Raw genomic sequence first — 144,179 nt, forward strand, 5'->3', positions numbered from 1 at the left:
ATATAGAGGACCTCAGCCATTTGCCTGGACTGACATGCATCCAAAAGGAAACGATGAGATGTGATATCAGTCAATACCTGTTTGAAGCTGCCATCATGATTATCCAATATCATTAACTCTTTCCATTCTGTCATCATATCCACCAGTGAAGAAACACAAACACGGCCGAAATCAATATTTTGAATTTGACTAATTATGTTTCGTTTTGTTTGTAATTTTTACTAGGTTTTCGATTTTACGTTTCACTTGCTGTGGGTTACTTGTCTTGAAATACAGAGTTCAGAATGTTGTTGTAGTTTGTGGTATTTGTTTTCCGTTCTTCAGGGCTTTCCTTTGCATCAGCACCTTAAAGTCCGCCTTTTGTTCCTTTCAATGCTCGCTTGTGCCCATCGCAGCACCTTACACTCCCCTTCATTACTCTTCATCTGCCACATCGGCCAGTCTACAGCCAGTACACAGAAACAAAACACAGTGTCTGTGTGTCACAGTATCCATCATTCGGGTTTTTAATGTCTAGTATTGGTTGAGAAATTTAGTTAAATCAAAACTATAAAAAACACGTGAAACAACTTCTGTACATCAATCGAGCTCATTTTTTTCGATTTCTTAGTCCTCTCTCTCTCTATCTACTGCTGAGAGAAAAACGTTTCCTCATCTGATTAGTTTAGCTCTCTTATGGTTTTGTTAAGTCTTTTATCTTCTTCGTGTTCGTGTGCATGTACGCCCAAGGTAGCACGCGTCGAAAGATGAACCGGGTTAGAAGGTGTAGAAGGTGTTCAAGATTACTTTCACAAATGTACATGTACAATAAACACACCCAAACGGAAGAAAAAACCTTGTATACAATGATTCAAACTTGTAACCGCTAGTGGGAAAAGTGTTACAGTTTACGCTACGAGGAGGAAGTTTAAACTCGGGACATTTTGTGATACGTGGTAGTTTACTACATCAAAACTAGAAAATTAAAGCAAAGAAAAAAACACATGACAGGACACAAAGGAAGGTGGTAGAGTGAAATTTAACCGCCTCCTGCCCATTCCATTTACATCGAATCAGTTCTTCTGTTTTTTTTTTGTTTTTCAAAATGCAAATGCGTTGTTATGCTGTTGTAGTATAAATTTTTCCAAAAGGATCAGTTCTTGCTTGTTTTTTTTGTTTTGTTTCAAATTTAGTCCGAATAGTGAACATTCTTCGCCTCGCCATGCCCGCGTTGTGATCTTCTTACACTAACGTACAAATGGTTTAACCGAACATAACGAATGAGCGATAGTTCTGTCTCTGTTTGTTGGTGTTCGCAAGCAGCTAAATTATCAAACTATCCACTTGCTTTCTACAAGATCTCTGGTTTAGTGGTTTCCATTATGTTCCTTTTCAACTTGATTTCTACAAATCAAAGAATAGTGAAGAATCGAGAGATATACATCGGTTGACCTGCTGACTTCTTGTGAGTTTCGTTTAATTTCGGGAAGAATTTCATTCGTGTGTGGTTGAGTGTTTGGTAGGATAAATTGTGCGCTAGAATTTTATACTCTTGTTCTGGTAGATTGTTTGTAGTTTTGTCTTTGTATTCAGCCTGTAACTCTTTCGCACGAGTATAAGAAAGATTGATTCTCCGCTTTAACTGTTCTCATCAGACCACGGTTTGCAGGGAGTAGACTCAGACTCTATATTGCATTATAAAACAAGTAACAAAAAGAAAAACATCCAAATAAATTACCCAAGCAAAAACTCTCGCTTCGTTCAACAAGATAAAAAATTACTTCAAAATAAAATATTTCGCTTCGAATCCCACAAACAATGTACATACACCCGCCAAGTAAACCTCCAAGGGCAAACAAAATGATACACAACGATATTTCATAATAAGGATTAATCAGTTTATTTCAAAAAGGCTTTCCGTCCGCTCAGTGAATCATTATGCAATATTCTCATTAAACCGTGTTTCCTGTGTGTGTGTGTCTGTGTGTTTGAATGGGAGATCCCTTTCTTGTGTTTGTGTATTTGTGTGTTTTTTTATTTTCACCCTCTTGTTTTGATGTTTTTCTTCTTCCTTTTGTTGTCCTAACATTTTTGTCCTAACTTGATCTTGATGATGATTATAGAATAAATGTTCAGTGAACTTAAGAGCTACCCGAATTTTGCTATTGTGAGTTTATGTACTATCATTTTATCAACTTGTTTGCCGGCGTACGGCATCCTTTCGCTTTTCAGATTTTTTGTTTTTGCAATATTTATACCTGCTTTCACAGCATTTTTTTCATACTGCACTAAGCGAAAGAACGCCAGTTTCCCTTTTGTTTTCCCTCGTGTTTTGTTTTTCTTTTCCACTAGTCAAAAATTATTCGTATCTAAAGGTGCTTGTTTTGTTTTCTTTCCTTTCTCTCCCATCGTCTCGATTTAAATTAATTTAAATTATATTAGATTTCATCAACGTTGCCCTATTTGCTATGTCACACCCGGATAGCGTGCCGTCCCGTCTGATCCGTGCTTAAACCGTTGTTTTAATGTTTTGTTTGTTGTTTCTCCGCCAACCTGCTTAACTCATCATTCTTGCGCTCTGCTTACAACTAGTGTTACGCTCCTGCACGCCTCCCTTCATCACTATCATCACTATGTATATAGTCTATATGTATAGAGTTATAGATAACCATTTAATCATCGTTTTACTTTGTATGCTTCATGCTGGGTGTTACACCAGCGTTGTTTTTTTTTGTATGGGTGTGTGTGTGTGTGTTTGCATTTGTGTCGCCGTCATCATTTTTATGTCGCGGGTTTTCTCTGCCGGCCTTCCATCGTCAGAAGTGCATCGCATACAAAAATGGAGTTAATCACTATACGCTAATATTCATGTACCTTGCATGCAACTGCAACGAATTTGCACCACTGTAACGTTTCCTTTTTTTCCAAACCACACACACACTGCGTTCCTTTTCAGTAGGAACTCCCTTTCCTCGTGTGTTGGATTACTTGCTGTTCCGATTTTGTATGCTGTGTTTCCTGTTCCTGTCACGCGGCCCGTTTTGTCCCTAACAACAGTTCCGCACGTACTGGTTTTCTTTGCTTGCGTTTGTTTTGTGTTTTTTTTCCTCTTGCATTGATCTTTCCCCATATCCCCCTTTTTAAATATATTTTTATTGTATATTTTTATGCAATTTATATATGTCGTTTTTTTGTTTTGTTGTATATATCATTTAAGGCAATTAATTCATTACATTCATGAAAAAGTGAAGATGATCAGGCGAGTTAAGGAGTCTGATTACTGCGAACTGTAACCGGTGTGTCCAATCGTCCATCGTACACACGCATACAGTCACTTGCTTTGAATTTGTGTTTGCTTTTTGTCTGATTTTATTTTAAGTTTGCGTTTCGTTTTGAGTCTCTTTTTTGCTGGTCTTGCTTATGACAGCCCTTACCAATTGGTTTGTATAACAGTTTCATTATCTCTCACGTGTGTGTGTGTGTTTTGTGTGTAATTTTGTGTGGTCTTTTGATGTTGAACTCGAGTTTTACAGAACATTTGCACCTTCTTTACCAACTGTCCTATTACACCATTTCACAGTCATTCTGCGCCCAGCCAAAGCGTTGTTGTTGTTATACTTTTTTGTCCCACCGACCCACCTTTATGTTTGTATGTTTTTCCTCCTTTTGCTACTTTCCTTATTCTTTCTCTTATTTCTTCGATCGCTTTAGTTTTGTTTTGTAGTTTTTTTAAATATAGATGTATATATATGTATATCATTCTGCTTTGTTTTTCTTTTGTTATCCTCATCTCTATCTCTCTCTCTCTCTCTCTCTCCCACTTTCTCTCTATATATACCTATATATATTTGTTTCATATAGAAGCACCCATACATTTATAAGTTCTCATTTCATTTTCGGTTCGAATTTGTTTTTTTTTCTCCTCCGTTGACCGTTTTTTTTTGTGTCCTGTGCCTAACATTCTCAATTCGAGTTCCAGATTTGGTTTTGATCTATTGTGTACCGTTTATTACATTCATATCTTGTAGAGAGTTTTGTAATCAGATTTTTGTTTAACTGTGTGTGTGTGTGTGTTCGTATGAAGAATGATGATTGGCCAAGTGATGTGTGGTCAACTACATAAATAATTTTATTTTTCTCCCCCTTTGTCCTCCAGAAAGAAAACTGCCGACCTCTCATACCGATTGATTTAACTATGCGTTTGATGGAAGTGTGCGATTTTTTGTTTGCTCAGATTATAATTAAACAACACTTAATCATTTGTATGAAACCAGTTTAAAAAAAACCCTAACGCTTCTTTTGAAATGAGCAAATGAGCAAACGAACGGAAAAAATATTTCGAAAATAGTAATTGTCTAAATTTATATTTTTTGTATTCAACTTTTGGTGACTCTTCACGCACTGTAGCCAATTGTATGCTTATAAAGATGAATTTCTAAATCATTATCAGGTCTGAGTGTGTGTGAGTACGTGTTTGTATGTGTTAAATGTAAGAGTTTGCTAAGCGAAAATTTGTCCTACAATATCTTATTCTCTAATTTCAGTACGAGTTTTTAATTTTCCTTTCCCGTTCCTTCTCAGTCCTGGTGTCATTTACGTTAGTCTGCCATTTTGCTTCATGCAAAGTCGAAACAGAAGTACAACAGTTCAGTAACGTTCACACTTTAACTATCTTATCGCAAACAAAAAAATAAAACAAATTCGAATGCAGAACGCTATGACACAGGACAATGGAATAACAGAAGCAAACAAAACAGTGACGAAAATAGCAACGAAAACCCAGAGCGACAACACAGCTCGTTTGTTTTACGGTAAAAAGGCGGTTCGAGAGGAGGCGTTCGAACTACGGCTTAAGAATATTCCCCTAAAAGTTCCTTCCACTCCGATTGGTAGGAATGGAAGTGATAAAGCTACGGTGTAATTGCATTTAGCGCAATCTCCATCTGTGTTCTAGGTTTCCTGCAAACTCAACAAATCCCTACTACAAACAACAAGCAGACACTGGAAGCCGTTCGGGGGTTCGAATCGAATCTTTTCGGATGCCAAAAAGGGTCGATTATTTAGCCGGATCAAAGGCATAAGAAAGAAGCTAGTGTTGTTGCGAGATGTGTGTGTTACTTAGCGTAAATGATTTCGGCAGCAAGTCTATTTCGGTTTCTTGTGGTTTTTTGTTGTAGTTTGTGTGTTTGTTTTAGCATTAAATTTTCCTTTCCGTTCCGTGATCTAATACTGAGCGAAAAGGCTGACAACCCTTGGCTGGGTGTTTGGGGGTAGGAAAACGAATGGGTCGCAAAAAATGCAGTACGCAGGCAGGTAAAAAAAGGCGATCAGAGTACGGGATTTATAAGGTTAGGTACCTACGACCTTGAAGCTTGATACAGGTTTGATACACACGTGCACACAACTCATTGGGTTCCAAATTTTGCGCCTCAACCAGCTTCCAGCACAAATTGTTTGTTTAAGGTATAAAACGGTATACTATAAAGTCACTAACGCTAGATAAGAAATTAAAAACAAAAAACACGTACAATTAAGCGACCCTAAATGAAAGAGAGAAAAGGTTTTTGGGGGGCGGGAGAGATTCTGTTCCTTCGTTTCGTGTAACGTGCTTCAGTTGCGTTTTTCTTCCTCTTTTCGTATCAATTTCTCTCTCTTTCTCTCGCTTTTCTATATCGGAAGGTATTAACTAAAGAAATCAGACTATTCAGTTGCAACAGACCGACACGCACGGTTTAGGCATGCAAACAACCGGTGTCGGTCCGAAAATTTTTCCTAACATACCGCATCTCGATATATAATTCTTTGCCTCTCGTCCATCGTTACAAAATAAGTTTGTCCAAACGAAAAAGAGAAAAAAAAACAAAACAACAAATCAAAAACAATAATTCATACTTCGTTTTGTACGTTAGCCGCTTAACCGAAGAAATAAGAGAAGGAAAAAAACAATACAAACTCCCTAAACGAAAGCAAAAAGTAAGCGATTTTCGCTCCGATCGCTTCCATATGGTGTGGGCAGCACTCTTCCTAATAATATGCCAAACTGCAGAATATTCTGGGTGTACGCAAACGCAAAATAAAACTTGGTGTCTGTTGGGTGTCGGTCGAATAGAAGCCAATCCGTGATCGAGCTTCTGCCCTATAGCCTGCTCCTAGATCGACTGATCATTGCACTTTTTATGTTTGTGTTTGTGTCTCTTGTGTATGTAGCATCCCTATCGGTACACGGGGTTTGGTTAGGAGTAAAATAACCCAACCTCTTAACTACAACAACACGCGCCTGTTTGTGTGTGTGGATCGAACAGTCTAATCGTTTTGTGTGTGTGTTTGTTTAAAAAATAAAAGAAATAAATCCTTGTTTAAAAATAGACAATAGAAAACAACGATCAGTATATGATCCATGATCGAGGCACGAATATATGTATATATGAATATAAAAAAGGGGCAGAAAGGAAAATAATTTAAAATACATTTCCTTTCCATTACGCTAACTCATTCGCTACCTTCGTCCTGCCATATCGTTTTCCCTCAGCCATGCTTCCTCGTGTTTCTGTGTGTTTTTTTTCTCTCCTATGCTATGCGTCAGTGTTATCGACTTACGAGTTATTAAAATAATATAACAAATTTTGTAAATTCATTTACATCAACAATTGCTAAAGGTGCATACTAGTTTCTCTTTCCCTCTCTCTCTCTCTCCCTCTCTCTCAACTGACGTTGCGCTTTCTTTTTCCGCGTCTTTGCATTTTCCGTGTGTGGGTTTTGTGTTTGTGTGAGTGGATTTTCTTCTCCTTCTCCTTTTTTTTAGTTGATTTTCATAGTTTTTTCTTCTCTAGCGCTTTCCCGACTGCTTTCACTAGCTAACCGCCTCCACCGTAGCTATGCGTAGTTATTGCATGGTTGTTTGTATCGTAGTTGAGCAGTGACAGGACTTAAGGATGAACGCCGGCCGGTAGGTGGGCTGCCTCACCGACGCCACCATCGTTCTGGATGATGATGATAAACGTATTGTTGCCGTTGTTGTTTGTATTGCTATCCGTTAGCGACGGTGGTCCTATTGCTTCGTCCAGCTCGCTAGCAACGATCGTGTCCTCCCTGCGATCGCACGCCGCCAACGACGACGATCCGGACGACGACGAAGAGGAATGTTGATACTGCTGCTGCTGGGTGGAATCGTGCGATATTGTGCCGATCGGTGGATGCTGCTGATAGTGTGTCTGTTGCTCTGGGTGGTGGTGGTGTTGCTGCTGCGGCGGCTGATGATAGCCCTGATCATCCTGTTATGTCATCAGATCTTGCTGCGAGTCGATCGAGAACAGCTCCTTGTAAAGCGCCGGGAAAACGTATTGCGGGTGATCCTGTTTGAACTTCTGTAACGCTTCCATATGCATGATGGAGAGCTCACTGGAAGGTTTGGCGAGAGAAGAACATGGAATTAGATGGTGTGCTTGATGGAAGTCATCCTGGCGATGGTGCTAAACACTTACCGGAAAGTGGGTATTTTATTGAGCAACGTATCGAGCACCGTCACGTCACCTTTGAGCGGTGCATGGTTCGCTTCAATCTCCTGCCGGATGGCGGACATACTCATGTTAAACAGCCGCTGTATTTCCGTGTTACCTCGCACACCGTTTCGTTCTGCAAAAGGAGGGCAAGTAAACCAACTATACGGTTTGCACGCAGTGCGCCGGTCGGGCGAGATCGTGGGAAGCAAATAATTGGACATTCTTACCAGGCCACAGTAGCACCAGACTTTGATAGAGCGCTAGCTCCGTTTCGGTCAGCTTCAACTCCGTAATACTTTTCGCCGTCTCGAATATACACGCCACCAGCTTCATCTCGAACGAGTCGGACGTGTAGAAGGCTTCCTGCGGTAGCATTATGTCACCGTACAGCACGGAGTTGGTTGAGAGATCCATCAGTCGAGACATGCGCACGATCGCTAGCTCGAACGAGCCCGTTTTGAGGAGCAGTATCTGTGGACACGACCACGAAAACAAAGGATTAGAAGAGAAGTACGACGGGAGAGGGAGAAAGAGATTGTTTCTGACGTTTGTTAGAGCAATTAGTTGTAACAGTTGTACAGCGCTCTTACTAAGTTACTACTGATTGAAATCTAACGAGTGTTAGTGGTTTTTCTTTACCGGGTTTGTGTCTAGTGATCATTAACTTCTGCAAAATCAAGCGCTACACCGGTAGCACGAATGCAAAAAGATACGATCTACTTACCTGATCGTCTTGACTTAATCGCATAAAGCCCGGTATCAGCTTGGCGAACTCAATGATCTGCTGTATCATGGCTGTTAGCTTCTCCGCACAGTCCAACCACAGCTCCTCTTGGGTCATGTTCTTGTAGTAGAGTAAGCGGGAAACATCCTGCAAACAGACGAAACATCGAACATCGAAACATCGTGTTAATGAATTCGAGCGCGCGCATGAAGAACATTGCTCCTTACCTGTGGTTTTCTGAACATTTCGTGCACTATCTCTAGCTTGTGGTTGGTATTTGCGTGCGCTTCAGCAAGGGTCTTTATCAGCACATCGTTGATATCACCTTCGGCTGCAAGTAGTAAGGAAGGAAGGCATTGTAGAAGTTTGTCGCTAGGCTGATTCCAAAAATGGACTTTCAAACATCATCTGATTTGAGCACTCGAGCGAATGGGTAGGATATTGAGCGGAACCGCTAACAGGAGCGATCGGATTTAAGCTTTTTAAACTACGGTAGGGTTAGTGAGCTAGCTACTCAGGGCTATTGCTATTGTACATACTACGAGCGATTAGTATCCCATTACCCCATCGTGTGTGCGAATCGCAGGAGCTATCATCCTCGCCAAACGATACCGGTGTGTTCTGGTGATGGTGATGGTGGTGAGCCTGTGAGTGCGGAATACCATCCGAACCGGTGCCACCAGTCGTGACCGGATTCTGGCAGCAGTCGTTCCGTCTTAGGTTACTACCAGTGACATCTAGAGGGCGTTTCGAGTAAGGGAGTAGTAGCGTGCATTACCAAACATTGTGTCGTAGCATTATTGGGACATTAGTGGGGAGTTAGTTAAGAGTGGGGGCCATGTTCAAGATGATGTACAGGTAGTTACGTTAGGTGTTAGGTGTGTGTAGGAAATGTTTGAGTGTTCCGATGCCGAGTGTAGGGAATAGAGGGAGAGAGAGAGAAAAAGAAGAAATACAATATTCGATTTCGGTTAGTAACGCGTGGTGGATAGCATCTACGGGTCAAGCACAGCGCCGCCAGCAAAGGATTGTGATGATGAGGAATGGCATAGCGGTTGGAGAAAGCGTGTTTCGAGCCACGAACCGCACCTGATCCTGAGACGGACGTTGGGACTGTTGTGGCAGCCACTGCAACCACCGCCGTCGTTCCCGATACGGCGCTCATGCCACCGACGCCACCATTGGTCGTGACCATAGTGGCGTTGCCCAGCTGGTGCTGATGATGGTGCGGATGCTGCTGCTGCTGCTGTTGGCTGGTGGGCGGCGATGGCAAGAAGGTGGTTGAATCGACAAAGCTACCGACAATGCTATCGACATTGGTTAGCTGCTCTTGCTTGATGGTTATAATTGTACTATTATTGGTAGTGCCATTGCTGTTGCCGTTGTTGCCGGTGGATTGATGGTTTGCCAGCGCCGTCACAGCAGCGGACTGTTGCTGCTGCTGCTGTTGTGGTTGCTGCGGGATCGTGTGCTGGGCGGTGGCTTGACCTGCTTGCTGCTGAGGTGCAAGACCTCGGGGTCCTCCACCACCGTCATTGACACCGCCCCCGTCCGAGCCAGCGATCACATCACTGCCGGTCGTTGTCGTGGCGGTCGTTTGCTGCACACGCGCCAAACGAATATCGTTGAGCGTGATTGCCCGGTTCTGATCCGGTGAGCCATCCTTGTCTGGAAGGTGAGGTGTTAGTAGCAGAAGAAGACGGGGAAGTACGGTTATGGGTTATTTACATCGCCTGTCACTGAAGGTTAGTTATCGTGTGTGTGTGTGTGTGTGGGCAGGGAAATAAAACGCACAGTGAAAGGAAGAAAGTTTTGCGGGCAGTGTGCTCTACACGTTAGATGACATGCACCCGACGCCAGTTTTGTGTTGTAGGGTTAGATCTCGATTAATGACAGTGTAGTTAGTGAAGAGTAATAGTTTGCTTGCACCACAACCAATAATGTATAACGTCCATATTGAATGTTGGGAACTAATGTCCAAGCAAGGATTGAAGAACTCCTGACGGTGAATTCTTGAAGGGGATGTTTGGGATCGCGATGACATGATACTCACTGTGTCCACTTATGAAATCTGAGTCTATCATCGTACTTCTTGGTTCATAAGTTGTTGTACTATCCACGTAATCGGCCGAGATGTCGTAGCCCATCGTCTGCTGAGGCGTCACCGAGGTCGAGTAACCGTACGGGCTGCTGTAGCCAACCTCGTTCGAATATGTGTAGCTGTGGAGGAAGATCGACCGAAACGACGTTAGTGGGGATAATTGATGCGTGCAGCAAGACTTTTCACTTTTGTTCGATACATTACCCATTGTAACCGTGATGCAACTGATCGCTGCTGGAAGGTGTTTGCGTGTCGAACACGGAACTGTCCGGGGCTGCATCATTTTGTGCGCGCATCTGAGCCCGATGAAACCGTACCTCGTCCTCGACCTTCTCCCGTTGCTTCTTCGACATACGTCCAAATTTGACAGCTGAAACGAAGATAATCGAGGGCGTTTAATGTGTGAGGCCGCAAGCAAGCGGAAGTGTATCAGGAACGCATGGATATCCAATGTATTTGCTTAAAGCACACAACCGCTACCCAGTAAGTGGGGGGACGAAACGAACGCTCTCAATCGATCCATTTGTTAATTGAACTGAATGCGATAACCATCGCTAGACCCTCGTTTTGGCACAAAAGTGTATGTCTGTTGTTTGTTCTTTACCCAACGCCCAGATGCTGGTACATATCGACCGAATTCACAGCCTCGTTCCCTATCGCTCCAGACGGTTTGGCAGACAACCCGGTTCCGGGATTCACATGTTGGCGCAAATGTTGGCCCAGGTCCAGAGATTATCGATTAAAAAAGCATCCCCGAAAGCATGCATGTGCTATGATGCTTTCCCCGCCCTGGGTGCATAGCGAAATCGCCCGGAGAGAATCAGGCCCGGTGGTATTGAACGCGTAACTCACACAAGAGCCCATGAGTTCCCGGCACAGCATCGGCAAAGGATAACGTACTGAAGTGCTAAACGTGTCTCGATGAGCCACGTTGTACAAGAAAAAAACATAGACGAGAAGGATCGATGTACCCGGTAAGATGCTTCTTTTCCATTTCGTTCTTTCTCTAGGGCTAGGCCTTTTTTAAACGTTCATATCTGTTCCAACTTTTTGGCATATCGGCAGCCTTATGTTGCCAGACAGAACAGCGAGAGATAACGCAGATGAGCAACGGAGAGAGCGGACGCTTGGAAGGGAAATAGTGCAGAAATAGACGCTTGTCCGTAGTGGAGCAATTCACCACCATCCATCCTGGTGTCGCGACAGTGAAAAAGCCACCAAGCGATGGCATGTATGCAAGCGCGACCATGTGTGTCTGTGTGTGTGTGTCTTTGGGAACTGAACTGCATGCGAGACCATTTTGGGATAGGTCAGGTACGTTCGATAAACATGCACACCCATTCATTAGAAGTGCATCAAGCGCTTCATTGTGGCGCTCGGCAACGGAACTCCGTGGGCCCAGCATTTGCCATTCCGCTGATGGACTGTTTTAATTTTGCTCTTTGGCTTTGTCGCTTTTTCCTCGAAAATGCCTGTGTGTGTGTGTGTGTGTGTGTGTGTGTGCGTGTTTTTCATTCGTTGCATGGATGTTGTTGAGGGTCGATGCATGCAAAAAGTGCATTAGATGGATGTGAAGCACGGGTGGCCGGAATTGGTGGGAGGTAATGTTACGGTTTTATGCGCACGCGTTGCATAATCGCTGTGATGGCGTTGTACATTGACATCGCCATGATGAGCCGTCGGTGCGTCACGGGCCTGTGGCGGGCAGGAGGCCTGGAGCATCGTACATCGACCCGTGTCGTTCTCGTCGTTGCTGGGATTTGGCAGATGGAATGCTTTAGAAATTGGCATCTAGTGGATGGCAGTCCACGAGGGAAGAAAGACTTGGGGAAAGAGCGAGATGTGGTAGATGGCGGAAGTGATGCGATCTCATCTCGTCATTTGGCTTTGTGTCTTATGACGCTTCTTCGCTCCGCCGACGGACGACCACGTCGAGCACTGAAAGGGAATGTTTATTCTAGACGGATGGCACAGAATGTGTCTTGCCGACGATAGCTTTCGTCGATGGCTTTCAGCAGGGACGTTTACATTACGGCGCAAATGTTTACATCAAGAAACAGCAATAAGATGGCGATTGCTTTTGATGTGCAACTAATGTGAGAAAGTAAAATCACTTGGCGTCTCCATCGACCACCGTGAAAGGCCGCAGTGATAAAAAGTGGTAAAAAGGGCAAACTTATTTAAATGAACTTCTTTGGGTTCGCTTCAAGTGACTCCCGTGTAATGTGTCATTACGCCGCCGTAACACAGTCACACCGGTACGACCGGTTTACTTCCTTCTGCCGATCACGCGATCAATCGGTCCCTAATTACGATCGATTATTTTTGCTTTGCTTTACCGCTTCGCTCCAGATAATGGGGGTTCGGGCTTGTCCGTCTGCGAATGCTACCGCAAGCTGCTATCATTCCATCAACGCAACGATGTCTGCGCCCTTCGCAAAACCCGGCCAGACGCATCAACACTCACGGCGGCGAAACTTTCGCTTTCCATTAGGAAGAACTCCGTCGCGCGCCGTGGGAACAGGTCGGACGCGCAAAACAAATACTACTCCATGCCGCTCCATGTATGATGCAAACTCACCGCCGACCTGACCCATTTTACGCGTGTGCAGTTTTGTCTGACAGACTGACCGGCGGTGCCGGTGGAGAAGAACCTGACGAGCCGCGTTATCAAGAAATGTTTCCTGAGCGAAAACGATTCCTACTCGAAGCATCAATTTTCGGCGCACCGATTGGTGACTGCGGTGTGGAGTGAGTGTCCAATTTGCCCGAACCTACCTCAACGCGCACCGTCTAGACGAGGGGTGCTGTTAGATAGGAACCCTCGCCCCACTGGTTTGCAGAAATTGGGGCCGAATTTAGGTCAAATGGCGCGACAAGATAGGGGGCAGGAGTGGGGGAACCGATGGCGGAGAAAAATGAACGAAAAATAAACAATATTCTTATTGCATGGCGTGCAATTACCCGTACGAAAGTGCGCTGGTGCGAGTCACCAACGGCCGGGGGGTTTCTTTTTTTGGCTTGGTGGTCTGGTGTGTGAAATGATAGCCGCTGGAGCTGGTGTTTGTTTAGGTGATAAATTTTTGCACCACTTCCACCACCAGCACCACCATCAGCAGTCCCGTCTTTACCGATGCAGTGATGGTTGATCATCGTCATTATTGGCTTGTTGCTTTGGCAGGTCGTCGCGCGGCCGTCCTTCCAATCAAACGATAACGAGCGTGACGTGATACCATCGGAACAAATTTGTACGTGTGTTCTTTTTGCAAGGAAAACAATCGGAAATCGAGCGAAATTAGTTGCTGGGCTTCATGTGATAGATGTCCTAGAAGTTTCTGGAATATAGTGTTTCATCAAGATTGAAACTAAATTGCTTCAAATCCGCAAAAGTATTAATTTCCTTTATATTAGATGTACATGTAGCATATAGATGGACCTGTCTGAGTCCAAGTTTTGTGTCTGCGTGTGTCAAAGTACAAACTTTTCTGATTACAATGAATTAATTACAGACAGGTCGCAACAAACAACAGCCATCGTATGCCGTGCTTAATGAAACGAAACCAACCGACAGCCAAACGTACGAAGAAGTAAGCAAGATAATGTGGCCATTGCTTCTGCTGTTTTGCTGCTGCTGGTGGTGATGCGCACTGCAACAAACGTTGCCTTAGGTCAGGAATGGCAAGTAGCAGCAGGCGTCCGCCATTACCGCCACAACTCGATTGCGAAAATTGTACGATGCTCGCAAAACACACTCGTATGAGGGCATCACGTCACTGTGTTTGAGTGCGTACAAGTGGCATTTGTGTCCGTGCTGGTTGGCACTTTTTTATCAGCTTTGATGATGAACAGCTATTTGTGGTTTAGATAAGTGGGTGCGATGGCTAAAAGAGTGACAAGCCTAATGAATAAATGCTGCAAACGAATTGTGCATATTGTGTAGAGTTTGTTTTAAAATTATTTAAACCCAATTAAAGTTTGAAGTATCTTCACGGATTAATAAAAATATTTCTCCTACAAATATGAGACATATGGAAGACACTCCCCCTTTTAAGTCAGTCCCTTAGTGAGGGTTTTCCATCGTATGGTAAAAAAAAATACAGGGGTGTGTTTCTTCTCCGGCGGGACATCAATCATACTGAATCGCCAGATACGCAGCGTCAACGGCTTCAGGGTGGTCGTATATTGGGGCCCACCCGATACGAATCGTTTGCATTATGCTGTTGGAAGTTCTATAAATATGCCACCCCCCTTCGGCCCATATTGGAATGCCGAAAATGGACCCAGAGCTTCGTAGTGCGTGTGCGTGTCATCTTGCTATGACGTCATGCACGTGATGTTCATGTTAGGAGGTACCAGCCGAACAATGGTGATTGAGAGAAGCATATGCAAACGACACGAACGATATGTCAAGCGCGTTGAAGAGGCAAGTCAGGTGATCATCAGAATCGAACCAGCGATCAGGTTGCCTATTTGTAGGGCACTTAATCATTCCTGGCTGGCTTATTGAATCTTCTAAAATCAGGTCTTTTTTTGTAGGAAATTCTACACTCAATGAAGTCTAAATCTAAAAAAAAAAAATTACTTATTAAGTCCTCTCTTTCAGCTCGTTCCAATTCTCTCTAACGCCTTCCTTCCCAACCCCACCGTAAGCAGCACGCTACGACACCTGCGATTACAGCTGATGCGTACGTGCCACGATTTGTCATACGGCATTAGCCCGTGCGGCATTTGCAATGCAAAATGCGAATGTGTGACATTTCCGACCTTCCCTCCACGGCAACGCTCAACCATCAACCCACGATGCGAAATCTCATCGCCGGTGCCGTTTGGCTGGTGTTGCAAACCACTTCATTACTTGATGGTGAGAGAGTTTGATCCACCCACGCGCGTCCGAATGTGGTTGGAAGTTGTTCAAGCCGGGAGGGATACGGTTCGCCTTTTTGCAGCTACACTCGATACCCTGGCTGGCAGCAGCAGCAGCAGCAGCAGCAGGACCAACAACAGTAAGGGCATCAGTTAACATTCAGCAGCACCATTACGCCATCGTTTAGAGACGACGAATGACGATACCCATGCCACGATGATCTCTTCTTCTTCGCTCCACGTCAAAACCAACCGTCTCTATTCCACCAGGAGGTCACTCACCTTACACACACTGAGTGATGGCGTTGAATGGGGAGGGGAAAATGATTTGCAAATTAAAAGCGCAAATGCAGTCGATTCGGGAGGTTGTTGGATGGCGGAAGCAGCTCCAACAGAGATCTAGAGTGGATGGAGAGGCTAGAGGGTTTGGATGGTTGTAAAACTTTACAGAATCCAACAAGCCATCGTCTCTGCGTGTGTACAGCCAAGAGCAAGAACCAGCCGGGAACATCCTGCCATAATGGGCGTAATGCACCCGTATGCATTGAACGGACCGGCGTCGGGAATGCGCTGGGAGCACTGGGCAGAGAATAAATTTATTGCTCGGTTATGCAAATAAATGCAATTTTCATAGTTTTAATTATAAAGATTCATCAAACGGAACGATGTTTGCCGATTGTTTGGTGAGCGTTGCTGTGGCGTCACTTGCTGTTCCTTGCTGCTCTATCGCTCAGTCTCTCTGGGTTTGCCTCACCCCTGCATGCTGGAAGCTGTGCCAAAGGCAATAAATCAGCCAAATTACATTTGAATCCCTACGGAGACATTACGCCGATTGACACCCTATTCGTGGGATTGGTGGTTGTTTGCTTTAAACCCTTCTAAAATGGCGAGCATTGTCATGTTAGCTCCTTTCTTTAGCTAAAGTAAATTTAATGAATCCCACTCAAACACTTCCCGTGCGTTTCCGTGCTCCACCAAGACACTTGTTGTTTGCCACACACCGAAATCAATTAGCGACAGCATTAAAAACAACCCCTCGCAATGACAAAAAAAAAAACAAAGATGCATCCACTTTGCAAAGCAACACTCATTGCAGCACAAAGTTGAATGCCACTTCCCAGCAGCAGTTAGTGCATCCTTTGATCTGCAATGACATCACCACGGTGCCGGCACACCGGGTATCGTCGTAATTAAGTGCGTCTTCATTACGGGTCGCCCGGCCACTCGAATGGGATGCAGCGGAAGAAGATGGATTCGAATTGCGTTCTACCGGGCTGGATGGATGGAGAGCGCTTCGGGACACTCGTTTACAGCACAACAGTTGCCCGAGCGCTTTCATTCTGCATCGTTAACGGCACGCTCTACAAAGTAGCACACTTGGTTGTGTTGAGGTTTTTTTTTTGTTGCTGTTGTAGTTCACTATTTGTGAAACAGGAAGCTATTAAAGGAAGAAGCTACTATTGCAGCTAGATAGCGGCTGCGTTGCCGTTCTTCTGACGATGCTGAGCTGAATGTTAAGATGTACGTTCATTGCTTCCGGCTGAATTGACCGTAAATCATTTAGCTAATGGGAAGTTTGCAGTGGAGAAGTTTAGCTTTCGATTGGTCACCATGGACTTTAAGAGTTTTTGAGGATGTTCTTGGCTATTTTCTTAACATCACAAGTCTAAGTTCGTTGATGACAACTCGTATCTAACTGTTTTATTTTTTTGTTTAGGTAAATTAAATTTTGAAACGAACTTCTTTTCTAAACTTCCAAACTTGTATTCTACTCAAAATAGCCATAGGAATAGATTATTAGAAAAATAACTAAAGAATTTCGCTAATATCATTGCCCTGAGAGGTCGTTAGGGGATAGAAGAAAATCCTTGCCATGGATAGACCTTCTCTCATGGACTGCGAAATGATTGACAACGATGGGTGTGACTACACCCAGCATAAGGTGTCTTTCGGAGATAAAGACCCTCTCTATGAGTTAGACTTTAGCTAATAACAACGGAACTCCACGCAACGAATCAACCGACCACACTTGGGATAAGGTGTCCTTTCACGATTCGAGGGAGGAAACGTCGTAACCAAAGTGAACTGTTAGTTATTATTTAAAATAGTTTCAAGCAATACAGATATTAAAATTCAACTTAAGAAAATCACCTGTCTGCTCTATTTTATTAAAATTCAAGTTGTTTAATAAACAGCTGAAAAGTTTTAAGCCATTAGAATATTAGCCGAACTGCAAACGAATTATCAATATGCTACTCACTAATAGATGGCGCTGCTAAATAGTGCGGGAATCACTTTAATGATAGTTTTGCTTCAGGTTTTGAACGGGTCTATTCAAATTGTTCCAAGTAGCCTTATATTATATATTTTATTTCCTTTTCTAGATTTACCTGAAAATAACGAAGCTTTAGTTTGCTAGTTTACATAACAATATTTTACCGAAAAAATAGCCATTTGAAAGAATAGGCCATGTACTTTGCATCGGAAAACGGAAACATTCTCTTTGTGATAGTTTATGATCCCGCGCTAAAAACTTCACGATCAAGCCTGTCTAACTATTTCAAACAAATTGCTTATCTATGTTCAAAATCATTCTACATCGCTTACAGCTCTGCTGGATGTATTGTACAACATTGTTGTAGACGACCGTTCCAGTTTAGCCGCTGATAGAACGGAACAATGGTCAGCACAATGTTTCAACTATGCCAGCGCTAAATACTCGGTCTCGGGCTATACGCTTTATGCAAATTTTCCACCGTCACACACCTCATAAAAACGCCAAACCGTGACGGTAAGCGAATAGGGGCAAAATCTAATATTTTGTCAGCGGTCCACCACCAACCCCAGCTAGGAGCACAGTGTGTGTCCGAAGGGACCACAACCACCAGAACCACCGTTCCCCATTTTCCGCGAATGCGTTCCGGTGCGTAGCTTTCGAATACGTACGTTTTTTCTTTTGTATTTAATATAACGCCTCACGCAAGACATTGCTCTGCGTGACGCACCGTTCCCCTGCTTATGCTTCACCAAAAATAAAACTAGCCCTTCGCGGTTCCGCGCTTGTTTGCATCACCCGCATGTTGTTGGACGAAGCTGGAAACATAAACGGTTTTGGGCCTCCCGCGAGTACTACTATCGCTATGCTTATACTACGCGCACGGGAGGTTTTTTTTTGTTCACCAAGAACTCCGCGGGTCCCCTCGAGAACCATGCGGACATTTGCCACCATCATCACCGAACCCCCCCACGACCACGTGTACACACAATTCTCAAGCAAATGTGTGTGTGTGTGTGTGTGAGTGTGTGTACAAGCAAGGTGAATAAACTCTGGCGCGGCACTATGCGCTCTATGCTGGCGACACGTGCGAGCGTGCGTGCTACTTCCCATTATGCTGTTTCGATGCTAGTCACTCACCGAAGCGCTCAGCGTCACTCAGCACGAAAACTATCGGAAACTACTCGCCTTACGCTAGTGAGTTTCTGCTAGAGTGTTTCGATCAACTCAAGCGATTGATGTGAGTAAGTTTTCTGAAGCATTTGTTCAGAATTAAATGAAAGTTTACTTACATCTTTAAACTAGCTCCTCTTTGAGACATTCGGTATATTTTTCCCTCAAACTGTTTCAATGCGACTTGGAGCCATCCGATGAAAATAAAACTAATGATACCGTGGGCTTTAAACTAAAACAGCATGAACACCCAAATGGTATGGCATCCAAGAATCGCCTTCTTTGCTGTAGAGCTGTCGGCTCCTTTTTCTTGTGACGAACAAAAGCTTCGTCGCCACTTTGCCACATTATAAGTGTGGAGCTAGATTGTTAAATATTTACATTCGTTTACTTCAAAACTGACGAGCATAATGGTTGTTTGTTCTATCAGGCCTACACCTAGCCCGGGGACGGAATCGACGGACACGCGCGCCTTGTTGGGCTGTCGGAACTGTCCCACTCGGTCCGTCCGTACATATCTTGGTTCGTGCGTTAGTTTCGGGTGTTCGAGTTTTTGGACAGGAAGCAAATATTTGATAAGCCAAATGCACTTGCGTCCAGTTACGTTTCCATATTAATTGTGTATGCCGCCGAACAAAGAGGCGTCTAAAGTAGAGAAGCGCGTCGCATTGTTGGTTGCTGCAGCGTGGTAAGTGCAATCCGAAAGCTACATTTGCATTAGAATGGTTTATCCTGACCGCGTTGGGTAGCTCTGGTTCGCTTGTAGTTCATCGTTGTGCTTGCTGCACAATTACAATAGTTAATTTGATAGCAACATTAACAGTCCTATTCCAGTGCCGCCTTAGAACGGGCTGGAGGTTTGCCTGCTATCACGCAAAAGGAACGTTCTTCCCACGTTATCGATTATTTCGGTTTCTTACGCCGGAGCGTTGCTTCCGTCTTGGGACACCCGTGCCGGACGGTGCCATTACCCTTATTATGTTTTTCCTCTTCCGGCACGAAACGGACCTTATACATTTCGGGCGGAAGTTAAACTTCCCTTGCTTTCCAGCGCAGAAGTTCTAAATGTCCTTTGTGTTTTGTGGTCGTTCGCTTAGTCATCGCACCTTCCGTGATTTGGCCAGCACGAAGCAAATCAATCAGGTTGTCCTATACATGCAGTAGCTGTATTTGGTTTACTCGGAGATTTTATATGCATAGTTAAAGGCTTTATACATTGAATCTACCGATTTGAGCCCTATCGAAGTAGAAACCCAAAACATGTTGAGCATAATATAGCTTCTATTACGACTACGGCTGGCCGGGGATCAAATTCCATCCGGACCGTTCCCCCATAGTGAGGACTGACTATCCAACTACGTGGTATCATTGAGTCTAGTAAGCTAGAAATGGCAGGCATGACCTAAGAGATCGCTAGGCCAAGAAGAGATAGCTGGAATTTGTTTGAGCAATTAAAAGTAAATAATGACATTGGATCTTCCATGGTAATCGTCCCCAACCATAATCACACAACTCGTACTTACCGTCACGACTCATTCCCAGCTTTAGGCACTTTTGCAGTCGACAGTACTGGCATCGATTTCGGTTAACCCGATCCACCACGCACTGCTTATTTCGCGGGCACTGATAGTTGACGACGGAGCTCTGTGACCTTCGGAAGAAGCCCTTGCAGCCCTCGCACGTGATCACACCGTAATGCACCCCGGACGACTTGTCGCCGCACACCTTGCAAGGTATGATCTCGATTTGAGCTAGAAAGAGAGAGAGAGAGAGAGATGGAGAATTTTCAAAATAGTTATTAGAGTCTTAAGTAATATTTTTATTGAAGAACACACGCTGTCAATCGATAATAATGATAAAGTTGATGAGTTTTGTTAACTGCTAAGGAAAAAAAGAGAAGAGTTTTGTTCAAAATTCTCTCACAATATCCCGCGGTGTCAGTCCGAAAACTGCTCATCCTCGTTCAACTACATCAATCACAACAAAAAGGAGCGTGGACATGGGAACGACAAAAAGCAAATGTGTGCGAGCGGTGTGTCCATCATTTGGATCGTTGCTTTTAGCCGCTCCTGCGTACCGTCGCACGAACGTCTGACTGACAGTATGTCCGTTCGGTCTGACGCGTGCCCCATCGACACGCCGTCCATCTTCCATGCATAAGAGAATCAAAGTAAATATTTGCCAAACTGCCAAAGTCAATAACCTCGGCCACAACCAGCTGGCGGGTTGGCAACGTGGTATGGGTACTTGGTGCGGGTGGTTGTGACTGGTAATCAGCCACCAAGCGTCAGATGCTGTTCTGTGCACAGCCGAATTGTTTTCTAAGTAAGGTACGGGTAAGAAAAATAAAAAAGCCGATAAGAAAACAACCATTTCTTGGTAGCGTGTGCTAGAGAGTAAGCAAAAATCTTTGTACGTGGAAAGATGAATTTATATTTATTTATTATATCTGAACAAAAATATACTTCGAAGTATGTTTGGGTATAGATTCCTTTGCCTTACATGTAAAATAATGAGAAAAATAGTTTTTTAAGGAGTATACATAAAACTGTAATTTATTAGATGACTTCAAACAGCAAAATGGGAAAGATGAAAAATCTTCAAGACGACATGATGAATAAATTATGAACCATACGACATCTTTCGGTATGAATAATGAATATTGCTCCTTAGATGAATTGGAAGAAAATGGCACCAGAGGGGCTCTCTCTGTTGGTTTAGGGATGAACAGTGGATCAGTGATTACAAAATATTATTAAATAATCAATGTTCACAACTTTTAAGGCTAGTTTAGAAAAGTCTCAACGTGAGAGTCGCAGCACTTCGAAACTGGGCGTCACTCAAACGCGAAACCGTTGCAAACCGAGCGATACCCCATCCAGGCTAAAACTCTGGAGCGTCATAACGTGGACACTTCCCGGTTGACTGGCCGGGCCGGCCGGTATAGCGTGGCCCATTAGCATTTCCATCGCCTGCACTTCCTGGTGTGACCAACCGGCGGGAGGTTTGCAGATGTGCGGCTAATGCATTCCCGTGTAATAGCAATAATAGTGCGAAGGGCATTTTAGTCGCGTACGCCGGATTGGCCTCAGCCACACGGTTTGCCGTTTTGATTTCGCCACTCCACGTTGGGTGTTACACTCCCATAAATCTAATTCAATAACAGCAGCTCCCCAGTAGCTACCTTCGAGGGAAGATATTTTCATCAATGCACTAACCCATATAGTGCCACCGCTTTCCGTTGGTTGAATTTCGGCGGGTCGCAAGCCGAACAAACGAACCACTTTCCACAGGACGAGCGATGTGCATTTCATGCAAATTAATGCTGATGCGACGTGATGCTGCTGCAGGGAATGCAATCATCTTGCTTCTTTCCACCTTCCCATTCGCTGTTGTTTTTAAATTTAAAAATTTTTGCCCCCCCCCCCCCCTGCCATTTTTGTCACCGATCGCTGGTCGGTAGCAGCGGCCTGGGACACCTCGGGCCGCGTCCAGGCAATAAGGTACAATCACCCAATTCACCTTGCACGCGCAACCAGCGCTGCAGCATGATGTGACCACTTATGGTAATGGTACTCACCATCACCTAAATGGTGGCTCATTGACGGGGTTCTACGGGATGTTTCCAGTTTTTTTCCCTCGCTCAGCTCAGAACAAAGGGTTAGCTGTGTTTCGTTGAATGTGTATCAAATGTTTTGCACTCTCTCGCTGTAGATTTCAAATCATATAACGGTAGCGTAGTATTTTTATTTAAAATTCCAATCAATATCCAGTTACGACAGCGAAACGGATACCTCCGCCCGATTTGCCCGATAGATAGCAGGCTGCCACACCTTGGCGAAATTAAAATGCTTGTTGATTGAGCCTAAGCTTGCACCGCCTGCCGATGGAATAACGAATAACGCGGAAGAGAAATTGCGCCGCGCGGTCGACGGAGTCAACGAACTCGAGTGCATTTATGACACACTTTGACGCGTGTATGCAAAATGCAGTGCGTCATTCGCAGAGCACAGCAATTGGTTGAGTGTTGTTTTGCAGAAAGCTTACCGGGAGAAAATTACCGTCTTGTGGGTGTTTAATTTTGAATTCATTAGCTATAATAAGCTTGCAGGAGGTTGAATCTACCATGTTTGTCTAGCTTATATGATTTCAGGTATATTTAATAGCTTTTAATTTGTAAAATATCTTTTTACGTCACTGAAAAATCTGACTCCAATCGCAATACTGAATTACGAGCGTTTGCTATTCCTTTTTCACACCCACCCCAAGCTTCAGCCACCGAAAAAACCGGGGGTAGATTTATGCTGAATCAGATTACTGAAAACTCTCCCTTATGCACACGCACACACACAGAGACAACCAATTTCAAGTGCCTCAAACTTACAGCTCGTCTTTTAAGTATTTATTGCACCGCTGGCAATAGGTTGGGTGAAGATAAAAACAAAAATCAATGACCCCGCGCACCCCTCCGTCACAACGCCGTCCGTCACCCGCCCGCCCTGTACTGATAGCTGACCGTGTAGAGTGTGCGAAACCAATACAAACAACCGGCCGGTGCCATTGACCTTTTTTCCCTACTACGCAGCAAAATGCAATTCTTTCCCCGCTTCGCTTCGGGTGTCATTTTGTTCTCGTGTGCGGTGTGCCGCGCGAGACAATATCAACGCGAAACAACGTTGCATAGGTCATGTACCGAATGTGGTGCCGAAGATCATGCCAATGACGCCATCGGTACCACTTATGGTGCCATCCTAGCCCGTCAATGTGACATGCGGAATCCAGCGGTGGACTTAGTGGGGATGGAAGCAGGGTTGTAATAGCTGTGTTTGAGAAGATGGAGAAGGTGAGAGGAAGGAATGTTTAGTTTGCAAATTGTGTTCGATCGTTATCCGGAAGATGCATTCTTGATCCCCGGATTAGTTTTTAGGGCATTACGTGTAGAATTTGGGAGCAGAGCTTTGACGATACAGATTCTTGAAGAATGACACTCAAAGGTCCTTATGTCATCAGTAAATATCCACCAAAGACTAGATGGCCCCGAGGGGCACCCTAGAGCACAAAACCCAAGACTCAATCCACACTTACCTCTAATTGAATTGGGAGTCTTTTTCTCATGCTGATGACCATTCATACCCAACAGTTCCCCGTTTGGGCCGATGTCACCTTCCACACCACCGTTAGCGTCGCCTGCCCCTCCACCACCGTTCCCCGTTCCCAGTCCAGCGGCCAGCAGAGCACTGGACGAGAAGGGTGGCGGTGGCGGCGTGGTACTGTCGGCCAGATCCTCGTCCTCCATCGCGAAAGAGGCAGCAGCCATCGAAGCGACGGCCGACAGTGTTGAGCAGATAGCATTGTAGTCCTGTTCTTCCTGGCCGCTCCGAAGCATGCCAGTCTGGGCAGAGCAGGAAGCACCACCGGAACCAGCGCCGCCACCGCCCGGAGGTGGCTGATCGTGCGAGTTCAGCGGCTGTAGCAGCCGATGGCTTAGCTTTGGGAACTCGCGGGTTTCACGGGCAAAGGTACCACCACCCATCAGATGCTGCGCGCCGTTGGTGGTGGTGGTTGTGTTATGGCTACTGTTGCTGCTCGCCGTACTGCTGCTGCTGGTGTTGGTCGCGCTGCTGCTGGTACTACTGCTACTGGTATTTCTTAAAGGCCCTAGGTTTGTATCACGTAAATCAGTCGTTGGAGCACCTGCCGACACGCTGAACGGTGGCGCCCCATGACGGTTACCCGACACTGCACTGCCGGGGTTCGTCGAAGAGTTGGTGGTGGTGGTGGCGGGTTTGTGGTTTGGCGGTAGGTGAGCCAGAAAGTGTTTGGTGCTGGTGTACAGCGTACCCTGCCCACCCGTGGGCGTAGAACCCGGCTGGGGCTGCATAAGCCGTGAGGTGAGCTTGGGAGCGGCTGCCATGGCGGCCGCCGTTGCTGCAGCCGTCGCGGCGGCTGCCACCGCCGCCGTATTGGTGTATCCACCACCGACCGACCCAACGCTTGCCGGTTCGTCACCAGTGCCCGCACGATTGGCCGCCGCTTGGTACTTGACATTCCAGGATTGGCTGAACAGGTCCAAAAATTCTCCGTCATCCATTTGCCGAAACGTTTGGAGCGTAGCGCTGGAGAACGAGCTCTGGGAGCGAGTGGTTCAAAGGGTGCGTCACCCCGGAAGCGGAAGGGGTTTTGAGTAGTGTTTTGAGCTGAGGTAGCTAGTGTTGCACGGAGCGGTTGTTATGACCCGCTCCCGAAGAGGTTTTGAGCGAAGGGCGGAGCCCTTCTTTCTTTAATCGTAAATCGTCTGCACGATGCACTTTATCAGTATCTTGCCTTCTCTAACCACAAACACTGTACGTACTCGTGATGCACCCTTACGCTGGCCCCGCAGCCAGCCGGAAGGGTTTAGGTGGGATACAAATCCTCAATGCATTCGACAGTCATCCTTGCAGCGAGTTTGATACCTTTCGGACGACGAATTCTGACTGGATGTAAGCTCACGTCAACAGAGCTATCTGGTTAGAGTAGCGATTACACTGTACTTCCTGTTTTTTTCTTACACCAGGAAAATGAAGAATCACTTAACAGACGTTGTGAAACCGATTATCACGCACACAGTTTAGGAGGCTTTTTTACACTTTGCTTTTAATTGTTTATCACGCCAACACTACGAAGAGCTATCATTTTAGTAAACGATGGATAGAGAAAAACGACACGATCTACTTCACATCTCATTCGGCAATTAATTTCACAGGAAGCGATACTCAATCGAAATCACATTAACAAAAACTCTGATACGTAAGCCACAGCATAAATCCTTCTTTAAACAATTGATAAGACCAGACGGCGGTATGATGCTTGATGCTACAATCAAAAGATGCAACAGCCAGAGTAGCGCACCGCGTACCAAGCTGTGTTCCGGAACCGTCGACCTTAATCAGCACAGACGGACTGACCTAAAAATGCGCATCCCAGCCCCAGGTATACCACGATATTTTCGTGTGTTTGCCTTTGCCATTTGTTACCATTTTGCTGTTGTTATTATTATTGCTACGTTCCCTCCCGCTACAATCAAAATACAAAGACACACACACGCCGATGTGTCTCACCCGTACCCGCGATGTGCAAGTGAGGTGGGAAAAGAAATGCATGTAGACGAGGGCAGGCATTTGGGGTTGTATTTGTTGGCTGTGGCTTTCGGTGATTTCGGTGCAGTTGCAAGCGAAAACTGATAAGAGCACGCCCTGGAACCCTTCTTGTTGGAAAAGGGTTGAAGGGAGAGTTTGTCATTTATCGATAAAGTGATGACAAATTGATTGGTTTGCACAGTATAATAAATTGCAAGCCAATAACGATGCATCCTACTCACATTTACGCTTTACTCAGATTGTGCTTCAATCAAAAATTGCTTTTTAGGTTAGTTTTCAAATATATTCTCCCATGTTTACTAAATTTCTATGTTTGCCTAATTTCCAGATAATGCTTTATTTACAAAAAAATACTTTTAAAATAGCTCTTAATAAACTAGGTATCTGCTCATATGAAAGAAATTTGTTCGCCTTTTCCAATAGAAATTAGCAATAAAATATTGGAAAAAGAAAAATATTGTGAAAATGTTCACGAAAGGGGGTGGTTGTGATATATTTTGAGGATTGAAGTGAGACTGTGTGCACTCGTATCGCTGGTCGGTTTGCAACTGTGTATTCGTTTGTCCATAATGATTTACATGTAATTCGAGTAGTTCGTGTAAGTGTATAACAGTCGAGTAGTCCTAATCTTAATCCTTAATTGTCTACTGTTTAATTCGTGAAATTTAAATGCATGCTCGAAAATTGTAATATTAAATCCTGTAGTTCAAATGCAGGCAAGATTATATAATTATTCTAATTCCCACATTCCCGGCCACCAAAGAAGGAACTTCTTTAAATTTCATGCAAATGTGAATTCAAAACTAATCGTGTACTCCTGACGCAATGCTTATCTCCTATCTGCCTGTTATCATGTGTGTGTGTGTATATGTGGGTGCGTGTGGGCGTGTGTTTGTTTATCTTGATCCGTGATTGACACTTGTGAATGTAAACAATGTAGCGTGGTTTACAAGTGCGCATTAATCAGTGCATGTGGTTTCCGTGGTTTCAAGATGACTTAGCGGGTCTGGATTTGGTAGAACAGCTAGACGATTAGCTGCGCGGACGATATGCTTCCCTGAAGCAGTGCGCAGTGTAACAACGCGAACTACCCCGTCCTTTCCTGGATGTACTGCAACGATGCGCCCCATGGGCCAAGAGGTAGGATGAACATTGTCTTCCTTAATAATCACCAATTGATTTTGTTGTAGGACGGCTGCTTTACCGGAACAATATTTGGCCCGGGCTTGTAACTGTTGCAGATACTCCGGATACCATCGGGCCCAAATCGATTGGAGATGTTTTTGTACCAATTGGTATTCCTTCAGGTGATTGCTCGGCGTATTGGTGTAATCGATGTCTGGTACCGCTTGCATATTGCCACCGACAAGGAAGTGGCCCGGTGTCAGTGGTTCTAAATCACACGGCTCATCGGATAAAGGTGTTATTGGCCGTGAATTTAAACATTGCTCTACCTGGGCAAGCAAGGTAAGCATGTTCTCCTGCGTGATGCTTGTAGTGCCGATGGTTCTAATGATGTGTTTTTTAGCTGCTTTCACCGCTGCCTCCCATAAACCTCCAAAATGCGGCGCTCTCGGTGGGATGAATTTCCACTTCATCTGATTCGTCGCGCACCAATCAAATATTGCAACTCGATCGTGTTCGTCGCATTTAAGCATCTTGTAGATGCGATTCAGCTCGTGCGCGGCTCCCTTGAATGTGGTTGCATTGTCGGAGTGAAGTTCCCTGATTTGACCGCGGCGTGCAACCAAACGACGAAGTGCATTTATGAATGCTGTTGAGGTTAAATCGCCAACCAGTTCGATGTGTACCGCTCGTGTTGAAAAACATACAAAAATAGCGATGTATGCTTTGATCGGACTTCTGTTGCGGATGGTTGGTTTTAGGTAGATTGGCCCGCAGTAATCCACTCCGCATACCGAGAATGGCCTTGTTGGTGTGACGCGTGATGTTGGCAGATCGGCGATAGTTTGTTTGATGAGTGTTGGTTTTACCTTAAAACACGCGTGGCAAGTGTGGTACACGGATTTGCACAAATTGCGACCACCAATAATCCAAAATCTTTGGCGCAGAGTAGATAGCAGCAATTGTGGTGCAGCATGCAACTTTTGCAAGTGAATCGAAACAGCTAGTAGTGCGGCAAGTGGGTGCTTTGAAGATAAGATGACCGGGTGTTTTTCTGCTTCTGTTAGTTGTGCGTTAGTGAGCCGGCCACCGATGCGCAGGATCCCGTCGATGTCGATGAAGGGTGAGATCCACTTCAGTTTGGAGTTCTTTGGAATCTCTTTGCCCTTCTGTAGGGCTTGTATCTCCTCGAAGAAAGTGTCTCGTTGTGATAGGTAACACAGTTTGAGTTCTGCCGCCTTGAGTTCGTCCGTAGTGAGAGGTGGTATGTGTTTTGAATGTGCCGTATTTCCCTTGTGAAGCTTCGCGTTATGAATAAAGCGCAAGCCGTATGCAACAACCCTTTGCAGTGTGTGGTAAGCCGAAATTCGGGAAAACAACCTGTTCCGAAATTTGCAGATTGTAGATGTTGTTGCAACCCGTGGTGAAGTTAACCTCTCCTCCTCTGCGCTCTCAGCCTCGTTTGGTGGTGAAGTGTTTTGTGGCCAATCTTCAGCGTTGCGTGCTAACCAATGTGGCCCGTGCCACCAGCGTTCACATGCCAATAGTTTCTCTGGTGTTAAGCCACGCGAGATGTCGTCTGCTGGATTGTCGGTGCCTGGAACATGCTTCCAGCACTGTATGCCGGAAGTTTGCTGGATTTTAGCCACCCTGTTGGCTACGAACGGCTTCCAGCGATTTGGTACGGAGTTCAACCAGTGAAGTACAGTCATTGAGTCGGTCCAACAGATTGTAGTAGCAGAAACCTTCAGTGAATTAATCACCTTCTCGTGTAGGAGTGTGGCCAATCGCGCTGCACATAATTCCAACCTAGCTATAGAGTGTGAGTTAGATAATGCGACGACTTTCGACTTGGCTGTTAGCAGCTGTACGGTGACTCCTTCCAAGCCTGCAGCGCGGATGTAACAACAAGCGCCGTATGCTAGTTGTGATGCGTCAGCAAAGATGTGTATTTGCAGACTTGTGGCCGTGCGTTGAGCTATGTACCGTGGTATTCTCAGGTTGCGCAGTGAGGATAAGGTAGAGTGGAAGTTCAACCATTCTTGCTGTAGGTGCGATGGTAGCTCGCTGTCCCAATCCCACGATCTTCCGTTCTGCTTTAGAGCCCACAGTTGCTGCATGAACATTTTGGCGATGATGATCGTTGGACCCAGCAACCCGAGGGGATCGAATATTTTAGCTATGTATGACAAAACTAGCCTTTTTGTCATGCGGGATGGTGTAGGTGGTATATCGATCCGAAAACGTAGAGTGTCAGCAGCTGGTTCCCACATGATACCTAACGTGGAAACCTGCTTCGAATCCTTCCATTCATGCGTTAGTTGAACTGCTACATCTTCAGACGGCACGGTTTGCAATGCTTCGGTGCGGTTTGAAGCCCATTTCTTCAGTGTGAAACCAGCTGAATTTAACATGCCTGATATCTGCTTCTGCATTTCAATCGCTTCATAGATATCATCGGTACCCGTTAACAAATCATCAACGTAGAAGTCGTTTAGGACAGCGTTCACTGCCAGCGGGTACTCTTCCTTGTTGTCAATAGCAGCTTGTATCAAGGTCCTTGTAGCTAGAAAAGGAGCTGATGCTGTGCCGTACGTAACCGTCTGTAGTTCAAAGGTTGAGATGGGTTCAGCAGGATCTTCTCTGTACCGGATGCGCAGATATCTACAATCATCGGGACTGTGTAAAATTTGCCGATACATCTTCTCTACGTCGGCAGACAATGCGATGGCACGAGAACGGAACCGAAGGATGATCGATAGGAGATCTTCTTGAACGACTGGTCCCACCATGAGTTTGTCGTTCAACGAGTAACCACTCGACGTTTTGCACGATGCATCGAACACGACGCGAACCTTCGTGGTTGTGCTCGACTCTTTAACAACGGCATGGTGTGGAAGGTAATAGTGATCTATCGAATCATCTGCAGGACTGGTAAGTCGTTTCATATGCCCCAACTGTTCGTATTCTCTCATGAATTTGGCATACTCCTTTTTCATTGTAGGATTACTGTTCAACCGCCGTTCCATACTACGCAATCTACGATCAGCTATTTCTTTCGACTCTCCTAAAACGACATTAGGATTGGGGTTAAAAGGCAAACGAACGACATACCTTCCACTTGTAGTGCGAACAGTTGTTGCAGCGAAATGCTTTTCGCAAGCATTCTCCTCGACCGATAGCACAGGATCCTCGGCTATGGTTTCGCTCTCCCAGAATCGATGCAGGATCTCCTCCAATGTGGCATCGTGTGCAGAAAGATGACACAGCCGCGGACCGGCTGATATATGATGAGAGATGCCGCTGACAACCCAACCGAAACGGGTTTCAATCAGCCACGGCTTGCCTCTGCCAATAGAGCGCTTGCGACCGGTGTGCAGCTCCCAGAACGTATCGCCTCCGATGACGATATCGACTTGCCCCGGATGATTAAAGGTGCTGTCCGCCAATGCCACATCCGGCATTTCCCATGAAGAGATGTCCGTTGGTGAAGTAGGAATGTTTGTACATGGCGTGTCCAGAACCAGGAACGCCATTTCCGTTGAGAAGGGTTGTGTCTTGGAGTGAACGGTGGCGACGATCGAACCCTTGACCAGCTGTACCGAATTGCCGATGCCCGAAACAGCGACGTTGACCCTTTTGCGACTGGTCAACAGCCTTCGAGCTAGGTCTTCCGCGATGAAATTCGATGTGGAACCCGAATCCAATAAAGCCCTTGCTTCGTGGATGTTGCCGTAGTCATCCTTGATTTGGATGTTTGCCGTTGCAAGGAACACATTGTCGTCATCCGTTTGAGCAGACATTGTAACCGTTGTGGGAGGAGTGTAGCGTGGAGTGTGATGCAATAAGCTGTGATGACGCTCCCGACATATGCGACACGAAAATTCCGATTTACACTCCCTCACCTGATGATTGCTGCTCAAACAATTCCAGCACAGTCGATTCGTTGCAACAATGTCTCGTCGTTGCTGAACTTCTTTACCTGTGAACACTGGGCAGTTGCGCAAAGTGTGACCTTCGGAACACTCCAGTGGACACTTTGGCGGTTGGATGAGGGCAGACGAAGGAACAGGAGCCGGGCGAGAAGTAGCTGCATACGCGATGAACCGTCGTTGCACTGGCTGCCGACTGTTGCCGGCCACCTTGGTACCACCAGCGCTTTGATCCATCACGAAAGTGTTGGTCGATTTCAAGATTTGGATCCGATCTTGAACAAACTCGATCACATCCTTGTATTTGTCCCGCGTGAAGTGTACCGAATGCTTTTCCCAAGCCAACAGCGTTTCCCGATCTAACTTCATAAGCAGCATATTCGACAGCGGTGTATCCCACGAATCTACCGGTTCCTTTAACTTCACTAATCCGTTCACGAAGCGCGTGAATTCATCCACCAAGTGGGAAAGCTTATCCACGCACACCGAATGCACTCCGGGGAGATAGTGCATTTTCCGATAATACTCACGGATTAGTAGACGCGAGTTGTCGTACCGTTTAAGCAGAGCAGCCCATGTGATTGCGTAATTGTCTTCCGTTAGAGGTGTGTGCTCGAAGGGTAGTGCAGCCTCTCCTTTTAGCGATGAAAGTAAGTACTGCAGTTTTGCGATGGACGGAAGCTCAGGCGAAGCGTCGATCATAGCAAGGAAGCGATCGCGGAACGACAGCCATTTCGTATGATCTCCATCGAACGTTGGAAGCTCGATTTTGGGTAAGCGTAGGTTTGGTGCGTGCGGTCGACCAAAAGCGAGTGTCGACGAAGCCAAACCTGTCGTATCGTTGACCGCTCCTTCTTCCTTGGGTTGATTTGCACGTAAAAATGATTTCAGCTTCCTGCAACGTTCCTCGAAGTGGATTCTCTCCATAATGCACGCTTCGATTGTTGCATCACTTTCGTCGAGTTCCTCCAGTTTAGAAATAGCGGCGAAGAACCCTGCCTGATGCGATTCCAAATTCTCTAACACCTCCGGAATCTGTTGGGCGTCGTTGGGTTGGAAATCCGTCTGGAACCGCTCCATGGATTTAATGCTTTCCACAGCAATCCTTTTCTTCAACTGCACTGCCTTGATTTTCTTATCCATTGCTTCTCGAAAATATCACACGAAATATCACACGACGGTAACGAACAACTCGTTGGCGCGAAATTCGAAATGGTGGAGTGTAACCGACCGTTGCCCTTGACGCGGGGCCGAATGCGATGGCGAATTTGTCACGTAATGACTTGCACAATTTCCGTATACCGAGTTCCACTCTTGGTTGCAGAATGAAACTTCCTCTCCGTATATCACGATCCGGTTCGAAGGACCAACAAATGTGAAAATGTTCACGAAAGGGGGTGGTTGTGATATATTTTGAGGATTGAAGTGAGACTGTGTGCACTCGTATCGCTGGTCGGTTTGCAACTGTGTATTCGTTTGTCCATAATGATTTACATGTAATTCGAGTAGTTCGTGTAAGTGTATAACAGTCGAGTAGTCCTAATCTTAATCCTTAATTGTCTACTGTTTAATTCGTGAAATTTAAATGCATGCTCGAAAATTGTAATATTAAATCCTGTAGTTCAAATGCATGCAAGATTATATAATTATTCTAATTCCCACAAATATAAAATAACTACCTGTACCTGACTGGCTCAAAGAGGTAAAACAAGAGCAGTAAAGAAAATAGCTTATATGCTACCCGAGACTGCTTATGAGCAAAGGCATGCATTTATCTGTTGACGCTACCGGTAAAAATAATCTACCCAAAGCGACACCTACTAACAGACCGTAAAGAAATTAAAGCAAAAGGAGTCACCATTTAGCACGAATAACAAAAAACACATGTGGAGATGATAAACCAGCAAGCAATTCCCACCAGAAAGCGGGGATGCACCGTGCATTTGTATCGAGAGAAAGGTTCAAATAAACACACACACACTAATGCACGCTAACCCACACTCAGCTGTCGGTGTTCTATCCCCACAGAATTACCCCCCTCATCACACACATCCTTCCCCGCTGCATGCGTGCAAATGGCAAGCCAATGGCCGGTCGCACGCTGTGCAGGGCGAGAGTGTGCCAACTGCATCGAGAAGCAGCAGCAACAGCAGCGACGCAACGACCCACCATTACCACACGCATACCACGAACCACGGTGGGATAGGTCAAGAAACGGAAATCTATTTAAAATGAGATTACGGCAGCAGAATCGGCATCGTTGGGGCATCGTTGCGTTTGCACAAAAACACTGCGAAATGGGGCGCACGGCGAGTGTGTGCGAACGGGACGCGACGACGGTGCGAGTGTGCGCCGTTCGTTCTGATCTACCCTTTTGACCCTCTCCCCTTCCACCAGTCCACGACCCTGCCTCTTCCGACCACAACCCTCGCTCGAACCGACTCGACCGCCGGTAAAGTTTCGATCAAACGTAGTTTTGTGGTCACGGTGGATACACAATCCATCGTCACAATATCTATCGTACGGTGGGGATATGGGGCAAGTAAGGGAAGCAACGGGCATAGAGGGGTTGCGGGAGGTGTAATGATATAAAGTTGCAGAAAAAAAGAAAGGCATTGAAGCGGAAACTAATGCGCGAGTTAAAGAGACGTCTTATTGGTCGGAATGCAATTTATAGTGCTAGAGCAAAAGGGGTTTTATCGGTTTTCGGAATGAAGGATTCAATCATTCTAATGGCTATGTCGCTGTAACTTTATGATAAATAGCGACCAGCGTAGGGATGGGCAGGTTGTTTATCGCTTCCGTACCAAAAAAACCCTGATAAGCTAGGATTGCTATACAGAGCTAGGAATCAAAATTGTATGATAAATGGAGGAGTTGCTGGGTACTTTGAGAATAGTTTTGTGAAAAGTGTTTTTGATAGGAATCGATGCATTATGTCCATCGTAGTCTCCATATTGAGAAGAGTCTGTAGGAGCAATTCGTAGGAAATCCTCCAATTTTCGATACTAGAATGCTTCAAAGCATACATAAATTAACAATCCTCGACCAAATATTTCAACACAGCACCATAATGCCTTTTGAACGCCTTTTAATGACTAATAACTACATCGGCGAGCAATATTTCGCACACCGTCGACTGTCCCACACGCCAACTGCACATACGCCCGCGTAACGTTACGCATTCCAAACGAACGTTATCTGGTGCGAAAGCGAAAGTGCAATTGCAACGACACCATGCATTCTGATGCACCTCGCGGATCCACCAGACGGAGGGTTGAATCTTTTGCTGCGTCTGATGTTTGATTCTTAATGATGCAAAGCCGGGCGGGCGGGAACTTGGTGTGCGAGAAAAGGCGACTGATAGTTGCATATAAATAGAATCACCAGCTACGCTGAATAAAAGCACACGCGAAACAAAACAACATCATCGACACCGTCGAGCGACGACGGAGTACGCGAACGATGGGATCAGACAGTGGCTGGTAGTACTGTTGAATAGAGCGTAAGTTACATCAATTGGCCTGCGGTGCACCATTGCATAGCCCCCTAATAGTGAGCACACAGGCGCAGCCGTCATAATGATGGCGCTAATGTGCGATAAGAAAGGTGCATCGCTCTTGGTAGGTTAGCGATTTACTGGGTGGGTTGGGTCTCCCGGGATGCTGTTGTAGACAGCAGTGCTGAAGCATCAGATTCAGGAGCCGATTAAAAATAAATTTGAATTTCCCTTTCGACAAATTCTTTTTCAATATTTCTAGGAGGTCTTTGTCTGCAATTTCGAACTAATACTTGAGTTAGCTTTAGCTCCTTAAGTTTGCAACTGTCGTTAACAGTATTTTAACTGTCTGGCATGATTTTTTTTCGCCAATTTAATCTCAAACGTGCATAATTGTATCGAAGCACCGCGACTAGCAACGGACAGCTATTTCAATTATTACTTCACCGTGAGCTCATCGTCCCGAGCGTCGACGAGATTCTCGCTCGCCACAGCTCACCCAGTCGGTACGTGACTTAAGGAAAATGTTTAAAAATCTTTCAATAGCCTATCCTCCCTCGAAACGCTTCGCCAATTCCATTGCTCGTAAATCTTTCCCCAAAACACGCTCTCCCGCGCTCCATAAAGTACCGGCAAGTTAGTCTGGCGGACAGTGGTGTGCATTCCCGAACGAACCCAACAATATTTACTGGAACTGTAGCGCATCTCGTGTTTCTCCTTCTACCTTCCATGCAAGCCGTCAGCAGGCTAATGCTGACGCTGCTATTACGGTGCAAAGTGCACCTGCTAAATTTGACTCCCTGGCAAGTGTTGACGAAAATCAAAATACTCAAAGGTGGACACAAGAGAAGGAAAATAGCTTGCCGAAAAATACCTTAAACAAATAGGAGAAAAGTGTGCGAAAAAAAAGAAACTAATAACATTTTAGAACCTTCACGTACACGCAATCAGCACGTACACCGTCAGTGTGCCGTACCAGCCGGCAAACGGTTTAACAAAAAAAGTACAGACGCTGCAACTAGTGCCCCCGGTTGTCGCCCGTTGTTTTTCCGACGAGTGTTGGCTCTTGTTTTCCTTTTTGCCTTGCTCGCCTGCCCCATAAGACCATTCACCCCTAGCGAGACGCTCGCTGTCGTCATCGGCCGGCATCGTCGATGGTCACGCTTTAAGTTTTTCTTGCTGCTGCTGTGCTCCGTTCTTCTTGCGTATCGTTTTGGTGTTTATTTCCCTTATTTTTGCAAACGGCACTCGCCATCACGTAGCACTCGATGCGAACTGTCGATCGTGCTGATCGCTTAAGTGTAATGTCCATGTAAATTGGTTACTTTAAAAATTGATTATCGATACATGTGGTTGCAGCGAATTAATCCCGTATTGCTGTGCACCTTACTAGCGAGAGATACTGCACCAGCATGCGCATAAGAATGTCTGGGAAGTGCCACACACACGGATACATGTTTGTCCTACGGCAGAGATACAAAAAGATGTGTCCGTGGAGTGACCTTGACCTTGTGCTTCTTCGTATGCGGTTCGAGTTTTGCATGATTTGTTTTTTCTTCAAAAGATCTAACATACAACCCCCTCCCCCCCTCAAATCAGAAAGAGTCAATGAACCAGCCAAACCCCCTCGCTTTGGAAACCGCTACATGTGAATTGCATCATGATGCACCACCATTCATAATGTCGCAGCACCGATGCGTCACCCTTATCAGCAAAACGGGAGTCTGTACGGTGGTGTGAATCAGCATAGTTCGTTCACCTTTCGTTGCCTGCAGGGTTGTCGATTTTGTTTTTCTTAAAACAATACCACCACCAAGTGGGAAATGGGGAGCTCACATTCACTGCACTGAAGCTAGAACGATCGGTGTGTGTGTGTGTTTGTGATGGTGTTAAACTGGATGCGCATTGGTAGTGTGAAATTATGCAAAGCAGACGAAGTACGGTTGTCTGCAGATGCACCGGAGCCAAATCGAGTCCTATTGGATAGCGAGTGATTTGTGAGCATAAAGTTTAAGTTTGAAAAATACCTGCATGGAAGCTATTTCACCGAGGATCCGAAACATTCTTTCTGATGTCAGCTTTTTCCCAAGCAATGCAACTGTTAATATGCAAAGTTTCTTAACCTGCAACCATATGGAATGACTCCGGTCGTGTTAAAATTCCACAACAACACCCCGTGCGAGTGTGTAAACAACGGGTTAAAAAAGTACAACGCAAAATGTACATTTTTATGGTCTGTTTTCTTCTTCAATGGCTCATCTTGACTCCAAGCGGTCCCGGTGCACTATCCCGTTTTAGAACGATTGCATTACAATCTTGGCTCACGCAGCCCAACAACCACCGTGTTAAAACAAAACATACACACCCCGAAAGAGGAAGTACAAGAATGCACCACCTGAAGGACGAAGCGTGGTAGCAGCCGTCGCCTCGCTAGCCAGGGATAGGAATCCCCGCACGGCGACAGCCAACAATAAAAACAATATCAAAACAGAAAAAAAAGTCGAGCAATGAAAAGAAAGCGGAAAATCAGCAAGCAAACAAACCAAACGCACGGCAGAGAAGACACCGAAAATTACGTCACATTGTGCGGTGGCCCACGGCGTCGCCAAAGCAACGGCATCCGCAGCGAGAAGCACAGCGGGAGCAACGCAAGGTACGCAAGCGAAAACAGCGACGTCGCCGGCTGCCGATGAGGAACAGCACCAGAATACGGTGAACAATAAAAATAAAAACATCTGCGCGATTCCGACGACACCAGAAGGATCATTAACCTCAAGGTGCGCTGACTTTGTCGGTCTGTTTGGGTTGGTGGGATGGGTTTGGAAACCGTTTTAAAAGGAGAATGGGATGAGAGAGAGAGAGAGTGGTCGAGTTCCTAAAGGGGGTGGCTGAGTTCGGGTGTTCTTGCGTAGCGGTACAATGCGGGTGAGTTCCCGGTGGTGCAAAACCTGGGAGGTTGGACGAGTGCCGAACAGGTGCTGGAGGAGTCAAAGGCGACGCATTTAGCAATAATCGAGAAACATCCATCCCTTTGGTGAGATGAAGCATTAATCGATTTGTGGCCAAGTGTCAATTTCGAACGCCCAAAATCGCTTCCCCCATCCGACAACCAACAACTAACACTTGTTTGCGCTTGTTAGAGTGATCGCCACCGTCAGCGATCTTAGCCATGTGAGAGCGATGCATCCCTCACGCATTTCGTGGAACTCAGCGCGCGTGTGAACGAACCGGACCGGGATTTCCCCTTGCACTCACTGTTTTGAACTCACGGCACTCACTACTCTCACTCTCGTCATTGTACGGGTTTTGGTATTTTCTTTTCCTCATCCAAACACATTCTCGCGCTCACTCTCTCTCTCTCACTCTCCCATGGCGTCTCAATCTTTAGGTTATTGAACTAAAGCAAAACACACTGGCCAGGGAGGCGCACCACCAGGGAGCACAATGTCTCGCGCGCTCTTAGACTACCCCTCGGTCGCCTCGCCCCACCCGCGTACCCCGCACGTTCTACTCTCCATCATCCTCCCGTAGGCGTCCCATTCCCTTCGTTCCTGTACGTTAAAAGAGCGCGGAAAAAACACACAACAAACAGCCGCTAGCCCCGGTTCCGATGGCGGGTTCGATGATTTCAACCCTCACCCACTTCTGCAACCGTTCGCCCCCCCCCCCTCCCCCTTCTCCTCATGCCTCCATCGTTCTTCGCGGCACGGCGTTCCAAGCAGAAGATAGCTCGATCTACACGTACTGCGGTGCGACAGGCGTGAAACGGTAGCGCGTCTTTTATTAGTCCTCGGGATGTTTCGTTCCGTTTTTTTTTTACCCACCGAGAACTGCATTTTTAGCTCCTGTTTAAATCGTTACCAAAATTCTCTCAGACTAAAATTTTGCTAATGATTTTTGTTACAGTGGCGTTCGCTTTCATTATGCAGCGTGAGAAGAATTCCTTGGGGGAGGAAACGTTCGCCCACTGCTTCGTTGGCGAAAGCGCAATGGATAGGCATGGAAGGTGAGAGAATTTTAACAGTTTATACATTTCATAGTCACAGTTTGAGGTTGTGCCAGACAGAAGCATAAATGTGAGCGCGGTAATGATCGCACCGAGGGAATTATGTCTCGTTGGTTCGATGTCCTCATGTAGTCGGTCGAAACAGAATAGGGTTTCGTTCACCTTTTCGAGGTGTCTTCAAGTTGATAACAAATTTGTATTATTTGGCTTATTTGAAACCTCATTTCCAAATATATTCTGATGAATTCTGATTTCTTCAGAATTCAAGTCAAGCAGGCCTAAAAAAGTTGCCCATGTTCTATTGAAGTTGTAGCATTCGATTCTACGATAATGCCATATCAGAGGAATATCTTGTTGGAGGTGAATCACTTCAAGGAATTAGCACTCCTAAATCGTGCGTATCGATTTGTTCTGACAAGAAAAAGTCACATTACAAAAAACAAAAACCCATTAGAGCCACGCTTGTCAGTGTGACAGCACACGCGTCCCAAGGGTACCTGTGACCCGCACTTGCACTCAATTGACACTGGTGATCGGGATTTATGGCTGTTCCGGATGAGGTGTGAAATAAGCGCTGACCGACCCAAAGGCCGAGTGGCTTTAATATCGATTCCCATTAATTAAGCTGCCAATGTGTGTCGCTAGTGCCGGGATAGTGGGCCAAAGTGTAGTACAGTGTAGTGTAGCACCATTACCCCGGGCCGGTTCAATGACCGCAAACACTCGTCTTATCAACGCACTTCTCGCTCTCGGGCGTTCGAGTGTCATTTCTTGTGCGGTTGAAAAAAGACGATGGGAAAATGGCAGCAAGTGGCTAAGAAAGGCGCCAGTGATCGGCACGATCAGACGGGTCATTGTTTTCCTCGTTTTCACACGCACAGGCAGTTGAACTTCTTGAGATACGGCGAGGATAGAGAACAAAAACTGGGAGCTACTAATACTGCCACCTTGTGGTATTAGTGTTCGACAGACGGAACACATAATCAAACATCGATTTGCACTATTGTCATGCTAGAGCGGTTGTGTGGCTTGTGTGCCGTTATTCCTCGGATCCTCGGAATGCTTAGCGAAGCAGAAGGTTGAAAGAAAGGCAAATTTATGTGTGAATTCTTGAAGATGAATTCGGTAAAAATGCACCATTAATCATCGTTAGGTTAGGGGATTTTTTTTGCTGCTGCTTCGAGCGGCTCAAAGACGCAATCACCGGTACGGTACATTCGAATGGAGTAAAGGCGACGAGTGACGCTTCTTCAGCCGATCATGCTGACGATGGTTGGCGAACGATTGTGGCGTAGCAATCGTTCAGAAGTATGGTGTCCCATGGGGGAAGGACACCAAGATAAGCTGAACAGGGTAAACGTGAACGTATTTCTTCTTTGGTAGTTCTTGCTGTTGTTTTTTGTTCCCTCAATCTCGATGCTTTAAAGACAGTATTCAGCGATTTTTTTTAGCCTTTGCAGACTTTTTCATTAATTTTGTCATGTACCTTGTCCCCGCTATCAACCAACGCACCGGATAGATCCATTCCGGTGATGGCGATGGCTACAACATTGGCCACAACCTCCTCCAACCAAAGAGCGATTTGCTCGGAGTGTCCCCAAGTTGGCCATTCGCGCGTGTCAACGGCCTACGGAGATGACACGCAGCGTGAGATGGCGCAATTTGTCTTGCAAAGTTTTGTTCGCATATTTTTCACGTTTTTTTTTTGGTTGCCTTCATCGCACTTCCTTCCGCTCATGGCACGATGGGTAGAACGGTGGAGGTGTAAAAACATAAAAATTAAGAGTGAAATAAACCATCTGCATGTCTGGTGTGTTGTAGTGTTTTTGCTATGGAAAAACACACATATACACACGCACACAAGTTTATTTTAAGATTTATGTTAGTCTTGTACAGGGAATACGCGGATACGGACGCCGGTTGTAATTACGGTCCATTGACACCGATTTTTGCCAGTACTTTTTTTCTTTCTTTAAAAATAAATAATTGTACCGGGGAAGTGTCGTGGTAATTGTGGATTATTTATGAATGCATTTTCTTTTGCGCACAATGGTGCCTTTTGTGGAAAATTGCTTAAGAAGGTCTATCATTTAGTTTCTGTACGTGAAACATGTTTTCCGGTGACCTTTAACACACTTTTTTTTCCAAATTGCGGTATGAGCAAGGATACGTCCATACACGTGTACAGCATCCGAGGAGACGCCTGGTGGTTTATGTATTTATGAATCACCAGGCGTCCGCTTGTGCACAATTGAGGATTTAAAAGCAAAACAATTCTCTTCCCCTTTTACTGCCTCTTTTTTTTGCTTTAGATTGCATTTTATTGGTTCTCGTCCGCGCAGAATATGAAATGAAATATTCATCGTTATTAATCACACCTTCCGATCGATATGGCAAAATGACTATTGTTTTACCCCTTCTTTATGCAATTGGAAATCAGGGAACGGATGATTGCGATCGTTACACTTTGCAGCAAAAAACACAAACCGGCAAAGTAAATAAAATATTCCCCCCACCCCCTCCTCTGAATGCCTAATGATGAACAAACAATCACACGCGTGTGAAGTAATTATGTGCCAACTGCTCACGACAACCGAGCAGCGAGGAATGCTTCATTCAAGGCCATATGTTTAACATAATCGTGTGGCATGTGAATCGCGTTAATGCATTGCTGGGTGCATTAAAAATGCATATTTCGAAACCCCCCAAATGCACAGATCAAAAGCAAACACCCATAAACACCGTTCCACAAAATCGAAATGCATTCGTCCGGTTGAATAATTGTCAACGATTAACGGGCATGCACCCGGCCCCCAACCACCGGTGTATCGGGTGAACTTTGGCTCGCCCGGTGACACGAAGCGATTGGCAATTGGGTTGATTTTGAGTGTTGATAATGTGATTCGATTCGAGTTCGCTTCCGCTACAGTAGATCGTAAGCCCGTTCACGCGTCGTACCAGCTTTTTGGATACCTGTGAAATTATGCAATTCGGTAAATCAGTTCCGCAACCCGTTCACCGGTCGGTATTCATTTGCATCGATTTGCAGCTGTTCGATGTTGACACAATTGTTTCTAGTTCACCGTACGTGCACCCGGTTTCCGGTTTTACTTTGTTGATTTTCTGGTTTTTTTTATTTACTTCACTCGGCACAGTTGAACGTATGAATGCACTTTGTTTTTCCTTTGCTCGTGTGTCACATCACCGAAAGTTTCACCATGGGCAGGATCTGCTGCAGGATCGCGACGAACCAAGATCATCCGGCCCCCCGGGAGCATGCGAGAAACGGGAAGAGAGAGCAAGAGAAACGGAGAAACGGAGACAGTGCGTGACTCGATGCGAGATAGTGTGAGCGGCGAGAAAGAGATGGGAAGTCACCCGGCAAAGGCGAGCGAAGGCGTACCGCGTGTTACGAACCGGCGACGTTGTGGGAGGTAAGGGCAAGAGCACACTGCGCGAGCCCGAGTTCATTGACACCGCGCGAGCATCCTAGTGGAGTGCGGAGGCAAAAAATCCTGTAAAAAATCAGCAACCAAACAAATACGGCAACAGGACCGATCGCCCGGGGGTCCTCACGCCGGCGAACCCCCTAAACGAACGAAGTACACGGTAATGGTGGCTTTTGGCGCCAGAGTCGTGCCAGTGGTCAGTGGCAGTGAGAAGCCACTCAAATTTTCCAACCCCAAGAAGAAAATGTACAAAAGTTTGGTTAAATCACGGATCGACTGTCAACCGTGGTCGCACGCGTTACGGATGCGTTACCGAAGGCGTTACCAGCTGAGTAAGACGCTTCATACGATAGCATCCTAAGGCTAATAGTGAGCAGCTTCAAACTGCCCTGCAAACAAGTGGTTTTAAGACGCTTTCCTAACAGTGTTTATGCGTAAGCATAGCAATGTGTTTGTGTGTAAGGTAGTGAGTGTGTGTAACGTTACGGCCGACCGCTCTAATCGAAATGCGATCCCCGATATCAAACTTCCGATAAGAAAACAGGTGCCCAGGCAAAACCTGACACACCTGATAATGATGTTTTCTAGGCATCCGCTCGCGCCATTATCATGCCCCGGTGACAATCCCAACACGCTTCGCACGTCCTTGCATGTGTATGGGTAAGATGTAAAAACCCCTATTCGTCGACCTGCACCTATCAAAGCTACTAAAGTCTACCAACACATGCTCGTGTGTCGAGCGTGCTGACCATCGTGCGGGGTGAGCTGAGTTGGGTGATAATTGTGAAAGAGACACTGTTATGGGTTTAAAAAATGGTAGATTACGTTTTGAGAAGAATCGATGGTGTCTAAGGTGTTAGCGACCTGCCAGTGTGATGATGGGAAGAATGTTTAGTTACATTGAAGTAACGTTGATGAACTGTCTAGCAAATGTTCGACCTGGTCAAGCGGGGTGGAAATGGGAAGCGACTTTTCTTAATCTCACTCTCTCACCCACTGTCTATCTCTCTTTAATTCTAACCACATTTCTATTGCTCTCGAGACTTGATGTTTGACGCTTCCCCATGGGAACCCGAAGGGGTTGTGAATTGTTGGGGTTGGAGTGGTCCATGCGATTGAACTGTATTTTCGAGCCTCTCGCTCACGCAGAATGGTGCGCTCTCGCTTCCATACTGTATTTCCTTCTCTGTCTGTGTATTCTCTTTTCCTCGCATTATCTCGGTACTGGTCATTCTGATTCGTTCTCTTTTATTCTGACTCGCTCCCTCTCTCTCTCCTTCATTCCACGGAATGGGGGAGAACAGATTTCAAAGCTGATTCATACTACACATACGGTACAAAACACGCGTCTCGGGCACTATCATCCCTTCTTTCTCTCGCTCTCGCTGGCGGACTCGCTCGCTCACACCCCGTGCGAGCCGTGCCGTGTCATTGAACCTATCCATTTTTCATGTAACAAGAAAGGGATCCCGCACACGCACACACACACACACACTCATCCATACAGACACACGCGCGCATAAAGCCGGGTTGTGGGAGGCTCAAGTGTCAAATCACGCCGCCCCTGCGTTTTGGAGGGTGGACGGGTGGATGAAGTGGGTGGTTTTATTCCACAAACCGTACTATCATCATCGCACAAAAAGGAGAGTAATTTTGGTATGCGTGCTTTGGTCACTCTCGCTCACACTCATTGCCCCCTGCTCCATCTCACACTGCACGATTAAAGCGGGACTTTCGTTAATTTATTTGACATATTTGTCACACGTTACAGCGTGATTCCGGCGGTTTCAAGTTAGCGTTTTGTTTCGCTACTCCCGTAATCGATCATCAATCAGTTGCGGGCACACGTACACACGTACCATCCACTCGCGCCCCATACAAACAAACGCACTTACAGGTCGTGGTGCTGCTGAGGGAAAATATTGGCCCAGCGACACCACACACACACACACACGCGCGCGTTTTGGAAAATTTGCGAATTGTGCAGTATTTTTCGCTGCTTTACAAATCATCGGTAGCCGCGTTTCGTATCCATTGGCTTTACCGGGATCGGGTGGCACACACATACGATCTCTTTTTCCCACACACACGCACACATACACACGCATATCACTAGCAGGTGACAGGGAAAAACAAAAGAATTCGATGAGCCGTAAACCTCGTCATCGCAAGCTATATCGCTTCAAATAGATAGTGTAACACACGACAGAACACGCACACTTTAACTCACTTACATACACACAACCACACACACACACGCACGCTCACTCACTGATAGGAAAAAAAGCGAAAATCGAAATGCAGTTGACTAACTAAAAAGTGCATCATCGGGCACCCATCCCACGATATGGGGATCCCGATGATCGATTAACCAAACTTAACTAGGCGTGCGTTAGGGGGGGCAGAAGCAAATAAATATGGAATGAAAAACTTTCAATACAAACGTAGAACGACACGTTTCATTCTCGGCTGTGTGACACCACGCGAGCGGAGGGCGAAAAGAAAAAACACGACGCGACGGAGTGTATCGAACTCGGTTTCCACCTCCTTTTGCTATGCACTTGGACCGGTCGTATGCACCTAGCGGCTGGTGCCAATGATAATAATAACAGCGCCTCAAAAGTAATAACACCGGCTTTTGGAGCTGTTTTCGAGAAACACACTTTTCGCTCAACAAACACTTGATCAGAAATATGTTTTGCTACGACAACATTGCAACACAAGCAACAAATTCACATCCCGTGAGGATCTTGCCCGATGGTGGCCGGTTTTGCTCTCTTCCACATACACGCAGACACACACACACACACAGCCAAACACACTCTCGCCCTGCTCGTTTCTTCTTTTTGGTCGTTGGAGAGGGCGAGGATCACTACACGATCGTGTCACGCTGGAAGGGCTGCTACTGTGACAGCCAAGCCCTCAACCAAGCACAAATTGGTGGCCTGCGGTTTATTTTTCTTCTTCTCCCGTTCTTGCTCTGCTCTATCTTCGGTGTCGCGGTGTTAAGGAAACGTTTCAAAACCAACTACAAAACAACACGATCGCTAAGGAACGGTCACAGAGCGAAAGCAACGGAATGCACCGGTGTGCACCGAAAATCGTCCCCGAAATCTTTTCCGCTTATTTCCGTGCGTGGCTCGCGCGAGAAAAAACTCAACAGAACCGCTTCACACTAGCGCACGGAATGCGGGATACGGGATCACTCACCGATTCCCGCGGTGTATGTGCATGCGTTTTGTGACGACACTCACGGGAAGAGAGAGAGAGCGAAAGACCCGACACTCAGCTCCCGGGCACTCAGTTCAGTGCTGAGTGGTGGCCAGCGCTGTCAATGAACGCTGGCGACCCGCGTGGATGCGGCGTAATGGCAATAACATTGCGTATCAATTCCGCCTTTCCCGGCAGGCCGACCTTTTTCCCTTGGTAGCTCGGTATGTGTGTGTGTGCGTGTGGTTCTCTTTAACAAAAGAGGAAGAATCATCTCCCGTTTCGATAAAGCGATACCAGCTGACTGGTGGAATGTCATCATTCTATCCGTCTGGTGGAACGCCGGCAGCCAAAATCGTCGCGGTTGTCCTACCGATTCTGGCTCCATTGCGCGTTCTCATCGACCAACCCACCAGTTCATGGGCGCCATGAACTTGATTCCCTCCCCATTAAGGGATTTCGCAACGGGCAGTAGGAAAAGTGTGTACGAAAATTGGAAAATCCCACCAAGTTGCCGTTTGATGATGAACGGAAAAGCGCAATGAAACGCAATCAATCGGATGAATCCGATCGTACGTCCTGTGTTGTTGCATGAGAGAGGAAGCCCTTTCATGTGTGCACGGGCGACTTTAGCGACAGCGTCACATCTTCTTTAAGCACACATCGATACCCGGCTGCGGTCATTGTCCTCTCGGTGGGACGGGGTGGGTTTGAAATATTTCGCACTTCCACACGAAAAGCCGAAAAATCGTCGATGGCGTACGGTTTTCTGAGCCGGAATGGTTTCGTCTAAAAGTTCTTTTGCGAATATTGGAGGAAAGTTTATAGTACACTGAGATTTTTGTTTAATAAATCATTAATTTAATTACTCGCGTTCAACAAAATTGTGGATTTCTTAAGAACAGCTGAAGGAATAGGACCACTTTGAGCGTCATATTTCTTTGAGAGTTTTGAATTTCCATACCCCAAACAACATCTATTTGTGGCAGAGTACATACCGCTTAGATGATTAGCATAAGAGTTAACGTAGCTCACTTCCATATTTACAGATCAATCGATAAGTTAATTGATTGAATTAATTGATGAGTAATTATTGTACACCAGAAGTGTTCATACCTGAAATGAAATGAAATAAAGAAAAGAGTTAGTTAAAATTATTTATAATTTTTTAAATGTATTTTCATATACTAACTATACAATATTTAAATATATTAATACAGGATATTATATCGATTGCTGTATTAAAACTTCAAATCCTGTAGCTAAACAATCATTTTGCTGTCCATCATTTAAACAGTAAAATTATGTTATTAAGACGAGTTGCAATAAAAATACTTAAAAACACCCGTTTCTAAGTTTGCAAATATTTTATTATACTTTGTAGGAATGGAAAGAATGCTGTCTATCATTTGCTCAGCAATATGATTTTCCAGGAGTTAACTAATGACCCCATTATATAAATTTTACGTAAAGCCTTGGTTAGAAAACTCATTTCTATGATTGTTTGTAATAATGACTTTTATGATCATAACACAGATTTGATTGTTAATCTTTACAGGTCGTATTTTCCACCAATTGTTTTTCAATTTACATAAAAACATCCTTGATTTGTTTAGAATTTTTTATAACAGCGCATTTGAGCTTCAAGTAAGCATATTATTTTATCAAATTTACTTTTAATTCTTCTTCTTTGGTACCAGAATCTCGAATCTTCTAGGCCTGTCATATCTGGCTTCTTTCACTTGATATTGCTAGTAGGAATTCAATGCTCAGTTCTGTCGTGTGAAACATGATGGTGTTTATAAATCACACGAGGTTATGTTTTTGAAAATCGTTTTTTAATATTTTAGCTAAAATATTTTGTTTGCAATTATTTAGTTTCTTTTATTTTATTTCCAAACGAGTATTTTATTTTATTTTTGTCATAACACGAGACATTCAATTTGAAAATCCCTTTGATTCAGTGATTTAATGCCTCTGGTTCTTTTTACAATAAAATTAACTCGATTTCTTACAAGAAGTTTTGCAACAAGAAAGAACGGAATGGGTCAGAACGTTACGTTGTAAGAATGTACGATAGAGAATGAGAGAACCCGTACCCTGAGCCTGAGTGGGGTTAAGTAAAAGTCGATGTACCCGACGGCCGCACCGAGAGTCTGAGGCCTGATAAGACAACGGCTTTCGACTTTGACTTTGAGTGCTGTAGCAACACCGAAGCCACAACAGGACGGAACGGAACGGCAAGGCAAGGGTACCGCGGGTAGAACCACAATGGCCGGGGCTGTCGTTTTGCTGTGGTTGGCGAGAAAAATTGCTGTCCGCGGAAGCGCAACAGGATAAGTAAACACGTCAAAATCAAACCCTTCGCATGTGTGTATCGCGCTATCGAGTGTGAGCAAAAAAAAAAAGTACGGAGAGTCCACCTTCAAATCGTCACCGTCACCAGGCAACAGTGCTCGGCCACGGCATACGTCCGGTGTCGTTGACGTGCAGTGTGGTTTGGGTTTTTGGGGGAGGTTGTTTTTTGTTCTTCTTTGCCTTTAAAGCTTGGATTGATTTTTCGCACACATGTGTGGATGTGTGCGTGTGTTTTTATGCGCGTATATTACCTACCTGGGACACCGCAAGCTAGTGAGTGCGCGTCTTGGACGGGATGTACACGCACGTACAGAAGGTTTTTGGCAAAATTCGCGTCTGCGACCGAGTGACGTGTGAGTGTGTGTGCGTGCGTGGATGTGTGAGACTTTTGGCGGAATCATCCAAAACGGACATTTCCACACGCGCACCATCGTCCGTCTTGCAGATGAAGCTGCGAAGCCGTCTTTAAACCCATCTTAACGGTTGGCCAAGAAAAGAAGACAGAGAGATAAAAAAGAAAAACAAAACATAGCAGTACGTACGCACACACAGCGTTCGGTCGCGTACGCAAAGCCCGCTTCACATATACACAGCCAACGGTCGGTCGTTTGCGCTTGCCGGCTAGCGTTACGCGCACCGAAAAACTACAGCGCCGACAAGCTCAAAATGCCGAGTGACATACGCAAGGCCCGCACGGATAGAACAAGAAAAGACGCGCGCGCGCTCGTCACTATGTCCGCGGTGTGCGTAACTGTGTGTGTGTGTGTGTGTGTGTGTGTGTATGTGCAAGAGTGGGGCAGAAAAAATTTGTTTGATAATAATTATATTGTTATCTTTGTCGCGCGGTCGGTCGTTGACCCCTTTCGGTCAGCTGTGAGCGTAAGTCGGCACGCGAGGGCACTCACTGGGGGGGTTGGTTGGTTTGGATCTCACGAGCGGACACCTGCGCACTCAGTGGCGCGAGCGCACGTAGAATTAGGGGAAGATGAGTGTTGTGAGAGGGTGAGTCCTTTTCAGAGGTCTGAGTGGCAGTTGGCACTCAGCTCATTCTACGCCGGACTTCAGGGCGGCAACATCACGCTAGCGCATGGAGCAACGTTCCTGTACGTAGGCTAGTGCCGGAATTCGATGTGCAATGATGAGAAAAGGGGGGAAATGGGGAAATGATTTAAAAAAATTACGATGAAGTTTTACCAAATATTGATGAAAGTTGAAAAATATTACTGAGTGACAATATAAATTTTATATAACACATGTATATTACTTGCTCTAAAGAGCTAGCCAACTTGTACTTTAGAACCTGGCCTTAGAAAGACGACGTGATGTGTTAAAGAAATAAATAATCAAATTAAGGACTCTTATAACGTTCTGGGACTTCATACAAAATTCCACTTAACAACTAAGCAACTTTTGACAGTCAAAGGCAGCTCTTTCGACGATTTTTCTACGTTTTTGTTGCTGTTAACAATTTTTTATTTAATTTCAGGCCCAGATTCTGGTATTGAAGGTATTGGTTAGAGTTTTATACTTTATTAAGGCTTTTTTTTCCAAATTTCATTAAAATAATATTTATCACGGAGTATAATTATTATTTTTTAATATTTTTTATGATAAGCAATGACCAATTAAAATTAATATATCGTATTTGTTAATTTTCTTAGGAAAGGTTTGGAAAATTGAAAATAATAATCTGATGTGTTATTTTACTAGTACAACCGTAATATGTTTTATATTTAAAAAAATCTTTATAAATAAGCACTTATCGGTACAGAAAAGCCGAAAACCATAAATAAAAGAAATCTTCAACAGTATTCTTAAACTGCCATGGTGTTGCTCGTTCAAATTTGAAAATCTCATACATAAAAATGTAAATCAACTAGCGTCGCAACGACCAACGCCAGACAAAGCCCGTACGAGTGCAGCCGAAGGAGACACTGCTGCACTCTTGCATGATTGATGTTGTGCGGTTGGATTTAGTCGGAGCAGCAGAAGGAGCGACACATGAAGACAGACCAAGAAGAGGAACAGCAAAAAAAAACAACCCCAAAATCACCCAAAATAAATATTTCCAGTAGCTACCGACGTTACGCTAGCGACACGTTTTCCACCATACCACCCGTTTTCCGACCCACTCTATCCCTTTTTTTCTCCCACTCAAACACACTACAAAGCCCCCAGTCCGTATGGATAGCGCGTTAAGCCTTGCTTCCCAATAAATCGTCATCCGTAATTAATCGACTTCGGGAGCCGGGAGCTAGCTGCTTCTTCATGCCTCGGGGTATCGTCTCCCCCGGTTTCAGCAAACAACACATCACTCAAGCACGCGTACAGCGCGCACCGGATTTCGGATACAATGATTTAATTTAGATAAAAGCGCACAAACGTCTTAACGAAGGAAGAGACGACAAACGTCCTGGTGGTTAATAAGCTCTCGGCGGAAAGAAAAATGTTGCCCACTGGTGATCCATGTTCCAATTTTCGGTTTTGTTTCGTTTTCGCTCCTGTACGATCGGTTGGTGAACTTATTTGTGACAGTGCGTTTCACTTTCACTTTTGGTTTTGATTGGACGTTTCCGAAGCAATCCTCCTTTCTTCATGTTAGTTATTCCAAAGTTTGCTCTTCGATTAAAGATAATAGTTAGAATAGCAATTATTTAGTTTCTTTTTATCTATGTTGATATAAGGACGGGACGGTTCGGTGCCCGGTGTTTATTCTGTCGCATAAATCCTAAAATATTTTAAACTCCATATTAGCCTGAATCAATTGTGGCTGTCTTATTGCGTAGTTTTATGTATGCTTTTACGGAACAAATATTCGATAGTAGCACATTAAAATATGCTCGTCCCATCTTGCGTGACTAAAGCCAATTCCGCCACCCTTCTGTAAGAGGGTTTCTCCCTTCTCGATTTTCCAAAATCCACCAGGCAATGTTTAGGGGACAAGGCCCAGAAAAGTACTTGTGCCGGCATGTCATCAACCCGTGTAGGAAGTAGGCTAATTGTATGCATTTTCACAAGCCTAGCTACAGCAAACGACGGAAGGTAAATCTTAATAATGAAATTTATTGATGATACACGTGGTACCTGCCATAAATCACCAAAAGTTGTTTGCTGCTGAAAAAAAAACAACCCTTAGTGGGTGCTTAATAGTTCTATGCCGCCACAACCGACACAACGCGGCACTGCGGAACAATCGCGATTTAGTTCACAGTTCGGCCGATTGTGATCGTTCAAGTGGCGGTAACGCTATCGGGCGAAAAGTTATGCGAAAAGTTAAGTAATAATCGCATTCAAATAGAGGTCAATGCTGTTCACGCTTAAGTCAGTGTCCCCGGAGAGGGTATGGCATCGCCAAACAACCTCCCCACAGTGATGACATGGTTCTAAAAGTTTCGAAAGTGAAACTACACACCTTTTCACATGACTTGCCACTGCAACCCTTTTTGATCTCTCTCGCGGTCCTCGGGTGAAGAGCAAACAAAATCGAAAAGGGTTCCCCGTGGCCGATGCGATGCAGTCTGCACCCTTCTGCATATAATTTATGCTCGATCATGGAAACGCGCACAGCTGTTTGTTCAAGGATAGGAAGCAATTCATGGTCAGACAGTCGGGGCGGACAAGTGAAAACATATCAGAACGGATGTATGCCCCGCGTGAAAAGGGTAAGGGCACGATGGAATGCTATGAGCAGGGGCGTAAAGACCGAAGCAAATCAGCGCTGTTTGTTCACGCCTCGCGATCGACGGATCCGGTCAAGTGAAACCACAATTCACGTGAACAAACAAACACAACACATTAAAGTGCGCGGTGCATAGGAACACGCAGACACAGGCGGACGTCTCAACGGCAGTTAAGAACAAAGTTTCCAATTTGTAGCATATTTCGGTCGGTTGGACTTTGTGTTGGTTTTTTGTTCGGGCTGTTGGTGTCCAGTGGCATCGGTACCACCGCGTTCCGGCCGGTGATGTTTTGGGTAATTGCACCCTTCGAAGGTTGCACTTGACGGTGTAGTGGCCGTGGGAGTTAGCTGTGAGGATCAGTGCTGAATTTCACCTGTCAAGCGAAACGATTTGATCGTTGGATTCTTGGTGGATTAATGAACACTGGTATTAATTCCTCTACTTTTAATAAGATATATTTGTGAGTTTAGTGCTGTCAATGGGAAGAAGTTCGGGTCTATAGTAGAATGTTAAATGTACTTCAGTTATCTGGAATTACAGCAGATCCTTATTTTAAGGTCCGCTGTATGCAATAAAGAAATACAAGCAGGTAGATAGCCTGCACGTGAAAAATGATAGGTGTCCTATATATTCAAAGCTAGCCAAAGAATCAAGCAAGCGACAAAAATCATGGGATTAAAAATTAATGAGGTGAAAACCAAAATGCTGGAGATACAACTAGCTGCTATTCAGAGATACACTTATTAACACAATCATTTTTCGCCCAAAAGTTATAATATCTTGGATTAAAACTTGTCTGGCCTTGACTTGACTGGCCTATGCTCACCAGCCATACAAAAGCCTGAGGAAACTACTCCACTCAAAATCATCAATATACCGGAGGAAGCTGAGACTGTTTAAATCATTTTAAGTTCAGGTTCTCACAGTAGTTTTTGAGGTATAGATTCTGCTCAAAATGACTTAAATTTAATGATGACTCCATAAGAGAAATTCTACGATTATCTCATTATCCAGTGGCGAAATAATTTTACCAGCTTCCATGAGTCTAGTCATATCACGAGAATGGAAGTGGACTTCCAAATATTTGTTAACCCTTCACCTAGAATGATCAGGTGTGATAGGTCTAAATTCAGGTTTAATGAGTTAATGTCACACAGCAATACAGACAGGCCGTTCCTTATGAATAAAAAAAAAAGAATTAATGTCACACAACTTTGAATCATCATTCAGTTTATTAGAGCATTTAAACATTTTACTGACAGTAACTAAACTAGAATAATTGGGCAGAACTGGATAAAATATATTCTGCATTTGTTTTGTTTTTATAAAATTGTCATTTAATTATTTTTTCTTTATTATCAAATTCAAAGTTTTTATTTGTTACTTCATTTGGCAATAATTTGTTAGTTGAATAAAACATAAATTTAACAAAGATCTGCAATAAATGTCAGTAAAATGTTCACAACTAATAACAGCGCTGTACATTTTAATCAGGTTCGTTATTTTCCAGCCCGCAAACCTTAGCCGACAGCGCGATCACACTCGATGACAACCACCGAGAGCCCAAGGACATAAGCCAAAGTTGCAATTGCGTGTCGTGTGTACCGCAATGCACCGGAATCATGGATACTGGTACCGATCAGAAGGGGGGTTGGCCAGACCTGGTGCCTCCGCTAGAATAGCTGCGCATTACCAGCGGGTTCCAATGGTACATTGACACTTTTGTAGTTCAAGGTGTTGCGGTACGTCGTACCATGTTTATGCCCCTATGCGAACGCAACCCCACCGCTTGTACCGTGTTGTTGATTAGAAGAAGAAGCAAAAAAAAACAAGCAACACAACGCACCTCATCAGCACCGGTAGGAGAAGTTCTAAGTCTTGCCAACCCTTACCTTTGCCGGATGCCTTCCGTTCTGAACGGACGGGCTGCTTTCCCCACCTAGCTTTGGACAGCTTTAGAAACTTGCATCGCTACATGGGGTGCAAAATTGCGTTACGCAATGGTGCGAAAAATAAGCACACAAAAAAACAGGCACTCACACTGACAGTTAACAAATGCAGAAAAAAAACATCGCTCGGGGTTTGAGGTTTGCTGCCAGCAGCGTGGTTAGAAACGGATAATTAGTATCAATTTAGTTTCCCATCGTAGACCCTCAACCCTCCGGTGCCCTTCGTGGACAGTTTTGTGTGCTGTGGTGCCGATGATGGTGTGTGCTGGTGGTGGTGGTGGTGGTGGTCCCAAGCGTCTTGATGGTAGCTGTCGATTAGATGACTCGATGGTGGTTAGGAGTCGCTTTTTATTGCGCTTTAAAGACGCAACGTAGCAGGTTTTTTGATTGCATTCGAGGGAAGATACTGAAGAAGCATGAGACTCTGTGTGTCACTGTGTCCGTATGAATGTGTATAAAGATTCTGATGGACCTTTGATGCAGTGAGACTTGTGATGTTTTTCTTAGAGCTATAAGGATTGTCCTATTTGTTGTTGAAGTTTGAGTGTGTTGCTTTTTTACTTCAAGTTGCTTCAAGGATGGTGGCAATTGAATTGAAAAATCTTTAGCAAAGGTACACATATTGTTAATGTTTTATTTTATTCCGACAACTAGAGCTCATAGAGCTGAATGATAAATTTAAAAAGAAATCAAATAAAATGTAAACAATAATTTCAAAGTTTTTGGATTGTTATTAAACTCTGGGAATCATACAAATAGGTCGTCACTCACAAATAACAAAATGAATTTTCAATTTTGGTCAGATAGACACAGCTCAATATTGATGTTTGCTTTATCCACTTGATATAATGGCAATGATTATCAAACCCTCTTCGTATAAGAGAGATTTACTTGCATGTTGAAAATCATGCAAAGATTTTATTGAAGAAAACTGTAAGTAAACTAATTAACTTTAACCATCACATTATCATGTAACACAACTAATAGACCTCCCTCAAGCCCAGCCCGTTGACATGTCCTGAAATGTACTTCGAACGTCGGCGTGATTGCCGATGAGCTGCCATTCTTCAGTGAGGAGACTAATCATTCTCACAAGGAATGTACGATTGTCAATCGAGCACCCTCGTGCCCGTTGACCATCTCTAGCGCGTCAATTATGCAACTATACGGCTTGTGGCTGTACGTCTGTCTGCTTCGAAGTCGTCCGGCATCTCGCGCCCGTAAACGCACTGGGCTTCGCCAAAGATGTGCCATGCAACACCACCCAATGACGACGACAACGATTTCCTTTTCCCACACTTTGATCGAACCTCCGTTCGATTCCCCTCGATCGGTCCGGATGCCGGTCCGGTGGAAGTGTATGATTTTGTCGAAACTCACGATTTAGCGTGATGATCGTTTGATTGCCCCGCGGATCGTGGATTAAAGTCGCAGCACGCAGGGCCGTCGCGTACATCGCGATGGTGTAGCGTACGATCATTAGGTTGCGCTTAGATTCGTGAGGGGGGATTTTTTTTTTGCGGAAGACCAAGATTGCCCCCAGAAATGTTTAGTTGCTTGGATTGAGCTGCTGACCGTTAATTATTTGAAGATGATGCAAGTTGGCGGTTCTTCGTACTCGGCTTGTTCGCATTGTTTCGCGTGCGGGAAGGATAGTGAATGTGGCTATTGATTGTATAAAATTGTGAAGCTAGAATGGTTAAGATAGGTTTTTCTTCGGTTTTATGCATTCTTATCTAAGAACTGTTGAAGAGGAACGTTGATAAGATTGTCTCAATTGTCAAGAAGAAATATTAAAAAAATCTTTCTATTCCGATTGATCTTGTGAACGATTCTAACGGACCGGTGTAATGGAAGAGCGATGGAATGTTGCCATACGATAAATAGAGGAAACGAGGCGAACAAAAAGAATAGAAAAACATTTGGAGAAAAACAATTTTCCCGACCAGCTGAGAAACACCGCTAAACAGTGGGAGCAGCAGACTCACAGCATAAACATAGAACATTGTACTGTTTCTCCCGGGGATGAGAGAATCCGGAGACGATTTGCTCTTGCGTGAGTATTCTGAGCGAGTGCGAACGAGCCGGAGCCGGGTTTGACAAGCGAGAGTGAGCGAGAAAAAAGAATAACATCGACGAGCGGGTTCGTTTGCGCCTACAGTTCTACTCGAAAACCATCGTACACGATTACGTTTTAGGATCTGGATGATATATTGTGATAAAATACATAAAGTGTTTATTATTTGTAGCTGAAGTAAGTAAAAATTTTTTTAATGGAAAACTTACTACAATTTAAAAATAAAATCGGTTACATAAAAAAAAAACACTTTTTAAACAGATTTTTGACCTAAATGTTTATGCCCTAAATCAGCGACAAATACAAAATTGCTATGATTTAATTGTAGGATTTTACTAGATCAAACGAAAATATACTAATTGAACTTAAAATTCTTCTTGAACAATAAAATAAGAAAAAGCTTTTATTATCCACTAATGTACTAGAAAGAAGTGTCGTACGATAACGCTTGAGAATGACTGTAAGTGCATTGACCCAGCATGACGATGACCCACTTACGAAGCGAAGCGCGGTATGCATCTTCGTTCTTTTTCGCGTTTCGCTCTCACACCCCGTCCCGGACGCTTGCGCTTGTGTGCGTGTGCGTCTACTCGATGGGGGTTCAACCATCGTCATCGAATCGATTGAAGGCGTGATGGTGTGCGTGTTAGATTCGACGGGGGTTGGAAACGCTGTTTTGGGGCGCTTCACGACGTCAGCTATCGGCGACGTCGCCATAGAACCCTGGCGCTCTTCCTCCTCCCGGGGGTTGGGACGGGATGGTTGTTTTGAGAATCGGTATACCGCTCGCAGTCGAGCGTTGGGCAGCATTAATTCTGAAATGCTGCACCATTCGGAAGGTTTTTTTGCTAGCATGGCTGTACACGGTGACAGCGGGACAGCAGGAAGAGAGATCTCGAAGAATCACGTGCCAACCGTAATTCGATTCAAATGAAGCAGAAGCAATCAGCAAGGAACTGTGGGGTAGACGGGCTTTGGGGGCCGCTACAATTCCGTTGCAGTTGCAATATGGAAGGGGGTGCGTTCGCGTGTCTGTTGCGGGAATGATTAGTAAATTGGGGAATATGGTGATAACTATGGCAGAGTCTTGGGTCTAGAGTATAAATAGGGGAATATTTTAACGGACCTTCTATTATAGACCATATAATGATACTGTATGAAGTATTTATGATCAAGCTAATTTTGAAGTACTTTTATGTTATTTCTCTCCAACAAGAGTAGCAGTTTTATGGTGATAGTTAACAAAAACGTTAAAATGTAATAGTACTACATACAACGATTTAATTTTTTAACTGCTTTTATGTTCTTCTTTTCAGGTATATTTCTTAAAAATAACACAATTTCAAAAATATCCGGAAGGGGGGGCGGGGGGGGGGGGTTCCACTAAAGCCCTCGGGTCAAAAGATCAAACATATTTTATCGAAAAACAATGGGAATTCTTCAAAAAACAGTCGGAATATCCTGTATTCTTCTCCATAAACCAACTACAATATAAACATAAATGACCTTTACACTGAACAATGGGTGAGTATTTACAACGAGTTTCTGGGGAGGCAGCAAATTCCCATCAAACCTCCTGCAATCAGTCCTGCACACGCGTGCACAAAAAGAATCCTTTCTTGGATGAAATTTCTTCGAAACCGATCCATCGTACATGGCATTTGCCGGCGTTTTACGCACATAAACAAATACGGTTGGCGTACAATTGGCTTGACGGTGTAGGAGATACTGCTATTTATTGCATGTGTTCACATACGGGCGCTCCTTCTTTGGTTGAGGAATGCGCCCTTTTGCTACCCAGCCTACCAGTGGTCACCACGCACCGATATCTCATCCCCCGTTATCCTTGAGCTCACCGCCGGTTGACGGGTTCATTGGTAACCGAATCGGACGGGAGCGAATCCACCCGGTTGGTATGCAAATCATTCACGCAATTGTACCACCACCCTCTCTACCAGTCTACTGGCCCACTGTTATCCGGGGTTGGCTTTTTCGGTGGTTTTGGGTAGTGAGCTGCTGTCAGGGTTTCGAGCTGGAACATGAAATGTGTCACAGCTTGACAGCTGCTTTCAGATATCGATTGATGCGAGTGGGCTAGTATCGCAAAACCGCTGATCAAGATGTCGGGATGGAAAAAGCCGAATGAATATTTTGTAAAAAAATGCTATTGTTTCAGGTCTGAGCAAAAAAGTTAAACTGCGATTGTTACAAGATCGAATAGAGTTTAAATGCAAATTATTAAATTGATTTCAGAAGACCTTCAACAACGGTCGTTACTAAAAGCATCTGTAAAAGAGTAGTTTCTTTCACTTGCCCAACTCCAGCCACGATCAGTTAACAAGGTGTAAATGGGATGGTTTTACTGCCGTGCACTGAGAGGTTTCAGTGCGTACTTTACTAGATTGCACTTCGCTCGCCTGTTGTCGCTGCACTAAAGCGCGTTCAACGGTAGAAATGAAGCACTCTTTTCATGCAGAGCATCATCAGCAACACTCTCACATCGCCCATCCCGTTTATATAGCACAACAATCTCTCTCACTCAACCCTTTCCCGGCACCACATCACGTCTCCATCGGTTCCTGCCCTATTGTCATGTGGTGTAGTGCTGCGTATAAAAACAAATCATAACACAAACATATGGCTGCATGGAAGGAGCGCGAAGCGAGCCGAAACAAAACTGGAGCTGGCAGCTCTAGTGCCGCACCACCCGAGAGCTGGCTGATGATATAACACATGTTACAAAAGCCAATTAAAAGTCGCAGGCAAGCACGCGTACGAATGACTTCATTACACTCTTAACACCGACCGCGCGATGCGTGCACCGTGTTGGAGCGAACACGCAGTGGGGCACGGTACGCTTTTTCTTCAAATTGCACTTTTTATTCAACAAAGCCACAGAGTCGGAAGTAAGGCGTGTCAGTTCTCCCGCTCGATCTCTCTCTCTCTCTCTATCTCATCGTATCATTTATTGCAGTATTGCACAAGAGAAGTTGGGACGGAGATGCGTATGGGTTGGCTGGTGCCGTGGGTGAAAGTGATTTATTTATTTATTTATGCCCTTTTTATTTGACAGCATCCTTGTCGGTGGCGTTGCAGTCGGCATGTGTGTTGCACTTGTCGCATTCGGTGGGAAATCGAGCCCGATTGATGTAGTGAGACATATTACAGGAATGCAGCGATGGAAAGAAAGTTGTTTCGGGCAAGATGATTGAGATTTCACTGAAAATTATGATACTTTTGATCATGAGAGATTGTAAGAAACTCAGTGATTAGCCAATACATTATTGAAGACAGACGATTAGACGATCTTTCCATGTGTTCCTAGAAATCACTTTCTATTTATTTTAAGGTCACGCCTATGTTTTCTAGTAATGCTTTTACAGCTCTAAGTTTCTCTCAGGATTACCTACATTTTTGAATAATTTATGTGAGCATCGTTTGAGAGATGTCTTAAATTTTGGAACCAAAAAGTTTTATCTACGATGCATAGAATTCACTGAGGTCGTCCTTTGGCAGATGTGGTGGCCATCCGAATCATAACCTGTCCGAACTCAGGTGTTACTATCGAGTTGCGCTCTTGAAAGTTTCTTGATAGTTTAGTCCCAGAACCCACATACGCCTTGGATACACGAAGTCTGTCCAAAGCTAACGAAAGCCTCTTAGTCGCGTTCGATAGGAGGTTGCTCGGAAGGATGTTTCGTTTATGTGGAAAGACAGTGAATAAACCACTGCACTGACAAGCTTTAGCTGGTGATCTCATCATTGTGCAGTGAATTAGACTCACTAGGCTCCGGTGAGCTGGTCATGTCATGAGAATGATACCGGACAACCCAGCCAGTAAAGACTTTTTAGGTTGTCCGATGGGTTCGCCAGAACGGCTGGGATAATAGATTCGTAGGTGACGATACTAAGCCGTGAGCGGTATCGAGGATTGTTGCAGCAGGCCAAGAGCGCGAAGATGTTGCAGCGCCTGATAAGTAATTAAGTATTATACTTCGGGGGGTTTGATGGCCGAAGTAATAGCGGTGCAGGTCTTCAAACGACAGGATCGGATATTGAATCGCATGACGAATAGTCAGCTACGAGTAAAAGTGTAGTGTCAAAGAAGAAGAAGAAGATGTATATATGCAGGACTTTATTTAACAAGTTACCTGATCACTAATAAATTCTTCTAACTAACAAGCCAATACACACCATCAATACAGACATTGTGCATAATTGCAAGGAAAACGGCACCGTGTTAGCCTTGCCGCCCAACGGGGGTACCCTGACGGTACCATTGCCATTAATCTTCGGACTGTGACAACCGAGCGCTTCAATCGGCTTCTTCTCCACAAACAAATCTACCGTGGTGTAGCAAATTCAGATTCAATAACTCTATTGGCACGAGACCCAACCGTCTCGGAAGCACCGGAAACTATGGGTGGAAATGGTTTTTGCTTAGCTGCTGTAACGATTGTCGATTTGTTTGCACGCCGTTGTGGTGATTGTGGGGATGAAAAGCACAAACAAGACACAAAACCATGCCTAGTTGCACGGAGAAAAACCACCCCGATGCCCGTGTATCACACAAGAAGTAAATTGTATGGAAGGGGATATACATGCTAGTTACCGTAGCTAGTCAATCCATCAGATCACGATCGGCTACTAAGTCAACTTTTCATGTGTGACCAAGGTTGCGTTGCGAAACTAACAAACAGCCTAGCTCAAGAGCGACCAAGAAGAAGCCGAAGCAAAACAAAACCAAAAAAAGCAACCAACGCACACTGGGTCTATGGACAACATCGGAGGCCCCTCTCTCTCTCGGCGGTTGGTGATGTGTCTACGAATGGGCAGGTTGCATGCAGCAATTGCAGGCTTTACATTGGACGCGAGAGGGAACGGAACGGGGGATTGGACGGGGTGGCGCTCTACCAGTGCTACCGTGTTTGGTGACGACGTTTGCCAAACGATCGCGCTTGGTATGGTCTTTGAATTCGATTAGCACCGGCCCTAGTGGTACCTACTGCCCCAACCGGGAGAGGGACTTTTTTGCTGGTGAAAAATAATAATAAAAAGTCTCCACGAAAGCTCAGGGTTCGTGTCTTGTGGATGGGTTGCTTTTTGCGTTTAGCTTTATTCAAAGTTTTCAACTCACTTTGGAAGATTTGCGTACGAGCGGGGCGCCGCATTGTCTTCATCGCCGTCCATTGTTTGATGACAGTCCTACCGATCGAATAGGCTTAAAGAGAGAGAGAGAAGTGTTGAAGAATGACACTCCGATCGGTGCATTGTGCAGAAATGCACCTTCTCTGCTGTGTAGATTTGCATCCTTGAACGATGTCTAAGGTTTCGGTTGCTCGTAAGCGGCTGCATAGATAAAACATGGTCAGCTGGATATAACCCCTGGCCAGATTGGCAGCGCCACTAAACTGCAACGTACTGCAGCTTTAGGAAAGGGTACTTGCATGCGGTGCACATACACACGGTGCGGGTTAATTAAACGCCGTTGGCCTTGAGCTGTGAGAATGGAGGGTTTTGGAGGTGGAAGGCACTTGATTTTCTCCTTCTCGTGTTGGCTCTATCGTTGTCGAAAGTTTTCAATTCTTAGGTGACCTAAGCCTTCTTGCTGCTGTTAGGTGCACCGAAGAGTAGGTAGGTAGCGTGGAGGGGTGATCATTGGGGCGCATGCATGCATGCATGCATGATTGAATGCTGCATTTTCATACGCTACTTCGTAGGGTTAGACGAATCGCAGCTTAGTCTGGCGTTGTTAAAGAAAGACCACAAACAAGACCTTGAATGGATCGTGAAGGTGGAGTCTGAAGCAAAAGAGTTGTAAGCATAAACTAAGAGAAGCAATCGTTTGGCAAGCTCGGTACTGTAGAAGCCTTTTGATTGTCGTTCTAAGATAGATTGGCTTGGCGTAGGGTGGAGGCGCATGGTGGTTTGTAATCAAGTTGATGATGAATGGGTGTTTACGATGTTTGGACGTTGACTCTTTATCATGAGAGACATATGTAAGTAACAAGGGGTTTATTCTTCTCTTTGTAAGTGATCTTCAGCCCTGTGAAGGGGTGGCTTTGATTGGGTCATTGTGGCTGTGTAGTTGTCAATAATGAGATTTTGTAGCTATTCCTTGGATGGTATCTTAAATCTTCGAATATCTAACTCACACTGGTTGGATATTTATTCAAACTTTCACACAGTTTGTTTCGTTTACTTATCAAAATGAATAATCCCTTTCAGATGAAGCATTCAACCGAACGATACATTGTATACGATCGTGGCTCGTTTTGCAACACGACCACCATGTCCGAGTGTTTGCATTGACAGTAGACAAATAACTCGAAGCCACTCCGGCCAGCTCCGGTCGGGCATAGAGTAGCCCCGAACAGTTGGACCACCTGCGTTGTAGTGAACGCGTTGCATTGTCCCGTATGTTCTTAATTGTTTTCTTCACAGTGCTCGCTGTAAGCTTAGCTTGGCTGCGAATCGAACTGCGATCACAGTGCTTTATACGCGTGTGGCGTACGCAGCACACGACACATGTTGTAGTGTCTACAAATTTGTATTTACATGTGCGTATGTGTGTGTGTGTAAGTCAAAACATAAATCTCAAACATTTGGCACATCGTGCCTGCCGTCAGCCCAGGCGTCGAATTTTGGCAGTGTGTGACGACCACCGAACGGACGGATTCGTTCGTTAAGTCTGATTGACGTATTTTAATTTTAGACATACCGCGTCCCTCGCCCAGCTTCACCAACGTTAACCGCCTTCAGTCCCAACGCGTTGGATTTAAAGTTTTCTTTTATTGTTGCGCTGCTGTTCGGTGTATGTCATTCCCGGTGGTGATCACCTTCGCTCCATCTAGGGTTGACATCTTCGGGGAAGTCGCTGTGCACGACGCGTCCGGGTGAGCTTTTTTAACGAGCTGAACCTGGCAGACATATGTGAAAGCATCGTCACCTCACCATTCAAACACGCCACTTTCGGCACGGGACGAAAAGCGAAAGTGAACTGCGTGTGTGTGTGTGTGTGCTCGGTGTTCGCACTGTATTTGGCAAATGGCGCGTCGGCGAAAATAAAAATTTGTTCGAGCCCATGCTCGTTACACGACCGAGCGAGTAAGAAGTGGTTTCGGTGTTGTTTTCACTAACGGACGGTAGGTTTTGGTTTGCTTTTTGTTTTGTTTCGTACGACATGATTAACGATGTCATAAATTGGAGTATTGAAGCAGATTAGGAGGAGAACGTTTGGTGGCTGGGAGACGACTTGCAACGCGGATAAACACGCCGATTTGGTGCGCGTGGGCATTCAGGTAACGAGGCACGGTAACAACTTGCTTCGAATATGTTAGTTTGGTTAAGACTACCAGCATTTGGTGAAGGTGTGGTACGCAGCGTTCGTTTACGATTGCAAGAAGAAAGTATAAATTACGCGATAATCTGGTAAGCGAAAAACTTTAAATTATACTGGTGTTTAAACAAACAACTCCTATCAATTCCCTTCTTTATTGTTTCTGACTGACTAAGTAACTTCCATCTCCAATGCCAAAATTGGTGGGCCATGTTCCCGGAGCTTTAAGTTCCTGATGTTAATAGAAAACAAAGACTATTTAAGTTAACCATAGGCGAACTATTCAGTTACGGGTAAAATCAAGTCACAGGAAGCCAGACGGAGACCTCTCAACTTAAAGAAGAAGAACCACAAAAACGGAGGATGAACCAGAATTATAATGTAAACTCAGATCAATTAATTGCAGAGAATGTATTTAGCTTTTCTAAACAAGCATGAAACAAGAAAAATATTCAAAATTTTGGTCTATGATGACTTTAGCTGGATTATTTTTTATGTGATTCTTAAATATCCCCTGCTCTCATACTCATGCGCATACTTGACATGTTTGATATGATTGTCTGATTTCTCAAATATTTTACAGAAATCGACAAATCTTTTGAATCTTTCAACCGATAGCCTCTATGATCCTGTTTTCTTAAAACATAAGTAAAATAACTTAAGTTCTAGTCGATGACTCACAGTCAGCTAAGCAAAGATCTCATCAAAATGATTGTAAATCTTAACTATTAGCTTTTAAAAATTGGCTGTCTGAAAATACTTCAATTGCACCTAGTCGTTCTGAGGACTCAATGAATTATTGATAATAAATTAAACATTCCAGGTAATCACCATACTTAATTGCTTGAGATAATAAATCTTCTTGGGAAGCGCCGTAATTGTACGAAACAATAAGCATCCATATGCATCCCCGTGTGTAATTGTGATTACGCGGGAGGCCATAGTGTTAGTGGGCCTATCGGCTGGTAAGTGAGCAGCAGAAGCAGAAACACGCAAAAACTACTAACCAACAGCGAAAGAAAACGGAGAAAGAGAGAGAGAGAGAAAATAAAGAGAAGCGTGACATACACATACACAGACACACCAAGGAAGGAAAGAGACCAACCAAACCGGTACTACTAACATAGTTTTGCGAAAAGACGTCGCTGCGCTGGCGCCTTCTCCACACTCCATGACTTTGAAAGACAGGCCAACCCGATCCGGGGACTGGGGACTGCGATGGGGAGGAAAACTTCAGCGTCATCATCGTCATCGAAGAGCCACCAGTACACACCGCAATGCACATCGCAACCGAGCAATGGTGGCAGAGGCAACGGAAGGAAACATCCACCCCAATGCAGGGGGTGGTGGAGACCTGGCAGCGGGTTGATTTGTGAACCGTTGTGATGGTGCTGCACGAACCAGCGAAGAACCAGCGATTTGCGAATGGAAGTGGAACAAAGTTGAATAGACCGTACCAAGGACGGTGGGTCTGTGTTGGTGTGCCATGTCCGAGCGCACGTTCTTCGGGCCGCTTCGCTCTCCCCACCCACCTTCTCAACCCCGGGGGGACCCGTTGCATGTGTGATTCCAGCTGAGGCTTCGATACTAAGCCCACTGTCGATGTTGTCGTTGATGGGGTTTTGTTTTGTGTGCTGTTGTGCTTTTTTTGCAGCTCGCTTGACCCTTTCTTGGATGCCTTCGTTCTTGCATAAAAGAGGAAGGCCTAACAGAGGACCATCTCTGGTCCGGTGCGGTAGATCTCCCGTGGGGTCATCTAATGTGGAGACCTCTGGGGTGAGTGTCTGTCTGGGTTGTGACGTGGGTAAAACTTTTGCATAATTTCAAACAAATAGGCACGCGATCGGTTGCCAAGGGAAACAAAATGGCCGAGGAAGTGCTGGCGCAAAAAAACACTGAAGATGTTCCTCGGGAGTGCAATTCAATTTCTATCTTTATTAAAGAGATTGAAAGATATTTGACATTCTTGGTATGCAATCTTGAGAACTCTTAAACTTTTACCAAAGACTAATAGAAAATATTATTTCCTTAAGTTGGTATTCCCACACATTCTTTTCTAGACGATACCTAACCGCACGTGATCGTACGACGGCTTCACTTAACGGCAGATTCTCCCCATCCGATAGGATGTGCAGAACCACAAACTTCACCGTAGCCTGCCCCAAGGGGTCTCGTTTTTGCGATTGCGCAACGATCGGATTGGTGATCGCGTGATGAAGCTTCTCGGTCGGCAAATGGATAGCGCGGTAAGGAGTTCTTAGACTTTAGCAGACAATTTGGCTGTCGTTGGTGCCTTTGCAGGATGCTTCATCCCGCGTGATTAAGCCTCGCTCACAGCACCACTCCAAAGCCCATTGTTGGGTTTCCGGCAATAAGGCGTCTTCGATCGTAACGATCTCTATCGGAATTGTTAATGGGTGTATTGTGTCGTTCGATTAGGTGTCGTTTCTTTTTTTTCTTGTTCATAATTCATGTCCCAGTCTTAAAAGATATTGCTCGAAGCATAATGTTTCATAATGGGCACTAAAAGTTGTTCGAAGGTTTTTTGTTTCTTCTACAGGTAAACGCAAGAGACCGTTAAGAGAGGTTTGTCAATCAAGAGATTTTGATACGCGATTGGGGAAGTGCTGAGAAATGCCTTTAAGGTGCCTATTTAAAGAAAAATGTGGCGCTTTAACATGGTGGAAGTGGTTGTCAAATCCAATCCGGATTGTTTCCCTCAACGTTGGGCTGAATATCTAGCTTAGAAATAAAGCAAATCAAAGAATCCAACGTATCAGGGTCAGAAGCATGAGCAGATGTAAATTGAGTATGCTTAGGACAATCTGTCAAATAGAAGCAACTTCAATAGTTTCAAATAGTTTAAATATATACGAGACGTGAATTTTGTACAAAACTAGTTTTTCCCAAGTCTCTGATTAATTATGTTACCGATGATCCTTTCCGCTTAAATTCTGCAATAAAGTCTTCGAATGTTGCGCAAACAAATTGCTGGATTCCCTTTGTCATTAGCATGCCAATTAAGTTATGCAACGAGCCTTCATTTATTCTGCTTCTGCAAAACAGCACCACTGCAATTGCATTTTCATGGACATAAAGCACGGAGGGAAGAATTCAAGAAAAGCTTCGTCAAGAGTAGTTCTCTTCTATCTGTACAGCACAGCAATGGCTTGAAACGTGTTAAAATAGAGAGAGAGAGAAAAAAAAGGAATCAAACTGTAAGGTGCGCGGGAAACGATAAAAGATCCCGAGTAAACAAGCGTCATAATCGAACGCTCGATTGCACAAAGCAAACACCGGACGGCTGGCAGATCTGCTCGGTTCGTTTGCGCCAAGTTATTACGGTGGAAATTAATTGCAGCAGCCGTTATGAAATTGATTAGCGAGTTCGGGCGAGCGAACGGTAAAATCTAATGTCTGACCACCCGTCCGTTACGGCAGCGTCCGCATCCGTAGATGGAGCGATCACAGAACAGTGAAGTGGAGTGGAGGAATGTTTGGCTTTCCTCGCGATGGCTCAGGTTTAAAACAATGACAGAAGCGGCCACCGGACTTCTCCCGGTGTTAATTGGTTCATCGCAACCTTTCAAGTGAGCTACGATCTGTTTGATTTGGCTAAGGCAGAAGAAGTGCATCGCCATTATCGCTGATTGGACGCAGCGCGAGTAATTTTTGCGCTTTTCACCCAAACACAGCGGGCTGGAGCAACGTGACGCTAGGGGCAAGTGAAAGACCGGAAGCTCGGAAGCGGAAAGTGGGTCATTCTCTGGGTCTTCTTTTTTTCCCGAACGAAGCAACACAAAAACTGCACTAATGCTAACGGTGCTTCACTTCCTGTGCGATTCCGATCGATTGGTTCGGGGTGCCTTGTTTCAGGTTTTTCGTGTTTTGGTTTGCCTTCCCGAGCGGGTTTTTTTCTCGGGCGCACCGGTGGCAGCTATGACTGATTAACTCATCGCGCATTGAAGAACTGGTTTAGACGCCGTTATGCCGGGGCCAATGGGTTAGTAAGTGAGCAAGGGCGTACCGGCCAGGAACTCTATCAGGATGGTTCAAGCAGGGGTTTGGTTAGTGCATCCACCAGCTCTTGCGTAACATTGTGCCTGCGTGCGCAGTTGATATCCCTTTGCACCCTCGGCACCTGCCAACCGTGCAGGAACTTGTTGTCACAACACAACAGTCGACAACAACATTTCTCTTGCGTGACAAAAAAAAATAAACGCACCGGACTATTAATTGCGCGGCAAGGGTGATCAAAAGGGCTGGCAGGATGGTAAGGGAATGGGGCGAGAGAAATATAAAACGAAACAAACCCGTTGATCGGGTGCCGACTGATATTCGCTCAATAAATCCATAAGGCTTGCCCGGGAGTCTTTCCCCACCGAACAGCTCGGCTGCTTTCTCGCGTGCGACTGCGTAGGGCTTAGAAAGAAAATTTGCATAAGTGGACAGTGATGCGTGCGGGGAATCGTAAAGTGTGCGGCCTGCACTTAAGCTTTCCGAGTTGGTTCGACAGGTGGTCGGCGATGGTGGCGAAGTATGTGTGTGTGATTGAAATTGTATAATCGAGGTGTTGCATAAATATCCTCTGATTAGCAGTGTTTGATAAGGTATGAATGATTTGATCGTTTAGGTGTGGCGAGAAGCATGGACGGGTGACTGGTTGTCATGGTAAGGGATTGAGATTTATTGCTTCAGGTTTATGCTCACTGGGCTGCGAGAAGGCGGGAAGCGAGCAATCATCGTACATGCAAGCTAATCAATGTGACTTGGATAAGCGACTTGGTAAAGGGTAGTTCTTTCTAATGTTATGGACACAATTAGCTTTGAAACATCAGTTAAATTATTTAAAACAAACTAGAAGCAAAGTTCTTTAGAAAATCCTTGCCATGAATGCTCTTGGTGGACGTATATGAGACATCTTTACCATGGTTTCTGCAGCAATGCTTTTGAAGCTATGTGATGTGTCTTCACACGGCAGGACTGAGGTTCAAATCCCTTCCGGACCGTCTATCGATAGTGAGGACTCACTATTCAACTACTGGCAGGCATGAACTGAGAGGTCATTAGGCCAAAAAGGGAGAGAGAGAATAATAGTCTTCAATATTCTTAGCATAATTAGGGTTTCAAATCTAATATTCAGGGTGTGCAAGCCAAATTCGACAGCTGTGTTTATTTATAACTCATAGTTAGCTTTCCTAAACACATCAAAATAAGCAATACCTCATTCGAAAGCTAGCAAAGTGTTTTAACATTGGAACAAATGTTGAGGGAATCAAACAAGTCCGGGTCTTGTGGTCGAGACGATAGCAGCTTCAGTCTTCATATGGCAGGACCGAGGATCAAATCCCATCAAATCAAAATGTAGCGACTGCCAGTGACCTCTCCACCCGTAGGCAGGACTGATTATTAAGGTACGGGTCACAGAACGCCAGAAATGGCAGGCTTAGGCTTTTGGAGTGGCAAATAAGAAAAACAATCAAACAAGTGGTACCCGTTCGAATTGTGAAAACATATCACATGTATAATGATGATTTGCACCAGACAATCGTTTCAGGGCATCATTGCACAGTGTTCCTTGAATATCGTGAAATCAAATGGAAAACTGCAACTGGGGTTTTAAGAACGTTTTGAGAGAAAGAAGGAGACTCAGCAGACGATCGGATTGCGTTGAACCGACGCATTCCTGACAAATTTTCCAAACAAAAAACTCCTAATTCTCCACATCTGAACACCTTCCAAGCAAGATAGCGGCCAAGGTTTGCTCCAAGTTTCGGTGCCGGATCGAGGCCGTTATCGATGCAGGGAGTGGTCATTTTCATTTAAAATAAACATGTTAGGCTCATCTGGGATCACCATTACGCCATGATGAGGACTGACTATTTAACTATGCGGTATCAGTTCCAACTATGCGGTATGTAAGCCAGAAATATCATTACCTAAGATTACGTTAGACCAAAAAAGTGGAAGAGAATATTTTCAGCTACTTATAAGAAAGTAATTTGAAATGTTCATTTGTCATTTCTTTTTTCTTTTTTTCTAGTAATCTGTCAAATTGAGCTTGCACACCCTGTAGCTTACGGCCAGGTAATCTCTATAAAAAAATACATCAAATTTGACGAAACATTCTATACCTTTGTCTCATCATACAAAACAAACAACCAGTTTCAATACCACCACGCACAATTATTAGCACCATTTCCGTTCTAATTAGATAACGCTTCCGATTAAAATCAGGAAACTAGTAATGGCTTTCGGTCATTAAAAGCTTGTGCCAATATTTTGCTGCTCCGGTGCCTTTCTTCAGCCATCGTACGTTTCTACGTCTATTTTTGGCATCAAATGTGTCACCTGTGCGTGTATTGTCGTCAACTGAAAAAGGTTGGGCCCGCTGTGGATGGCTGCCGGTATCGTCAACACCCCGACACCTTAAGGGTGTTAAACGTGTTGCTATAAAACTGATTTTGCAACGGAAGTTCTTACTTTCGATTTTGCGTTGCTAGAAAGCACAAGAATGGGTGGGTGGATTGGGGACAGCCCATCCGAATCCCGTTCTTAGCACTGTTTGTCTTCGGGGGGGGGGGGGGGGGGGGTGGAATGGCTGGATCGACGGAACGGTTTTGAAGCTTTTGCAGGTGTTTGTTGTAGCACACAAAACAGAAACAGACCTATCGATAAGTGCGGGAGGGTAAACAAATCGGAGCCAAGCGTACCCCACGGTAACCGAATCTTTACGCAAAAATTCGTACAAAGCTCTAAAGCCAACCAAGAGGGGGAGGAGGAGCGTGTGGGTGTTGCGGGAGTTCTGTTTGCGTCGTCGACTTTGGCGACTTTGACGACGCGCTAGTCGATATGGTGACGATGGTAACATTCGGCAAAGTAGGTCAAACCGGCGCGCGAAACGAAAAAAAAAACATGCGGCGTTTCGATGAACGCTCGACCGTTTTGCAGAACCGCGGGCGTGCGAGATTCCGGTTTCGGGCTGCAAATCGCAAAAGCCGGATCCGAGGGTACGATCGGGAGGACACCGAATGTGGTTAAGTTGAGCGGCAAAGGGTTTATGTCCGCCGGTTGGACTTTTGGACAATTATTTCGTTTGTTTTACGATCGCGCTTCGGTCTGTAGATTGCAATCGACGGGCACGGCGGATGGTTTTTTTTTTTTGTACGTCTACATTTGCTGTCCGTTGGGAAGGGATTTATTAATAATTCGTTCATTTGCATTTCGGGAGGTTTTTACGGGGAAAAGAGAATGGTCCACCAGACCAGCTTTTATGTCTTGATGAAAATAATGTTGAATTGTTTTGCGGAAATGAGAGTCTATGTATCAGGATAAATCGTGTTTAAATTTATTATTTTTTGGAAAATATTTAGTGCGTGCGTTAAGATTCTACAAAACTTTGGACAATTACTAAGTTATTCAACCAAAATTTGTGGTATACACTACTATACCTTAGACCGTAAGATTCCAAATGTCCAACCCGCAGGCTAAATCCAGATAGTCAGCTGGATTTATCAGACCTCCAAGAAAAATTGATAGGCCTCGTAAATATGACGAGACGCCATATACTGTTCCACTGAATCATTGTCAAACAGAACTCAAAAATATTTGCGGTTCGTACAGACACGTCACAAAAAATTCCTTGAAATCCTGAGTACACAGCAAAGTTATATCAAGTAGTTGTCCCAATGGCTTTTAATCCTTTATACATATGATTTATACTTATCACAACTAACCGAGAATGATATCGATGGAATTGCTCGAAAGTTTGCATTGCTCGAAGTCTTAATTATGGAAAGGTTGGATAGTCTACCTCGCATGATTATAAACTTTTATCGTAATCAACTTAATAGTTAAAAAAGTATAATCTTCTATTATTCCAAGTTCCTTTCAGCCAAAGAACGTTTAAAAGCTCCTAGATGTGAAGAGCTCAGTAGACGAGATCCAAAACATGGTGAGGATCCAATATCCAATTCGGATATTGAAAACTTCTTTATAGACAATGCTCCAAGGACGAAAAGGATTCATTAAGGACGGGGCAACATATCTCAAGGCATGACTCATTTAACCCTATTTGATTTTATATGTGTTCGATTTATATTTCGATAGAAATCAAATAGTTGCTCCTGAATTCAAGGGCTACAAATTCTTATCGATCACGAAAAAACAAGAAATTAGTATGCTCAATTGATGACGTATTCTAATGATGGTGGTGCTATACACCATTAAAAATGGCTACAAGACACAACGTAAAATACAAAAACGCAATAGGAAACGTCACCACACTCAGTTCGTGCGGCCAAAAACCCACTAAACTACAAAATAAAGTAGAGGCGATTTTATGAAACGTTGGCCGCAGGAAGTGGGCAGGTGAAAGAGCAAACCCGAAGAGGAAGGCACTGAGGGGGCATCTGATGATGGTTAAGCCAGCTGTAACGCAACGAAAACAACGAGAGAAAAGTAGCGGTAGAAAAGCAAGTTACTACGCGGTTGTCTTGCACGGCTTACCAGTTTACACGCATTTACTTTGATCGTAGAAAAGGAACGTCGAGAGAGAAAGGGATAGAGGGAAAGGGCGATAGAAAGGAAGAAACAAAGTGTGTAAAAGCTGTGAGCCGCACCAGACGGAGTGAATGTGTGTGCGATGCCGCGAGACGTGGAAAACAGTTAGGTAACTGTACATAACTTATGATGTACGCGCCGATCGACGGGATCGCTTGAATTTGTTGTTGGCCCGATCGACGATTGAGCCTGCGTACCAGACAGAGCTTTTTGAATGGACTGTTGGAGTTTATGGGAACTGCCGGTGCTGGCTGGCTCGTTCTGGGCGGCTGGCAGATGTACTGTGACGGTCTAATGATGGGTCTATAAAAGGGTTCTTTAAACATTTCAAGCACACACTCGAGCTGGTTGAGCCACGAAAGCTCAAAACGATGATGCTCAAAATGCTGGGAAGAAGTGTTTGTGTGTGTGTGTGTGTGTGTGTGTGTATAGCTCTCATCAAAGCTATTGCTCAATACAAACGGACACAAAGATCTTTTTAATTAATCGCTCTTAGTGTCAATCCTGACTGACTGGAAGCTTGAACACACCTTCTTCAACACACACAGACACACTGAAGCAAATCATAAATTGTCCATTAACTTTCTGATTGCAAACCGCAAAGCTTCTTCATCATCGTAAGCATAATAACTGCAGCCTGGCTGGCGGCGATTGTACGGCACAAAGTTCATCGAAGATGCACCTCAAACTTCAAATCGATTGCACTCACAAATTGCCGTCTGACACGGCACTGATGAATTACTCACGATAAGAGATAGTCCCGCAGTAAAGGGAAAGAACCTTTAAGAATGCTTCTTCATCCGTTGCATCAAGATAGTGCTTAACCGTACCTGGAAAAGAAAGCAAGAGAAGGGAGAAAGAAAAATCGTTAGAAAAATAATTGGAAAAGGTCTTTTGTCTATCTACAAGCCGACGGTAAGTTATGATCATCCAACCAAACGAATCATTATGTTCTCTGCTGCAATCGTTTAGTGTTTCCTCAGCACGTCTCTTAATCATATTGCTGCCGTCTCATCATTAGCTTGGTTTGCGTAAAGTTTGATTTCGATTTGTTGAATATTGAAATGTTGTTTGTAAGTAAAGCTAGCAAATAGCAAACGATTGGTTAAGGGCTCCAATTTCCTGCCAACTGTAACAAGCACTAGCAGCTCAACATGCAGATAAGCTCAGCTTCATTTTCCCATCGAGGTGCTGTTGCTTGCGGGCTAGTGCTGTCGGTCACTTGAAGCACCATGAAGAAAGCTATCCATTTCGACACATTTTCCCGTCGGAGAAGGCGTTGATTTCGGTGTCGAGAGGAAAAATGGCACAGCAAAACCTACAACATAATTTGCTCTCTTCATCCGGTTCCCTTCTAATAGAATGCAAATGAGAAGCAAATTTCCATTCATTACCACACGAAATAGATCGCTGCAACAGCCAAACTGCACGGGCTCTTGTCTTGGTGGGCGACGTACCCAGCCCAGGGATCGATAGTGAGGCGAACGAACGACCATCAAAGCCCTCCACTGGCAGGGCAGGACCGATCGCCGACGTCGGCAGGGTTTCGGCCCCCTGTTGAACCCTGCATCTCTCACAACCGTACTGATTTATTGAGAATGAAGTTCGTGACAGACGATCGCTTCAAGGCACACAACTTCCACAACCGTGCCGAGGATCGCTGGACCGGTCCGTTGCAAATTTGATTGGATTAGCAAGAGGCGATTTTCGCTAACGATTGCCTCCCGACCTCCCTGTGAAGCCCTTGACGCCCTCCCGTCCGATCGGTCAGAGTTCTGAAGCAAGAACCGACAGGCTAGTTTGCTAGTTGCTGAGGCGGAGAACCCACCCAATATCATGATCTTGAAGTGGAAGTCGTGATTTTTCCAGCCACAGTGCATTCCAGCCGCTGGCGGCATTTTTGTGTGGCCCGAAACGAATGACTAATTTTGCGAAATTGATTCCTACAATCAACTCGGCACACAGTTTTGGGTTTGGTTGGGTTAGAATAGTTGGCTTACAGCAAACAAAAAAGAGGCTTAGTATCAGCGGGCGGCAGATACTGGAGAATGAGTCATACAATAGAACATTATTTGTTGGCTGTCCCCATAGGCTGGAGGTTAGCTTTACGAGCTTGTGGCACATGTGTTCTTTGCGGGTTGCAGAAATTGCTGTGGGCCATTATAACATGTCACGAGTGACAATTAGAACATTTGTCAGTTTAGGAAAACATTGATACGAATTGTGGTGCGCGCAATTCAGTTGTCACTTTCGATAATTTATTTTATCGATGAAATGATGAATGAGACGCAGAATGGACCAATCACAACAGATTTGTGTGCGAGCCGAATATCGCCGCAATAATGGCAGTATAGCAGCGGTACGATGGTTCTATACATAGTTCTTCTGATAGATTCTAGTTCTAGAGGCTTTCGTCTAAATTTTTGAAGGTTCTAAACTCTTAGGCCTTTTAAATCACATTTTTTCGATTAGTTTTGAAGGTTTGAGACCGTTTTGTATGTTTTTGTTCTACATTCATTACTGAAAAATAATCCATGATTCATCTATTATTCAAGTTTCTGAATATTTTCTTAAAATCAGGAACATTACAGTGTCAATTCTTTCTTAAGTAAAATGTCTAAGTATAGCTCTGGCAGATATTTTTTCCGCTTTTAATTGTTATGCTTACAATGAAAAGCAATCTTTCACATTTGTTATGTTCCATCGAGAATATATCCAAGTCAATAAATGTGTTCCTGTACTTCGAATAACTCTGCGCCAGAACGCTTGGCAGCACATTTTTGTCTCCCTTTTGCATTGTTTTTTTATGTCGCTCAGTGAAAAAACCGGCAGGTTATTAAGATTTTATGCGACTTTTATTCAAATTTCCGTCAAACGGCAGAGAAACATCAAGAGCCCTTAAAAGACTCCCGGGACGGGTAAGCGAGGTATTCAAAAAATAGTTTATCCAGTTTTTAATTGCCCACCAAGTTCTTTTGCCCCGATGACGGTTGAGTGTCTGTCGTTTTTTTTTTTGGTGATGACTTTAGAAGAATAGTCGGCAATTAGCTGAGTTTCCTCGCTGAGCTTTAGATTACGGACGAGATGCACTGTGCTGCTTCTGAGCTGTAGATGTATTGTGATAGTTTGAGCAAATATGTTCTGGTAGAATTTATAATTTTTTTCCGATACCTGAAGTATCTAACTTGAACTTAGAAAATACAAAATTTTATAAAGCATTAGATTATTGGAAGAAAAATCACTGGTTTGATTCGTGTCTTGCAACTCTAATTCATGCCATACAAGAAGTTTTCGAGAAGTAACCAAAGTTTATAATCAAATCGACACAACACAATGATGTTTAATACAGTTTTCCTAGGGTAAAAATAATATTTCCTCTTTCCTTATGTCAAGCAACTGTTTGTTTTACTTAAAGTAACAGTAAACTCTCTGCTATACTTCCCTAAGTTCAGTTTCTGAAACAACTGGTATTTATATAGTCTGCCATTATTTATTTACAAACAAATGTGGTTTAACTTCTCGGTCCGCTTTTGCGCACCATCAAATTGAGTTCATATGCAAGTAACAGCTCCACAAACACTGAGCAATGAAGGAAAAAATGCACCCATGCACACTTACTTGTGTGCTTGGGTCGGATGCCTTTGCTGGTTCGCCCGAAAGTTTTAGTCCCACCGGCCGGAAAGTCAATGCCCTCCGAGTCGAGTGACATGGCACCGGGTACGAAAAACAATACCATTCCACCAAAAACTAACCCATCCGCAGGAAAATCATCTGTTCAAACCCTGGTACGGGGTTACGCGCCACAATTCTTTCACGTGCTGGGCTGTTCGAAACAGGTAGGAGAAATATGTGTTTGCGTGTGTGACCGAGTGAGAGCGAGAGAGAGAGGTAAATAAAGGGTAAAACAAAACAACAGTTTGGGAAAACATAGCACCTAAACCCCCTTTAAAACAATACCCGGCACGATCGCGCTAGAACAAAATCGAATCAAAGCCGGATTCGGATTTCCCAATCGTCGCTCGTCGCGAATGCTGACTGGCTCGATAGACAGGTGAAATATGGTTCGTCAGCCACATTTCGCAATGCCTCGCAGAACGATGGGCCGCGTGTGACGAAAGCGTCGGTGCACGAAGTACCGGGAGCGTTGGTAACAAAAATAACAAACTGCCAATTGGCAAACTTATTTCCAGTTCGGGATGTGGTGCCGTTTCGAACGAAGCGGTGACGGTGGAAAATGGAGGAGGGAGGTAAGGGCGTGAGGAAGTTGGAAAAGCTGCAGCGAAAACAAACGAAACGACCGACAACCGCCATTTGATTACACACAGGCAGGCGACCGGGGCACCATGGGTTTGGCTTGGCGGGCTTTGCACTTTTTCCCGACTGACCTATATTCCTCGGTGGCATGTGTTTGAGCAGCGAACGTGCTGTGCCCTGACGCCCTCCTCCCCATCCTCCCCACAGACGCTTCCGTCCCGTTTTTCGTTTCCCATCCATGGGGGTGGAGGCACAGTGGCACAAACACACACACATACACACACGTGCGGGCGGGAAAATAATCATTCTCTCGTCTACCTGAGTGAAGCAAGCAGCAAGAGAGAGAGAGAGAGAGAGAGAGAGAGAAGGTTTAGTTCCGGAATGGGATAAGCGAATGGAAGTTCTTTTCATATTTCCATTTAGAATATTCATGCCTACGTCTCTCCTCCCCCTGTTCACCATCCTTCACCCCACACCATCCCTCCATATTCTAGCATACTTTGACACCTCGGCTCTGGGAAGCTTTTTTTCCCATCCGTCAATAGACACTGGGCAGGTTGCATCCCACCTTCGTGTGCACATTAATGCTGATGACGAATGCCAACTGTACGGCCGGAGTGATTGGGGTGTGAAAAGGCAACGAGCAGAATGAAAAAAAAAACACTCCTCATTCTCACCCCATCCCCGTTTTGGATGGCCTTTCTTTCGTCATTTCAGTTTTCTATACCGCTCAAAATTGACGCTTTTGCATTAGCGGCACCGGCAACATCAGCACGCTTGAGAAATGCAAAACCGTTCTCTCACCCACGAGAATATCAATAGAAGAAGTACGGGGCTTTATGGGGAGGAAATTCTAACGGCGAAAGAATGGCGACATCCACCAAGCGTTCCCCCACTATCCGTGGGGTTTGTTTTTCCACCACCATCGCGGGCTAGGGTTTGTCATTTTCTCTTCCTACCATCGGACCGGAGAACGGAACGGTGCCGGTTGTGGCCAACGGAGCGCAAACACGGCTTAGCGCTGCCGAACGAATGGTGCTGAATGGTGTTGAATTAAAAAGGCTAAGCATAATTATGCTGCTTGAAGTAATGTATATACACCCCAGCCCCGGGGGCAGAAAAAATCAAGTGGGAAATTCGCGGATGAGCTAGAATAAGAGCAGGGATGAGGGGGGGGGGGGGGGGAAAGGGCAAGAGAAAAACCGCGCTGGAAATATGAAACGGGATGCCCATATTCTCGTAATTATGTTTCATAAGATAATTGCTGCAATGTATAGGTTCGTTTCTATGGATGGGCAGAATGGAAAACACTTTAATGAAAACTGGTGGATTAACGCTACTTTAATGAATATTTGAATGAGTTTGAATGAGCAGCGGTTGGAGATGGTACTTTATCAGATGAAGATGCAAGCTTTGCTGAAGCGAGTGTTTTAATTGCGCTTGATACATTGGACAGCTTATTTGAAGTGTTTTGAACATGTTTTGTTTTTGCCATATAAAACTTTATACATTTTTTGTCTTTTAACCACTAACTAATTCTCTTCTTAAAAATTGCTTTAGAGAAATATTTAGAAAAATGTTTTGTTTTCTTGATGTGTCAATACATACAAGCAGATGCTTTTTTAAAATTTATAAAATTTTCTTGTAATATTCATGAGTTCTAACGACCCACTTATCCACTTGTATTGTCTAATGCGTTGTGTATTTTATGTACATTGTGTACACTATAGCATTATAAGCTGCTTTATGGTAAAAACAAGAAAAAAATATTCGTTAAATGAGAAAAATCCTTGAGCAAAATGGTTTAAATAAGTAATAAGAAGTAAGGCTTTTTTTCAAACTGACTTTAATTGCTTCCACTCCACTCTTCAAATGCAGCAGAAACTGACAAGAAAATCTAAGGCCTATTGAGTCTATTGGGTTTTTCGTTGTGGTCCTAGAACTAAAGAATAGAACATTTGCGTAATTGCTGAAAATTATACTGCCCTCGGCGGTCTGGTTACCGAGACGGTCTTCACACGACAGGACCGGGTATTAATCCTATCCAGACCGCCTCACCCGGGTTGACTACTTTGCTGCGAGTAAAATCAAGTCAAAAAAAGCCAGGAACGCCAGGCCGAGTCTTTTAAAGGTTGTTACTGCTAAGTAAAAAGAAGTACTGTCCTGTAATAAAATTCTGGTCTATCCTGGAAATAGTTGTAAAAAAATATCTGACCATATCACAGGTGAAACAGTCTATATGAATCAGGATTAACGACTGACAGTGCTTGAGTGAGCACAGTGATTTCGTCTAGGAAACGCCCAACTAGTTTCTGCAACAACCAAAATAATGCTTTTGAAAAGATCTCAATTCTTTGTTCTTATCCAATTATTTTATAGCTATTACAAACTTTCAATTGTTTGCAAAGTTTCAGAAAAGGGACTTTTTGCCATAGTTGCCGTTCCTTGCATCCATAGGTTTTGTGTGTGCAAACTCACAACGTTGTGCAGGAATTTGCAAAACTTCACCAAAATTATCAGATGAAGAAAGATTCAGGAAAAGTCGACAAATTTGAGAACTTTTGCAATAACCATGGTAAGCGTTTTAAATAATTGCCGAAGGACTGCTCAGAAAGTGGTAGCTGTGTGAGTGGCAGGATATTAGCTGAAATAACTTTAGTCGCATGACTAAATAAGATATCGTAACTATATTCGGACTATGCATAGACTAAGAAACAAGTTTGCGTGATTAAGCTATTACACTAATATGGAAGCAAGCAAGTTTACCAAAACTCAACCACAAGAGCACTAGCTGCAGCAATTTCCAAATTCAGAGGCAATACTAAAACAGACGAAAAGTGGTGAATGTAACAAAACCCCCCTAAAAAAAGTCAGCAAACAGTCACACAGTGCCGGCAGCGCAAACGCAAACCAACGGTAAATTCTATTCACGAACACAGAAGCGTGAAACGGAAAGAAAAATAACAACAACAACAACAACAACAAAAGCAAAACTGGTGGAAACTGTTTGCTGGAGGAAATAGTAGCAGTAGTAGCAGCAGGGAAAGTTGGAAGAACATAAAATGTACTCCGATAGCACAGAGGGAAAGCGAAGGGGGGGGGGGGGGGGAAACGCCGCACCAGAAGGTAACATTACCAGCACATTGAGCACAAGCGCAGGCAAGAACGGGAAAGCTGCAGAAGATCATGTGAGAAACAGTTGGAAAAACTAGCTAACGGATCGTGTGCAAAAGAGTGAGCTTGGCTGGCTGAAGCGAGAGAAAAAGTGGGAACAAAAACCATTTTCTAATCCAGCCGCAGCCTCCCCCCTCCCCCCCTCCGATTGCACGATCAGAAAGGGGTAGAAAACCGGGGCGAAAGAAAACGGGAAACTTGCAAGCGAGCAAGCTGAAGCAAACGAAGCGAACGGAACGAAGAACAAGAATTGTTCTCAGGTGTAACATATTTGTTAATAGCACCAGACAACCGCTATGTGGCGCGGGTTTTGTTGTCGTTTCCTTTTCTTCATCATCATCAGAAGCAGCAGCATTCCCTGCTTTCTTCCGACTCCCAACCTCAACCCCCTTGTTGGGCGGGGGATAGTCGTAACGGTGCAAAGAAAAGCTTAGGCCGCGGCTGTCTCGGCTACAAAACCGTCCCGATCGGGAACGGGACCTGACTCCGTTACTATTTCGCGTTTTGTTCCGCGCGAGATAACGAAGCGGAAGAGTAAGTGTATGTGTGTGTGTTTGTGTGAAAGAGCGTGGTAGAAGGCTTGCGGAAGGTCGCAGAAGGCAAAACAGAAATGGAAGATCACAAGCCTTCAACCTTTTCTCTTGGCTTTATACCCGTCTCCAAGGCAGGAGATCAGGCGGGAGTGGCTCACGCACACCGCGGGAACGTTCCCCCTTCTTTTCGGGCCCAGTGGGGTTTCTTCTGCGCCCAGAATCCGTTAGCTACTTTTGATTTCAATTATTTCATTACATCTGAATCGCGTCACGATGACTCGATGTCTTTTGTGTGCGGGGATTTATTTCATGGTTCTTCTACTCAACCTCTCCGACTTTCCCAACACCGGAGTCGGAATGTTCGCAAGATCAAGAGAATGTTGGGATGTTGGGCACCTTTAAGATAGCTTTTAAATGAGTGGCGCTGATATCGAGACTTAAATGGCTGCTGTGAGAAGCCTAAGACAGATGAGCAGAGTTAAACAGATAGACTTGGGACCTAGAGAAATAACCTGGAGGATTATCACTGAACAGCATTGTTAGTCGGAAGTTTAACTTAACAGAACCTTAGTCTAAATCACATCATGATCCTTGATCTCACCTTTTATCGATCCGCTAGACGAGTTCTGTACGGTGGACGCTTGCACATTCGTTTGCATGGGTATGTGCGCTTCCAGCTTGGACGTAACATTGCTCCACATTTCAAACATCCTCGGTGTAAACATTGGTCCGCGTGTCCCGTACGCGGCACTACACAATGCCTCGGGTCCAGGTCCAGGGAAAGGGTTTGAAACCACAACAACAAAAAAGCTTCTCTAAAACACTTCAGTCAACAGTCCGGTATCACTCTCTGCTCGTTCTCTGCTCCGGAACCTTATTTTGTACTTCAGTTTTTTTCGATTTGTTCTGTCTATGGTGGTTAAACGTTGTGGCACAACTAGCTAGGCACCTCCGTTTAGGCAGCTAAGGTCTTGTGGCAGACAGTGGTCAGAAACTTCCCGACTCACGCAGTGACCCATCGAACGCCATCTTGAAACCACCGGGAGAAAAACCACTCGTAAAATCCTGGTGGCGGATGTTATCTGGTCGGCGGTCCCGCGACACCGTTGTCCATCAGTCTCCGTACGGGAAAGGCACACGAATGTTAGGATGTTACACAGTGGGGAAGTGTTTTCGTTTTGCTACGCTCGAAAAATGATTATTAAAGCTGCATAGTTTTGTAGATATAAAGCTTGATTTATCGTGCGTTTGGACCGTTTTTGTCCATCAGTCGCCAGGTAAATGTCATCTAAGCTGAGCAGTGCCCGTCCTGAACCCGTTCGAAGATGCGCAACATGCGTTGAGAGGGAGTGTATCTCTTATCTCCAAAACAGGCGTTTTATTTCCTTGTTGAGCGATGTTTTTTTCCCCCTCAAATCGTTGAGGTTTTCTGTATCTTTCCTTGAACGATCTCGAATCTCAATCCGCAGGAGGAAAAAAATCCGAAATCTCCTCTGACCGAAAAGGAAACTGACGGCTGGCCCACTCGAAGAAAGCTTTCTTACGTAAATCGCAGCTCACCCCCCCTTTACCCACCAAGATCGGTTCGGTTTGGGGCTGTGTGGACTTTCACGAATTTCGGTGGACCTCCTCGCCGACAGTTTGGCCGGTTTGGCAGACTGAATCCAAAACCGTAAACGCGTTTTTTGCTGCTGCTGCCGCCGTTGATGGTTGGGCAGTCACTCGCTTGCGTCCGCTTGCGTTTTTTTTTTCGGTGCTCTTTCACTTCATTAGCAAATGAAAGGTTGCTATTATGATAGGTCTGTTTTTTTTCGGGTGGGAATTATGCAACGCGGCTCGCGATCGTGCCACGCACACGAACACTATTGTAGATGCGTAAGTCGGAACACAAAACCGTGTGCCGTTTCTCTGCCGGCGCTTCTATTGCTCACTTCACCGACACATTCACTCACGCACGAGCTCACGAAACAATAGATCTGGTTGATCTTGTGGAAGTGATTTTAAGGTTTAAAATAAAGATTTGCTGCAGAATCACACACTTGCAGGGAGAACTAGACAACGCGCACACACAAACTGACACACGCTGTAAACTGATGATGCTGGTGGTTTATCCTTGTTTTGCACCGAAGAACACAAAACACTGGTGGTAAAGCAGTGCGAAGCTAGCTGAAGCTCGGAGGTTTCATCACACGTTACACTAAATCCTGCGACACGTTCCTGGCGCTACTACTTTATCACCACACTCCACCGCACGCCGATGCACTTGGTTTCACTGGCGGTCCATGGGTGGTGTTGCATTCCCAGCGACGGCATTTACACGACAGACACCCTGTGCACTTGTGAACGGTTTTATCTGGATGAGCAAGAAAAAAAGTAAGACAGCTGTCGGTGAGCGATAAATAATGTTACTGCATGTTTATGAAGCTGGCCGACCGGCGGAGGGATCTTTCGCAGTATGTACAATGTATGTAGCGGAACGGTAGTGCTTGCGGTGGTGATTACTCAGCGAAAGGATTTCCATAACGTCGTAAGATTGATATCGGTTACTTTGCTCCTTTCATTTACAGCATTGTTGAAAGGTCTTTGGAAAAACTGGTAGACATATATGAATTAAAATTCGTTAATCCTGTGTACTAGTTATCTAGTCAAGAGTCCTTTTGAAGAAGTAATAGACTATTGCGACGAAGTAATCCTAATGGCCAGTTACCACTGTTTGAAGCTCAATACTATCTGACTTTTACAGATTCCGACCACACTGTATCGTATTGTAGAATTCGTATTGCCTGATGCTTGATGTTGTCCATGTAAAATTTACTTAGAACTCCCTTAACTTGTCGATAATATTGGAGATGGTGAGCATATCTCTAATCAAAAAGACCCACAACTGATTTCAGAAGCGACAACTGGAATGTTGGGGAATACCTCTATTGGAAGACATTATCCAATAATTTTATCGACAAGACGGAGTGACAATTGATCCCCATCACCCAAAAACAGCAAAACTCAGCAATATTGTCTGACATTTGGTTGATGACATTGATGGCTAAGATCATGCTTTCGAAGAGGAGAACAAGGAGTGACAAATTGTTAGTTGTAGCCCTAAGACATTCTGATTTTGTAATAAGTTTTGATATAAAAGGACTCCCCGAAAAATATGCTTCATTGTAAACATCAGTAAGTGTGTTGTTAATGTGATAGCATCTACAGCAACTCCCCATTCACTGGCGACATTTTTTCTAACCATACAATTCGCTCACAGCCACAGTTGGCAAAGAAAATAATCAGACAAAAGAAAAATGGAGGGTGGAGAAAATCTCAGCCGCAAACACAGCGGGACAGATATAATTTTCCATCAACCCTACACCGACCATCGGCCCATCGTCGCCGTTGGTTTCCGCCTTGCGGTCTAATGCAATTTTCTTTCATTGCCGTTGTTCCCCGTGGCAGCGTGTTGCGAGGGTGTACGATGCAAGCTATCATATTCTATCAATTCCTCCAACCCCATGCCACCATTTTCTTGGTCCACATAGTTGGCGGCAACACTCCCTTTAACGAAGCAAGTTTTGCTCTTAAATATGTTCGACAAGACGTGAATGGGCACATACGAGCTGGCAGAGCTATCCCGAACGTCATGGTGAGGAACGATGTTCTTTGGGGTAAGAAAACGAACAAAAAAAAAACACGATGAAAAGTTCTTGTGGGCGTTGGAATACAGTGACGCCCGATAGTATCGAGAGCACCAACCTTAAACGGAACTCGGTACGGTGCCATTTCGAGCGACTTGCATTTCCTGCTTTTGTTTCTCGCGCCAGCACACCAACACAGAGACAGCGTCATCGAAGAAAAACACTCCGGTTATCGGTAGGAAGTTTTTCATCCGCCCATCGCTTTTCCTTCCTGCCAGCAGGCACTGATTTTGCTGGAGGCTCGGAACACAGGGACACACAGGGTGCAACTACATGCTCTCCAGCATTGTACCACGCTTTCCGTCGCTTCTCGTATCCCCTAACTACCACCACGCTGGGTGAGCACTCTGCTAGGTTCCAAGGCACAAAAAGCCAACGACCAGCGACTGTGCTGCTGCTGCTGCATGTTTGCGAGCCTCAGCAGAAGGAAGTCCGCGTGGCTTTATGTACGTGTGGAATGAAAGATAGTACATAAAAATGAATCGATTATTGCAAGGGGTTGGTGCGAAGGGAACGGTGGAAGCTGCCCGTAGGACGATGGCTTGAAGAAAAATATACATTTTCCCGTTGCAGTTTTCCCTACCCAGCCAGGATGTGTGTGTGTGCGCGCGCCCATTCAAGAGAGTGCGCGTGGTGTGTGTGTGTGTGTTGTTGCAAGAAGAAGACGAAACTTGAGCGTGAGTGGAAAGAGGGTTCTTGCAAGCCGGACAGCATGGAGCCAGGCAGACGAGCCATTTTGGCGGTCTTTTGTAACACACGCACACATCGACGGTGTGGATTGTCAGTAGACATTCTTCAAGTAAGGATATTGGGAGGCGTTTGTTTTAAAGAGGATGACTTTAAGACGCAATATGTGAAGCTTAGTAGCTGTTATGAAGAAATTTAGAGGTTAAATTTTATATTCAATTAGACGAAAAATCCTCAATAATATTTTAATATTTTAATCAAACATATGGAATAAATTTTGTCCCATCCTTTAGCACACATCATGCTCCTTTTGCATAGCTTTACAAAATAAAATATTATCCTTAAATCCCTCAGGACTCCCGAACTAAGGAAGAAACTACCGAACGATAAAATGCTAGAACCTTATTTTCCGGCCCTATAGTTATGCACTTTTCTTTTACTACTACTCCTGCTACTGCTACCAGTCAAACCCACCAAAAAGGAGCGACCAATCGTGTGTTTGATGGCCGCCGCGCGTAGTAGCGAAACACGAAATATCGTAATTCATTCATCACGCAAACGCGTGCCTCCGTGTTGTTTTTTTCGGAATGCTAGCGGGTAGTTTGTGTTATTTGACTTCCGGCTCCATTCGCTGGCTCGCGGGGTTCTAGGGAAAGGTTTCATGTTTATCGTTATTTTGCTGGAGGAGTACGTTCTGTCTACGTTCCTCGTTGGATTGATATTTCGTCAAAACCCATACGCGACGTGCCTTCTGGCAGAACTCACGGACGAGTGAGTTGTGTGAATGGAGGGGATAGCAGTAGTTTTGATTTAGGGGGTTCCTGACTGACTTTCTCCTGGATGGTTTAGTCACGTGACTAAGGAGGTTTGTTTCGGGTTTGTTGTTTTTCTTTTCTATCGGAATCCACCATCTTCACTTTGGAAATGTGAGCAAACGTTAACACCAGATAGTAGCATTCCGCAACGCTGGAAGCAGTATCGTTTTGTTAGTTAACAATACATATTTGCAGTACAGAATGCATTAAGTTTCAATATTTATAGGCAAGTTAAATCGGCAAAACGCAAATAGACAAATGAATTCAAGGGAAAACCTGACTCAACCAGGTTTAAAAAAAGAACCTAGTGTAGGACATCTACTGGACTTTAGTTCCAGCAACACTGGAATGCTAGAAAACGAAGCGATTGCCCTACCCGGGAAAGAAACACCGCACGAAGATGGCGATACTAATTTTAGCCTCCCGGCATGCAGATGGCAAGATGATTGAGGTTCGCTTCGCGTGAGGTCACTGGGACAGTGGGGCAAAAGCAATCAGACGTCTGCATCCCTGGTGCAGCGCTGCATTATCCAGCCCAAGAGGGACAGCTAGCAGAAATGCGACTTACTTTAGCGTCCGCTCGCTATGGTTGCACCGGGTCCAGTGACGTACTGCGGTACAATTTAAGTGGTTCGCTACAGTAAACGAAGAACTGAAGTCACACGTCAGACATGCTTTGGTAACAACGAACCGATCGTGGATTTCACAAACGAAGATGTAAAGTTATATAAAAATAAACTAATGCCAGTATGTCTGTAGCGATTCAACTTTCGCTTTCCGTGCCATCTTCAACTGCATCAAAGCGTAATGAAGTGCATCGATAGGAAGAAGGGTTAATCAATCGCAAGAAGGGCACATTTGCGCTAAGGGAGAAGCGGTAAACACACATTTGGATTGGATGTTGATTCGGTTGGACGTTGCAGTTAGGTGGTGGAAAGGATAGTGTTCTAAGGAAGAGTAATCTAAAACAAGGGGATTGGTTTTATTTTTAGTACATCTGACCATGGGCCATCTGTGCGTCTCTGTGAGTGTTTCGATACGCTGTTGGTCGTTGTATGTGAGAAGAAATTAATCCGTAACTGTAGACTTGGATTGAGCTACATTTCTTAAATTTGTAATAGTTATAAATTTATTTAATAATGATTTAAGCAATTCCATCGTCTCCAACTAAACATCAACAGTTGTGCAAGTTGCGCAGTTCGGTAAAGCCCCCGTAACTCATCCAATTAACCAGTAATGCATTCTAATCAATAAGCGATTGCACATCCTGCTTGGGGATGCACGATACACAACCTAGGCCAACGAATGGCCAACATTTTCATTCCGTGTGCGTATACGCACACCGCTACCCCATCCATTGCACGCAATTGCATTCCCAAGTCCTACCCCACCCCCCCCCCCCCCCCCCCCCAGGGCCGGTAACCGAGCCGAATACCGAAATCAAAACAACATACCACTGACACACTAAATGAAAATGTGCACGCACATATGTTGCATCGAGTACGCACCGGCAAAAGCAGGCGAAACGACACAGAGAGAGAGAAAAGTGCAGTGCAAAAAAGGAATCCACACACACACACGCGCGCGCACCACGAAGGGCGGAAAACATTGCATCGTGCGAGGAGGTGCGGATGGGGAAGATGATGGGAAAGGGTGATGATATAATACCACAGATACCGCCATCCTTCTGCCCGCCCGCGTAGGAAAGGAAATGGAAAAAGAGCCCATAGAACAGGTTTAACGGCAGAGTTGGCGCGTTGCTGGTGGAAACATCCGAAGGAATCTCGCTCGGAACGACGCAAAAAGATGCACATAGAGAGACTTGTTTTATTATTCTGTGGACGTGAGTCTTCGGAGTGTCGGAGCCGGAGAGAGAGAGAGAGACAGTTGTTGAAGAGATGCTCTGGCTTTAATTTTGCATAAGGATGCGAGCATGCATTGCACTGCACTTGAACGGGCCACTGTTCCATTCGGCGAGATTATTACCTCATCACTTGTCGAGTGCATAGAGTGCATTCGAAGCTGAGCAACACCGTGAAACCTCTCTCCTGGGTACGGACAATACAGAGCGAGAGAGACTGGTTGTATTGCAGGGCAACGACATCGTCTCGGTGCAGTGAGTTGCGGTTTTTTGTGTGCTAGCTGCCTACGTGAGCTAGTGTGGAACCCTGGGGGAAGGCACGAGCAGGCGGTGCATCGGATTCATCGGGCGTTTAACTACCCCGGGCTACCAACACAGGCAAAGGCGGGCGCCTCTGTGTGTCAGTAGGTTTGGCGAAGATGCATCGTTAACTCGCCACATGGTTTGGTCCCGTTGTGCAATTTGCTTACGGAAGCCTGGGCGTTAGGATCGAGTGGATGGGCTTGAAGAAATGCGTGAAAAAAAGCATGTGACGTTGTGTGTGGTTTTTGAAAATTTAAATCGATGTTGCTAACACAAGCTCTAACCATCCAATCAAGTATTTTTAATAACTCAAAATAACGGCGTTACTCAGACCTGATTCTCTAAAGTATTCAAAGTAAATCTTCTTTAACTGCTTTAAACATCTTTTAAACTCAATCAGATTGTTTTAACTGCTGCAGACCCATGTTCCTGTCCTCATCTTATTGTCAACCTCTTTTATCCATCTAGCAAAAATGTTCTTCTTATATATAGAACAACCACCTTTCACTGCAGTGAACGTGATGTCGCGCCTGATGCCCCAAAATAACATTCCCGCCGTGGATGCTCTACTGGAGGTCTCTTGTCGTCGGGATCGACTGTTCCCTGTTCCTGATGTTTCTGTCCTGCAGCATTACAGCTACACCAGTCAACATCTCCCCACCAGTTGCACGGTGATGTGTTCCAGCGAATGCTGCGTTTATCCTGTATTTATAGAACCCAGACAACACCGACCGTACACGCTGGCTTGGTGCAGTAGCTGCTAGCGAAGAGATAGATAGCAAAACAAATCTTCCACACCACAACCGGTCGATCCGCTAAGGGTGGAGCTCTTGGATTGGGGGAAAAAAATCTGGCCAAATTTGGTACTAAAACATGGGCTGACTAAGATGTTTGGCGTCATGTTAAAGTTATGACTAGATACTGCTGAGTGCAGCTAGATCATGAGGGAAATGGGACGGTTCTACTACTAGCAATCGAGTAGCCGACGTTGTTTTGGAAAAAACAGACATGTATGTAAGGTCTCATCACAGCTCTTGAACATCAGTCCCCGAGAATGCGAACTAGCGCGGACCATGCAGACCATCCCATTAGGGAGCAAAACATTTTTTTTTGTATTTTCGACTCGGCACGATACGGAACATGCACTTCGCTAGAACATCCTCCCGTAGCGAAGCTGGAACTCCGGGAAAGCAGATGGAAATGGCCTCTGCCGATGATCATGATCCGCTGATGATGAGATGTACCGTAAGCCGTGTAGTCACGCTCGGCTGGGGCCACACATAAACACGCTGGCCGGTGGAAAGCATGCACCAGCAAAACACTTTGGGGCCCTGTTCGTTCGTCGTTAAGATAAGTTTTGTTTCTTTTGCTGTTTTGCTTCTACCACTGCTCGGAAGCGTACGAATGGGCAAAGGTTCGAGGGAGCTCCCTAGCCTACGGTGCACGACGGGTGGCAAAGTTATGTGTGTTATATCACTGTGCCACCGACCCCCATTTTCCATCCACGAGGTCCTCCTCCCCCCATCTCTATCACACTCCAAAGAGACGACGAGCTCCAACATCGTACGCATCGTACTGTGTTCGTCGTAAGGCGTCTTTGCTATTGCGTTCGTGCATGGGGCTGTTTGATGAAGAGTGCACAGCGATAGAGGGAAAGAGTGACAGGCCACGAGCAAGAGAGAAAGGAAGCGACAACAAAACAAAACGTGAAATGCATTTCCCTTTATTGTTTGCGTGATCGAATCGAACGCGCGCTGCCGGGTTGGAATGAAAAGTTGCCAGGAGCAATGTTGGGGCTAGTTGAGAAGCCTTTTCGGTAATCTTGTAACTGAAGGAAGCTTTCGTGGACTGTCAAAGTTAGAAAGTTTTTTATCTTGGCTACTAAATTTGGAAGCATTTTGCTTTTTCCTTGATATCTCGAAATTGTTGTTTAAGAAAAAAGGAAACAAAATAAATTTAAAGACATTAGTTAAGCGCATTCGATGTTCCAGAGCTATTGGACATGATAAGTCCTCACAACAACAGAAGCAAGATTAATAAACAAATAAGTCAAACTCAACATTTTCCCTTTACAAATTATATCAATTATTATTCATTGGATGTTCCAACTTATCGAATCAAAGCTCTTGTACGATAAGTCAGCATGATTGATAGTCCTGTTTCGGTCCCTTATTTCCTTACACTTATCATTCCTTCGGTAGCTCGCTTGACACGAATCTGCTGCTGATTGTATGCTCATTCCTGCCGCTTCGGGAAAACATGCTCCAAAGACTCCCCTCCGCAAAGGAAAGCAAAAGAGAACAATATCGCAATAAAGCGGTGTATCATCGCCACAGAAGAAAAACCTACCCACCCACCGGCACAGAGGATGTGCCTCCATCAAAGCGTCCGGTCCGATGCGATCATCCATTATCCATCGCGGTCCGTCGGCCTTAGAAGCTAACCACTCCACTCTGGTTCTCCCCGGGAAAAAGAAGGCGAATCTACCACCGTGCAGGCTTGTGCAGTTTTCATTCAGCATTCAGCTGCCCAGTTCCCATCCCATACCGGCGCACATGCGGATGCGAGTAGCAATTGCTCACGAATGCCGTTATGATGCCGTTTTTGGCGGCTGGCTGGCCTTAATTGGCCTACATTTTCGGTTTCCCCAATCAGCCGGCGCTCGTGGGGGAAGCCCAGAGGATGGAGGGTGGTTTCCAACCCCGGGGAGCTGAGATGGGATGATGGGCAGTTTTTTCATGTCGGTGCTACGACGCTCTCCATCTTCATCCGATCCTAATCCGATCCATTCCGCGTTCCCCGTCCAGCTGATCCCATGCGTAGGGCTATTATTTCGGGAAATTCACTCCCACCCACCCGGCGCACGTAGAAGTAGGCAAAAGTACCGTTTTTTCCTTGTGTGGGAGCAATGTAGGAGCATCCCACCCCGAGAAAGAGATGAAGGAGTAATGAAGAAAAGAAAACCCCTCACGCAAGCTCACACGCCGACCAAAACATGCGGGAAACAGCTGGAAGATGGAGTGACTTCTTAATTCATTTATGCTTTCCCGTGCAAGCGGTCCAGCGCCACCCCAACTGCGAGGGTGCATTTGGGTGCGGTGGCTTTTCCTCGCCTTCCGGACTCATCACAACGTCATCACAGGCCGGAAGCGGAGGCTGCAGAAAGGTCATTGCAAAATAATTCGGCACAAGGCAGCCAAAGCGCACGTTTCACCATTAGAGCGGCGAAGGCTCAGCGCCACTCAGCGTTCGCATTTGTTAGCTCGCTGTGGATCACAGCGGCAGGAGCGGCTTCCTGCTGGGGAACCGGAGGAAGATGTAGCGGGGGTGTGGGTAATGCAATTTTTTCTCCCCCGTGATCAAATTATGCTTCCTAACCAAATGGGGATTATGCGCAAATGAGGCCACTGCGAATGATGGTGAACGTGCGCGGGGATGATGTACAATCAATCACACTGCAATAGATGAGGCGTCTTAGTGCAGTGGACTAAGTAAGGGTTCAAGGGATGGGTGGAAAGGGGCTCATTGGTCGTTGATAAAAGCTTGCTGTTCATGATTCGCATCGGACATCAAAGTTCGTTCAAATAGTTTAAACAAAATAGTTCAAATTTTTTAGGCTTGCTTAACATTGTCTCCAGTTCTTCGGTAGTAGAAGCCAAAAGGGTCTAGTTGTTTGTCTAAATAGTTGTGCCTAAATAGTTTGACTTCGAGTTTGAATTAGGATTTTGAATAGTTTTGAATGATAGCATTTGAAGAGATATTTAAATTCAAATAATTAAGTGTTTGTAGACAGAATTCCTGCCGACATGAAGTATTTTGCAAAAATACAGAAATTCTGGAGTCTCTCTAAGCCAGTTCACTTAGTGCTTTCTGAACCTTAACGATCAGATTGCACTTTGTCTTAGCTATAGACTGATTGAACAAAGGAAGGATTGTCCTATATATTCTATTAGTCGCTTTGGTCAGTTCTCTGGGTCCGATCAGAGTCTCTTCTATCGACGACTTGTTCATCGCCTAATGATATTCTTTGCTTGGGCCACGAGTTACTCGATATTAAGTGGATGTCACATGAAAGTCGTCATCCCAGATAAGAACAGCCATTTTTATACAACAATATCTAGCTAGTCCAGGATCCAAGTACTATTCCAATAATACCAAGAAGGCGTTAACTAGACTTGAAAATCGTCATCAGCTCCTGCTTCAAGTCACTGTCGCTCAACGCTGACTTTGACTGGCATTGGTACTGTTTTAGAAGCTCGTCTTCCTTCAAAAGGAAGGAGACGTTGTAAAACTGAAATCGGTCCTTCACAATTCTTGACGATGTTCCTCAACATCTCCAACTATCTTCCTTCAGGGTTGAAATTCAAAGAATCAAACTACAATTCAATTACAGCCTGTCGACTGCTTTGTCCCTAGTTACTTCAAAGCAAATTTAATAATTGGCTGTGCATAAAATACACCACACAAAAGAAGATGGACAGCGGGGAGGATCGCTTGGACTAGGTTTTGTGACAACGATTCGCGAACAGCATGTGTCATGTTTATGTTTATCAGATTGAATAAATCAAATAAATAAATCATTAAATAAACGCTATCAAATTTCTCTTCGGAATAATCAGTTTTCCTCAATTATGTAACAACCAAACCGGACGTCATGTATAATGCAACTTCAACAAACCACTCTTTGGTGGCTCCAACACTTCATTCGATGCTGATCAACTCAAACAGAACGATATCAAATCTTGGGACGAGCTCATAATTAGAGCTTCACACATTGTTCAGTCCACATAAAACATACACCCAAGAAATTGGAAATCCTTTTTCGCTGAGAATCTGCATATGAAACGGTATCTAATCAAGCCACCACCCATTCCGCTACATCCCGCCCCGCAGCGGACCATCCATATCACTTTCATCGGATGACATTTTCTCCAAGCTGGTCCAGCCACACATTAATCACTCGTACAAAACACAGGACAAGAGAAAAGCGCCACATCTGGCGACTTCGGACACCTATTCCCACGTTTAAGGTGACATTTGCGAGCCTTGCTCAAGGTTTCGCTCGGACACACACGCACGCACACACTCGGGACTTTCCGGGACGATATGCGTGTTTTTCGTTGTATTACTTTCTGTAGTGGGTTTTTCTTTTTGTCTAACACGGTCACCAAGGAAAAGATCACCAAAAAGTCGCCACAAAAGATGGCGACCAAAGATCATCATCAAACTTTACAAACGAGCTGCTCCACGATAGGCCCGCGCGCCATAACAGCCACACAGAGAAACACACACACACACACACACGTTCCACACACGTTGGTCACTCGCGTGAGCAAGGCTCACGGATTGCGTATGCGTAATCATCTTTCGCGTTGGCCGGCGTGTTTCCGGACCGAAACGGAACAACAATACTAATGTAGAAGCCGAGGATGAATTCAAATTTCGAATCACATTTTCGCTGTTATTATGTTAATTTCGTATCAATCCACTATCGGAGGGTGCATTTCCTACGCATAAATAACACACACACATACAGACGACCGCGCGGGCATATCGAACGCACACCGGGTTGGAGCACCAAAAAAAAAGCGTGGCCTTTCCTCGCTCGCTTTCGTGGGATGGCCGCGGGAGCAGGAGAAGGCAGGATTGTCCAGTCCGGTTCCGATCAGGCGTACGGAGACGGACGGCCGAAACCGCACGCGGCACCGATGGAAAGGGTGCGATTCGATGTGTTAACTTAATGTGACGTTATGTAAGGTGAAATTTTTTAATGCTTCTTTCACTTCACTTTTCACCGACACCGATCACCGGCACGGCACGAATCAGCGTCATCATGCGGACGATGATGATGATCATCATCATCGTCATCGGCGATGTTTGATCGTCATCGGGCCGTCGTCCACGGCGTTGGTCGTGTGGCCCACGATCGTGCCACGAAAACGCAACACAAATTCACCGCTTTGCCAGCGCTAGATCGTGATCGTGGTTGAGCCAGTCGACGAATTTGGCCGTTCGGAATCGAATCTGGTGGCGATCGGATAAACGGATGCAGTGGGGGGACAGACGCACAAAGTTTGGCAGACAGACACACACGCAGACACTTAACCCGATCTTTGTTTTTCTGTGAGTTTGTGTTAATTTTTTTTTGCGCTCTCTTCTCTAGTATATTTATCTCCCTTTTTTGTGCGTTTCCTAAAGAGATACTTTTTACATGTACCTTATAGGATTTCTAGTTAACTTTGTGTGCGTTTGCATGTTGTTTCACTCGCGACAATCGGTGACAATGCGTTTCACTGCTACTGTGGCTGCTCATTTATTCACGCACTTTGTTTCGTTTGTCTTCACACTTCAGGAGGGATTTTTTCTTTACGTTACTTTGTATCATTCATTCGAATTTTGTTTGCACCGAAAACTTTCTTTTACTTGTTTGCTGGTTATCTTTCGATCAACATTTTGGTCTGCTGCTGCTGCTGCTGCTGCTTTTGCTACCTTTTTCTCTTTTTACCAACCGGTTTTTATTAAGACACATCAATTTATCACTTTTTTTCTCTCCGGCGTTGTTGTTTGCCAGTGAGCTTGCGTATTTTACTACTTTTTTCTTGTATAATTATCATTTATCATTTCGTAATGCTCGGGTTTTATCACTTAACTTTTTATATTTTGTTCGGTTTGTTTTTCTGTTCACCAATCATTTTAAATTACCATCATTGTTTACTCTTAAATTAATTTTTAATCAACTTTGATTGCTATAATTATCTTGGTTAAATTTTTTGTATTAAGAATTTCGATGCACTCACACTATGAGAAATTAGCACTCAAACGTATGCAATTGTAAATAAATATTTAACGCTTGCAATCACATCAATAAATTCACTGATCTGGCCGTCACTGGTAATCCTCGGTTGGGAAAACTCATCCCAGAACCATCCCATCTGGTTCACCCAAAACAAGGATCGCTTATCGCCACTACACTACGGCAAACATCGATCGCGAACCCGCGAAATTCGCACTGGGTCACAACAAGGAACGAACCCCTAGCTTGCGGCAGGAATGTGTTCTTCTGTGCGCGATCGAAAAGCCCCGTACGAACTGCGAGCGACAACGACAGAACGGAAAAACGGCGTACCAGGCGGTGACGTAACGATGAGGCACGGCTGTATGACGATGATGACGAAGACGATGGGCGGCGAAAAACGATGACGACGACGACGACGACGACGATCGATCGAATCGCTCGATGCGTTCGATACGAGGTACGGCTTAAGACTGGTCCATAGAGAAAATACAAAACATAATATTTCCACCACCATTGAAGCCAGCCAGCCAGGCAGCCAGCCCAGCGCGCGCTCTCTTCGGGTTTTTCTCCCCGTGCCCGTCGACCAACCCCCGCCCCGTCCCCTCTCGCCCACACGCACACACGCCAGTGCCGATGGAGAAGCGAGCGCGAGCAGTGCGTTTCCCTCGGTCGGTGCCTGCTGTCCTGCTTCGTTCCATTCATGCGCCGGTACCGTCAGCCCCATTTAGCACGTAACACCCGTTACTCGCGTGCAACATCTCTTCTTTCACCACCACCACCACCACCTGCCTGTTCACCCCTCGGCGACCCAGCAGCATCGAGCAACGGTACGCAACGGCAACATACACGAGAGCCGCCGTTTTTTTGTGTGTGGTGTGTCTTCTCTCGTACTCTCCCGCATTCGCTCTTCTGGGGTGGTGCGATGGTGAGTTTTTATGCTACCAAAATGCATTCTTCTCTCGCCAAACATTTTATGCACGCCCTACGCGTTCGCTCTCTAGGACCTAGGCCTAAACTCGTGGTACTATGAGCCGCTCGTGAGGGTTAGCACCTTGGCGGTTGGCGTGTTATTTGATCAGTTTTTTACTAGTGCGCGCTTAGACGCGGAGACTTTGAGAGACTCTCTCTCTCTCTCTCGCGCTCGCTTTCGCGTCCTAACTATGGACGCCGAATGTTGGCCGTACCTTAGTAGTATCCGGACGAGCGAGATGTTGTTATGTTGCTTTAAACTCCCGGCTTTTTGTGGCATGCTCTCTTGCATGCAATTTCGCTCCACAAATGATCTTTTCTTCTTGTCTTCTGCTTCCCCCCCCCCCGTGTTTTACAGCTTAGCGGCTAGATCATAGTTTTTCTAACGGATCTGTTCTATCCCCCGTTCCTCACCGCTCAGGAAACACCCCGTTCGCCCTCTAGATTTATGCTGCCGAGCTGGTTGGTCTGCTGGCTGGGGAGCAGAATCTTCGACGGTGCACAGACACTAGCAAAAGCTTGGAGCTGTCGGTGCACGTGACAGTAAGCTGGTGTTAGTGCACGTGTACAGAAAACCACCGAGAGATGGGGAATCATGTTGTGTTTTTGCTTCGCTTCCTCTCCACAATCACCCAACGCCCCAAAACCCCACTAGACAATTTCTTACATTAATCTTGCTGCTTCTTTTGCCCATTTGGGATGCAGCTGGAGTGCAGTTCGTTCTGATCGTCTCACAACCGGCTGTAGCAGTATCAAGATCCGGCCAGCCATTTTTCCAAGACCGTGTTTTTATGTGTTCCGGCGCGTTCTACATTCTAACATGGGCTGGAGCAGCTAGCACCAGTAGGGAGTGTTCTACAGCACGATGCACGGTGGAGTTTGAAATGGTCGCGCAGCGATTCCTCATTTGGGCATTAATGTGATATGCACTCGATCCGGTGGAGAATAAATCAATGCAGGCGCAGTCAGCCGTCTGTGCACTGCACATGACTGCACTGTTGTGATTCATTCGTGGCAGTTTTCTTTAGTGTTCTTGCTTTTTCTTCTCTCCGGGGATGTTTTTTCTCATCTGCTGTCTTAGCTTCTAAACCGTGTTTTTCAAGATTATAGTCAAGCTTCTAGTTAGTTGCCAGTAACGACACAATTGTAGTGTTTTTTCCATGAAATTCTATAGAAATTACATCTAGCTTCTTTCTCCCAGCTCTTTACGCATCAAGAGAAGAAAAACAACGACACTCTTCTGCACTGCACGATTATGATCATGATTATGGTTATGAGATTGTTCTCCGTTGTGTTTAATGTTGGTTCATAGCGTCTACCAAACCCCAAACCAACCCCACTTCCCCCTCTCAATAGTTTTCCGTACACAACAGTATTTTTTCTTCAGCATCGTGCAACCATAAATCTACACTACGCGTTACGGGTTGGGAAGAAGCATGGCAGCGGTCGGGCTAAGGCCACGTGTAGGCATATGTTGTACGTATACCGTCAAGCTGTATGTTGAGGCGTGAGTGGCCAGAGTACCGTATGGTTTGTAATTGACGCATGATACGGTATTGTTTTGTGCGAGCTTTCTTAGCTTGTAGATAAGCGTACTGGCGAGACGTGGAAAAATCGTCTCTCGCCCATTGTTGGCACAATTCGTTTCAATTACTGGTGAAAAATGACTTTGTTTGAGTTTCGAATCAAAAGCATCATTTGTTTCGGCAACTTAATGTAGTTTGACACAATTTCATTTTGGAGCACAAATTAAGGATATTCTGGGAATACTGTACGATGCAAACTGTCTAGTATTTTTTAAAGTAACATTCAAAGATAAGATGCATTCTACACATATAATAGCTGTGGTAGTCTCAAACATCAACAGACCGCCTCCACGTGGGCAGGACTGACTATCCAACTACGGGTAATATCAAGTCACAGAAATCCAGAAATAGCAGGCCAAGACCTCTCGTGGTTGTTGTACCAATGAAGAAGTCTCAAACATAAATGATGGAGCACCTTCGGTTATGTTATGGACTCGTGATACAGATAGTTCTTCGTTTTGTTCAAAGAACTCAAGGTCCTGAAAGCATATATGTGAAAAGTCTTGGAATTCCATTTATTTATCCTGTGGTAAGTTAAAAATTTCACCCAAAGAAGACGCCCAAATCATCGGAAATATATTTTCAGGTCTTCAAATTTTAATTCCGTATGATTTTGTAATGCTCAGGCTTGAAATCCTTCGACTGAAGTTTAGTTTAATAATTATTATCTTATATAGAATTTTCTTCGAGCTATGGACGGATGGTCTAGCATTTAAGCAAAAGACGGTTTTTCCTCATCAGTTTATTAGTGACAAATACCACATCACTGGACGTTGTTCTAAGTTTAAAAGGAATTATTGTCCATTGCTGCATCAAATCAACTGGGAACACAGTTTAAAGTATGTCAGAACATTAATAAAAATATCAATTAATACGATAGACTATTGAGTTTACTGCAAGGACTTTAGGCCGACGTATTCAATAACTTTTCAAGGAAATGTGTTGCAATGGATCTTCTAGTCCTTCATTGGCATCACATCTCCAGGAAGTCTTGGCCGAGACTTTCCGAATTATTTGGTATAAAAGTTTTGTCTTAGAAGCAAGTCCATGATAGAGGCAACAGCAGCGGTGGTCTTCCCACGGCAGGTCCTAGGTTTAAATTTAATATGGTGCCATTAAATTTGGTCCAGAAATGGCAGTCTTCACTTTACAGGTCGTTAAGCCAAAAAGAAGAATACCATGCCCTGCGTCCGGAAGAACGAAAATTTTCTTTTAATAAAAAAAAAATTAACTATATTTCATTCGTTTTTCGGCCGTGTCTTCTCTATAAAATCTTGCCAAGATTTTGTTTCCAATGTAAGAACCATTAAGAAAAAGATAACATCTTAAAACAATACCACAATGCAATTTATTTTCTTCTTGTCCACCATCCAATCGGAATGCCTTCACTCATTCTACACCCTTAATTGAGCTACAAATAAAGATGTTAATAAAATCTCCACCTCTCTTTCTCTCTCTCTCATTCCCCACACCAACCGCGCACCTGAGCTCAGCAATGCGGCAGAGAAATTTCAAATATTATCATCACACCGTCACTCGGAAAGGGCCACCACCAGCACCGATTGCATTTCAATGAGCGACCCAAACTGCATCGCATTTCGCGGGAATGTTGCATGCCGAAACCGCGTGGCGTGGATGATTTCAAGTGCCGGCGTGTGTGTTTCTCCACTTCTCATTACCGATTCCGCTCACGTGGTGTGCCCGAGCCGGCGGGTCCCACGGAATGATTCGCCTCTACCGGCCGAAACTGAGCCAGTTGACCCATTTCTTCTGCTTCTTCTGCCGTCCGAAACGTCTCCAGGTAGAGTTGGAACCTTTTTTTGTTTTGGCCACAAAAATGTGGCCTCACACACAAAAACACGGTAGCCGGTGATTTCTCACCGCGCGGAACGTACTGTGTTGTTCGATTGTTTGTCGCCCCGCAGGAAGTGCCGTTAAGAAGTGCGACATTGTAGCACGCGGTGACTCTTTCTTCAGGCGTATGCTTTCCCGATTGACGCTTAGTGCGTAGTCTCACAACCTTCCACTTAACGGTAGTTTCAATGTTTCACACTTTTACAAACTTCACACGGCAGTCCGGTTCTGCATACGTGTTGCATATGTTTCGTTTAATGTTCGGTTGTAATGTTTTAATGTCTTTATGAATCTCTGAATTTGGGTCATGCCAGAGAACGGTACATAGTAGTGATTGCCCAAAACTTTGCAGGAACAATTCTGGACCAAGAAATGTTGAAGCTCGTATTGTTCTTCGCGCTACAATCCATGCAATCAAGGACGAAAGCAGAAACGTTTGCTGGTAAACGGTCGTTCAGTAATTATGTTTGGGCCATTACCACACGTAACAGGTGTGAATAAATGAAGGCCTTTTAATAGCTAAAACCCTTTATTTTTACGTTTCAACGCAGGAAGTAATCGATATTTGATGGGGTTCTACCGAAAAAAAGGGTCCTTGTTTTTCTGCACGCGTTTCTGGCCGACTCTTGCATTCAATCATAACACCTTCTTACCAAACAAATTATGCATCGGCGAAACAGCATCGGAAAAGGCATCAACTCAACTCACCTGTAAATCAAAATAGGAGAGAAAAAAACAGCTCAATTAGAAAGCAGTTCCAATAATGCTCGTGAAATAATGTACGTGAATCCGAGCCAGCACGTCAGATTCCCGCTGAAGCTACTACTGCCGCCGTGTGCACACCGGGAAAAGATGACGCCCGGTGCCGCTTCTGCAACTGTTTTCCTTACGGAAAATGGATCATACAGCAGACAATTAAAGCGATTACCCTACAACCGCAAAACACTTCTCCGCCAGGGTTGTTTGTAGTGTTGCCTCCTGTTCAACCTGCTGTTTCGGGTTTCCCACCTCCCAGCCGCACGGCGTTGTGCAGCATGGAAAATGGTTTCGAGCGAGGCTTCTAATTGCAGAACAACCGTATGGGTTATTAGCGTTCGCATTTGATCCCCGTAGGCTTGCGTCGAATGGGGCACACGGTACCGTTAAGCCGACAATTATCACCAGCGCATCCCACCGAGTGGGCGAGCTCGGACGAAGATCAGGCGGACGATCGTCGATGGTGCGCTGTATGTAGATTAGCTTTTTGCGATGCTGCTCCATCGGCTAGTTTGAGGGTAATTTTGTTTGTATTGATCATTTTCAACAAAATGCACACAGTAGAAGGGTTTTTTTTCGGGGGGGAAATTGTGTTAATGTAATTTCCGTTTAATGAACGGACTAAAGTATTGATCCTCGAGGGTTAATAAGAGGACTCCAGGTATAGAAATTGATGGTGTAATAGCAGGATCTATTAGGTAGTCCAGCCTATGTCGGTCGGTATAATAAGAGTAATAGTCATGCCTGGTGTTGGATCGAGTGTGGACTGATTTCGTGAAAATAAAATTCATTCTTCTTTGGCTGTTAGATTAGGCAGGGATTTTACCAGTCCCTGCACAACCAGTTGGAGTAAGTAAAAATTGAAAAGGACAATAACTTCAATGTTCTGAGGTACAAGCACCTTTTAAATATAAGATCGTCCTGTACTAAAGTAGTCCTTCTAATATGTTACAACGATTGTCAAACCTTAACCTTATTCCAATTATTTCAGACGATAGAAATTTCCACCAATCATCTGCTTCAAGTCAAACAAAATCGCAACTGAGCTCAGTGAGATACATCCAACAAGAAGTGCTCAGCAAGCGAGAGGAAGGGCCTCTACAAAGCGAGCGCCATTTGTCGATCATTAGGCATGTGGTTGGTGTTAGTTTTCCTTCTGCAATCGATGTCTCCTTCCCAAAACAGACTTTTGGCATTCCTAACGGTTACAATTGCCCTGCATGAACGGAATCTTTTTTTACTCCGTCTAGACACCGTTTAGTTTGGGTGATTTTGTTGTTGTTGTTTGCCTTCCTTCAACAACCACACCAATGACAAAACGGATGTGCCTTGAAGAACCGGTGAACAGACGGAAGAAGTGTTGCGAAAAAAAGCACACACACACACTCACACCAAGCTAGCAAATTACCTTTGCAGCCCTCGAGGGCTCCAGATGCCGTGCAAAAGAACAGCTGTGTGGGTGCACCGAGGGTGCAATGTTGCGCTATCGCATTACAGCCCTATCGGGTTCTTTGTGAGTGTTGCATGCTGTGCAGGTTGCGCAACAGCACAGACAAGGTTCGCTTCTGATTCATTGACGGGGAGAAAAAAGTTCTATCGCAGCGCTTGGACGTGATGCAAGCATCTTCTTAGACGAGGATTCTTCACGAGCGTATCCTTAGAGGATGCACCTTGATTCGGTGAGGTGTAACGCCTCTCATTGCAACAGTCCGTTATGTTTGTTGTACTGGTGGTACAGTACGGACGATTTGCGATTTATCCACATCCGCCAACGCGCCAACACGGGTGCCGTTGTGTATGCGCGTGATAAGGATCGGTTCGACAGTTGTGAAATCGACCGAAGAAGCTGTAGGGTTCGGCGTTTCCTGTACAACCATTCAATCGCTCTCCGTGTATTCTAGCGATGTAAGGACTAGGTGGATAACGAACGTCGATCGATTTCATTGAACCGTACAGCGATTCTTGTGGAAAGGATTACATCGTGGGAGATTCCAAGGCAGCATTGAGGGAACGAAAGGGTTACGATGATCGCAGGAAGCTTCACAGGTACAAGTGCAGTTTAAGGATCATCAACAGTCGACAGCAAACATCTTCAAGAAGTTTCTCACGCCGTATCCAAAAATGAATTTAGGAACATCATTAGATTCTCTCGCATGTGTGAGGCAACCCGTTGATAGGCGAATAACGAACTTCAAAGTTGATGGTAATAACCACAGTTTCGCCAAAGAAAGCTGATTAGAGAGAGAAGAAAATTAAGCAAATCAATCACCTCAACACAACACTCCTCTAAGCAATCGCGCGCAATTTCCTTTAAAAGTGTACAACCTGCAAGAAAAGCACCACATGCAAATTGTACGTAAAATCACTAAATTACTTGAAATTTCTCATATTGTTTGCCTTCCGGCAAGTGTTGGTATGACTGATTGGATCGAATAATAGCCAATACCCGTATGTGTGCGCGCGCGCGCTTTTTTTTTTTGCTTCTCTTCTCTCGACTCTCTATCAACCAACACGCAATTCGCTAATCAAGTGATCGCCGTCACATCCAATACGATTTGGCTTTCGTAACGTTTCGATCGTTGGGGATTTGTCTTCGTGCGTGCTGTGCGAAAGCATCTTCCCCAAACTGGCTGGCAGGATTTGCTGGAGGTTTATGTGTGTGTGTTTTTTGCTGTCGATTTCGGAACGGGTTAAATGTCGTCACATCTTCACTACACGAACCCCCGTCGCGGAAGATGGATGGTTTCCGTTCCTTTGTACAATCAATCATAAGACATCGCTTGTGTGTAAGAAGGTGAATATCGAGGGATATTTAATGTACTTGGGACCATGTGTGGAGCTCCGCTTTAGTGTGGTTGAACAACACATGAAGTTATCTCTTAAGACTTGGTGAATAGTCATACTGTGTTGACTCTTAAATTTCCAAAACGCAGTTTACCCACATCTAAGTGACCACACTAACCATCTTAACCAGTTATCAAAACATGTTCCTTCCCTTCGGCGATCGTCACTTTTCGTTCGCCAGATATCCGGTGAGCTTCGGAGACTGCATCAGCAGGGTGCTGCGTTTCACATACGCCCTTCATACAGCGCTTGTTTCATTTGCACTCTTGTACCAAACCCGCGCACGGGGTTAGTTGCTTAGAAAGAGCGAGGGAGAGCAAGAGCCTGAACCGCTACCACCTTTGCACCTTAGACGCTGCTGTTTGGTGGTGGAACTTTGTACCGATCGTGATGCGATCGTACTGCATATGGTGGTGGTCCAGTGAGCCGTTGGTGTATGTGTATGCTTTTTGTGTGGAAGCTTTGCGTTCTTAGTACGCAGACGATGGTGGCCTCGACACGCTCGAAGTTCATCGATCTATCAAACGCGACAAGGACGGCCACCCTATCGTGCCTCCTCTTGCCCCGTCCCTCATCAAAACCCTGAAGCCCCGAAAGCGACATTAGCTAATCAGCGCTTTATTAGAATAATTACCTGAAATTATCCAAAGATAGCTCGCGCGTTGAGTCTTGGCCGCCAGCAGCTTTTGCCTGGCTTTCGAAAACTGGAAGTCGTCAGTTAGAACGGTTTGCCTTTTTGTTTTTGCAGGGGTCCCCAATATATCACCCATTTGATTGGGTTGTTTCATTCTAAGTGATTGGCCGGCCAACAAAACGCACCGTCCGCACAACATTCTCCACTGCACTGGGCCGCATTTTCATCGGACCACGTATTATTTTCACAGCATCAGCTTCTTGAGCTAGTGCCGAAGGTCGACGGGGTCCACCCCCATTTCTGCCTGCTGGTGGTGGAATGGAAATTCTAGAAATCAGAGAGAACGCAAACGCTTTCGAAGCATCGCCATGGGCTTGGCACAAGCTGGTCAAGAATCCGATCGCCAAGGACGCACGGTAAGCGGACCCCGCAGTTTTGGCCAAGGCACACAAACCAAACCTTTTTTACTGGGCCGATGAAAAATGGTGTTCGATCGAGGAAAGAAACTGCACGCTACGCTGGTGGTAGAATTTATCATGCTGCTAGTGCAAAACACTTGCAACTACAACCGAGCGGGGCAACCAAATTATCTGTCCTGCTGCCAAGGTTTTGCCGCCCCGGTTGGAAGATCGTATCGTAAATATGGCGTGGGGAGGTGCAACACTGTAGGCTGCCACCCACTGGGCAAATAAAGAAACGATTAAGGTTGGTAATTGAGCAGCGATAAGGTGTTGCTCAATAAATAAATAAGTTGATAGAAAATTTGCTTGAAGAATAGACATAAAATCCTAGACAGGACAAAGAGCCAGTTTGCGCCTAGAGGTTATGCTATACGCCTCACGTTTGTACAATTTCGTATACGATTGGGATGGTTCCAAGGCTTTAGGGTTACGTATGATGATTTAAAACTAAAAACATATAATTTTGTCAACATAAAAACAGTATTTGACAAAAAAAATCATACGCGAACACCAAAAATTCTTTTAGCTTGTTATTTTCTTTATTTTTCCTGTTCGTACCATGGCTTATTCGGTGAAGCTATACTATGTTCGATAATGATTTAAAAAATCAAGAGAAAAATGCTATACATGTACAATAATGTTCAAGAAATAATTATAATTATCAGTTGACTTTTTATTATGGACAAAATAAATCGTAAACTTCAAGCGTAAGGTTCCTAATACCTTTTCAATCGTGACACCTTCAAGAATTTTTCGGCTGGCTAATCAAAATCAGGAGTTTCCGTCTAGGGAAATTGTGGCATCGATGAATCTGATTGTTGTTCCCCATACCATATGCAGACGTCTTAAAAAGAGTGCGTTGAAGGAAAGTTTGAGATTATGGCGTTCATTTATCCAGCAAGCATAATAAGTGGAAGAGATTAGAATGCTTCAAAAAGTATAGTGGACCGAGCTCACCCGGGAAAAGGTGCCCTACTACGGTTTGGAGAAAGAAATGTCTCCAAACTATCGTGAATTGTATTATTTTTTGTAATTTAAGTTTTTAGCAATAAGACCAGGCCAGAACCCCTTATGATAAAAAAGTATACCGGGATGTTGTTAGACTACTGGAATACAGTTTTAACGAGTAATGAACGTAAGTATGAGTTGTTTGGACAGACAAATCAATCCAGGGTATGGTGCAGATCCGGTGACGCTCTTAATAAACCATATGTTTAGGAGACGTTAAAGCATGGAGAAGGAAACATTATCTTGCAGGGATCGTTTGCGTTGGTCTGGCTTTGGAAGCTTGGTATACTGACATTGAAATAGATAATTGGATGTTTCAGTTTTGAAAACTTCTCTTCATTTTTGATCCGGGCAACGATCCTAGACATAAGGTGAAACAATGAAATATATTATTCAAATCCAATCGATTAAAGATGCTCAAATTCTTGTCTGGCAATAGATTAACAAATTTCTCTTCTAATATTTTGTTTGAAAGTATTGTTTCAATTGAGACATTGGGAATAAAAAAAGGTATGATTTATTTTGTCCAGTACTGTATAAAATATGTATGCTACCATTTATCGGCTCATACGTGCTTGTGTTAATTATCATAATCTCCCATCGCAATGCTTGTTTACTCTATGCGATGAGCAACTCTGCATGAACAGAAAATCCATCATACTTGTGTTTGTTATTTATTGCTTGTAAATGTTAATTTTAGTACCACTTCATATTGTTTCCTTCCGGAGGATGCGTTCTTGTTGCAATTGCACCGGCTCGTAGCATTGCACCACCTTCCCGCATCTAGCATCACATTATTGGAGGTTTGGCGAGGAACCGTTTAGCCGTACGAAACCCATCCAACGGTGACGAGTGGAATGAACTCGTACTGTTATTTATCGTTCACCCACCTCCGTTCCTAGGGGATTGCGTTTCAAGTGCTCTCACTCCGGTCCGCCAAGTTCTTGGTGATGTACCGATGTGTCGAGATTTCTCACGCAAATAGTGTGAAAGAAAAAACCTGCACAAAAAAGATACTCGCAACCGTGTAAAGTGCGTAGCGAGAAGTAAAAGAATCCCACCAACAACTGATAAGAAAATAATGCAATAATACTGCAGCTAAAGAGCGATGGCGGCGGGCGTGAGTGCTAGCGTGCAATGAGCTGTAAGCTTCAACCGTTCGATTTGTTTCATTTCGTTTCATTTCGCGGAACGGGTTCTGGAAATGGTGGAGAGGGGGGGGGGGGGGGACTGAAGGCCTGGGAGATACCGGCGATGAAGATACGTCTTAAACCGTCCATACTGCACACACGATGCAGTTGGTGCATCTTCGGCGGGTTGCAACGGGTGCAGGCCGCTAGACAAACAGACAGGCGCAAGAGCGGCGAGATTCGTGCGAGAGTTGTTTGCTGTTGTACAAACATGGTAATAGAGTTTACGTTGCTTTGCGTTTGCACATGTAAACAAAGATTGCGTAACTGCAAGTGCATTCACACTGCACCGAACGGACTGGACCGTGTCGGGTAGCGAGTAGCAGCCTCGGGGAGGGTGAGCAGCCGGAGGGTTGTGTGGACAAGTAAAGGTTTGATCTATGGCCTTTAGAACGGCGAGGTGTTTGGATGATAAATGCACTGTCTAGCGAGAGAGAGAGAGAGCGAGAGCCTGCAGTGAAGAAGCAATAACTTCTGCTTGGGTGTATGAATTACAACTATTCAAGCTTTTAATTATCAGCATCTTCAATTTGATTGATTTGATGATAAATTTTATCTTTCTCATTCGAGCTTGCATTCGTATGCATACATCAGGGATAATAGCTGGACAAGCTTCCAAAAGCAGTAGTCGAAGCAGTGATCAACTATCGATTGATTAAAAGAACATGATCCGTAATTAATCAAACGACTTCAAGAATTATGACCCACATTTCGAGCCATCCCTCGCTCCCAGCTCCAATGACTGCATAATGTACGCGTCCGAGAGCACAAAACCGGTGCGAAAACGGTTTATAAAGATAAGTCAAACGCCTCTTCAGTCGTTGGCCTTCCCTGACACTCGTGTCATGCTTATCTGTAAGTAGTCCCTGCTAAGTATAATTTCTGATTATCCAAGCGAACAGTGTAACCTTACGTCCATTAAGCGAACATTTTGCCTCAAGCCAGCAGACAAGCCGGTGTCCACTGACAGACGGTTGTCAATGTGTAATTTTTTATCGCTTAATGGAAGCTGCTTCTGGTTGTTCGGGTAGCGCTGGGTAAACTTTGACGATCGCGACGTACGGCAACCACATACCCACCGATCGTTGTCGAGGGAGCTCGAGTTTTACTGCGCTGCACTAGCGGTCGGTGCGTTAGCACGCTTGTAATTAAATATTCTATGATATAATAATAATGAATTCCGGTAGAAAGTTGGTCATCCGCTCGGTTGTTGGGTAACTTGGGTGGAAGGGAAGGTTCGGTCTGCTTACCATATTGATTCGATAATCGATCGAACGGGCCTCGCCTGTGGAGGCGTGGAAGTTTATTTTTGCAACCATGCTCGAGGCGCGGCGTACCTTATTTGACACGGTTTCTTCGAGTGGTTTCTGTGGTAACGTGCGTTAAGAACTGTAATTATACACCTCATACATGTGAAGAGAAAGTAAATATCAATCTGGTACAAGTGGGTCGCTGTCGCTCTCCCGTAAACTGTGTGACGGTGCGATAAAGTAACAGCAAAATTGTCGCAAAAGCATGATTAGTAGATATTTACCATGCGGGATGTGTTTGGGAAGATAGCAAAGCAGCAGATTCATTACATCATAGCCAGTAATCTCACCTCTCAAAGATTGTAAGAATGATTATGATCTACACCACATGTCAGGTGAAGGTGGATGGAAATTTTTCTACATGCACCAGGGAGATTGGCGTTCCTGTCTGCTCTTCAGCTTGCTGCTAGAGAGGATCATTCCAGTCATAGATGTGTTATAATCTCGATTCCTTCATAAACGTACGACATTGACAAGCTCTGCAATGTAACAGAAGCTTACTAAATGATCGAGAGGGCGGCTTAAACTCTCGGATTACAGTATTCCTGCTACTAGATAATTGATTGCACTTTTGTAGTTGTGTACTTCACTAATCTAGTGTCAAAAACTCTGACAACAATATTAAGATTGAGATATGCTAATGGCTTTGACTTCCATCCAGTGATACTACAGCTTCAGTGGAAACTTCTGGACTCCTGTCCTGTCTGAACACCTGTCTCGGTGGAAGATGCTAAGACTGTATAGAACATTTAGAGTCATCAGTCCACAGTACTTGGGGTGGAACCGGGACAGCGGCGGTTTTCTCACGACAGGACCGGGGTTCAAATTCCATCCAGACTCCCGTCCCGTACGTTGGGCTGACTACTTTACAACGGGTAAAATTAAGTCACAGAAAGCCAGAAATGCCAGGCCGAGACCTCGCGAGGTTGTAGTGCCAAGGAAGAAGAAGAAGAATTCCTTAGCGTTGGCGAAAGTCCTCAGTCCTTAGCGAATAGAGGGATTCTATTGGTCCTCAGACAAATTTCCCTATTCTAAAGCACTATCTCTCTCTATTAATTGACGATTCTTGTTCGTGAGCAGTGTCCAGGATATCTGAAGTAATCCAAGACCGTGAGGGAATAGTAATGCCTGATTTTTTAGTTAGTTCAGTATGAAATACTACACAAATTGCCATTTGATCTGAGTGACAAGATGAATTTGACATCATAGAGCAAGCTATTGCTGAAGATTATTATGTCTAGTTGGCCGTCAAATGGACTTTAAGATCGCTCAAGTCATAGAGCCAAAAAGAAGAAGTCAAGCAACACGGCCAGGCCGTCTCTTATGAATAAAAAAAAGAAGTCATTGAGTCTGTATTTTCTGTGCCGCAGTAGGACTAAAATCATTGAAAGAATCAGCGCAACGTCAAATTTATTTTTAAAACTTACTTTCAACAGGTTTAGTTTTGGATGATTTCAGAGGTTCAACCCAAACTTCATCGAATATACTCCGTTGAAGGCTTAAGACAACTAAGCGTAGATTTCATCAAAATGGTTGCAAATGACCTCGAAAGGTTTGATCTTTTGACATGAGACGATGGTGGTGGTGTAGTGGTGAAAACGATGACAACAGTAGAATAATTTCGAGATTTAATCCAAGCTTTTCTACTTGGTAAACTGTAAGCTAAGAATTCTTTTAAAGAAGGAAATATGACGACCATATTTCCAAAATTTCCTTCATGCTTGTTGCAATAAACATCAAATGCGCTTCAGCGCATCAAATTCCACAGTGCCGTGACCATGAACACGACCAGCCATCGTAGATGTCAGCCCGGCAAATACCACCTTCTTGTGCAAAAACCCTTGACCATCTATCAGCACACAAGCAGCCGTAGCTCCATTCATACACCGGTATGACGTACGAATCGAAAGAATGGACCATTCGCACCTTCAGGCAGTGCATATCGCATAATGTGGCCCTTTGTTGTTGCTGTTGAGCGTCTTTTTTCCTCTTTTCGATTTGGTGTTTGTCTTAATGGCGCATTTGGATCTTTGTTTTGTTCGGTTGATTCGCGCCGCAGAACTAATGGGCGAACGGCGTACAAGGAACAATCCATCAACTGGGTTGCATGCTCGCGCAACCCTTGCATCCTTGTGCATCGATGGGTGCCTCGATGCAGCCAGCGCTACAGTCTGCACAGCCCGTCCGCCGCACATCTAGCCATCGTGATTTGACGCGTAAAGATCACGGCAAAGAGTTATCGATCGGGTGGATCGATCGATCGAGCTTCCCTGCCGTCCGGTTGTGCCCATTTTTCTCCCCTTTTCCAATCCGAGAGCTTCAATTGTTTCCTTCCATTAGCTGGTTTATCGCGGTACGAAATCACACACTGTTGTGTGGAAAATGAGCAAGCCGTGAAGAACAATCTGTACGGGCGGAACGATCATGCCCTCGGTTAGCGACTCATGGGACGCGACGAAGCGGCCAGCATCACAGTACTCATTGAGCGTTTATTGATTTATGATTATTTACACAAAACAACGGTCTAATGTTCTTCTATTGCGTTCTTGGCTACCTTTGGGCTTGATTTATGCAAAAGGCTACCTTCTTCCTCGGTCGCGATGCCGATTGCGACGCGTACCGTCTGGGCGTCCTTCTTGCGATCACGAATTTTCGTTCTGGGTAGATCGGTGAATGCACCGAGGACACGAGGAGCTGCGGTTTTCTTTCATTACGTTCTTGGCCCGTGGAGAGTGGGCTATTGTTTTTTTTTTACTGTAGGCCTTGCTAACTGCCCAGCGGCAAACCATAGATGATGGATTGTCCATGCAATTAAAGTACAATAAAGCGAAACATTCTACAGTGGGAATGTTTATCTCTTGGCTAGTTTATGCTCAGTTCGGAAGGCATTTGCAAGAAAACGCTTGTGCTTGCTTTGTACACAAACTTCAAGTTTGTTTTCAGTTGCAGTAAAAATTTGCATCAACACAAACAACACTTACGGTTGGAGGTTTGGTGTGATGGCCTAGCAGAGGTTATTATAATTGTCTTCTGTATGTCAACTGAGTTCAGAATGTGAAAAACAAACAAATTCTTAATACCACTGATTTTTTGTAGATTTATTTGTTTTGTAGTTAAATGTCTGAATGTATAAGGTGATCGTAGTAAAGGGCATGCTGACTTCCGATTACAGATGCATCGAGTTATGGAGTCTCTCAGTAGTGTAGAAGGAACCGACTCCAATCAAATAATCTTCTTCTTCTTCTTCCTTGGCACTTCAACCTCGAGAGGTCTCGGCCTGTCATTTCTGGCTTTCTGTGACTTAATTTTACCCAAAGCAAAGTCGTGTGAAGACCAGCGCCATTCTCGCCTCGGCTACCGGACCGCCCCTCAGAGATTCAAATCGTTCCACCAAGATCGCTTGCGATAAGCTGGCAATATTGTAGAATAGAATATGGCATACATGTTGCTTGACCGTAGGAAAAAGTAATTTTTGAGAAATCTTTTTCGATTATTCGAAAATTTTGAAATTGCCGTCTCAAATAAGTCTATTTTCCACAATCAATATCTGAGCTTAAGAAATGTTACCAATAATGTTTTTTTTAATGTTTATATATACCGTACAGTGTAGGTGGCCATATTTAAAATTCCACTACCTACTTTAAAGGGTACAATTCTAATCCCTACTCCTGAATTCTATCGCTCAATTGTGCTTCATCTTCTCAGCCAGACCAGCTTCGAAGATCCGAAGACCGTGCAAGACAAAAAAAACAAAAGTTCCAAAAGATCGCATACAAAAACCTTTCCACGCGCAGCCAGTCTGGAGCCTTTTCTGAAGACCGATTCAACAGCATGGACAGCAGATCGAACCGTTCCGTCTCGTCCGTTCTTCGGTATGCTTTTCGCGTTCTCTACCTTTTAATGCTCCGGTGCGTTATTGTACGGTTCCCTTCCAGCACCAGCCCAATCGGCGAATGCTTCGGTACATTCGATCGATCCTTTCCGCTTGGTCTAGTCTGAGCATCGTTTCGGGAGTAGATCCCATGCTTTCTTTGTTTCTTGCCTGTACGTACGCTCAGGCCCCGCCAGAGTTTCGGTGATCTCATCTGCCTTGCTCGCGCACTACAGAGAGCGAGAGACGGCACTCGGAGGGCAACGACCTCGTGACGTGTGCGATTCATCATCTTCGTTCGGATCAGACGCATGCACCGGGCCGCTTTCGGGCTGTGCCACGCCTCTCCGGAGGCTCTTTTGGGATCCGGGCAATGTGGTTGGCCTTTGCGGAGAGATGCAGACAGCATCAACGCGTGGTGATAGAAGTAGGAAAAAAAAACGGCGAGGAACCTCAAAAAAGATCAATTCAGATGCGATTATGAAATGCGTCGGGCCCGGATTTTGTTTCCCCACACCCCGGCTCTTCTCATCTCTCTACTCCACCATTTTCGCTAATGCCACGGGAAGTGGTGAATCTTCGATCCGTATGGATTGAAAGGTGTTGATGAGCCTGTTGCTATTTATGCTGTTGATACCCTCGAGAAAATAGACATCACGGTAGAAACACAGTCGAGGGGGGAGTGTTTTTTGCTTGTTAATGCCATCAGCTCCATCAGCCGACTGGCCGACGCATGATTACGAAATTATGCACCGAATTTTCCATATTTTCCGCACTTCCTCGATGCGCCGCGCAGTAACAGGTTTTGGAGCGGCGAATGTGGGATAGAGTTTTTTGTTGCTGCTGCATCTAGTGCTACTTTTGGCCCACATTGCATCATGCTCGCAGTGTGGCCGGATGAACTCGAATGACCTTTCGGCGGTGTTAGATAAGCGTGTCCTGATGTTGCGATCTTCAGTGTGATGCAGTTGCTTGTTGATATTTGCAGCGATTATGCATTTTATTGAATAAAATAGAGTTAAAATATGTGATATAGTGATTCCTGACACGTAAAGACCAGTATCAGATTTCATCCTGACAATCTTCCCGTACCCAAGTCCGAACCTCTAGCTGAAGAAAGTCAAAAATGTTAGCCAAGAAATGTCAAACGTCCAGATGTTATGGTTCCAAATTAGAAAAAATCAAAATGGATATATCATTGTTGCTATTGAAGTCAAAGCAGCATTCCTATATTGTACATGTCCCCTTACTTGCGTTTAGGGTTAATGGTATCAATAATTCAAAAGATTCGATAAAACTTGTAAATTTATTCAAACTGTAACATTTACCAGCCCCTGTTCCTTCTCAATATCCCGGACTCCCGAAGCGTGAACTTTGAAACAAGTACGAAGTCGATAGTTTGACAATAGCGTAGCGTTGATTCGCTGTATTTCGTGTTACCTTGGGACAGTTTAATGTCACGAATTTTCACGCCGATTCTCGTGCAGTGATCATGCAACACCGATCTTGCAGTGCACCCGATGTGGCCTGCGCTGAAAAGTATGCTCACGTACAGCATGCTGCAAGCTTTAATTAAAGCATTTACATAAATCAATAAACCATACGGGCACGGGCGAGCACTACCCGGCCGAGATGTAGTTGACTGTAGTGCCGACGATAAAATATGCATGAAACACAAAGCCAAGTCAGCGTCAGGCGGTTTAAAGACTTATTCGCTTTTCTTCCAAAACACCAACAGTTCACTTGGGCAGAGCTACATTGAAAGACATTGTCAACGAGTCGCGGCCAGCGTCGGAAGCATGCAGTATCACCGATCAACCGATTAACACACATCGCATTACACCTCCGATCTGACCGCTGTGATTATGATTTATGGCACATTCGGTGACGTCGGTGGCCTCCACCGCGATGGTTCGGGCTCTTTAGGTCACGAGCATTAAGGTTCACATCCGGGTCATCCGGGCCGGCAAAATTCGGAATGTGACCGTGTAGAGGTGAATGGAAAGCTTTTAATCCAACCCGTAGTCCATGTCGGTATGCTACGTGTTTATCTTTGAGTGGTATTCTTTTTGACACGAATGAGTCGTGCCTTTTTGTTGTTGGAAGGAGTAGGAAAATGATGCGATAAAATATGTTTTGAAGATGTTAAAGCTTGTCTTATGACATTTGGGACAGTAAACACTCACTGTTGGGTTTATGACGCTGGCTCGAAATGTTGTCCAGTTGTTATTGCTTACCTGTAATGATAGGAAAAGATAAAGAAAATAAATAGTTAAAGTATAGTTTGGTGGATTTATGGGTAATTTTTATTTACTGCAAAAGTAAGATAACAATTGGTAGTTTGGATTCTGTAGCTCTTAAGTATTAAGTACCATTTAAATTGGTTAATCTATTTTTGATGCTTCTTTTTATGAACTATTACAATCATATCATGTACCATAATTTTCCATTCGATTTGTAGTTTTAAACACAAAGTAGCAAAAAATCCTTTGGTTTTGCTCATATTACCACAAAAGGTTGAATGCATTTTAAATCAATCAAAAAATCGAGTTCATTTTAAATTTAGTGGTAAAGATCTAAATCAAACATTGTTTAGCTATTTCTTCTACAGAAGTCAGATAAATACGTTCAAATCATATGCCTAAGACGTTTAGTTCTTGAAAATTGTTGATAATTGCGGTGACGTTGCCGTAGGAGCTAACCAATTGAGCAGTATAAGCGGATGTCGAAGGATGTCTTAATTTTAGAAATAGGCAGTTCTTGTAAAGAGTCAGAGTTTGTTGAGCAGTTTAAAAATGCGAGATTCATAGGTCTAAACTCAATAAAACATGATGACATGTTCTACCGATCTTCAACCATTACAAAACCTCTGCATCTATCCTTCTTCATTGCTACATAGAGCTGCATAGCACATCAAAAAGTTATATTGACCACAAAGACAAGGCATACATTTTTTCACTCAGTGAAGATGAAAGTTTCACAAGAATAGTTTTAATTACCACTTAAATATTTCAAAATGCAGTCTACATCATTATCCTTCTCCAATCCAATGCTTAAAGCTTTAAATTCTCGATTCAAAAATCAATATCTTTAACGAACGAAAGACAACCCACCGTATCGATGGGACAACGAAAAGAGAAACAACCTGCCACTATGTCGAAAGTGGTGATAAACAGATGCGCATGCTGCATGGCTCAGTGCAAACACGGGGTGGGCCAAAGCACAGAAGCAACAGAGCTCAACACAACATGGCCAAGCAACAGACACACTCAGACACACGGGTACGAAGCGAACGAAGTTAAAATTCTTAACGACCAACATCAACCTGAAGTCAAGTGTGATCAACGGTGGGGGACGAAAGGGGGTTAGGCGAGGAGGGGAAAGAATTAAAGAAAAGTGCGTGGGGTGGGAGGAGGAGGGTGGCAGGGAGCAGCAAAGCACGGGGAATCGGTTAAAAGAAAGAGATTCGAACGGGACCGAAGCGACGCAACATACTGTTGGGCGGACGAAGGAGAAAATCAAGCTAACAGTATTATTTGTATCTGAAGAAAGATCCGTTATTCCGCTGGATCTGCTGGTGGGGTGTGGGTTGTGGTTTGGGCCGGTGGCTCTCCTCTGTTGTTGTTGCTTCGATCATTTCTTTGCACTTATCTTCTTTGCGCTCCGCGTTCGTGCCTGGTTTTGCGCTTCTTCGCTTTGCGCCATTCTTCCACGGCCGTTTTCCAAACCCCAATGACGCCAATGTCGCCTGCTGTCGACACACGGAGCCATGTTCCCGTTTTATGTGTCACACACCGTGGTATGTGTCAGTGTGTGTGTGTGTTTGCCAATGGAGACCGTGTATGGTGCGCGAGCTTTTTAATCTACCCCCAATCCGAAGCTGCTGTTTTTTTGCTTTCATCCCGATCCCATACACGCGGCACTGGGTGATGCGCTCCCGGAGGCGGATGGTGAATGCATTTCGAATGCATTCGACGGTCGGGCAGGAGGGCAATTCTTTGCATTCTAAGAAAGCTTTCAATAAGGGGGGAAAAACATAAACACCACCACGGAAGGAAATCATGCTCGTTTGTGATGTTTTGCATTTTTTTTTTGCTTTAAATATTCTTCGTCCATGATAAATACTGCCGCGTGTGGTACCTTCACTATGATTTAATGCTTAGCGCAGAGAGCTGCCTCGAACCAGCTTCATTTTTGCCCATAACAGGCACGCAGAAAAAGCATATGAAATCCTTTTCCTTATCGAGCCCAACTCTAGGCATTCGCATCTTCCCCATCATCGATTAGCTTAGAGTTGCTACAAGACCATTTCCCTGCATCATTCCCAAGGTGCGGGGTAAAAATCGATTCTCGATGAATAGAGAAAGAGTCTTCAGGGTGGTCAGGGTGTGACAAAGTGGACCGGGATGAAGAAGAACTAGAAGCGGGGGAAAAAAGAATCCCGTTCGCTTCGTTTGTTTGTCGGTTGGATGAGCATCGAATCCGCTTCGTCACATATGCCGTGCCTATATGGGAGGCTGATAAATGCATCGATTGCTGATCGAAGCAGGGGGAGTTGGGGGGGGGGGGTAAATCTAGGGGCAGATAACGGGGGAGAGCTTTTACAAGGCGAAACAGTGGCTGGTGTTCGGGCGTATGCTAACCCTTGCATTTGCGACTGGCAACGGAAGGTCATTTAAAAGCTATTTGCAGCATTGTACCGGTTGGGTACTTTCCTTTTATTGGGTTAATGACTATGTTTTCGGAACAAAATTAGCGGGCTGGCATGTGTGTGTGTGTGTTTCAACACACAGTCTTACGTTATTGGGATAGAGGAATGCATATGCGTCGGCAGTGATTGGGGCCTGCACCACAAAAGCTTTTTCATTGCAAGAAAAACGAAGTCTTTCCTATTATCTTCAGGATTACAAGCATATACGAAAGAGATAGAGTCGTTTAGTAGGATTAAAGTTGTGATAAGATCCTCTAGAAAGCAACTGGCAATCTGAACAAGTATGTAGCTCGCAAGCTCACCAGTACGACCAAGGATATGCCCAGTGTCATCGTGCTTATCCCGTTAGTTCGAGCAAGAATTTCTTCATCCACTAACCACGATGACACCACGCGTATTGGATTCGATACCAGGGAACTTCAACAATCTTGAACATTCTCATCTACTCCCCCTAGCCCACTATGGTAATGGAACGTACATGAAACAAGCGGCAGCACAGACACACATTTCAATGCAACATGCTGCCCTACGGCTGCCGATTCTGCAAGACTGTGGAAGGAAAAACAGCAACAGCATCCTTATCCGCTCGAGCAACGATCGCGCGCGGCCCATTAGCAAGCGGCGGTTCGAAACCAGCAGAACCGCAATACAAATAGTACAGTTAAGAATGTGTGCGCCGGTCCTTTGGCTGCACCCGGAAAGCATCCCTTCCCGAGCAGGTTTTTTCCGTTTTCCGCCCCATCGCTCGACTGACTGGAAGCTGTACCGTGTTTGCGCAAAGAAAAAACAAGCAACAAAAAAAAAGGGAATCAGGTTCCGCCTGTACGGTTACGCCTTGCGGAACTAGCGGAACCTCGATGCAAAACCTCGTGGGATGGGACGATGCAATCGGCAGGATGGTTGCATACAGCCGTTACATCCTGCTCGTAATGGCACGGCACAGATTGTGTCTAACTGGTGGAACAGCTAATGCGCTGATCGGATTTTTTGTCGATGCTTTCAATCGATGGGTAATGAGTTTACAATTAATAAAAATTGAGTGGATAAGCAAACGTGGCGTTGGAATGGTTTTTGCAGCACTCAGGACTGTTTTATAGATGTCGGAATGACAAAACTTATTATGATAAGAGTGCTTACAGTTAGTTAGCTCAACCTGAAACTTGACGGTCGGTTGCTACTTTACTTTCAAATGGAGTATATCTTCTTCTCTCAAACTGCCTGTCGGGATGGACAAATCTGGACCATTTATTTTCCATGAAATTAGGCTCACCAGGCTCGATTGCACTGGGCATGTTGTGAGAATGGCACCAGACAACCCAGCTCGTAATGTGTTTATAAGCTGTCAACATAGACAGACAAGTTGCACCAAACTGAGATGGAGTGATAGCGTTGAAGCATCCTCTGATCAGCGCGAAGCAGCGTCTGATAAGTAACTAAATAAGAAAATTGTCCGAATATTTCTATTGGTCACTGCTGAGGTCATTTTAGAGATTCTTCGATCCAAGCCGCGCTCACTTACGTAAATATATTTTTCAAAATGGTCGCCAACTGCTCTTTCTGCGTTATTGTCCCATAGACATGTCCGTCTGGATCGGCCCGGTGGTAGATGCGACAGTGGCGCCGGTCTTCACAAGGCAGGACTGGGGTTCAATTCTCATCTGGGCCGTTTCCCCATAGTGAGGACTGATTATCCAACTATATGCGGTATTATTCCAACTTCTTTTCAACCAAATAGAAAAAGCTTTCACTGATTTGTGGACTAGAGAGCCACCATGATAAAAGCACCAGAAAATTAATCTTTGTTTTTTAAAGTTTCTGAAGCATTAAAAACGTCCTCTGACAATGTTCGAAGGCCGAAATCAGGACCTATTAATTGACGTCGTTTTTCGCTAACAGTGCCAAACTGTTGCCTTTTTTAAACTTGTTTGTTCGACAATCCATGTCATTTAAAACCATTCTCAAACTGGCCAAAAAAGCTTTAGAAATCAAAATTGATATAATTATTAGGTAATGTTTCTCCCAGTGACAGGAATGTTTTATCACACACTCGCTAAGTTATGCATCGTTTGGACTATTTATTTTCTACGATCTGATGAAGTGTTGACCTCCCCGCCATTTCTTCAGGCCAATCCTTCGTGCGATGGACGTGTGAAACATATTAAAACCTTACCACGAGGATGACCAGATGGTAACCGGCGCCCGACCCAACGGCATCAGCAAATCACATCACGTGCGTAGCATTTCAGCGGCGATACATTTGTGACCGCGTGCATAGAACAATAGACAGGCAGGACACGGTGTCAAACACCGGCGAAGAACCGCTGGCCACCGCGCCCGGTGCGTTTGACATTTGTTGTCGATTTGTGTCGAGAGTGATGGGTTTTCTGGTGCGACATAAATTCTCATCCCAGTCACTATTCACGTCAAAGATCAATCTTTTCATCCCGTCAGTTTCAACGGTCGTGGTCCAATCGGATTTGGTGTGCAGCGGTTTTTCTTTTTTCGTTTTGCTACAATAAGTTTACCATGCATGCAAATAGCCGAGCCCGAGAGGGTATTGGCGAATGTCCCGCACTAGAGTGAAATGGTGATCGCAAATGGCGTTATTTACGTGGCAACTAAAAATACGCAGCAGTTTTAGGGTAACTCTCCTTTCTCTTAAGCTCACCGGTTTGGGGCTGTACTTAGCGATCACCGATGACATCAGGCGGATGGCTGGAGAAAGGATGTTCTGTCGTGGTTCGAAGTGAAAGACAACCAATCGATACGGCGGTGTAAGAAATGAGTGGTGAACAACTTGCCATAAAGATATCGCAAACACGAGTGTTTCTTTGTGTTTGTTTTTTTATCCTGTTCTGTGCAATGCGTGTAAAAGTCCCACAAGTTAATGTTTATAGCATTTTCATGGGAAAAGGTACTTTTTTTCGTTCGGAATTAAGCAAAATCGACATTTTGTATTTAAACACGCTGCAGCTTAAGCTGTAAATGGTATTTTATGGTGAGAAAAATTGGCTGCTATAATGTAAAACCATCGTTTGAGTTAATGGAATTGGCAAGTGACAAGATAAATAAATGGAAAGTGTTAAGTAGAAATGAAAATCTTGTTTCCAATTGAATTACCTTCATACCAAATGTCACAAAAGATTCGAAATTAATTGAAACTAATATCTTGAACAGAAGGAAGAAGGATTTTTTCAAATGAAAAATTCCTTAACGAATTCTTCCTGTCCCGGAGCGGCCGCTCGGGACCTCGTCGTTGAGGGAAATCCTGTTGTTTCCCTCTAATATCACAACAATAGGGGCTGCCATTCCGCTCCAAATATCTTGACCCACCACTGATGCCAGGCAAGGTTCCTTCGTGACTAGCGCCAATAGGTCCCTCACAGGCGACCACATTTCTCACCATCTTATCTTCGGCTGATAGTTAGTCAATAAAAACAAAATCATCCTTCAACAAATGAACGCACGTTTTGCGATGCAGGACAAACGCTCTCTATCCAGTGAAAACTGTCACTTCACACGCGACATGCTTATCGCAGCCAACCTGCTCACCTGTCATGACGCTGGACGACGTAATATCTCGTGCGGTGCGTGTCCCCGTCGTACCCGGCGCTGCGCCCGTCACACCGCTCAGTTGCGGCTGGGCACGTGATGCCAGCTGCGGACAGGGCACTTCCGCCTCGGTCAGAATCAGTACGGGCGTGCTCGGATCCAGCACTATCGATGACGGTACGGTACGCACGGCCGAGCCCTCCGGCACGGCCTGCAACGATGACGTTCCGGCGCCACCGTCCGCCGTCGTTACGGCGCGCAACGTCGTGAGCAGTATCGCCGACGATGACGTTGACAGCTCGCCCCCACCTGAAGACGCCACTTTGCCTGCTGTTGGGTGGGCGGTGTCCTGTAGCTATTGGTGTGTATGTGTATGTGTTTAAATTTTTGTATCGTACAACCTCAGACCGGTCGTGCAGAGGATGGCCAGAAAGGTGTTGGCAAGTAGAAGTGTTACAAAAAATTCGACGACGAAGTAGTGGAATCGATCACTGTTGTCTCACAATATTTAGCACCATTCGAATTCTTTCTCTACTCATCATCCCTACTGACCCTTGTTGGTTCCTACTTTTCACCTCTCAGAATTTGCTACCCTTACATTAAGATAATAGTTACATCTAGTATACGAATAACGACTTTAACGCAAGGTAACGCATGGTAACTGATACTAATCGTTCTACTTAGCCTAACTGGTTACTGGTAACTAGAGTTGCTATTGGCTAGAGTGATATCCATTGGTGAGGAATCAGAAGTTAACATTAATTATAAACGCCTAGTAAAACTAGTGACAAGGGTTTTGTACTACACAAAAATTGTTCTATCTATCTTATCGTCTACAATGGGGGCTTCGCTCACATATTACTAGTTTAACTTCAGTTGCTGGAATTGAATGTTTTAAAGGAGATATTTGAATGATTTCCCACTGAATAATATACCACCTTTTCGTTCCAACAATCTAACACTACTGAACACAATCTGTATCAAATGCTGGTTTCGTGACGCCTACTCCAAACGAGTGGTGCTACAGAGCCTGACAAGGGTTCATCTGCGGTAGGACACGGTCGCAGGTAAAGAGAACTGAAGAATCCTATCCCTCGCCTGTTCCAGGGTTGAGTTTCTCTGGATGGTAGTAAAAAAAGGGGAGCTACCGAGCACCAAAAACCTCACGCTATCGATCGTCGTCCTCGCCGTCGTCGGGAACACCTTTAATGCTATCCTTACTCCTGACACGGGTAACTACGGCCTCTGCTCGATGCTTTTCGCTCGCGTTGGAGATTTATCGAATTTAATTTTAAGCTGATGCACTCACAAACACACCGACACACACAACACGCATCGCTTTTGGTAACTTTTCGATTGCAATTTCCACACTATGCTTCGCTTCCCAAAAACAGGGGGTACAATTTTCACTTCACATTGATCCGCTCAAGCTTCAATCACTTCAATTCACAAATCTTTTTTAGGCAGGATTCACTCGGAAGCACAGCCGTTCCACCGTTCGGGTGTGCAAGAGTTTTCCTTCACAGTGGACACAGCGTTTGATTGCACCTGGCAGATGCACTTTCCGCTACGGGGGCATCTACGGGGCACCGGAGAGCGAGAGTCCCGAGACCAGAGTGTGCAGATGGCCAGAGAGCCGAACAGGCCGAGCCTAGCGAGCGAACGTTCTTACTTGCACTCGGACCATTTCCCACCCAGCAGCAATCCTTTCAAGTGGGATCCTGTTTGGAGCTGTGGGCCCTGGTGAAGCGGGCTTCGTTTTTCCTTCCGCTTGAACCAGAAGTGGCAGGGGATTTAATTTTTCACACTCGCTTTCCCCAACACGTCGGCGTCGTCCGCAGCGCAGGTATGCGGCATTTCCACCTCTGTTTTTTATGTTTGCTCTCCACCTCTTAAAAGACGAGGGAGTTTGACGGGAACGCACGTGGATGTACGGGTGTGTGTGTGTGTGTGTATGCGTTGGTCCTGCGCTCGGGGTAGTGTGCGTGCGCTTCAGGACGCGTGGGCTCGTCCCGGTTTTATGTGTGCTATTCACCACTCAAAGCCGGCCGAAGTGGATGTGCAGCACAGTGGTGGGAAAAATCGATCCCAGCACAAACACAGCTGTTTTCACCGTCGTCATCGTGCTCGTCTCGCGTGTGCGTACTGCTCTGCTGCTCCCGTCCAACCCCGTCCACTGCCCTTCCCTTTAAGCGGCCGCTTTTCGTAGCGTTTTTCCTCACAAATCACCACAAATATTGAAGTCTTGTTAAGCTCTCCTTTAGTGAGTTTTCTTTTTTTATTGCTTTTTCTCCACTTTTCCACTTTACTTCATCCAACCGGAAACGGGACACTATTTACTTCCGGTAGGCGCAACTTCGCACACCAACTCACGGCTAGCACGTCACCGATCGATTTTATCCTTTTTCCTTGCAGTGGGTAAGTGGGTGACAGGGAGGGGAGGAGATTTTCCACCCTTCGTACCTCCCTTTACACACCAATACGCGTGCAACGATGACGGCAACGCTGACACGGGAGCCTTTTCCAAGATGGCGAGCTACGCCGATGCTAAGATGAACGAGCAAACGTCAGTGAGTGAGTGAGCGTGAGAGAGAACGCTCGCTCACGCCCGGGAGAGTGAGAGAGAAAGGGCAAACGGCGCGTTTGTTGTTTATCGCTTTGTTTTTATCAGCGACTACTCCAGCGTTTCGCAACGAATGCAACGACGAGGGCGCACACACGCGACGACGACGATTTATGTTGCCCAATGCAAACTGCTGGAATTTATCCAGCGCACAAACCAACTGCTCGCCTACCGTGAGCGTGTGTCTCCGGTGTGCTCGATTCGGGCAGTTACCTTCCTTGGTGCTCCGTCGCCATACACTTTCTTGCTATGGGAATGGGAAAACTCTTTCGGAAGTCAACTTTTCACCGGTCGCGGGATTTTGTTTGTTAATCACGCACTAACACACACACACTCAAATATATCGTCACACAATTACATCGAAATACACCACAAAACAAACCTGCACACACGGCAAAGTTAGATCGCAAAACTATTACTGCGTTGCACATGGGGCATAATGGTTGGACTTCCTCTGTTTGACTGTCCCCCGCAGGCTTTTTGTTTTTTGTAGGACACCTTTTCTTAAGCAAATTGTCAGCCTTTAAAGCAAACGGTGTGTGTAAACCACCAATAGTCAGACTTATCAGGATCGAACGAGGCGGACAAAACCGATGGTCGACATCCTCGCCTTAGCTCGGTTCATAATTGCTAGCGTTTGCTGATACTGGTGTATCGGTATTGCTCGTGGATTGCACAAACTGCAGACTGTGTCGTTTCGGGGTCTGGCTTCTGCACCGTACTGAAACTGCGCTCTTTTCACCCTCGCTGTTGCGGGAGCTGCATTCGCTGCACTTGGCTTGCACAGGGAGGCTGGTTAGGATGCGTTTTCGCATGCTCTTGCTGGATGCCGATGAGAGAACGACCGCTCCATCGACACACACACACACTCATAAACACACTATACCCGGTTGTCTCCTGGTGTGTCCTGTTCGGTGCTGATAGCGTATTTGCTGCGATTCTAGTTGTTAAGTATTCACACTGATAACACCAGTGATAAACTTAACTCAAAGAGCTCACAAAACGTCTATGATTGTTTCGACGTTTTTAATTTATCTTTCAATCTGAGCACTAACATTTTCCGCTCTTTCGGTGTGATGCGTGCGTTTTGCCGATGTAATTGTTTGTATTTTCTTTAGCACTGATACATCACAAAATGTCAAAGAGAACATTTCCAGAGAAATGCCAGAGAAAGAGAGAAAGTTTGGTTTGTTGGCGAAGTTGGGGGCTAACTTAGGGGGTGTGGTAAGCGGAGAGGAATCGAAAGGATTTCACCAATGTTTGTGTACAAATATGTGAAATTTTCAAGGGTTGATTCTCCTGATGAGATCCAACATAATAGAAGTATGAATTCGATAAATGAATGTGATTTAAATCTGGGATAGCTACATAATAGAATACATAAAATACTATTTCTGCAGATTCGTCCATAGGATAAATAGCTAATCTTTGCTAATGTATGTATATTTATTTGTTTGACAAATTTTTAGTTTCATAACATTCAACCCTGCTACGGAATGCTCCGAACGTCAAAGAAGTCCTGTGTAGAAAATTAATCGTAGCGCATGCGTACGGCGGAATTATAATGATAAAAATTTGTTCTTTACTGTCAAATGGTGTCGAGAGGTAATATTGTGTCAGTAAAAGCAAATTCAAAATCATTTAAAAATTAAACGTGAAAAACAGTTGAATAAATATTAGGTGCAATATCCATTTACATTGAATGATTTAACATTGAATTGGGGCGACATTAATTTCTACACAGACTATACGGTGTTTCCCATAAAGGAAAATTATGAAAAATATTTTTCTAGCCCGGTTATGTATCAACTAAACGATTGGCTAACGAATATAGAGATCAAGGATTTAATTGTATCAAGGAAGTATCAAATAACTCTACTTCTTCTTTTTTGGTACTACAACCTCGAAAGGTCTCAGTCTTGTGGCCTTGTGTGACTTTATTTTACCCGTAGATAAGTAGTCGGCTTTACGTATGGGGCGGCGGTCTTGATGGGATTTGAACCCCGGCTCTGCCCCATGTGAACGGCGCCGTTATCGTCTCGCCCAAAATATGCAACTGTTATTAAAAATTGAGTTTTTTTTGTGTTTTACATTTCATTCCGCAGTTTCCTTGCGGTTTCTTGCATAGTTTCGAGTGTAAAATATTTTATTTAGAAAATTATAAAATATTTTTGTTATTGACTTAAAATAGTCTGCCCGGACAAAAAAAAATTCTATAAGCAAAGCATATGCACACTTGAAATGACCTTTCTGTACAATAAAGAAACTCAAATAAAGAAATTGAATAAAAAAAATGTAAAATTAATATCTTGCATCTAAAGACACATGCAAATCTTTGGTTAAACTGCTGCTCGATCATGCTAATACAATGTTGTTATGGGCATCATCATCATTACAATATGAAAATGTTTAAATGTGTAATATTTAATTGTTTCTTTTATGGGCAAATAAGTTTTAAAAAATGCGTTTAGGACGACCTTATAGGATGGTATTGCTTATTGAAAAATTATATCAACACATCAAATTAAAACTGATTAGCCGTATAAAACAATTCAATTTTTCATCCCTTATTGCATATTTTCGATAGCTTTATCATTTTAAACTTTTACTCGTCAGCATATCAAACGATGAGTAAACATCTTATAAAGAGACAAACACACAGTTAGAAAACTACCTACTGTACGAAAACTACTACGGTACGAATACTTAAGCACATTCCTCGTCTACTCATTCATCAACTCATCGGTTCCCTGAACGCTACGGTGTATGGTGTCGAATGTGTCACCGCGCCGAAAAAAAAGCGTTACCCAAGTGAGATGACAAATTACCATCAGTGACAACCAAATCCCTAAGAAAAACTTACAGAACATTTGCTGACAAAATCATCACTTCCCATGAAGCTGCCGTCCCATCTGAAAGGGATGGGCTGGGAAATGGTTCGACAACTCCCTCCAAAATCGCCCAATAATAGAGCTTCATCTATGGCGGTTCGGCGATTCTTAAAACCCCTTAAAAAAGATACAAAAAACCCCTCGACCATCGCCGAAACAACCGTGCAAACCTCATGATGTCAGCGAGGCAAACCAGCTAGCAAGCGAGCCAGCTAGCACGAAAAGTTCATTGGCTTTTTGCTCCAGAACCGCCAGCGGGGCCAATGATCGAAGACGGTGTGGCTTTGCACGCACCGTACGCAGTTTTGCGCGTTCCCATTGGAGACGGATGGAGGGGATTTGGGGGGGGAGGGGGGTGCGAAAACGGGAGTGATGTGGTGCTGTGCCCCTTCTTGCCGGTGCGTGTGTTTCAGCCATGTTCTAGCCTTTTATCGCTAATGCTGCCAGTGATCGCGAAGCATCGAACGACGCTGAGCGGATGAGAGGAAGCAGCAGCATTAGAACTACAAAATGCGAAACCGGTGTGGTCGCGCGCGCTGTTGTACTGGGGAGATGTCTATTCGCGAGCAGCAGCACCAGCGGCAACACAAAAAAAAAGTGCGTAGATGGATTGCTAATGGGCGAAGAAGCGTCCGAAAAGAGAATCACAAATCACGCGGTTGCGAACTGAAAGAGACTGAAGCAATATGGTGGGAGATAGAGCGAGAGATACCTTCTACCACCCAAAAACTTCCGCACGCACAATGTTACCAGTTCCCCAAAAAAGCTAGCACACCGTTAAAAAGTGCGTAAGGCCAATCGGAATAGGAGAGCCGAATCAAACGAGCAAAAAAGAAAAGCTCGAAACAAAAGAGCAAACGCAACGCACATGCGTTAATGCTTCATCCTGGTATTCTGTTCGCCTGTTCCAAGCTCTGGTCCCCGAAAAAGTGCGTAAAGAAGATGATCGGATCGGTTGTTGTCTTCTTCTTTCTAGGCCAGGCTCATAGCACGCCCTTGCTAGACGATCGCGAGCTACACCGGCCGATAGAAACGTGTGGCCTGTGGCAAAGCTCATCGGGGCTGAAATTATTCGCGAACCAAGATCGATGCCCTTTGCGGTGTTCGGTTACGGAGGACGCTGGGATTGAGATGATATCAATGACGCTAATTCGATACTTTTTCAACGATTTTTTTCTTTTTCTTTGCCGTGCAAGATCATCCCGAGAGTTGAGTGATGAAAGGGCGTATATTTTACGATCCGGTGGAGTTTACGTTGGTGTCGGGGAGTATTATCGTTCAAGGTTTTGCATGGGACCGTTTAACTTGGGTGGATTTTCCTTACGGAAGGACCTCCCGGAAAGGTCAACTCTCAGAGGATGATTCAAACATTTTTTTTGCATAAATTTATAGATTTAGGTTGTTTCATCCATCATTAAATAAGCAAGGGTCAATGACCTCAAACTAGCTAGTGCCAGGTAGAAGCTACATGCTTTGCATATTGAGCCATCGATTTTCGTAGATAATTCCAAATATTCCTAATTGCATTGAGACCGTTCTTTGACTTTGTTGATCTATTTTATTGATTTTCTTATTATCAAATAAAATGGACTTTATTGTTTTATACACTAAAACGACCAATTTAGTTTTTGAATGATATAAACAAAAATATTATCAATCGCTGAAAGCATAAAGAATTACAATGCAAATAATTTTGAAGGAAAATATTTCTCGGGAATTAGCGTAAACTGCACTTGATAAGACTTATTATAAATTTTTTTTTGTGTGATTTGGGATTTAAGCATCACGGTCAGGTCATTTAAGAAGAATATAATAAATGTTCTAAGATTTCGCGGAACTCTGAGCTGCGTCTTAATTATAAAAAAAGTAATTTTACCAAAAATTATAATGCAAATGAAAAAGATTATGACTTAAAATTCTTGATAAATAAAACAAAATTTTAATTTCATGGCAATCCACTTCTTTCTGTTAAAGGGTATTTCGAAAAATGAGGATGCTTTTCGATGATTTCTGGACGATGTCTCAAATGTTTACGAATTTATGTCAAGGTGTTTTGACGATTTCCCATTATATTTTGTTTTCGTATCTATTTTTTTATGGTTTTCCAGATTTTTAGATCCTATAATATAACCTAAAATACTTCTCTTCTTTTGAGAAACAATTTAAACAGCTATTTGTTCTTAAACAACAGTTATCATTTATTTATTTATTAAATATGACGGCTTGAAGCCGTATTGTCTGCACCGCATGTGCTGACGAAAAACAAATGTCAAAAAACAAAAAAAAAAAAAATTCACAAAAAAATTACCAAGGCATTTCCTCCCTGATATTTTGTCCTATCCCGAGCATGCTCGGTTGCTTAAACAACAGTTATTAACTATTAAAATTTTGCTAATTGCACATGTTTGCTAAAATGATAAATAAGATGTGTAATTATATTTTTTCATCTTACTAGAACATCATTTGTGCCACATCTTTAAGTATATTTTTTCTGTTAAACAAAAACAGGTACTTCGAAAAATATTCAAAACAATATCAAAAGTATTCATGAAATCATTTCTTTTTTATTTAAAATAGTCCTGCATTTGATTTTCTCGATGGGTGTACTTCAATCAATAGAAGTATTTTTAAAATAAAGTATCAAAAACATTCTAAAATATTTTCTAGAACGAACAGTCTAGTCTGTTTTGCTAATTCAGCTCTCACGCTTTGAACAGTTCCTAGTGAATCTTGCAGCAGAGAACTACCGCACAAAACGAAGTAAAGGAAGTAACAATTAGAACGGAGAAATAAAAACGGACCACATGAAACAGGCAGCCAAACATAACGGCAGTGTTTGAACCTAATACATTTCTGCTACCGAGTTCCATGTTACTTTTCACTTTCTTTGCCGGGAAAGTGGAAAACCCACTGAGTGGAGTTTCGTTTTCGTCTATAGAGGAACATAAAACACCAACCGAAAAAAAAAATGCAGCATTTGAATTGGAGAAAGTTTGAGAATTTGAAGCGTTTGATACCCTAAATGGCTTTCTTCCTAAATTATCGACTATCACGTAGCTCAAATCATACACATAAAAAAGATTTTAAATAGAGACTAAAGAAGCGCTTACTTACCTCTGATAGTGCTGGGCATTTTAATGTATCCAAAGGCCTCCAGGAAGTGATGGCACGATGTAAATCTTCGAAGCAGGAATTCGACGGATTCAAACGTTTTTCTTTCCACCGACAAGTCGTTTGTCTTCCCCTGTTCTCACACAAATGCACACTCACACAAATGCACACTCACACAAACGCACAATCAATCAAAAGGCTAAAGCCAGCACACTTACGATGTTTTAATTACAAAATTTTCCCGTTGCTCAAATTTATCTAACGCTTTTCGCTTCTATTGCGTTTTTGATGCTTTCACTTACGCACTATTCACAAGTTGTTTGAATTATGCCGTCTAAGAACGCTTTAGGAGAAGCGTGTATGCAACTGAACTGTGGCTAGTATTTACACATCTTTGTAACGGATTTTTATAACCACTTGAATCATTTTCATCTCCTTCGCAAGCATGCGAGATGGAGTGAGATTTTGTTTTGCTTTAAACCACTGAACGATGATGCTTCGTGTACGTGATGTCGAATTTTGCGAGAAATATTCACTAACACTTATCACCTTTCACCTATCAATGCTTCAATACAAACAGGATCCACTGAAGAACGGTTGACAAAGCACTTTCATTTGAAAAGCATTCTGCACGTCACTTTATTTCATCAACATTATCTTTCTTTAATGGTCGAGATAGATCTTCAGATGTACACCCAAACACGGCAAGGTCAGTTGAGGGACGTTTCTGCAGGACCTCACACAATGATCACCACTGTAATACAAGACACCGAGATTCACCTCTTTTCCAGGTAATGGAGCTGTACACTGTAAAATAATCAAACAAAATCTTAAGATGCCTTAAGAAACACAATAAAGCATGCAAAAATATTTAACTAATGCACTGTGCACAACTAAACCAACGGAAAGATCAGCCAATCTCACAATCACACAGAAACGGACGCAAAACGAGTGAACCCGCACGATCAAAACAAAAGCACCGCGGGATTCGCTGTCCTGTGCGCGATCGTCAGTCGCGATTTAATTCGCGATCGATCGTCACCCCAAGGCACCCAACCAACAACAACAAAAAAATTGGGTGATGGAGACCACGGTGAAGACCAGCGCACACGAACCAGCAACCGCAACAGTAGGTATGTGACCTCGACAATGAGCGCTCGGATGATTACTGAAAAGGTGGCACCAAAACGCGGAAAAGAGAGTCCCACCAGTCACCACACGAGCAGGGCAGGAATTCTGTTCTGCTCCGGCTCGAAGGGGATGAAGTGGAGGGAAACCGAGAATGGGGGCGGCCGCGGGATAAAAGGTGACCAACCGGTTGGGGGTGAAATGTTCTTCGCAACCAGGCGGGGAGTTGGTGAGAGAACGAACGACAACAACAAGCAGTTAAAAAGGTTGGAGAAACTCCTCACACTGGGGGTTCATTGCTTTGGGTCTTTCCTTTAAGTTTTGCTTCTCCCGGCGAGAGCACCCAAACGAGCACAGGGATGATGGTGGAGCCCCAAGAACCCAAGCAATCCCTTTGTGACTTTGGCTCGAAAACACAAGAATCCTGATCCGCTCACGCCCGGGGGAGCTCACCGGTTGGCAGACTCTCAGCGATCTTGGCGTTCTCTTGCATCATCCGCCTCATCCTCATCGGGTGAGTGCCACCCACCGCCCGTGTGGAAAAGGGAGGAAGCGGGAGGTGGAAGGCCGTAGCAAAATAAAATACGCACACAAAGGCACGGGTCCGGTGACTCCGGACGGTGTGTGTCCAGTGCGAGCTTGAACCCGAGCCCCAGAGTTCATTCCTCCAGATTCGGTCGCGAGTGGGTCGCTGCCGGTTTGAAGTTGCGCGGGGAGACGTTCGGGACGTCGGAGAGTGGTGGGGCAAGAAGGCTGGATTGCGAAGCGTGTGATGGTCGTTGGCCGGCGGATGGAAGCGTTCTTGCGTTCCGTGCAAGCGCACAAGGGTAGAAGAAACCGGTCGTAAACCGACTTCTATAGAGCGGGTTGGCGAGGGTTGCAAGAACAAATCAGAATCTTCTGCAGAGGGTTAATTGTGGAAAACAGAGGGAGAAAGACGGTAGTGGCCGCTAGTGAGAAAGAGAAACATGGCTAGCAGTTAAAACTCAGCGCCTCAGAATGTTTTGTCTGCCGAGCCTCGGAACCGGCCCAATGGAAGCAAATGGAAGGAATAGGACAGAGAAATGGACGAAAAAAGCATTAAATTCACACACATTTTGCTATCCCGGCTACGAACGACACGAGCGTATCGGAATGAGGAAATGGTTTTCCTGAAGGTTGTACCGTGAGTGGATGTATATGTGGGGACTTTAAGCTTCCCAAACTGCTTGAACATTGGCACATTCCTTCTTCACTTCTCTAATCGTGTGTCGTCGTCATGATTATCATCTCCGGCCCATTCGATGATTTAGCCATTCGCTTAAGCTTTAGCGCTTCGTGTATGTGTGTTTCAAGTTATTTCATGCCCCTTGTGCTCACCTGTCCGCACAAAATGGAAGCTATTTTTGGACAGCGAGAACGAAGCATTCGGTCGATTAGCAGCAACTTCAGGACAGCGTCTCTCTAAAAGGCAAATATTTATCACTGACTTAACGGTTTCGGAGGTTGTTGTCACCGAAACCGACCATAACTAAGGAGATTGATCGGTTGGAAGTCAGGAACAAAAACAAAAACAGGGAACAGACGAAACAAAAAAACCCCTCAACAATCTGGAAGATACCTTGACCGAAGAAGAAACGGAAAATGAACGCAAGAACAAACAGCGCGAACGAGGCGGAAAGCACATCATCTGATCGGTGATGTTGAGGTAGAGAATGAAAGCGATCTTGAGCGTTTCGGGGTTATTGAACTGCGCGATACCCGGTGCGGTGGTAACGACACGCGAAGCTGGGTGCGCACGGGTGCATTGGATGCAGCTGGCACCGTCGGGGATGTTGCAAGATAACTGTTTATTTTCCGATTTCCGAACTCCCCTTGCATAGGTGATGTGAAGTGTTTTGTTTTTATCTTACGCTTGATTGAGGAAGCTTATTATATGGGTTTAATAGGATTCTTCCTTGGAGATGCATTGCCATGAAGTGCAAATTAAGATCTGTGGTCTAGTTCCGAGTAGGATGTTGGAGTTGGAGCTATCAAAATTCTTTATAGAAACTGATACTGATACTGAGTAAACTTGTGAAATAGTTTGAAGCTCAATGCCAACAACCCTAAAGCTCATCAATTGAACATGTCCAAACGTGATCACCCGAAAGATGATGCTACCGAACGTAAGATTGCGTCCAAAGCTGCAACAACCGCATGCGTCATGGTACGTCAAATTCGCGCGCAAAGCTCCCGACCGCTGGGCGATGAGTCCGAAATGAAAGCAAACAAAGCTCGCACGCACACCACAAACTCCGTGTCTGAAAAATGAAGCCAAAGATCATCGAACGATAGTGCGTGGGAAGGGGAGGAGGAAACGCAGCATGACCGGTGTGGGGTGAGACACGAAGGAACAAAAAGTTCTTCATCAAGAACGAATGGGAGATGGGCAAAGCCGGAGAAGCTGAAGAAACCGAACCAGCAAGGTAATGGTGATGAAGATGCAAGAACTTGAAAAACGAGTATCGAGCGGTGTGGAAGGAACCGCTGGAACCTGTGTAGGAAGGAGGTCCGGAGTGCGAGGATGCGAAAGGTGTACGTGACGATCGGGTTACATCGGTGTACGGAAGAAGGTGAGAATGGAAGAAGAGGACCGGAGTACGGGCAAAATAACTTGAATTTACCGCTATAACGTGATCCAGTCCCGTGCTGCCGTGGATCGACCTGGGCTTGGGTTCAACGAACGTTCGCGCCCGACCACTCACCAAGAACGATCGACGCGGATTTGTTTACGTAAAGCTCAACTACTCATCTGAGCGAAGGGTGAGAGAGAGAAAGAGCGAGATTGGGAAAAAGCGAACGAGAACTCGCCGGACGCGGTTGGGATCTCACGCATCAACCCCCGGTTTGGGAGAGACGATCGGATGACGATCGAATGGCGAGAGAATTTCGCAACGATGGTGCAATGGATACCGGCACCCCTACCGACACTTGTCACAAATGGCGGCCGGGTTGCGCGTACCATCGGCATGCGGAATTGGAATGTGAGAGCAGGCTTGGCACAATAATTCGGCGATACTGTCAGCGCGGACAGGTGAATTTTCCTCCATACCGCCGATGGCGGACACTCACGCTTAGGGGCGCCCAACGGTCACTCATATGACGCTGCGAGCACGGAGGGTGGGTTCAAGCTTTATGACGGAGGTTTGGTCTCCGGAGCGCTCCACATTACGGCCGCAGCGTAAACGAAAGCGAGAGTGAAAAGCTGAGAAAATTATAGTTTTTCTTTATGCTACCGGCACGGGCACGTTGGACCCTCCGTTGGACATTCTAACCGGCAGGACCTCAGTTCGGGTGTGTGTATGTGTCTGCGTGTTGTGTTCGAGTGCGGCTAATGTGGTTTGCGTGCCGGACTATGCTAATTGAAGGATATTGTCCTCAATATGCCGGCCGTGGTGGCATAAACCTGAAGCAAGCAATGAAGAGATTCCAACAGTTCTACGACGAGGTACGTGTATCGGAAGGACCCTTGGTGGGTCCAATCCCTCGTAGATTGGAGCATTTGTTTATCCCTCCTTTTCCCTTGTGAATTGCGTCCCGTTTTGTGTGTTATGCTCCTTGCTGACGTCTTTTTTGGAAGGGGAGGAAGATGCATGAAGGAATTTGGTAAACCTCGCGAGAAGAAAAACGAAAGTAAAGCCCACCGAAAGTAAACGATAAAATGCGACAACAGTTGAACGAACGCAAAAGTAGGTCTTTGGCCTTAGAATTGGGGTGAACGGTGAACTTTCTGCCCCGGGTATTGATTACCCTGCCCTGGTCAGTTGGTGGTAAGGCTACTATAAGAAGTTAGTGTTTGGTGTTTGGCGTCGACAGGTCTTTGGCAGTAAGAAGCCAGAGTACCAAACAAGCAGCGGCACATAATTAATGCTTCTGTTTGACTTGAACCTCTCATCGATCGACCCGTTGACAGAGAGGTGTGTGTGTGTTAATCTGATCCGCACCACAGTTTGGAGAGGAGGAATAAAGCATTTTATTATTAGCTTCAGATGTGGGTCAGATTGTTTGTCGAAGGTGTGTAATTGATACGGTAAACTCGAATAACACGAATATCCTTTCGCACTGGTAAAGAGCAGTGTACGAATCGCTTGAAGTGTATTTATTTGATGAAAGAAACGAGAAATTAAATGTTCTGACGCAATCAAGGGGTTATTTGATTTTTTTCAATAATTTTGCACCAAATACATCTTACATGAAAGGAAATAAAGTTGCTACAAAATTGTTTTATGATTCATTTTTTTTATTATCTTTAGGTCGGTATATTTTTCTAATAGAAGAGACCGCAGATATCAAATATTTCCACTTAGATTTAATCCTAGATTGAAGTCGCTATATTTGACGAAAACGACATGAGGAATTTAAGAGCTCAACAAATATGGTGTGTTCAAAAATAGAAGCACAAGAGTATCATTTCACAATTCTGTTAACTCTCCGCACGCAATTAGGAATATTTTGTACTTCCTTGACAACTTCAAAAGGACTCAGGCCAGCAATTTCTGGCTCTCTTTGACTTTATTTTACCCGCATAAATGAAAAAAGTTCTGCGTTTGGCCTCGCGGTCTGGATGGGATTTGAACACCGATCTTGTCGTGCTAATTAGCAAGGGGTAAAATTAAATCACAGGAATCCGGTAATCCGGTCCTTACCTCGGAGCTTAATACGGTCTTTAAAACGAACACCTGTTTTTTAGAATGCGAAGAGTGAGCTGTATTTGATGTTCTAGTAAATTGTAGAGAATTAAAAAACACATATTTTGAAGAAACTGAATAATTTATTTTGGCCTATGCAAAATTACTCCATATAACATAACTATACGAACACCTACGGAAAATAATTTTCTCCGCCATTGTAACGATTCGTTCTTCTCGTTCAAAAATACAAGTATCTTAATACAATTTATTTTAACGCAAATATATATTTGAAGCAGTTAATAAAACAGTTTTAGCTTTCTGCCACACAGTTTTTAAGGGAAAGACACGATTTCTTTTCATATTTTGATGTTTAGTATTTTGAATATTGCATATATTCATTTCAATTTTTTACTAAATAAGGCATTTTTAATAACCTTTCAAAAAATGTATTTGTATTGGATATGTGACACCCACAAGCAGTGATAGAATTTGATAGGCAAAGCGAAAAGATGGCAAATATTGGACATACATTGCTTTACATGGGTGCAAAAAACCTAAAACCTAGTGTAAAAATAAGACAGTCTGTTTTTCAGAAAGGTAAAATGTAACAGAATATTGGAAAAAATATAAAAAATCTATCCCACTGCCCAAGTCGACTAGGAACACTACTTGGTTTCCGTAGGTGTTCGTATAGTTATGTTATATGGAGCAATATTGCCAAGGCCATAATAAATTATAAAAGTGTATTCTAAAAAAAACCTCTGGCAGATTGTCGTGTAAAAAAGCAAAAGAAAATGAAAATATTACATTTACAAAAAATAGTATTTACTTCTTTGGCACTACAACCTCGAGAGGTCTCGGCCTGCCATTTCTGGCTTTCTGTGACTTAATTTTACCCGTAGAAAAGTAGTCAGCCTTAAGTACGGCGAGGCGGTCTGGATGGGATTTGAACCCCGGCCCTGCCGTGTGAAGACCGGTGCCGCTGTCGCCTCGGCCACCCGACCGCTAGCGGATTTATTAAAGCTACCTACTACGAAACTAACATTGAATTGATATAATATTACCAACAATTTTGAAGGGCTTTAATCAATTAAGTGCATTTTAATGCAATAAGTCGCAATTTTAATTAATATTAAACAGAATCTTCATGTCTATGCCTAAAAATTGAAATGCTTAATTTAATGTGGGGACATATTTTAAACAAAAACAAAATTGAAGACATTACTTTCTTGGAAATAAGATGAAAAATTTTGTTGAAAAGTGAAGACATCCACATTTTATCTTAAGACTTTAAGGTTTTCTCCAGTCGTAAAACAAGTGACTAGATTTTTAAAACAACTTACAGTTTGTGATACGAGTACAACAAGATGTAATATACTCACAATTAATGCTATTTCAATGTTGGTTTTATTTTAAATTTATTGCTACTCTTTGCACGACCTCAAAAATATTGTAGCAATAATTTATTGTATATTTAAATACGGCGTCGGGTCGTAATACTGAAAATATAAAAAAATAAAATATTGTACATTAATTTAACACTCATAAAAATAGTTCAAAACTTTTATTTAATTCGTCTACAAAACATACTTAAAAATTAAAAATAAATCTATTTAATTTCAGAAATTTGAACTGATAACTTTAATTAATATAAAATTGATAATTTGAAAAAAAAAATATAAAAAATACACACACACACACACACACACACACACAGATGAAACACAAATACACACAGAGGAAGAATATTGTTGATATCTGCTCAATATCTGTCGCTGACAGGATAGGTAGCAGGAATAAAGCATAGAATTGCATAATTTTAGGAGTAAACAGGAATACGTAGCTTAGCAATCGCTATAAGAGCATACGGTACAAGAATGTATACCTTCAGATAAGCACGAAAATAAAGCAAAGTAAACTTCTCCAAAGGAACTTAAACCGGCCATTCTTTCTTTCAAACTCCGGGCGCGATAATATTCAACACTAATTAAGGGAACAACGCATTCAACTGGATTATTGAAAATAAAAACAAATTTTAAAGAGTAGAATGCAGTTATAAAATCCGATAAAACAATAATAAAATTTAAGTTATTAAAATAATTAAACAATTTATGTACATAATGCTGCTTTCCAGTTGCGTTTTATTCTATTTTCAAATGTATGCAATCTTAAATATATTCTCAGAAAACACATTCCTAGACACACGAAAACGAGCAAGCTTTAATTGTACTTTGCTCATCTCCTAACTCCATCTGACATAATCCCATCGTGAAAGATTTTAACGCATGATTAAAAGACGAACTTACCGTACCGCAATAGTTTAACGATGGTCCTGACTATCGCCAGCGACTGTAAGCGAGCGGTACATGCACGAAAGGACAGTCGAACGGAATTTGTTGCGCTAGTACGCATGACTTGTCCATCCATTCAGACCATTTCTTCCTCCTGTACCGGTATGTCCACAAATAGCCATTCACACAACCAGCGCATCGAGCGCATTTCTCCCAAGGACAACTGTTGATTGGCGTTGCAAAAATAAAGCAAAAGGTCCTTGGATGCGGCGGAAGGTGGAAAGCGAATTTTCTCTTGCTTTTACAGCCCAACTGGAGACTATATAAGCGCAGCCAAATGATAAGGATGCTATCAGTTTCGTTCTACTAGTGAGTGGCGCACAACTCCGAGCTATCGCTAGCATCCGTCCGGCATTTTTCCTGATGTGAGTGCTGTGTTGAACTGGTGATCAAATCTTTTAGCTGTCGTTCCGGGCTTTTAGCTAAACCGGTTTTTGATCCAACGATCAAAACAGTGACAAACTATCGAACGACCTTCCGGGGGGGAACTGGTTTTGGAAAACCCAATCCACCGTTCGTTGCGTGGAATGGAAATAATAGCATTTAATCCGCGGTGGGTGATAAAATCTGCAAAGTGCTATTTTTAAACACGAGACAATCTTACCTGGGTGGTGTTCGTGGTGGTGGTGTGTTTTATGTTTGTTTCACGACGAACGACCTCAATAGTTTCCACAAAAGGATTGACACGGTCCTGACGGTGATGGTGCAAAAGGCTGGACGAAAGTTAAGCGAAAGCAAGCTACACGGGGGTTGATTTGTTCAGTGCTTCGAAATGTCTATCTTAAGCAAACTAAACATAAACCTTCGCATTATTGTTTCCATGTGAAAGCTCTTAATGAAAGGTGGCTAACGCTCTTTCGTTTACTTTCTTATTGCTTTATGCAAATAGCTTGCTGTTTAACGAGCCACCGGAGCATTCAGGTTCTGGTGGACGATTATGATGCATTGTAATGCATTCTTATGAGCGGCGGTGAGACTACATCGAACTACAAAAAATCGCCGATTAAAATACAGTAAAACGTAATAAACGATCAAAAAGAACCGGGTGCCTCGCATGAGATGGAATTTTAATGAGGTTTGGCCACTGTTTCCAAGCTTTGTGGAATTTCTTGATTAACAGTGGAATTAAAATTGGGGCAGTTCGGTGGTCGAGGCGTCAGTGGCGCCAGTCTTTACACGGCAGAAACGAGGTTCAAATCTATCCAGACCCGCCTCCCAGTTCGCAGAGTTGACTACTTCGTTACGGGTAAAACCAAGTCACAGAGAGCCAGAAATGGCAGGACGAGACCTGTCAAGGTTGTAATGCCAAGGAAGGAAGGAAGTTAAAAAAAATAGCATTTTCATTGTTTTTCTTAATCCCGATTATTAATAAATATGCAAAAAAAATCTTTTTTTAAATTGTGGATGAAATATGTTGAAAGTTTTTATGCTTTTTGAAATTGTTTAGTATAATCCAAATAAAAAAAGGTTTTAAAATCGAGACATTCTCACCCAACCTGAGGGACTATAGTGCTTCTCGGGTCGTAAAAAAACTGTATGAAAAATACGATGTTTTTCATTTACTTGTTTGTCATCAATTTACAGTTCTAAAATATATTTAAATATGATCTTCTAAAAACACATAAAACTGCTTTGAAATCGAATGCCTAAAGACTACTTATCTTACATAATTTTTTTATTGATACAGAGCATCCAGGTCGTATCAGTTCTAAGATAATTGCCATAAACTTTATTTTGTATATGTTAAGCTGATGTCTTTTTGTATAATTAAGTAATGATTTATACACAAGTTCCCGTGAACATAATTTTTTAGACCCAAAATATAAACCGAAAAAGATATTTTGTTGGTTTGCGATCAATGTCTTACAAAATTCAAGAGAAAAGGCATACAATTGCTTCAATACGATTGTTTTGCTCTTTTGCATAACAAAAAAATTGAAATTTAATGTAAAAATTGCTTCAAAACTTTTACCTACTTTTGTACAATCCAGACATACGTTTGTCTTCAAAAATAAGTGAAATAACAATTAATTCTTGAACAATTATTTTCTGCAACCACAGCCGTCTGCCAGCAATACGGCCCCCTAACGAATAAAAAAGAAATCTTCGGAAGAGGCCACCAACGTTTTCTCAATAATTTTATCATTTAGCCAACTAAGTTATAGACCTGCATCATTTTTATGCCTCACTTTTAACGACTTGTCAACGCTAATTAGCGTTTCGAATTTGTTCGTCGATGACCGACTGTCAACAAGTCGCACAAAAGTCACAAGAAATCAAACGTCTTGCGGGCAAGACAGGAAGGAAGCCCAACCAAGTCACTACCATTCATGCATACAGTAACGTTCTTAAGATCACCCTAGAGCCCATTCCTTTTCGAACAAACTGTTTCCAACATGTGTGAAGCGTATGTTACTGTGTAAAAGTATTTACCGATTACAATCCCCATTCGTACCGGTGGGTTTTCGCACTAGAAACGCACCTATGTAACTTGCGGTTCGCTTTAAGTTTTTGGTTTCAGTTACATTCTGCATTCCTTCACTAGTGGTAGTAAAACAGCGTAAGGAACGTTCCCGAGGGATTTGGTGTGTGTGTGTGTGTGTGTGTGTGTGTTTGTGGTGTGACATTTTTCAGCTGTCCAAACAGGAGAAAATATTTCCTCCGTATGCTGTTTTTTCGCTGAGAGCTACTAATTGCAGTGGAAAAATTAAAGATCCGGAGCTGGTGAGGTGCGAAAGTGTCTGCCTAGCGGTGGTGTAAGCATTTAATCATCAAATCAACGCTAGGACATTACGGCAGAAGATGGATTTTGACGAGTACCGCAGACGAGGTATGTAATCGGGTAATGGAAGTGTAATTAATTGTGACAGCGAGGAGCAGATTGAAGACTTGGCGAGTGTCCGAGGAAACGGTGACCTGCACCTGGGTACCCCTTTTAGCTGGATTACATTTCTCAGATGAGGAAGAAGTGATTTCTGTAGTGGGGAACAAGAAAAATCAGTCCAAACAAGGAGTAATGTTTATTGAGCTGTTATTCTAGCATTATGCACAATCTTGCGTATACCTGACACCAATGTCGGATCATCAGTAATTAAACATATCCACCCTTAACTAGCTTTCAATTTCAGTCGAAAAAAGTTTTTAAATGTAGTCCAGAATATTCCCTGATAGATTTGCCTCAGAATTTTTGAGAGTGAAACTTCGCATGTCATCAACATGGAATTCCCAGACTATGCTCAATAAACTCCATGAACATCACGATAATACAATCCGTGGCCAAGAAAGGGTTACCAAATTCCAATGTCGAATCAAACATGGATATCGATTCGATCTGGGTCCATTTGTTGGGATAACCAACCAATAAAACGGGATACAAACCGTACATGGGTGCTCCGAGGCGATAAGCTTAAGCCGATGCAAATCGCCCTAACGCCAATTTGAATCAATTTAGCGCTCCCGTTTACCCCCTAAACTCGCTTGTCACTTGGTGCATTTTCTTGGAATTTATGACCTTCCATAATCAAACCCATTTACATTCCTTTTACTTGTGTATTGTTTCGTGTATCTGTGTGCGTGTGTTACAGGCAAGGAGATGGTAGACTACATTGCGGACTATCTGCAGAACATACGGGAGCGGCGTGTGCTACCGGACGTACAGCCAGGGTATATGCGAAGCCTCATACCCGAGTCGGCCCCGCTCGAGGGTGAGCGCTGGGAGAACATCTTCGCCGACATCGAGCGCGTCATCATGCCGGGCGTAACCCACTGGCAGAGTCCACACATGCATGCCTACTTTCCGGCGCTAAACTCGTTCCCTTCGCTGCTGGGCGATATGCTGGCCGACGCCATCAACTGCCTCGGATTTACTTGGGTACGGATTGCAATTGTCGTCAATTCGGGTTCGGACAAATTTATAGTTTCGCTCCTTACAGGCATCTTCGCCGGCCTGTACCGAGCTGGAATCGATTGTGATGAATTGGCTCGGCAAGATGATTGGGCTACCGGACACGTTTCTGCATCTACCGGGCGTCAGTATGGGCGGAGGCGTGATTCAAACCACCGCCAGTGAGGCAACGCTCGTGTGCCTGTTGGCAGGACGGACGATGGCCATTAGACGCTTTCACGAGCATACGCCGGGGTTGCAGGATGCGGAGATAAACGCTCGGCTGGTGGCGTACTGCTCCGACCAGGCACACTCCAGCGTGGAGAAGGCGGCCCTAATCGGCTTAGTCCGGATGCGATTCATCGAGTCGGACGATCAACTCAGCCTCCGCGGGGACGCTTTGCGTGATGCAATCGAGGAGGACATCAAGCAAGGCCTGATACCGTTCTGGGTGAGTAGAGCAAGGGAGTAGTAGCACGCACGTCCAACATCGCTGGGCAAATGTACCGATGGCAAAGAACTTTCTGGACGGTGGACCAGTCACAGAGCAGTTGACAAATCAGCTTAGCAAGTTGTCGGGTTTTGGTGTCCTCGGGGATCTCATTAGCCGAGAACTCGGTCACTGGAAGGAAGTTTTTGCTGGCACTGGTTGCGTTTCTATCGGGAGCTGTTGAATGGAACCGATCCCACTTTGTCGAGCTCAAATTACCAGCTGTGGTGTGGACGAGTTTTCGTGGGGGGGAAAATGGAAAACAAAAACAAACGAACTTGTTGATTTTCGGCGTCAATGAGTTGGTGTGGCTTTGATTATTTAGGAGGGTTCACGATTGTAAGGGGCTTTCAGTAGTAAGTGTTGGTGTTGTTTGGTCGCATTTTTAAGCTATTGTTACCTTTAAGTTTGGTTAATAAAATTTTTTATTTGAACTTTCATCATTTCTAAATTTTAAGGTTTTCTCACCACTTTTAAAATAAAACTAGCTTTATTAAGGTACTAATCGCTAAATAATGTGCATCATTCAAGTAAAAAATTATATCCAAAAGCGATATTTGTTCAACTAAACGCTTCATTTTGTTAACTAAACTTCCCAAACTGGTAGGTTTGTGCCACCCTCGGTACAACTGGAGCCTGCGCCTTTGACCATCTGGCCGAGATCGGAGACGTTTGCACGAGCTACAACATCTGGCTGCACGTGGACGCTGCCTACGCCGGCAGTGCGTTTATCTGTCCGGAGTTTCGGGTGTGGCTGAAGGGCATCGAGAAAGCGGACTCCATCGCGTTCAATCCCTCCAAGTGGTTGATGGTGCACTTTGACTGCACGGCGATGTGGTAGGTGTACAGGTGTCTGTGAGCCTCAGCTGAGGTTCCGTCGTACGATAAACCGATTGAATAATGGATTTCTCATCTGCCCATTTGTGCCTGCCGGTAGGGTCAAGAACAGTGGTGCCCTGCATCGAACCTTTAACGTGGCCCCGCTGTACCTTCAGCACGAAAACTCGGGTCTTGCCATCGATTATATGGTGAGTGTTATAAGCTGGTCCAGCAACATGGAGAAGACATTTTACAGATGATCGTTTTACGCGCCATATGTCTCTAACAGCATTGGCAGATACCGCTTAGTAAGCGCTTCCGGGCGTTGAAGCTATGGTTTGTGCTGCGCAGCTTTGGAACACGGGGACTTCAGAAGCACATACGCGAAGGTGTTCGGTTGGCGCAAAAGTTTGAAGCTCTCGTACTGGCGGACCATCGGTTCGAGATTCCGGCCACGCGTCATCTCGGCATGGTGGTGTTCCGGATCAGGGGCGAGAACGAGCTGACCGAGAAGCTGCTGAAGCGGCTTAACCATCGTGGCCATCTGCACGCTGTTCCTGCATCGCTAAAGGGTCGGTACGTTATTCGGTTTACCGTCACGTCTACGTACACGTCGAACGACGATATCCTGGCCGATTGGAACGAAATCCGTACGGTGACGACGGATCTGCTGAATGAGCTGAACGTGCAGATGGTCGACCGGACACGTGTGCCACTGAAGGGTAAGTATGGGCCGTTCATCGTGGTTCGCGTCATGGGATATTGCCAGCCAAACTCGAGTTGTTTAGTGACACAAACGAAGCACCCATTTGTCAGTACTCCATTGCGCTAGAGAGCACAAACACACACATTGCCCATAGTTTCACGCTCCCCCCCATCACTCATCCACATTGCGTCGCACCACCCAACTGTTTGACTGTCTTCCCTACTTTCTGCGTTTAGATACGCGCGAAAAGAACGAAGCGTTCGGTTCGAGCCTTCTGCTCGCCAACTCGCCGATGTCGCCGAAGATCGTGAACGGCTCGTTTGCGGCCATCTTCGATGCGGACGAGTTTCTGGCCAAGGTGTACGCCGGCATACGCATCTCGGTAAGTATTGTCCGGTGAGCGTGGCTCAGCGCAGTCCCCCAATGACGGGACAGGCTTCGCCCCCTTTTGCTTCCAGAACCAGGACTCACCGGCCATGAGGCGTCGCGTCCGAGGCATCCTTATGTCGGGCAAACAGTTTTCGCTCGATTCGCGCATGGATCTGGTGGTGCACGGCATTGGTCCGGGCGAGGTGCGCAACGGCATCGAATCGAAGGCCATTAACGAAGACTTAGAGGAGGTCTGGGAAGGTACGAAGGGAAGGTAGTGTAGGCTTTTCAATTCCTTCTATTCCGTCGCTTCCTTGTGCTTGCTTGATCCTTGCGTGTAGCTGTGTGTGCGGGTGCGTGTGTGTGTGCAAGTGTGTGAATGCATGCGAGTGAATGCTTGGTAGTGCTTTTGCCGAAAGCTCCCGTACCCACGCTCAAAGCTAGTTCGGGGAAGCTTTTGGTGCTTTTGGAGCTTGCGCGCTTTCCAACGCGAAGTAGCTCGAATATTTTACGATTTTGCTTTTGCTTTTGTTTTCGGATGGCGTTCGAGCAGCTTGTGAGCAGATGGAGCTTTCGGACCAAGGTAAGTAGAGAATTGAGCGATTTTGTATGATACACCAGGAAGAAGAGATTAAGATTTGGTTGGATATTTTGTGTTTGAAACTTGAATTTATTGTGCTATTTAACTCCAAAAATCATTATGGAAGAAAATTCTCATACATCTTGAACATCCACACAGAGAACGCACCAGACGACCGCACATCCCATCATCAACGCCATCGTTCCCCTTCTCCACAGCCACCGTCGAAGTCGGCACCACACTTTATCGAACCGCTCCCGATACTGCCTGTAGCAGGACCGTGCCGGGGACGGTCGCAAAGTGTGGACACCGGCATTATTCGTGCCCGTGCTAGTAACGCACCTAACGCCAGCTGGTTGCTGGAGCGCGAGGAAGCCCTCACCCGTTCTGAACCGTGCTACTCGACCGATTCCCTCACCAGCCAACCCTCGCTTTCATCCCCCATTCCGCTTTTACCACCCACGCCACCACCCATCGGTCCCACCCCTAAGATCTCCTGTGAGTCACACCTGGACAGTATCGACGAGAACCGACCTACGGAGAACTTTCCGCGCAGCAAGCGACGCTGCTCGGACAACTCACATCTCTTCTCCCTAACCCGCCCGAACGTGTACCCAGAAAAGCGTCAGTCGGAACCCGCGATTCGGTGCGCATTCTACAATCGTGGCTTCGACATGCTCTGTCCACCGCGTCCTCCACCGCCGAAGCGTGTACTATCACAGAACGATCTGCCCCGGACACGTCAGCTCCGGCGACAGGTTTCCACCGTATCGGAGTTAAATCTCGGCGATCCGGAGGAGGATTGGAGGCGGGCAAGGTTGCTGGTGCCACCGTTTCGCTACTGCATTGCGGACGAGTCGGGACACTGTATCGATTTCGACACGGTACTGCCCTGTCCGGTTGCGTCGATCGATGATGAAGCGATACTGCGTGACGCGCTGCGGTTTGAGGAGAACTTCGTGGAACGTTGCGAGCAGATCTGTCCCGAGCCGGACTCACTGTGTCTCGAGACCATCGAGGAACGTGTGCTGGATGAGCTGGCATCGACAAGTAGACTTGGGGCTGATGATGGGACGACGCCGAAGGAAGGCAGTGAGGAAGTCATCTACGAAAACGTGAAACATTGTCGGAAGTGTGGCCATCAAAGGATTAAATTATAATATCGACGGTGGAGAGTATTTGTCGCTGGACGGAGGAGTATAGGGTGGGATGTACGTTACTTGGTTGAGAGACTGCTTCATCAACACAATTACCAAAGTCTATATAACGGTCGGTAGCATTGTTTTCGGTGTTATTAACGTGTGCCAAAGGATATATTATTTAAACCAAATTAGAGACGTCTTTTAATCGTTATGTTTCCTGGATGATGAAGTATTAAGAGTTCTGCATGATATTGCTCTATGCACGAGATAAGTTTCATCAAAGCACTTTAAGAAGTATAAATGTTGTTGACAGACATTACCAAACCAATGAAAACAACCTTGTCTGTTGAGTATAACATCACTAGATGTTTAAGCTGTACCCTTGTAGAATTGTTGACACATATTGCAACCTACTGTTCCTCTGAGTGAATTTGAGTTGTTCCCTTCGCAAACGGCATGGTATCTAGATGATAAGACCTGTTCTAAACAACGCATACAGCTAATGCAATCGTTACTCGTATATCAAATATCCACCAACAAGCATCTCAATGTCTAAACATGTTACTGAACAAAGTTTCACGTCAATCGTAGCATAGGAAGCTGATCAAAAGCTTACGCTGCATCACAAATATGGCTTTGTGCTGAGCCAGACCCAGTCTGCACCAGTAGCTAATATCCCTCGAATCTGCTGTGAATGTCAATAAAGCAAAACTACCAATATACAATGCTTCGCTATAGTTACCAACCGTAACCGAGCTAAAGCATGCATCTATCGGCAAACTAACCGTTAAGCTTACACCGGCCCCGAACCCGCAGGAAGTTAGATTGTAGCAGAGTGAGCAATGTACGTACTAAATAATCAGTAATTATCACCACATGGACTACACACAATAAATACATCAACTATTAAGCGTAGCGCAATGTAGACCAATTACTTGCACTTGAACAATTGAGCTTGAAATCGATCGGCGCATCCGAAACCAACCAATTTCCTTTACCGAAAGGCTCATTAATCTTGTACGCTTTGTAAGGTGTCTGATTGTTGCTGCCTCAAGGGTAGCATTCTCCGGTGGATTATGGTAAAGTAAATGCAAAGTTGAACACAGCACACGAAACAGAAACTGCAAACATGACAAGGTTCCGTTGCATCCGCAATCCATTTTTCCGTTTGGGCCTTTTTTCTTTCTTTAGCTAGTAAAAGGAACTGATGGCCCCCGACGGAAAAGGGCAAACGTGTGGCAAATCGTTGATAAGGTGTGGATGGTGACGAAGGGGGAAAGAGAAAGACACTTGCCGAGCACGAAAAAAAAAAACGAACAAAAATGTTGCATTTGCAGAGGAGCCTCTCTTGCCTTTCCGGCCGGCCTTCCCCATCGCGTCAGACTAAATTTCGGACATGCACCGGTACGAGGAAATTCAAGTGCATTAAAGCTGCAATAGGCAAAACCCCCTTCGTCTGGAGGGAAATGAAAAACCCAGCAGCGCGAGAGGGCAGCGAAAGAAAGCACAACAAAACAGACCCGGTGCAGCTGCATGCATGCAACGGATAATAAAAATTCACTTTCGCTTTCAAGTTCAACCCTGAAGGAGGAGCTGCACTACGCAGCATGGGGGCAAACGTGTTTCGATCGCTCTATCGC

At 44.5% G+C, this 144,179-nt stretch overlaps 2 protein-coding genes across 28 annotated transcripts; one reads left to right on the forward strand and one right to left on the reverse strand.

The window, feature by feature from the left end:
- Positions 1-1,855: 1,855 nt before the first annotated feature.
- LOC118508967 (probable nuclear hormone receptor HR3) lies at positions 1,856-121,447 on the reverse strand. 24 transcript variants are annotated; one of them, XM_036048920.1, is made up of 14 exons: positions 44,209-44,940; positions 41,719-41,804; positions 41,289-41,544; positions 23,700-25,272; positions 20,138-20,365; positions 10,508-10,673; positions 10,256-10,422; positions 9,292-9,870; positions 8,766-8,939; positions 8,430-8,533; positions 8,203-8,349; positions 7,706-7,949; positions 7,461-7,611; positions 7,239-7,377 (listed from the first exon to the last, which is right to left on the reverse strand). In XM_036048920.1, exons 4-14 carry the CDS (start codon positions 24,703-24,705, stop codon positions 7,254-7,256), a joined length of 3,090 nt encoding a protein of 1,029 aa, XP_035904813.1. In that variant the 5' UTR covers positions 24,706-25,272; positions 41,289-41,544; positions 41,719-41,804; positions 44,209-44,940; the 3' UTR covers positions 7,239-7,253. The 24 variants fall into 24 exon arrangements, with proteins under 24 accessions (XP_035904819.1, XP_035904813.1, XP_035904815.1 ...); XM_036048922.1 differs by having other exon boundaries at positions 41,289-41,547; XM_036048918.1 differs by having other exon boundaries at positions 41,719-41,830.
- Positions 121,448-134,846: 13,399 nt separating this feature from the next.
- LOC118508970 (histidine decarboxylase) lies at positions 134,847-143,470 on the forward strand. 4 transcript variants are annotated; one of them, XM_036048937.1, is made up of 11 exons: positions 134,847-134,915; positions 137,059-137,380; positions 138,135-138,421; positions 138,483-138,884; positions 139,531-139,760; positions 139,861-139,951; positions 140,032-140,464; positions 140,685-140,830; positions 140,907-141,078; positions 141,371-141,400; positions 141,557-143,470. In XM_036048937.1, exons 2-11 carry the CDS (start codon positions 137,353-137,355, stop codon positions 142,555-142,557), a joined length of 2,820 nt encoding a protein of 939 aa, XP_035904830.1. In that variant the 5' UTR covers positions 134,847-134,915; positions 137,059-137,352; the 3' UTR covers positions 142,558-143,470. The 4 variants fall into 4 exon arrangements, with proteins under 4 accessions (XP_035904830.1, XP_035904834.1, XP_035904833.1 ...); XM_036048941.1 differs by having other exon boundaries at positions 140,907-141,091; positions 141,557-141,674; XM_036048940.1 differs by having other exon boundaries at positions 134,876-134,915; positions 137,096-137,380.
- The last annotated feature ends 709 nt before the right edge of the window (positions 143,471-144,179 follow it).

The sequence above is a fragment of the Anopheles stephensi genome, chromosome 3, assembly GCF_013141755.1.
Source record: "Anopheles stephensi strain Indian chromosome 3, UCI_ANSTEP_V1.0, whole genome shotgun sequence".
NCBI lineage: Eukaryota > Metazoa > Arthropoda > Insecta > Diptera > Culicidae > Anopheles > Anopheles stephensi.

Coding starts and splice junctions, on each gene's coding strand:
- LOC118508967 (XM_036048926.1), bottom strand. CDS start 24,705: ATGGATGACGGAGAATTTTTGGACCTGTTCAGCCAATCCTGGAATGTC. Junction 10,674..20,137: donor GCTGGGAATGAGTCGTGACG/GTAAGTACGAGT, acceptor TCTTCGTTTCAG/CTGTCAAATTTGGACGTATG. Junction 8,350..8,429: donor AAATGTTCAGAAAACCACAG/GTAAGGAGCAAT, acceptor GTCTGTTTGCAG/GATGTTTCCCGCTTACTCTA.
- LOC118508970 (XM_036048937.1), top strand. CDS start 137,353: ATGGATTTTGACGAGTACCGCAGACGAG. Junction 137,381..138,134: donor TGACGAGTACCGCAGACGAG/GTATGTAATCGG, acceptor CGTGTGTTACAG/GCAAGGAGATGGTAGACTAC. Junction 141,401..141,556: donor GATGGAGCTTTCGGACCAAG/GTAAGTAGAGAA, acceptor ACATCCACACAG/AGAACGCACCAGACGACCGC.